A 127,124-nucleotide genomic window follows, 5' to 3' on the forward strand; every position below is an offset into this window, starting at 1 on the left:
TCTGCCTCTGATTATCCACTGCTTTGCCTTCCAACAGCACCAGAATCACTCAGCTAATTGCACTGTAAAGGTAACAGCCTATGAAATTTTTAATGGAGCAGATTGCACTCATAATTTTTTTCCCCCTCTGTGGTTCAATATACTTCAATATCTTTTCTCTCTTCTAGCATTTGATTCAGGATGACAGTGGATTTATGCATTACCATTCTCCTCGTCATAAAGACTGAACTGCAAGACAGGTCCTTATTCCAGCTGGATCCAGGCAGCTGAGGGCCACAGCTGGATGATCCAATGTTCTGAGGAACATTTGAAAACACGTCCTCACCACCAAATCACCAATAGATGCATGGAGCAATCACTTATCAGCAGCCACAGAGCTTGGGTATCCCTCTGCTGTGGCATAGCACAGGGTGAGGAAAAAAAGGCGATTATCTTTGCTCAGGAAGGCATGGCTACTGGGCTTCTACTGCTCCTCCAAGGAAAATAGAACTGGAAAAGGAAAAGGAGAAAATATTTGAAGAGTTCATGCCAGGGATGGAAGTAAAGCAGTATTTAAAGCAGGACTAGGGTAAATTGTAAAGGTAATGTGGATCACTGTGATAGGATGCAGCAATAAGAGTACCAGTGGTGGCCAAACTCAAGGGAAGACTGCAGCACCTTTCTGCAGAGCATTTAGGTCCAAAACTGCCACAAGTCACATCCACTGCCAGCCCCCCAAAGCTGACAACAGCCATTGGCTGGTGGGTGGCTGCACCTCTTGAGCAGAAATGAATCCTCCTGTGCTGATGCTGATGTCCAAGAGAGCACGAGACAATTAGATCCTACAGACCCATCTTACCCACCCTTATCCTCAATCCCATGAAGTGCCATCTTCATGAGATCGAGGATATCAGCATCCATCTTCTTTCTGGGTTCACCACTCATCCAGGATCCAGGCATCCCATTGCCTGAGGGACACACTTGGGGTTCATTGCTTGCCTAGTGACAAAAACTCCTGAACAAAGAACAGCTCTCAGGATCACACAAGTACACAGACATGGCTGAAGGAGGAGAAGAAGGAAAGGGATAATGTGATGTGTTGGAGCTCTGCCTATGGAGCAGGGGGAGCCAAGAAGCTCAGGGATCCCCAGATGTTTTTCATAAGACATCAAAATGAAACATCCTCTCAGCTGTTTCATATCAAAATTGTGAAATTCCTATTCCCTCAGAGATAACAAAATGGTCCATTTTCCACACTGCCTCAAAAATTTCCTGGGTGAAAAATTCCAGCGCCAGTCAGTTCTAAATATTAGCAGACAGGCTGGGTATCATCTACAGACCACAGCCCCATTGGGCTAAATCCTCCTAGAAGAGATGGAATCCCCTTAGTAGACTATATCACATGAGAAATAGAGCACAGAAAAAGAGCAAACAGAAGAAATGGAAGAAGAAGCCCACACCCCAAAATTAACAAACACCCCAAGGTGCCATAAATAACTTGGTTTCTTGACTGCGCCCACCCTAAAAGTGATCACCCCTGGTCTGCACTGAGCAGATCATCATCAGATGAACAACTAGTGCGGCACAGATGCCACCCCCTCTCACGTCTGCAGAAAGTATCAATTTTAACAGTGTTAGTGGGAAGCTTTGCTTAGCATTGCTAACTCACACAAACACACACAGGATTCAGATATATCCTAATAGACAGCTCTGGCCCATGACATCCCTGCGGGTCAAAATTAAAATAAAAGGCAGAGACTCAGTGTGCACCTCTGGTTAGACTGCTGGCTTGCTCAATGCAGAGGCTGCCTGCAGTTAATCAGCCTTCTTTCTCCACTAACTGTCACTGCAAACAAAGGAATTAGCAGAAGGTCTGTAGGGAGCATTGAGATAATTTGGCTGGCTGAAGAAAAGAGAAGGAAAAGAGAAAGAAAAGCAAAACGAAATTACTGAGAAATTTACTTGCACTGACCTCTCCGTAAATGTTTAGATATAATCATCATTACCTTGGAGTAAATTAAGTTATAAACAGTCTCCACAATTGCACATGATGAATGCATATCGGCATCAGAGAGCACTTTATTGCAAGTTAATGTGGAAACAGAACACCTCAATCAATCAGGATGCAGAAGAGCTGTCTGATCATATCAGCCCATCTCAACCTGTTCATACAGGACACCGCACACTCGCTCACCCACACATGTCCGCCCCCCCATTCTGATGATATTAACAAATACAGATGGAGCCCCAGAAGATGGGAGGATGTATGTCTGTGGAGCTGGGATAACGAGGGATGTACAGTACGTGCCCTCAGTGGTGGTGGTGGTATTATTTATATCACAGTAACATCCACGGCGACTGAGGATACGGCCCCCCTGTGCTGAGCTCTGTGTACAAACACAGCCAAAAGCCATCTGGGTAGGATTCATCTGACTAGACGCAGATATCCTCAACAGGGATGTTGAGCTAATCACCGTCAGCTCCTTTCACAGCCAGCCCAGGGAAATCGGCACTTCCCGAGCACAACTTTCCAGACCTATTTTAGACATCCACTTTCAGAAGAGATGAATCATGCCCTGGACTCCTTCAGCTGCCTTGGCTCCATCCCTGCAGAGCCTTTGGGAGCCCCGGGTGACTGCTGCTGAAGTCAGCACCGACACTGCAGATGCCAGTTTGATGAGACGAATCCCATCCGCCCCGACCGAGAGACTTGAGGGTTTAGGAAAAGCAGACAAACACATGGCAGACAAAACAGAATCACATCTGAGCTGTGTTTTTGGATGTGAAACTTTCAGGTTTTGTGTTGCTGAAATGGCTCTTGAGGTATTAAAGAGTCTTTTTTCCCAGCCCTGCGACTGAAGAAGAAGTCGCGGTTCCTCGGCTCTGGTTCTCAAGGTTGTTTATTTTCTCTTATCTAATACATTCTTTCTCTGACCTGCTGAGGTCTGTCCAGCAGGCCAGGTTGAGGCACACTGACTGCCCTTGGGGCACTGTTAGTTTTTTATACTGAGAACTACGTGTACTTTATTTACAATAATTTTCCAATACCTATCATCTATGTTAGACAGTGTGTCTCTAGTCTAAACCAATCCAAAAGTGTCACCATCCCAGCAGAAGATGGAGGACAAGAAGAAGAAGAAGAAGGAGGAGAAGGAGGAGGAGGAGGAGGAGGAGGAGGAGGAGAGGACACACCCAGATTCCTCCGTCTTGCCTCTTGAACCTCCATTCTAAATCCCCAAAATTCTACTTTTTCCCCCTGTGACAAATTAAGTATCATTCTACTCAAACTCTTGTGGCTTGTAAATCCTCACATAAAGTTGGTAATTTTTTCCATGGGTTAAAATCAAAGGCACAGGTGTCTTTGACTCCATGCCAAGGTCTCTGAGCCCCTTTGCCAGGGTCTTGAGCCATACAGGGCAGTCAGAGGAATGTCCTGGGTTCCAACATGAAACCCTGTAGCCTCCCTGGGCTGATGACTTCTCTGGCTTTAGAGCTGGGCTGCTAAAGAGCAGAGCAGAAGGGGGAGAGTGTTGCAGAGGCCTGTGCTGCTCAGACCTCACCTGCCCCTTCACTTTCAGTGTGAGAGCTGAGAGATGACAGTCCCTGAGCTGTGCCTTCCCTTCAAGCCACAGGGGCTCATTCCCTTGCCCTGTCTGACCCTTCCTCTCCAGCTCCTGCCCACGCCAAGCTGGGGCAGTTGTGAGTGCAGAGAGCATTATCCAGTAAGCTCTGCCATGGCACTGCCTAGCAAGGGCAGGCTTTAGGAATTGGCTTCTTGGTGTCACCTCCCCATCATACATTCTGTTGCCACCTCCCAGCACTCCAAAACCCAGATGTACCACACACACAAGGCTAACAAGGGGGTTTCATCTTGCAAAGAAGAAAGGGAGTTGGTCTAATGAGACAACTGATGATGAAAGTGTTTCTCAGGAGAGGAGAATGATTAGAGATTATTAAGGCTCACAATTTCAGCAGGGTCTTTCAAGAGGGTACATGTGCCTAAACCTCTTGAGAAAGTCACTTAAATAGGTCTTAACATTGTAAAGTACTGGATTTAGGTCAATTCAAGACATCAGTGCATCTTTCTGTGCCAGTGATCTTAGGAAAAACTGGCTTAATTCAGTTTTCACTTCAGGGTTTTCTCTTATGAGGAAAACTTTCATATGCATTTTCCAACATGAACTCGGATGTCCAGTTCACAGTGATGCTCAGCTTTTATCTGCCTTTACAAAACATCAACAACAATAGACAGCTCAACAGGTGAAAAGTGCCAGACAGAGAAAATAATTAAAATGCAAACCAAGTGGGCTGAGAAGGTATTTATAGCAAGAGGTGAAAGTGAGACAACATAGCACTGACTGTCTCTATGCTGTTACAAGGTGAAATAAAAATAAATAAAAATGTTTCTCTTCTTACCTCCTTGTTTATAGCCTAAAGAGAGTAAAGTAAATGTTGGTCTGTAGCTGCCTTGTTCCCTACGCTGTGTGACCTTTCAAAAAGAGGTACCACAGATGCCTTTGCTGCTTTTGTAATAGCCTTGCCAGATTCTTCCTGGGACAAGACCCCTTCTTCTGTCAGTGCCTTCCCTCAGTGCTACAACACTGACCCTTAATCTGATAATTACCCAGCCCAGTAAATTATTGCTATTAAGCCCAGCTCCCAGCTGCAGCCTCCCAGTGGGGGTCCCAGCACAGCCCAGCAGAGTGGCCAAGCCCATTTTGCCAAACAGCATCTCATCCCTACTGAGACTCAGTCTGAAGGGAGAGAAGGAAATAGCTGAATCTTTCAGCGTAAGGCCAAGATTTCTATAGATACCAAAATCTATTGATGGGCTCAGATCAAGGGCTTTTTAATTGGGTGAAGAATGTTAGCTAGTAAATTTACTGACTTCTAAACACAGCAAGACCCAGGGCTTCAGATTGCCATTGTGCAAGGACAAAGCAGCTTTCAAGGTCTAGAGAGCTTTTTCCCTTTTCTGCCCTACCCTCGAACACCAAAAACTATCTCAGTTAATCGTGGAGATAGTTGGATTATTGGATGGTGCAGTGGCAGTCAGACACTGTTTCTCTTTAGCTGAGAGAAGCATTCAAAGGAGTCATCAGAGATGATTATCTCTGAAAGGTGAAGAGGTCTGAAAAACATACAAGGTGTTACTAGAAAACAGAAAGATCAAAGTTAAAAGCATTGGGATGGATAAAGTGGTTGCAAAGATTATTACTTCTTAATATATAAATTACTGAAATCACTCCCGTTTATCTGCCTTCATGACCATATGAAAGAGGAGACCAAAGGCTTAGGTCCCAAGACGTTAAATCCTGAAAAATCCACCCCTGTTTTAAGTTGTAATACATGAAGCACTTTTCCTGGAAAAACTGTCTGCAGACCAGCAGCAAAGGCTTTAAAACATGTTTGTTGTGGAATCAGAAAAAGAAGAGATCAAACCGCAGCAGCTCAGCAGAGAAGGATTGCTGGAAAAGCAGAAACTAAAAATGTAATAACAGGAAGATGAAGACAAGAGGAAACAGCTCACCAAAGGGAATGGCTTTGCCAGGGAAAGGCAGCAGAGTTTATGGCCCTGCTCTTTATTAGCTGAGGAAGTCAGCACATGCTTCTGGGGAAAAAAAAATAGGAAAGGAAATAAAAAGGAGTTTAAGATTATTTTGATGGCTTGAGGCCAGATTCATAGCAGACCTGAGTTGTGTCTGGGGATCTCTCCTCTATTTCTAACGTTCCCTGATGTTTTCCCCTGAAATGATGGCTGGGAGGCTGGCAAGCACCATGTTTATGGTGTGCCAGTCTACATCCTTTCCTGTGCACCTGCCATCCTGCCGGCCCACAAGATCTATCCAGCAGCACTCAGAAAATGCTCAAACTATCCTTAATTTTCACAGTTCCTTTCCCCAGCTGGTCACTGACACACCATGGCCACATTTGCCTGCCCAGAGACAACACTTTGGCCAAACTGTGGTGTCTTTGTGGAGCAGGGACAGTGCACCTTAGAAGCCAGCTGCAATTTTTGACCATAAGTGCAAAACATGAGAAGGCTGGGAGTGTGCAAGGAGCCCAGGGAGGGAGAAAAGGGGCTTGAGCCACAATGTCACACATGTACCCAGACAGCTCCTTTCCTGGGAGTAACAGGATGATATTTTGGAGAGGTTTTAGCACCCAGGGAGAGCTACAAATTACTCACCATCAATAGGCAGCTTTTGGACAAGTGCAGCACCATCCTGCTTACCCAGTTTTCCCACACCTGATCAGGAGATGCCAGAATATCTTGACATGAAACTTGGGCAGCGATGTAGATAGGTGGGGGCTATGTTTCTAACTGTGTTAGGATCTAACAGGATGGCAGCCTGAGAATCTCTAATGGCCTCAGACAGGGAGAAAAACTTCGCATTTCACTTTGTAGGGCAGTGACAGAGCAGGGCACTTAGAAAGAGACTGCACACATTTGCATATTTCTTTGCCTGGCTACAACACATTCTGCCCCTGGCCCCTGCAAGGTCAGCCTTTACAGAGCACAGTGAACAAGGTGACAGTCCCACAGTGATACCTGGCCTACATGTAGTGCTTACAGCCATCCTTTTTGCCTTGGAAAAGTGAAGCCCAAGGTGAGTCAGATACCACCTAAGTTAGGGACAATTTTCAGCCTCTTATGGCAGGGTGGCACATCACTAAGATACACAGCATTTTTTTTAATTTAAATCCTTATAATGGGGTTTATTGTGCTGTCCAGAAGGACGGACCCTGGTGCAGCAAATGTTCTGCTGGCCTGTTTAGCATAACCTGGAGTTTAAATAGAGAGGCAGCATTTCCTGCACCAGCTCACTGCTTCAAATCTCACCTGAATCCTGCATCATGTATGAGACATCTGTGCTGCACGCTGCTGGAACAAATCTGTCAGCAGAACAAACGTGCAGGGACAAATCTATCCCTGTTCCAACAGCAACGGTGTTAACCCAGGGGACCCTTTCTGACCTGCCAGAGTCAAATGGGACTCAGAGCAAGTAGGTCCCTATATGCATCTTGGAAGACAAATGAATGACTGAAATAGCATTAGAGGAAGCAGGAGTGCCTGTTCAGTGTGCTGAGATACACTGGCTTGGCTGTGGCAGTCACACTGCATTTGGATTCAAATTACCACAAATCAGTTATGCCCTATACAAATCCATCCCTTAGCTAAAAAAAAAACCCAGCAAAAACAAACCTTCTTAAAACCTATCTTGTGTTATGCCTTCAGGGCAAATTTGCTTTTATGAGCATGAATAATTCATGCATGTTCATTTATTATTAATTAATATTCCATGAACATGCATGGTTTATTCACCCAAACAAAACTCTGTGCCCCAACACTCTCCCTGCAGCCTGGCATTAGCTACACACCACAGCCCAGCTGACCAAGGCATTCAACCAGTACTATTTATCACCTCTTTCTCCCTAGAATCCACCAAGAACATTTTGATCCTTTTTGCTGGTCACTTACTTTCCCCATATCCAGGGCTGGAATAGGATAATTCAGCCCTCCTGAGCTTAAGTATTGGGAGAAATTGAGAATATGAGCAAGACGGAGGCAATAATTTTGATTTTTTTGGTGTGCTGTGCCAGACTGTTCCCATTTCCATTTTGGAGAAGCAATGCCATGCTTGCCAGGTCACCACAGGGTCACTGGTCAGCTGGACATCTGGGGGGAATTATTCTTCATTCTGTGCTGTGCCACCAACAGCCACAGCAGCATTTTCCACATGGAGCTGTCTTCTGTCAGAGATCCTTCATTGCTGATATGGCAGAAGTGCCATAAGCCATATGCCCATGCCAACCACATTTTCCTGCTGTGCAGGCATTTTGCTGAGAGCACACAGGGAACCCCAGCAAAGCCAAGAAACTAATGAAAGTCTCTTCCATTTCAATATAGATCCTCATGTGCATTGACTCTGGCATCAGACTGCACCATGGAGGGGCAGCTGGATTTTTTTCTCCTCATCATCCATCCTCTGAAGAGCCCACAGTAATTGGATTTTCTCCCAGTGCTGGATCTGCACCCCAACACATGAGCAAGGCCTGCAGAGCCAGCACAAATCATGATCCATTGCTTTCCAGAGGAACCCCAGCTGAGCCCCTTCAAGCCTGGTCAGACCTGACACTCACAACTCTCTGCAACCATCACCATCTACAGACTAGCAATCCACATTTTTATGGGACAGGCAGAGCAGGACTACTAATTGCCTCATAAAAAATATCACCCACCCCTGGATCTTCTTTTCCCTCCCAGACAATGTTCACAAGACCCCCCACCAAGGGATGTTTAGCTCTTGAGTCTTCACCTGATAGACCAGCCCTGTCACAAAACATTCCTGGAAGCTCTGTTCATGTCCCAGGTCTCAGAACCATCCCTACACCTGCATCCTCTGTGTTACAGCCATGAGAGTGCAGGAATAAGAGCTGGATTTTCTTTATTTGGGCTAAACCATTGCAATCTCTTTATATGGTCCTATGTGAGTCCTGATTTTCAAGCACAGGAATGCCAAGAGGAAATAATAAAAACCTCCCTGTGTGTTAGACACTGGAACAGCTTCAAATCAAGAGTTAGCTGAAGCAAACAGGAGAGACACGATTTCAGCATTTATTAAAAGCAGAAAAAGAGGGAGAGGAGAAATCTTTGCTCACAGGAGATGCTCACATGGTACTCAAGCACCATGGGATACCAACCAGAATGATTGACAGTCCCTTGGTATTTCTGAAGTGGCACATGGAAGAAGAGAGGAATTAAAAACAACAATCTAATCAGTTGTAAATAGTGCTGGGTCCAAATCACGCGTCCAAAGCCAGCTAAACCCATATTTGAGAGCCTGGAGCAGGGAGTGGAGAGCAAGCATAAAGCATCCCATTTCCTTTGCTTCTCTGTAATGGCTGGAAAGAAAGAACTGGGTCCAAATTCCTCCAATTGTGGCATGTTTTAGACCTGGACATGAAGTGCTTGATTGTAGTGAATACCCCGGGCACTCTGCTATTGCCTCAGATTGTTTTACCAATATAGATGAGTTCAGAAACACTCTGACAGTTACAGACAATTTAACACACAGGGGCTGCTCAGGGAAAGCTTAAAACTGTCATAATTCATCCTCCCCTTCCCCTGGTCCAGAAATGAAAGATTAAACCTAGGAAGATTTATTAAACTGACATTTTAATAGAATTTTTAGACTTTCCATGTTAATAGTTTAAGTATAATTGAATTCCATGAAAAGGAGGAATAGAGGATGGAGCTGGTGTCCCCCAACAATAAGAATGTTTTAAACACTGGGGCACATCACTAATGCATAATTTAGTCCTATTTGCATGGCCCTTAGAACTGGGAGTAACGAAAACACAAATCTAATTAACAGAGTGAAAGAAATGCCTCCACCAGCAAACTTCCTCACAAGCTCCACTACCACACACCCACCCTCTGCAAGTTACAAACATGAAACAGATGGCAAGGAGGAGGAAAAAAAATAAAAGACATCACACATCAGCTCTTGGAGAGGAAGAGGGGAGAAAAAAAAGAGAGAGAAAGCAGAAGGAATAGGATGGATAACCATGCCACTTGACGATGCAGCAATTAACTTGCTGAGGGTGGAATAATTCTTGCAGTGCCTCTCTGGTTGAAGCACTCTCCCAGCTTAGCTAAGTAGATGTACTGAGTGCAGTGGAGAGTAAACCAGTTTCCATAAATCCCAGCAGGAGTCCGTTTCACTTTATAAGATTCATGTGAAAAATTGAAATTTCAGGTTTTTCCTAATGCATCTGTAATCAGCAGGCTGAGCCCCGTGGGTCCCCAGAGGTAACTGATCACAGCACAAAGTAGGGTTTCACAATCATGCTGAGATTCTCCACTGCATTTTCAAAGGTTAGACATTAATTCCTGATCAATACAAGGAACAGCAGGCTGCCCCCTACCCCCACTCCCAGAATTGTCTTACATTATTAACTGAGCCTTGGCTTTGTCCTGGAATTACTTAAAATCACAACTCTGAGCTGTAAGACACAGAGTCCCTCCAGATCCAGAGCAGAGGGGGGTGAGAAAGACCTTCCCCAGCACCTTTTTCCCCCGTGCAGAGACAAATCCACCCTGTCCTAGGTCTGACAGCTGAAGGTAAACAAGATTCATCGTGCTTAGCATGACACATTCAAAAATAAACACCAGAACTCGAAGTTTCTCCAGGTCTAGTTGGACTCTGTAGAAACAGGTCATTCCAAATTAATCTTCATGTTGAAGTCTCCCTCCCTTAACAATGTGCCACACTTATTTTTGCTGGGTTTCTCTGTGCCATCACCATTACAGATTTCATTGACATCGAGACATCTCCCTTTAGAGGTGAAAACAAACTCCATGTTTCCCAAGCAAAAGCTTTCCAACAGAGTTAAAAATAAGGACAAAAAAAAACCCAAACAAACCCAGTCTACTCAACAGCTTTTGGTCAAGAAAATGTTCTGGTCTTCTCCAGACATGCATGTGGGGCTATGCTGGGCTATCATTTGCTTTCCATTTAAGTGATAGGTGGTGGCTACTGGTTTTGGTGGTGCAGTTTGACATGGACTAGGTCAGGGGCAGGATGCAAGCATCAGTCAGATTTAGAACCAGTTTTTGATTACTGGTCATGCTGGTTCTTACTCTGTTTCTCTTTCCCTCTTGGTAGCACTCCTGCAGATTTGAAGGCTTCACCTGCTAACTGTAAGAGGTTCCTGGGCTTCAGGCAGCATTTTGGGGAGGTTTTGGATACCTTCACAGTTAGGCAGGTTCATTAGCATGCACTCATGGTCTCATATTTTTTACTGCCTCTCTGCAGGGCTCATTTATTCCACTGAAATCAAACACAAGAATTCCCCCAAGGCATCCTTGTCAGATATGAAGTGACTGGGCTGCACAACACACTCTTTCCAGGTACTGCAGCAAGTACAGGGAAGCTTACAATGGTTTTTGGTGTCGTATCCATTCATTATCAAAGGGGAAATTGATTAATATCCACTTTTGCTGAGTTAGAATCTCCTGATGGCTAATGAGCGTGAATAAAATGTTATGCAGATTAGTGGCTGAGAAGGGAATTCGGAACTGAACTTGAATATGAAATAGGTCATTAGTACAACACATCTTTAACATCTGTTGATTTTTTCTAATGTTACATTTGTGGCAAAACTGTCTATGTTGAGATTTAGTGAGAACTGAAGATGACTCCACACTCATGCATGTACCCTCTGAACCTTGTGCTACACTTGTCAGGAAGCAGGAGTGATTCTGGGCAAACAAAACAGGTCCCCACTCCTGAAGAAAAAACACAGTTTATGGCCTAGATTGCTATCTGATCACCTGCTCAAAACTCCTCTGTATTATGTGTGCCTAGGTGGCTGTGCAGAGTCTCTCATAAAATATGAATACTTCTTCCAGATAGGATGGTGCTTAATGTGCATTTACTGAATGAACACTTATAGGTTTCTATTATTATTTATAAGTCTACAGTGTGAGAAGCTTTTCTCTAATGCTCAAGAAGTGACAGTTTCCCTCTTGCCAAGGACAGGCAGAGAAGAGGACACATCAAGAGAAAGGCAAACAGCAAACACCATGTATAGACAAGGAAAACTAGATTTTCTCTAAGCTGTACAGGTTGTCTAGGTGTTTAAAAGGAATTAAAATTGGAATAGATTTGAGCTTCGTTGGCTTGGCAGTGCAAGGTACAGTTTGTGTCTTGTCCTTTCAGTATAATCCAGTTTGCCTGGGCTCCTGCACATGAGCTTGTTTAGGGCTTGGGGGTTTTTTTCCCAGGTTGAAGAAGGAGTGATGAAAGTCCTCAAGTAAAACAGGAAAAACTGACTTTCTTTGAAGATAAGCTGCCCCAAAGGGTCTCCAACACATCACAGGAGAGGAGTGGCAAGTTAATCTTAGAGGCAATGTTTCAGTGGTCTTTAAAATAGAAAAACTAATAATGTGAACAGAAAAAAAAAAAAAAAAAAAAAAAAAAAACACACAAAACAATGTCAAAATAAAGGAATGTTTCTTTGTGGGAAACAGGCACTGGGATTCACAGATGCAGTCACATCCCTCACCTCCCCTGGGGCAGGATAGAGACCTCCCAGGAGCGCTCAGTGTCATAGGAAACAGTGATCACTACAGGGTGTTTTAAATCTGGTTCTGCAAAGAAGAAACCTTTCAGTCTTGTGACATTCAAAGGGGAGATGGAAGGGGGGACAAAAATAAGAAAATCTCTTTCCTACCTTCCTCCTGCTCAATGATCCTTCCACTATCCATATGAAGTGGGAAAGGTGCAAGAGGAGAAAAACAACACATGTGCAATAAGCAATAAACTGTGAGCAAGGCAAGAAGTGCAGGATGCAGCAGAGTTTCAAGCCATGGTATTGGTGTGAGATTCAGTTTCTTGTCTCTGGGGTGACCACCAAACTCATCCCATCTTCAGGTACTCCAGATGAGGATATTTCTCTCTGGCCAGAAATTCTGCCCTTCCAACATGAACTATCATCTTCCATGACCTACTTTTGACAATCCTGTCAGAGGTTTCTACACAAACTCTGCATAGGACAGCAACAGGATCCCCCATTTAAATAAGGTCCGTCCTCAGGAGAGAAAGTGGTAAAAAAGGTGGTTTGTTTCCCCATTATTGCTTTAAATCCAGCACTTCTTTGCAGCCCCTGTTTATAAAAGAAAAAAACAAAGCTTTGTCGCAACAGATGATCAAAGCTGACACAAGTGGCCCATGGTCTAGAATTTTGGTCAGCAGTAGGAGAACAAAATACAAAGGTTACTTCTAGATGAGATGCATAACCAAGGAGAACACAGAGTCAGGGAAATTGTCCAAGCACAGAACAGACCATGCTGCTTCAGAAACAAAGGCATGGAGTAGCAGGAAGACAGGGGTGCTGTCTAAAATTTCAGTGAGGAGAAAGGATGTAGCACAACACTCTCTGCTGAAGGGCTCTCCCCACCCCAGCCATCCTCTGTGGAGTGTCTGCACTTGTTTCCTAGGTATAAAAAGTCACTCACTGCTTGATGTAGGAGCTTTGAAACAAGAGACTGGTGTCTCAGGATGTGCCAAAGCCTGCTGTGTCACAAGTCAGGGATCACAAAATGGGCCCTTTATCAGAGCAAGCCAAGTCAAAAGGGAGCAATGCAAGTTCTCAGGGTTTAGAGTTCTCCAAGCAGAGGACTCAGGGTGTAGAGATCCTCATCAATGTCCAGGGTGGTGATTTCAGACCTTGTTCCAGATCAGAGCCACCTCTATAAACAAGGGGCAAGGAAAGACAGTAGGAGTTTCCTGACCCAGTGTGCACTGCAACCCTCTGGACTGGAACTCAGAGCTGGTATAAGGAGTGACAAACCTCAGTGGGGTAAAGAAACCTGGAAGCCATGCAGCTTATAACTCAGAGCTGGTGTAAGGAATGACAAACCACAGTGGGGTAAAGAAACCTGGAAGCCAGGCACCTTCACCTCAGCTCAGGGACTGGAGGTGCCTCAACATCAGGATATCAAGAGTCAACATCTTTACTGAATGAGGACACACAGCCCTTCCCCAGGCCCCATTCATTACCTACTAATAAGTGCTAAAATTCACCCAAACATCTTCACCTCCCTTCTGCAAACCACAGTGGTGGGCTACTACATTTATTATCCCATCACAATTAACCACTTCTGATTAGTTCAACTAATTACTGGGTGCTAGCAATTACTCACTGACAGCCTCCTCAGAGCCTTTAATAGCTGTTCCCACAAGAGCAAACAGGTGAAGGCCAGAAGAAAAAAGCAAAACAACTAAACAAGGGGGAAATGAGGGAAAGAATTAAGAAATCCCTGGGCAGATCCGGGTCCTTTGAGATCCAGAGCAGCAAACAGCCCAGTTAATTAGCATGCCTGTTGCATTGCCAGCATGTATGGAAATTTTCCCTCCAGCCCTTTTCCTTGCAGAAGCTCATGGTTTGGGATTTGTCCACAACACAACCACTAGACAGGATATGTTTGCACATTGTCGTTTCAGCACTGTAATGTCTATCAAAAACACTAAATCGTGTCTGGGTAATTTCATTTAGAGGGTGAATTTTAGATCCTAAGCCACCAAATGGAGGCATTTTCATCATAGCTGACTTGAAGGCCTCTGACAACATGAGGATTAGCGGAGAATGGAAAATATTACAAAAGGGTAGCCTTAACTGATTTAGAACACGCTTCTTTTATGGATAATAGAGGAAAAAAATCCTTAGAAGGATGCTCTACATGTTGTGATAGCAACTGCATGTTTTCTGTTTCAGACCTTGACAACAGAACTTAACAGAAAGTTGTTAATGACACTCGTAGAAGCAATCTTCATCTGTATTAAATTCTACAGTATGCAGGGAAAAAAAAAAAAACCCAAAGCTTTTTATCTGGTGCTTAGAGAATGCTCTTGCTCCTGTTGTCATTGAATTTTATGGAGTTTCCATAAACAGGAGAGCATCCAAATAATGTCTTTGTTCCAGGTGCTGCATGCTCCACCCCTGTGGCTGCAGCACCTGGAAGGTGTCTGCTTCCAGACATCCTACTCCAAACCCTTTTGAATTTAATAACACTGATCTAACAAGTTTTGAGGGAGGATTTCAACAAGTCCATAAAGCACTTGTGTTGACTTCCAGGTGGCTTTTTAAGCAGAAGCGAGTCAGACACAGACAACATGACCACAGATCCTGAAGTATCTCAGCATCCCAGAGACAGTCTCTAAGCACAGCTGAGACCTTATTAGGAGGTCTGTAATCCTGGGGAAGCTGCTGGAGAGCAGACATTAAGCAGCCTGACAACAGTAAGCCTGGTTCAGTGCCTTATCCCTCCCTTGCATAAAACATGATTTCCCAAAATGATGAATTATTGTTTTCCAAGTAATAGTTTTGCACTGGAAACCCTATTTCCCAAATTGCCCTTTAAGTCTAGAAAGACAGCAGTGAGCACAGGGGAATATATCCAACACTTTGAGCATTGCTGTACCACAAGTGATGAAAAAGGGACTGGGAATACTTGTGTGGAGATTGGTGCAAAACATGATTCCCATGGTAGAAAACTTTCCTGAGCACAACCTCTTCTGTCTGGGGTGTTGGGTATCTGTGTGGGATGAATCTCCCTCAGAGCCCACAGATCCAGACAGGATCACCTGTACACACAGATGGAAGAAACACCTATCCCACAAATTATTACCAATTTCCTTTCGGGAAGGGAAACGGAATCTTGCGATTTCAATGAGAGGAATCTTTGGTGCATGTCCCTGCACTTGATGACATGCCATGCCTTTTGATGCCTTGGACTTTGGGAAAGGTTTTTTTCTTTTTTTTTTTTCCAATTTTTTTAAGCATCCATGCCATGTCTTTTATATCTTCCTCTCCAAGTTTTGTCTTCCTCCTTGTCTTTTTCCCCAGCTTTTGCAACATCTGGGAGCTTAGTTTTGCCATGTTTTGGTCCTTTGCACTGCTCTGATAGAATCCCGGTCCATGTTCCTATTGTCACTAAATTGCCCAAATTTCCCAATTTTCTTTTTTTTTCTCCTCCAATTGCAATTCCTTTGCTGGTAGCTCCATTCCAACGTCTTTCTAAGTCCTTATCTCTTTTGGCCTTCAGCGGGGATCAATTTTGGCAAGCTTTGCTGCATCTGCCTGCACTTGATAGCATATTGGATTTTGTTTTGTTTTTTTTTTTAGTTTTCTTCAGTGACCACACCATGTCCCTCATATCTTCCACTCCTAAATTTTGTCTTCCTCCTTGACTTTTTCCAACATCTGGGAGCTTAGTTTTGCCACGTTTTGGTCCTTTGCAATGCAACTCATTTCCTGACAGACCATTTCTTGAAGACACTCAAACTCCTGATTTTCTGGGTCTTTGGGGTTTTTTTCAATTTCCTTTTGGGAAGGGAAACGGAATCTTGCGATTTCAATGGGCACCATGAGAGGAATCTTTGGTGCATGTCCCTGCACTTGATGACATGCCATGCCTTTTGATGCCTTGGACTTTGGGAAAGATTTTTTCCTTTTTTTTTCCTATTTTTTTAAGCATCCATGCCATGTCTTTTCTATCTTCCTCTCCAAGTTTTGTCTTCCTCCTTGACTTTTTCCCCAGCTTTTGCAACATCTGGGAGCTTAGTTTTGCCATGTTTTGGTCCTTTGCACCGCTCTGATAGAATCCCGGTCCATTTTCCTATTGTTACTAAATTGCCCAAATTTCCCAATTTTCTTTTTTTTTCTCCTCCAATTGCAATTCCTTTGATGGTATCTTCATTCCAACGTCTTTCTAAGTCCTTCTTATCTCTTTTGGCCTTCAGCAGGGATCAATTTTGGCAAGCTTTGCTGCATCTGCCTGCACTTGATAGCATATTGGAAAGATTTTGTTCTTTTTTTTTTTTTTTAAGTTTTCTTCAGTGACCACACCATGTCCCTCATATCTTCCACTCCTAAATTTTGTCTTCCTCCTTGACTTTTTCCCCAGCTTTTGCAACATCTGGGAGCTCAGTTTTGCCATGTTTTGGTCCTTTGCACTGCTCTGATAGAATCCCGGTCCATGTTCCTATTTTCACTAAATTGCCCAAATTTCCCAATTTTCTTTTTTTTTCTCCTCCAATTGCAGTTCCTTTGCTGGTATCTCCATTCCAACGTCTTTGTAAGTCCTTCTTATCTCTTTTGGCCTTCAGCGGGGATCAATTTTTGCAAGCTTTGCTGCATCTGCCTGCACTTGCTAGTATATTGGAAATAAATTTTTCTGGTTTTTTGGGGTTTTTTGAGTGACCACACCATGTCCCTCATATATTCCCCTGCAAGTTTTTTCTTCTTCCTTTGCTGCTGTCCGAAAATTATTATCAGGAAGAGGCCTCTACGAAGGGGAATTATCTGGCCAGCTTGTCTTTCAGCAGGGAATGACTGACAAAGACAAGTGTCCTGCTATGTCTTACAGGGACTTTTCTACTTGCAAGAAGTAATTCTGGCTTTTCCACACTCACAAGAAGGCACCTAGAAAGCATCTTCCACAATCCACCAGGCAGGAATACATTGTTCAGATGTGACCAGCCTTGCCAGGGCCACCAAAACAACCCGCAGCCATTGTGGGCCGGTCAAGCAGTGCAGGACCGCGCCAATTTTTGGGGCTGTGAGCCTGCAGAGCTGGGTCATTGTTCAGAACGGAGATGCACCCAGGGGAAGCCCTACTGCCCCCTGCACCAGCCCTGAGGAAAAAGTGGCCACAGCATGAACATCCATGCTGGTCTGGGATGTTTAATATCAAATCAAGAGGGAATTAAGATCCTTGGGTTGTGACTGCTTTACACTAATTCTGGATGGTATGGAAACGTAACCCACTGGTTTTGCCTTTATGAGCAATATTTGGCTTGTTCTGCTCCTGAGATTGTTTCCTGTGCAGTGTATTTCTTGTGCTGATAAATATTTATGCTCCATGATTTTGATTTATACAAGGGGTTTAAATATTGTAAAGCTGGATATAACCAGCATAGAACAACATAAAACAAAGCACCAATATCTAGAATGGGGTAGACTAAAAAGGGATGACTCCTGCAGCAACCAAATTTGACCCCAGGAATGACCTCTTCCCCTCCCAGGAGCAGCACAAATTGGCAGCATCCCCCTCTCTGCTTTACAATTGAAATTCCCAACCTGTGTGTATCAAACAGGAGAGCTGTTTGCAGTATTGCCAAGGTTACTAAAGTGAAAACATTGCAAATGGCATTTGCATGATTGTACTTTCAAATCCTAACTTGTAGCAACAGTGCATTTTAAATGAAGGGGATTTATAACTCAAACCAGAACACTAATCATATTCTGGAGTAATAGGATTTATTTGTTGGTTGTTTGGTGGTTGCGGGGTTTTTTTAGCTCAGAGAAAACAAGCTATGTTCATGAAAAGGGGGCTGGCTGGGCTTAAACCCTACTCCAACAACATTTTGAAAGGATTAGGAAAGAAACATGAATGTGCTCCATTTTCAATATGTGGTTCAGAGACTGTGTAGTATTTAATGCTTCCCTGCTATGAGAACATCCTAAATTGCTAAACAAGTTCAGACAATTACCATTTTAAATGTGAAACTCAGATCAGCACAAAAAATGGAGTCGTCTGAGGATCAAGAATGGATGTTTAACAGCACCCAGATGTTCTCCAGCTATGAAATTCCTTACCCAAAGCACACTGGGCACATTCTGAAGCAATGCTCAATCCTCCACCAAGGCTGGGATTTACAGCCCAATATCAAGACCAGCTAAAGCTGGAAGCAGCTGTCATGTTCCCCACAACACTGGGTTTTTGGGACAGGCTATCAAGGTTCTGGAGCACCTGACTTAAATCATGCAATATTTATGGGAGAAAGCTCATTTAGGCTGTAATTTAGGAGGTGCACTAAATATCATGGCCCATATCCTTAGATGGAATAAGTGGATAAAGTCAATGCACACCACCCAAAGAGCTTGGTTTTAATCTCTATGCCCTGCACACACCAGACTTACAGGAACAAAAGTGCTCCAAGAGGTTTGATGATTACCAGAAATAGCTCCACAAAATTCCCTGGAATTTTGACAAAAAGGAACTTTTCCAGACATTTTTGGAATAACTCGGCAAAACACATGTTAAAGCCACCTTACAGGGCTTGTTTTAATATAAAAATTTTTAGTGGTGGGCAGTTAAGCTGGCTGTCAGACACAGAAAACCAGGAGTGCTGTGTGGTCTGCTTCTGCAGCCATCTGAAGAGATAATAAACCTCATCTGGCCATGAGAACTTCATATAACATGTCACTTAAATTGCATGATCATATACTTGCCAGCAATTGATTTTAGACTAGAGGAAGGGTGTCAATTTAGGCAGCTAAAACCACCACCTAAAACCTCCAGTTGTGCTTGGAAATTCTGGCCTGCAGTATACTCAGGCACATACTGATTTTATACAGTGTGTGTATATATATATATGTATAATTTCACACACACATACATCTATAAATGAAAAAATTAATCTGAAATATGTCACCCCACAATCTGTCAAATAAAGCTGATATAATAAATATGTCACTTTATTTAACAACTGATGCTGAAGAGAACTAGGCAGAATGAAAGAAATGAAGACAGGGTTTAGTAAAAACACTGAGGAAGGCAGAAATTAAAGCAATCAATCACATTCTCGTGGAATGTCTACACCACTTGAAATAATATTTTATTGTCTGCTATTGATTGGATGCCACTGAACAAAATTACAAACAATGAATCTGGTGTTATAAACAAGAATCACAATAAGAATAACTTATTTCAAAGTCTTGGCCATACACTTTGTAGACTGCAGGGCCCTGGGCATCTGCTTTCTGTACCACCACAACCTAAGGGACATCCTTGCTCACTGACAATGGAGAGGCAAGGGTGCTGAAATAAAGGAATATTCCCATTTTGCCTTCCTTTGCATTTTAAGCATGAATATTTAAAGCTTGCAAAATTTGGTAGGATTAGAGGACCCCTGCTAATTGAGACATGAGAGAAGTGACACTATTTTTTTCAAACAGTGAGGTCTCAGTTTAGGAAGGAGAAGAAGAATTGAATTTTATTCTGAATTTTTTATTCTGATGCAATCATAAGAAAAAATTAAATAAATTATGCTGAATCAGACACTAAAGTTGTGGTACTCAGCAGCCAGTCCCAGGCATTGTTTTGGGAAATGAAAGAAAATTCCTATGGGCCCTCCATCAGCCAGCATCCTCAAGACCCTTGGCAGGTTACTCGCCCTTGCTCCAGTGTGATGCTGCCACTCTGATCCATGCAGGGACACGGGACATGGGTCAGGACACAAGCTGAGCCTGATGGAGAGAGCACAGGACATGTCTCATCATCCTGCTGTCCACCAAGCCACAAGTTACTCATCAAACACTTCACTAACAGCACCAGGACAACCTGGGCAGAAAGGTGTTGTGTATGCTGAGCACTGGTCTGAAAGATTCACCTCCAGAGAGAATGAGCTGACACAGCAGTGAGAAGCAGGACCCACAGCTGCTTACAAAACCCCTCTGAGCTTGGCTTGTTGTAAGGAGCAATGAATATGTGGCAGGGGGTTTTTAAGCAGCTGGGGGAAAGTCCTTTCTCATCCCTCTGAAGCTCAGAGGATGATAAAACAGCATCACCAAAACCTTTAGAAAAATCAAATGAGATGTTTAGATAGGCCAGTCATTCCTGATACTGTTCACACTCTAAAATAAAATTGGGCAAATATGAATGCAGAATGCTGGATGAAGGAACAAGCAGAGAGGATTGGATAAAACACATCTCCCCTTCCTGCATTGTTCTGTGATGCCACTGGGTTGTCACACATTAGCCATTTACAGACACATGCAAATGGCATGAAAACACTGGACCAAATCCATCCACAGTGAAATTCATTGAGTTCCAGCAGATCTATACTGGGTTCTAATTAGGCTTATTATGTATAACCAAACATAATTCTAATTGGCAGCTTTGATTACACCCCACATCATTTCTGCTCTAATTTACCCACATGGGGCAAGAAAGAGTTAACACACAGGTCTGGCTCCAATGGTGACAGCAACAAGAGGAAGAGGGAAAGCCATCCCTTGAACTGTGCACAATGGCAAGGAACGGAGCTGGAGGTATTTCCCACTGAAGAAACATTTATCCTGCTGGTATGCAGGAATCAGATTGTGTCTAATTTACCTTTATGCAGCTTTACCTACTCAATAGTTTGCCACCCACCTCTGCAATATCCAACCTCTATCACTAGAGATTTTACAGAATGGGAGTCCTTATAGGCATATCTTTTGGGTAGTAAAAGTTCTGCTTGGAATGTGAGGAAGAGTGTGTTGTGCATGGGTGAGATTGCAGTTCAAGGGATTTGAAGTTGATAATTATTTCTTCCCATCTGCCTCATGAACTTCCCCTTCTTTTATAGAATCTCCAAGTCTCAAATTAAGAGACAATCTCAAGCCTACAGGGATCAGCAATTCCAACCCCACTTTTCTGAGAAGGAGAATTATTTCCAAGGGTTTCCAATTAATGTGGATGAGAGTTGTGTACACTGAACACACCCATCAACCAGTTTGGAAGGAAAAGCTGCTGTCCTCATGAACTATAGTCACTTCAGAAAGCTTGGCCTAGATCCCCACCAGGGTGAGATTGTCTTTGCAGGGACGGGACTGCTCGATAGAGTCCATAGGCAGATCCATGGGTCTTGGTCAATTCATCCTGTGGGTGCTTCGGGCCCAGAAAGATGATGGCGCCAGGCTGCACAAAATCTATGGAGGTAAAGGCACAAGTGGTTGAAAGACAAGATACAAAGTGGTTAGTGATGGCTCACTCCCAAAACTGCAGATGTTTGCCCCAGATTTGTGTCTGCCCAGAGTCTTTATTCATGCCTTTGATGAAGGGTGAAGAACTTGCTTGTAAAATGCCTGATGGGATCAAGTCCTAAAGGGGTGCAAATGTACAAGAGGACAGGAGCAGAATTCAGACAGACCTCAGCCTGAAATGCACCTGAAAGCAGCAAGAAGGAAATCCAGAGGAATGAGTTCAACCTCCTGCCCTTGGGAGGGACATCTCCAGAGCACAGGAACAGGAGGTGCTTGTTTATGGTCTGGGGGACAGGCAAAAGGGCCATAAAGAGCCAGCAATGGGAGCAGCATCCCATCAGAGCTATGATGTACTGACTGGAGGGGATCCACAGGGAAGCCCATGAACCTGCCATGGCATAATGGGGGATAATCCCCAACTCTCCTGTTGTGACTCCCTGTCCAAGACCAGTGCAGCCTCTGGGCTCCCTATTGAAGACCAGGGATGCTTCCTGCACACTCCACAATCTGACCAATTTGCTCTTTGGCCACTGCTGAATTTCAAGGTGCAGCTCTGGCTTTGTGACCAAGCCAGGCTGTGCATAGGAGGACACCACATATCCATGGCATGCTTTTCAGGGTGGAAAACAGTGCTCTGCACCGGGTCAGCAGCAATGCTGTGTGCAGACAATGAGCATTTAGGGGGTGGAAGGAGCCTTCAAGATGCACAAAGCCAAACGTGTCCAAACGTGAGCGAGGGAAGGCAGCAGGGTGGAGGAAAGCCATCTGGCACCCTCTAGTGTGACACTCTGAGAAAAGCTCATCCCTCCTCACCCAGCTCTGCTCCTCAGCAGCCTCTTTCCTCACCCCCACACGGACCACCCGTGCCCACAGGCTCTGTCTCATCAACCCCCTTTAATTACCATCCACTGTAGCAAGACACGAAACTCATTAGTGTGAGCAGCATCTCCTCGTGATGAGCCTGCCGTGTCCCAAGACATCCAGTGTGTGTGAGCCCACTCAGAAGGAGATGCACAGCCCAAAGGGGCTTTAAAGGAGATTTTCAAAGCTTTGAGGACCTGGTGTGGCTGAGGGTAAAGAAGTGCCAATGCCAGAGCTTCAGGGCCACCATCACTGGCAGTGCCACATGTGCAGGGCTGGGCATGAAAACTGATGTGTCCCAGGGCACATGCTGGGAAATTAGACATGTTGCTGTTGGACAGCATTAAGCTGGAAGAGAGCAGATTTAGCTGACTGTGTGACATCTGGGGTGGGACATTTGTATTAAGAGAATCTGAATTAAAAAAACAAAACTGCCAAGGACAGGCCAGGGTGTCCCAGTCTAGCCCATACCCAGCAGTGTAGGCACAGCCACAGCCACCCAATCACATTTCACTTTTTATGATTTGGCTCTCAAGTCTCTGGAAGAAAAACAACTTTCTTCCATTCCTAATCACCTTCACTGTCCTCCAGTGAACTTTTGGGTAATGTTTGCTGTGTCATCGGAGCAGTGCTGCTCCATGAATGGCAAACAGGCACCCTTGTATTCCTCAGGATGATGATTCCCAACCAAGGAACCAACACAGAGCCCAGGCAAGAGGAGATAAAACACCCCAACCCAGAGAGCACCATCCCCTCCCATACACTGGGACCACCTCCACAAACACTACTGAGCAAAATGTCCTTTTCTCCCAGGGCTTTGAAAGCAAAAGCGTTCTGGGGTCAGGCCACGTGGCAATGGGACAGTGGTTGGTGGCCTGACCTTCAGCACCTGTGATGGTGTAGGTGGGATGTAGGTCCTAGGAGCAGCTGCAGCCATCAGAGACAGGACAGGGCCAAGTCCCAAAAGGCCACATGAGTGGTACAGCAACTACATTATTGTGACTGTCCCTGTTGACCTTGAAGACATGGAATCTAACCAACCTTTGCGCCAGTGAAGGTCACCCTGCCTGACACATCACTACTGGCATTTTGATGGGTTGGAGGTTTCTATGATCTTCACAGAGTTTTGTGTTTGGTTGAGGGCCAGCTTGTCACCTCAGAACAGTCCTGTACCCTCATCCCTCATAGAATCATTTAGGAAAATACCTCTAAGATCATCAAGCCTAAACCTCAACCCAGCACTGCCCGTCCCACCACTATGTCCCACAGTGCCACATCTACACATCTTTTACATCCCCTTCCAGGATGATGACTCCACCACTGCCCTGGGCAGCCTTTTCCAATCCTTGACAGCCCTTTCAGTGAAGAAATTTTTACCAATATCCAATCAAAACCTCCCCTGGCAGAAATTCAGGGCATTTCCATTGGTCCCCTCAAAGACACCACCCCTCACCTCTCTACAAGCTCATGCTCTTCCTAATCCTGTTAGTCCAACACCAGAGGACTCTGCTTGGGTAGGGGAAAAAAACCAGGGCCATGTGGTTTTCTCCTGCATCACCTCTTGCATCCTCACCACCCTCCTCTGTGTCCTGTGCTCCTCTGAACCAGGAGGATATTTCCTATGAAAACCAGCTGCCAGTAATGTAAGCCATGGATCTGGCTCAGCTCTGGGTAAAGCTGGATCCAATTTTACAAAACCCATCTCACAAGCAAGTTCATCTCCTATAAATAAACACAAAACCTGGAACATTCGCCTGGCCCCTGAAACAAAAGTAATTTTGTTACACGGCTTAAATTTTTATTGCTAGTTAGTGTAAGAGATGCAGGAACACAAAAAACAGAGGCTGAGCCAGGATCTGTGCAAGTTCTCACAGGCAGATCAGCCAGTGTATCCCCTCAATAACCTCAAAAAAAAACCTTTTGCCTGTCATGCTAAATTGCACAGCCATTTTGTGATGTGGACACATGTTCACAGAGCTAATCCATGGAACAGACTGATCTCAACTGATCAACATATTCACAAAAGAGTGATTTTCCCCCTCCACCTCTTAGAGACATAAGATTTCTTCTTAAAATCAACTATAATTTTCAAACCAGAGACTCACCAGAAATGAGTATACTGAATTCAGTGAGCTAAAGGTGTCAGAGGTGACTCGAGCCACATCCAAGGCTTCAAAGTTATGCCCAGATCACCAGCCCCCATCAGAAGCAACAGCTTTTTTGGGAGGCAGGGCAGGAGGATAAACATTAAAAGAACTCCCTTATATCAGCCCTTCCACTCGCAAACCACAGCTCCCTTGACATGTGTGATGCTTGAATCTTTCTGGGAACCCACAGAAAGATAATCTGGACATAGAAACTTGACAGAAGCAGTGCTTCAGAGGACATCACTTTGAAAACAGGTCTTGGTGGCTCTCTATCCTGCCTGCCACAGCAAGAATCTAAAGAAGAGTAGCAAACAGACAACTGAGCATGTAAAACTGGTTTATATTTTCTAGTTATGCACTTAAGTCACAAAAGGAAGAGAAACTGGTGTCCAAACCTGATACTTGATCTATGCTAGTGCAACAACTCAGTGATCCACACCCACAGCTGCTCAGTGCTGCTGCAGTAGGAGAACTAATACAGTGATACCCAAATCAAATGGGACATCTTTCATCTTCCCTCTGCCCTCTCCAAAAATATTGAATAAGAGCCATTAAAGGAAAGCTGGAGGGCAAGCCATTGCTCAAGGTCAATCAATGCATCTCCCTTGTGGAAATTGCATCTGGCAAAGGCTTGGCCACAGGACCTCAGGAAGGTGACAAGGGGCTGTGTTGGTGAGAGCAGAGTGAAATCAGTGATGATGAGAGAAACAGCCTGACTGTTGTAAAACTGAGGAGCTGGAACCAGTAAATGGGACAGGGAGAGGAGAGGAGAGGAGAGGGAGAGGGAGAGGGAGAGGAGAATAGACTGTTTCAGTTAGAAAGGACATACAAAGACCACTCTCTTCAACTCCCTGACTAGTTCAGGGCTGACCATGGTAAGACTTGTTACTAAAGTACTGTCCAAAAGCCTCTTGAACACTGACAGGCTTGTGGCATGGACCAAATCTCTGGAAAGTCTGTTCCAGTGTTTGACCACCTCTCTGTAACAAAATGCTTCATAATGTCCCATCTAACCTCCTCCAGTGCAGTTTTCAACCATTCCCACACAGTCACTGAATCCCAGAGGGAAGAGCTCAGTACCTCACTCTCCACTTCCCCTCCTCAGGAAGCTCTAGAGAGCAATGAGGTCACCCCCCAGCCTCCTTTTCTCTGAACAGGACAAACTCAAAGCCCTCATCAGCTTCTCACAGGACATTCCCTCCTCTGCTTTGTTCTCTCCCCAAGACACATTCAAAGACCTTCACACCCTTCTTAAATTGCAGGGCCCAGAACTGCCCCCAGTGCTCCAGATGAGGCCACACCAACACTGAGAAGAGCAGGACAATCACCTCTTCTGAGCAGCTGGTCCTGCTGTGTTTGAGGCACCCCAGAATGGATTTTGTCTTTTTGGCTGTCCTGGCTCACTGCTGACTCACAGTCCACTACCAACCAGCATCTCACTGTCCCCACATCTCAGCTGGGAAAAGAGAGGAGTGCTCAAGCAATGGCACTTAACCTGTGTTTGTGCCATTAGGGAACAAGATTTAAACATAGCACATTATTTATTGGTTTCAATAACTAAAACAGAGATAGATTTCTTTTCTCATTTTCCCTATTATCTTATTCTTCTTGCTTTTTCTTTAGCCATTACTTAGCTCAACTCAAACTTACTGTTAAGTGTACTCCCATCAATGCTGGTCAACAAAGCATTTAAACACATGCTTAACTCAAAGCAGATAATTAAGGGGCATTCAGCAAAACTGACCCATACACCTCACTTTTTTTCTCTGAAAGGGGCCCTCCATCATTTTAAAAGCTATATTTCTTTTCAGTATAAAGTACCACAGCCACAAAAATCAATCCACTCTGCTCCATCAGTGTGCATCTGTCACTCAGCTCCCAGCACAGGGAAAAGCAGAGACACTCACAGAAAACACTCACCCAGTCCCTTTCCTTTAAGAACAGACAAGAGTAAAAAGATGCATAATTTAGCAGAACAGTTTTATTTGTGAATCAGGTTATTTTAAATGTCAGCTGAGGTTACGTTCTTGTCTTCAGCTGCTGCTGGGCGTTGCTTCAAAGTCATTCTGAGTCACTGCTCTCCATCTTCATCTGCTGATGGGCCCCCAGGTAGTGATGGAAACATAACTTCCCTTGACATGGATAACCTCCAATAAAGGAGTGCCCTCCCTGTTGACATGCTGATTAGAATGAACGAGGGGAGGTGGAAGGGAAGAGGAAGGTGACTGTAGCTCTTGAAAAGCAAAGACAATGGGCCACATCCTGCTCCCTGACTCTCTGCCATCAGATTCACTGCAAGTTATTTGCAAAACGGCAAGAAACTCATTAGATTGCTGCTAGGGCTATTGATGGAAATGCAAATCTTTACCTACAGGACCTTATTCCACAGCAAATTAACAGCAGGCTGGGGAAAACCAAAAATCTGTATTCTCAGGACTGGGAGTCTGTCAGAACAAAGTATAATCTCTATTCTTCAGATAGCAATCAAAAAAAAAAAAAAAGACAAGGTCTTTCATTCAAATTTTCCATTAGTTGCATCAATATTGACCTAAAAGAAATTCTTCCATGTTTCCATGAGCGTGAATAAGGTGAGGATCAGAGCCTGAGAGTTCCATAAATTGGCCTGGCACAATATGAAGGGGCTGTGCTCAGAGAGACACAGCCTGGCTGCCAATTTACAAGACCAAGGGAAGTCTCCTCCAGGGTAGAGTTTTGTTTTGGCTTGACACAAGATTTTACCTGAGTCGTTAATTCTTTCCGTTATCTTCCATGGACTTTGGATTAGGCTCCTTATAGTGAATTCAGCATTGGCCGCCCAAGGTGATACCTCAAGATATCATCTATCTGAGAAACCAGGCAGAAGGTTTTCAGAAAAATCCTGACCTGGTCTTCCAAGGGATCCTGCTGGGATGGCAACCGAGCCTTTGCGTTGTTCCCAGTAAAGCTACCTGCAACCAGATCACACAGCCAGAGGCTTCAGCTCCCTGAGAAAGAGCATCAACACCCCCCACCTCCACCCCTCCATAGGACCTGCACTCACTGTCACAAGCTCTTTTTCCACAGAGAGCCAAACATTGTCATTTACACCAATAAAAAGCTGAATTCAGCACTTTATCCATAAAACGGATCGTGAACCCTTAACACCACTTGCCTCTCCTTGGAATAATAAATTATGAGGACAAATGGCAGAATCATTATCAGTTTCAATATCCAGTCATAAATAGTCTTGTAAGAACACTCAAATGATGGTGTTTTATTGCATTAGATATCACTTGCCATTAATTACAGCATGAAACTTTTGTACTTTGATGAAAAGCATTTTAGCCAGCTCAGTTATAAATTTAAAAGAGTCTTAAAACAAAAGTCACCCCAAGTTGTGGTGTGGGGGTTTTTTTAATCTATAGATCTGAACACCAAATAGCATTTTTGACTTGGAATGACACAAAAGACAGGTTTTATAAAAGCTATTTTACTGCCCACTCATTCAGCTTCAGTGCTTACAGCAAACTAACAGTACCCATGACTGTGTTTTACAATAACATTGTTGGCAGACAGATTTCACTGCTACAGATACTTCATAGTTCATTTGGTTTAGTGGGGATTTTCTTCAATGATGATCAAGAGGTGTCATGAATCAATGTGATCTAGTTTACATTTCTGCCCTGTTTCTTTTGTTTGGATCATTTCTCCCTCCTTCTGTTGCCATATCTCACCACACAGGACAAAATCACAGCTGGCTGTGGAGCAAGCCTGGCACCACCAGCAGCTGGTGGGTCAGTCCCCAGAAAATCTGGGATACACACAAAATCTCACAGAGAGAAAAAAAATCTCACAACTTCAGCCTGAGAGCTAAATTTTCAAGCAATTGTGGGATCTGTCTTCAGATTTCCAGTTCAGAGGGATTCAGGCTGAAGCAATTTGCATTCCTGCTCCATGGCATTGATCACAATTTGCATTCGTTTGCAAAAGGGATTAAAGGGATTATCCCAACCCCAATCTGGGCATGGCAACCTTGCAGCCACCACAGCCAAATTCCCCAGAGATCAGGATTCAGAGCCTCTGCCCAGGTGGACAACAGTTTATCTATTATAGCAACACCTCTGAATCCAAACAACCATACATGAATGCACAGTCCCAAATCCAGGTGCACTGCAGGAGTTGTACTGGATCCCATACATTTCTCAGTAGATGTGGAGAGCACACTTTGTTCTCCTTTCCCAACCCTTTAGGAGGAATTATGGGTTACCCAGTATTTATATTATTCTCATGAGGCCTGGGAGACCAAGGTTTGACTCTTGTCCTACCAAAGGTTCCTGTTTTGGCCAGGAACAGAGGAAAAATACCCGTTTCTCAGAGGTTCTGGTGGGAATCTGCTCAAGCTTAAGAGAGCTAAGCTTAGGAGTCAAAATCCTGTGACAATCAATGGAGATCAGGTCCCCACATTCCACAGTGACTTCTTGGCCTTCCCATGCCTAAAAATGGTCCCCAAGGAGATTTGGTCTGTGACTTCGTGGAGACAAAGGTGAAGCTGACCAGCCTGCAGTTTTCTTAAGCCCTCCTTGCCTGAAGATGACCTTGACATCAGCCTCTTCCCCAGTCCCTGGGGACCTTCCATAATTACACCCTACCTTTCAGAGATCCCATTGAACAATCTTGCAATGGCATCAACCATCTTCCTCAGCACCCTTCAACACATCCCACCTGGTCCCATGCACCCATGTATGCCCATTTTGCTTCACCAGTCCCTAAACTGATCCTCCCCTATGACAGGTGGCACCTGCCTCTCCTAAATCCTGCTCCTAGGCACAGAAATGAAGAGGTTTGACAGCAGACCTTGCCAGTAATGCCAAAGGCAAAGCTTTCCCTATGCCCTTTGTCACTAGGCTGGCCAACACATTCAGCAGCAAATCAATATGTTCCCATTTTCCCTTTCCTGGTGATTTACTTATAGAAATTCTTATTCCTACCCTTCACACCCTCACCAGTTTCATCTCACTTTTGGCTTTTTGAATTTCTTAGAGCATATCTGAGATCTGAGGACAAGTGACATTGGCCAAGACTCATCAGCTCCTGTAAAAACAGATGTCATTGTCGCAACTTGACTGTTTCTTGAAAGGGTGACCATTTGCTTTTTGACACAAAAGTGAGAAATTGAAGAAAAACAGCCTAACTGCTCATTTAAGGCAGCCTGTTCTTTCCCTTCTGCTTAGCCAGTTAAAAGCTCATTTGACAATCTGAGAGTTTAGCTCCCAGTGCTCTTGCTTAAAATATAACAGATGGCCTCTAATAAGTAAATTGAAAAGTGCAAATAAGGTTAAAACAATTTTTCTTTATTGAATATCATTAACTTCAAGGCTGTCCACTTTAAAATGCTAATTAAACCTCACTTCCTTTTGCAGGGTTCTAGTGAGGAAAGATTGCCGTGAGGTAAATTCCTCTTGTTTGTAGAGGACCAGCCCAACAAACTGATTGCAAACTGGGCTATTACATGTCCCAAGATTAAGAAGTAGAGTTGGAATCTTTCCATTATTTGTTCCTTCTTTACTTTTTCCTTCCCACAAACCAAACACAGTCAAGAAGGAAGAGGTCAAGTGTGAAAACCTGCTCTGTCCACACAGCAAACAACAGTTTCTCTAAAGGTCACTGTTGGTCCAAACCAGTTTTCACACAGGATTTCTAACACCTTGTTACACCCCACAGCATTGTGCTGCAGGTGTGGGGCTCTGCATTCCTGGCACCACGCAGAGTACAAGAGGTCCTTAAGCGCCTCACCCCCACCTTGCTCCTAATTTCCAGTGCAAATTTATTCCCAATCAGTATGTGTCACTTGCTCGTGTGCCAACACTGTTCTTTGGCTTGAAGGGCTTTCTCCACCCCCAACATGAAGGATTTTTACTGAATAACCCGATAAATAAGTTTTACTGAATAACTCAACTTCTTCATGCTTCTGGCAAAGCAAGTTAAACTTTCAGCCCGCTCTCCTAGGACAGCCCTTCCTTGATCAAGGTACCAGCCCCTCCTTCACTTGTTCCAGTTTTAATTCTTCTTTCTTCAGCAGAAGAGAGCAGATCTGGCAGGGTCTTACCAAAGTTCTTCATGAGGCAATGCTCCACCTCAACTGGAAAGGCAGACAGGTGAAGTCCAGGATAACATTCACCTTCTTCATGGCCAGGTCATACTCACAGTTCTTAGGCATCATGTAAAAAAATTAGTACGTTTTTTTACCTTTTACCTCCTTTACTCTTGCTGAAGGTTGAACTCTCTAAGGCAGATCCTAGAGGGACCATGATTCAGCCCCCAAAGAGAGCCTCATGTCCAGCAGATGCACAGCAGACAACCTTTTGGACAACAGCCTCAGGATGACAGCCTATCACCGTGAGCAGGGAGCTCTGGGTGCTCCCCCTGCCTGGTGGGTTTGACCCCAGGTGCCAGTTTGCAGACCACCTTTGACAGGCTGCAGGAACCTCAGGGAGGGAGAAGTTCCCATGTCTGCTGTAAACCTGAGCTGCTGTAGGGGAAAAAGTCAGGATGCATCAGGCCAGAAAAAAAGAGCCAAGAGCCTCTGAGTGCCTGGCTCTCCTCACCAAGAATTCCCGAGTCCAGATGAATTCTCCCTCCCCATCTAAACATGGTTCTCAGTCATCTGAGCAAGTTAATTTGCTTTGTCAATTAAAGATTCAGAGTATGAATTAAAAAATGCAGAACTTGATACAAATTGCCTGTCCAGTCTCACCTCAGTGATTTCTCATCCAGACAATATGGCTGAACATTAGCATCCTTCACTTCAAACCACTCATACTATAGATAATCCAATACTGCCTGTCCAGCAAACCTGAGTTACAAAAAAGTTTTTGGGCCAAGAGGGAAGGGAAAGAAGCCTTTTAACCTTTACTCTGGTCTTTATGGGAAGTCCTTTGTCCTATAGAGGCTCATCTTTCTTTCTGTGGAAGCCCATGAACAAGGAGGGTTGACAACAGGCAGGGGCAGTTGTAGCAACACTTGTTTAACCAGTCCATTTATAAATCATGCCAAAACCACACACAACACAGATCAACACAAAAAATCTGCATTCACTGGACAAACAGCAAAATTAGTCTGTGCTGAAAGGTTTTTGAGAGAGTCTGCCAAACACAGAATCCCAGAATGGTTTGGGTAAGAAGGGACCTTAAGATCATATAGTTCCAATCCCTTTGTCATGGGCAGGGACACCATCCACAAATGAAAAACAACAGCTGTATTTTCTCAGCCAAGAATCACTCTGAGGAAAATAAAATACTTTCACAGCAAGGCAGAGATTGAAATGAAGTTTATTTGCTTATTCACTCAGTTGAACTCTCTGACTAAATCACATATTGGATTACCTGCATTCAATGTCTTCTCTTTCCTCTGCTTGGGTAGGTGCTCCTTCTAAGGGGCAAAAATTGCAGGGACCCAAATAATTTAACTGAGAAATGGAAATTGGGAAAACATATTGTTGCCTTTCAACAACATCTTTCTTGATCAAAAGGGTGTTTCTGCTATGTGCAACTGTCCTCAAGCAGGGCAGTAACCCAGCAAAGAAATTATTCCAGGAGTGACAGGGGAATGTCCCACACTAACCTAACATCTGTGACAGCCATGTGAAGAGATACTCCCAGGTGGCATAAGCTGTGATATCAAAGTTGTTACACAGCATGGCTTGGATGACTTTTTAAGGAGAATCCCACCTTCCAAAACACCAGTATTTACCAGACCTGGAAGAGAGTTGAGGTTTCAGGAGGGAAGTGCATACATGTCAATCAGAGAGTAAACAGTGTCCTCCAACAGCAAGTGGAGCAGACCTTTGTTTTCCTCTGTTTTCCTGTGCAAAGCTTGTCTCAGTCCTAAGGGATCTGCCTTTCACTGAACCAGGGTTCTGAGCTTGCAGGCATAACACAAATGCCTGGGAGAGTCCAGCTTGAAGGGATAAACACAAGCAAGGGAATGCAAATAAAGGACAAAAAGCAAGAATGTGAGTAACAAAGCTCTCAAGCTGTGTCTGCTGGGTACCTCCATGCAGGTGTGTCTGAGAGGAGTTGGAGAGGTCAGTCTCATGGGTTTGACAGTAAAGACAGAGCAGTCATGGAATAAGAAAGCTTTCCAGCTGTAGAGTGATAAATGGGGACAAATCTCATCTCCAAAACTGAGACAAGCTTTCAATCAAGTCTTCAGGAGTTTTGGCACAAGAGAAATCAGCTTTTTCTGTCTCTTCTCCACACCACTGCCTTTCTACTCAGTAGGGAGAAACTGCTCACTCGGGAGACGAATCACCTGATCTGTTGTAGACATCTGCCACAAGTTAAGATGAACAACAGCCAGAAACTCCTCTCCCTCGTGGTCCCCTCCTTTGATTGCTAAAGGAGCCCATATGACAGCAGACAGAGATGTCTACACTGGTCAGATGAATCCCACACCTGAATGACCAGACTCCTGTTTGGCTGATGAGATGCTAAAAGAGGAGCGACAACCAGATGGATTCATTACAGAGTATTCTGCTATCATATACCAAATAAAAGCATCTTAAGAATGTGTCACAAATTCCTGTCATCCAAAAATATTAGAGAAAAAAACATCTCACACAATTAATGACATCCCCAAAGTAGTCAGGCTGGTGATTGATCATCATGTCTAATGGGCTTATAGGCAGGCTGACACATCAGTGGATGAGGTGATTGTCCTGGATTGCCAAGTAAATTGTATTCTATTTGCCATCTGTATGGCAGTTGTCTTCTGTTAAGTGAGAAGTTTTCCTTATCTCTTCCACACCCAATCCTCTCTCCGGGGGGACATCTGCTGATAACAGCTATTGAATGTCACTGCATAGCTGATAAGAACTACAGCATCCCACTGGGAGATGTGAGCCCAGAGGGAGGAGCCAAGCATTCCTACCTGGATATAATCTGGAGATTCTGGAACACCAGCACAGCTTCTCCACTGGATTCCCCAGAGGAACAGCAGCTGCCTCTTCTTCCACTGGATCTTCAGAGGAAGAATGCACTCTTTTCTACAGGATCCCTGCTCCAATAGAACCACCCCTGACACTGCAGGAGGGCTGCAGCCACAATTCCAATGGGACTGCTACCAACACCCTGACCAACAGGGTGTCAGGTTGGGTTCTGACTCTGTCAGTGTTGTTCTAGTTTACTGCATTGGTTATTTTATCTTTTTATTTTCTTCCCTAATAAAGAACTGCTATTTCTGCTCCCATATTTTTGCCTGAGAGCCCCCTAATTTAAAATTTATAACAATTCTGAGGGAGGGGGTTTACATTTTCCATTTCAGGGGAGGCTCCTGCCTTCCTTAGCAGACTCCTGTCTTTCCAAACCAAGACAGTGACTCAGTGAGAGACTGGAATCAGAGATTGTAGCAGTATCCATAGGCAGTGATAGCTGCTCCTTCAACCTTTCCTCAGAATATGTGCTTCAAGAACACTGAAGCAAGTCACTGAGTTCCCACAGTGGTTGAGACGTTCCCAGAAGCCTGGGATCACCACAAAAACATTGTTCTGTTTGTCAAGGCCAGCTTTTAGAAGTGGCAGAGAAGCAGAAGAACAAGAAAAGCAAAATTACTCTTGGGGCTGGATTTCAGCAAAGTGTCACATAAGAGAAATTCTCAGCACCCCTCAGAAATGGAAACAGCCAACAGGGTAAATCATCTACAAGAAAAGGTAGTTATCTGCAGCAAAAGAGGAAAAAAATTATTATATGAGGGAAAACAATCTAAAAATATTACATTCTAGCAATGTAAGCTGTGATGGCTGAAAGCTAAACCATTTGAACTGACCAACCAGAGGCTTGATCCAGACTGCAAAGTATGGAAGGCGAGCAGGGGTTACCCAAAGAATTCACTCAGACTTCTTTTGCCTTGCACATCACATAGTGCTTTTGACCTGCACAAAATAAGCTTAAAGTAATAAAGAGGTAAGATTCTTTGGTGCAGACATTATTTTGTACCAAATTTGCACAGGAGTATAAAATTTCAAGCCGCATGGAATGAGGACTACAGTCACCTTCAGAGAAGGTTGTTAGGGAAATCCTCCTCACAGAACAGTGATGCCCTGGTATCAGATGAGTGAATGCTCTGCCTATTTTCCTTTGCCATTTGTTTAGCCATTTCAATTTGCATTGAAATGCAAATTTACCATGAGGGTTAACATGAGGTCAAGATTTCATCAAATTTAACATGAGGTCAAGATTTCACCAAAACCAAAATCATAGTGGTTACATGAAAAATCATCAACCCAGGAGAAGAAAAATCCAAATTAGTCCCTTTCTCCTAAAGAGGAGGTTCTAAACTGGCCTGGCATTGATGACAACACCAAGACCAGATAGTTTAGTTCTCTAAAACGTTGGTCTTTTTTCCCCTCAGCCCCTAACCTGCCTGCAGCAGTCTGGGGATCAAGGTAATAGAAATGAGGATAAAACAAATTATTTGTTCAAAGTCCTGCTTTGGCTTTTTGTGGCTTTAGATGTACATCCTTCACTGCAATGCTCTGTGATCTGTGGTGGGAGCTCAACTCCAAAGGAAAAGCAAGTTGCAAAACAAAAAGGTCCCCCCAGGATCACACACAGCAGTATTCAGCTCAATTACTTATTAAAGCACCGACACAGCATAGATTTTTTTTCAGTACATTACTTATTCAATCAGAGCTCCAACTCTCTCAGACTGATCCCTTAAGAAAAAACAAACATCTTTCCCTGTTTGTTTCCAGCTGCATCACAAAAGACTTTAAAGACTTGAGTCTGCAAAGAAAACTGTTTGTCTTTGGGTTGTTGTACAGCAAGAGCTTGTGGGTGAATCCAGTGAAGCTCTGATTGACTGCTGAGAGCACAGGGCCATCGAGCTGGGAAAGGTGTTTGGATTTTTCCAGGTAACTCCATGACCCACCTCCAATCTAGAGCAGATTTACCTGTGTGGCACAGGAGCTGCAGGCAAGACAGCGAGGAACAATCTCTTTGTGGCAATCAAGGGTTTGGGTTTTTTTTACAGGAGGTGAGATCAATTTTCCATCAAGTTATTCTAGACTGGGAATTGTTCATCAGATATTTAAACACAGAAGCTGAACTTTCATCTAGGCAAGATGGGCATGCTGTGTTGCTCACCTTGAAGAACAATAAGGTCCCCTGTGGAGGAGGGAGGGAATCAACCTCCATCAAATATTTCAAGGCAGAAGCTGTTGCCTCACCTTTAGGTTTCTCTTAGCTAAGCTGTTAAGCTGTAGAATCACCGAAGTTGGAAAACAGCTCCATGATCATCGAGTCCAGCTGATGCCACAACACCACCTTTGCTCCAGACAACCAGAGTACCCGAAGGTAGAGAAGCTGGCAAAAAGCCCACATGGTTTTGGAAACCAAAGGGCACCAGATCCTTCCATCACTTTTTTTAAAGGGATGTAAGAGCAAGAACCTGTGTTTCCTTGGTGAGCTGTTGTGCTTTCCTAGAAGGACAAAAATAAAAGAGTAGTAGAAGTCTTACAGCAGAATTTCTTCAAAGGACTTTTCAAGAGGGAGATTTATTGAGTCTTATTCTATCAGACACTAGTCAGTGAACATGTGCAACTTGGGTGAGCTGAAAAAAAAAGCTTGTCTATAAATTCTTGTACTCCAGACACTGTTCCTCAGAGGCCAGCCCTAATAAACCCATCATCACAGCAATACTATAATTCAGTGGTGGCTCACTCTTCAGACCCTGCATCTTTTCTCAGGGGCTCCTGCAGCAAACACACTGTGCATCAGCTGCCCTGAGGACACAGTGCTTTAGTGCTAATGTGGGACATGTCAGAGAGCCCCAGCCCAGCCCAACAGGCAAAAGTGTCTCCTCTCTCTATACAGAGAAGAGCTCAGGCCCAGAAAGTAGTTAAATCATCCAGACAATATCCTACAAGCACCACAAAATACTTTGCTAGGAGCCAAGATATTAACTAGAAATGTTCTACAATGTTCTATGAGCTGGGAAATGGGAGCTTTAATCTTCCCCAGCTGAGTAAGAAACTGATCTTGAGCCTTGCATTTCACAAGCAAATAAAGCCAGAAAGCTACAGGAGACAATAATCATCTCACCCTGACAAAACGAATGAGCTACTCAAGAAATTGTCACCAAAACTGCACAAAACTGAAAGATGTAGAGAAGCCAGAGTTACTGAATGCTTTCCTTTCATCAGTCCTCACCAACAAGACTAGACCTCAGGAATCTCTGACCCAGGAGAGCAGGGTAAATGAATGTCAGGGGGAAGACCTTTCTTTGCTCATCAAGGGTCTGGAGAATCTCTCCTACAAGGAAAGGGTGAGGAGCTGGAGCTGTTTCAGCCTTGACATAGACCAGGCTTTCCTTCAGGCTCTCCTCAGTGGCACCCACAATGGGACAAGAGGAATGGGCAGAAACTGATGCCCAGAAAGTTCCACCTGAACATGAGGAAGAACCTCTTTACTGGGCAGTGACCAAGCACTGGATCAGATCACTCAGAGAGGGTGTGGAGTCTCCCTCACTGGAGATATTCCAGAACCATCTGGACACAATCCTGTGCTGTGTGCCTTGGGTTAACCCTCTTGGAGCAGGGAGGTGGGATGAGATGATCCCTGTGGCCCCTTCCAACCTGACCCATTCTGTGGTTCTGTGACCTCTCCAAACCCCTTCCCTTTGTGGTTAACTTTGACATCAAGCCAACCACTAACCTGGCAGAACTTCAGGCTAATGATGATAGCAATGCTGCTTAAACTGGCAGGCACTGTTTAACTTGCATTAATTAATCCTTCTGTATTTCTCTACAGCCTTGCTCAATGACAAAGCAACTGCTGACAGTGGAGGCCTGCAAGAAGTATTATATGTTTTAGCACTGTACCTCCGGACCCAGAATAATAAGCACATAGAGATAGATGTGAATTTCTAATGCCACCTTTTAAAGCAATTGCTTAAAAGAATTCTGCTTTAGCAACTCGGAAATTTAATTCCTGACCTTCCTGAGTAATCATGCTAATATCAGGAGAAGTTGTAATTATTCAGTCATGAAGAAAAGGAGGTACTGTTTGTACTCAAAAGTGGAGCACTTAAATATAAAAGAGAGACCAAAAGAGGAATGTGAGTATTCCCTGGCCACTCCAGAGGTGAGTCATAGTAAGGGGTTCCCACTCTCAACAGGATGTGGCAGGGACAGGGAGAGTGCTCCTATGCCCCCAGAATGTGAAGAATATGAACTCGAGTCATCCAGCTCCAGCAGGGCACAATCCAGCTCTCAGTCAATAAAGAGATCCTCCACTCTCTACAATTCCCTGGCTTATTCCCAAGACACATTACAGCTTCTACAGGAAGGGAAGAGAGGCTTCAGTCACTTTCATTAAACAATCTTCTTTATTCCCAGGAGAAATTTTATCCTAAGGGAAAGATATCAGCTCCACAGAATGCAGTAAAGTGTTCTCACTTGCACAGGGATGTTCATTCAAATTCTGCAACTTCCATACATCTTTGCAGAAAGATCTCCTAGCTCACATTTTCTAAGGTTTTTTCAGCTAGAGGCTACTTAATCTGGACTAAAATGTTTGAAGTGAAGCAGTAGCAACAGAGCAAGACAATCAAGCTGTTCTATTCAAGATCTCCAAGAAAGAAATGGGATATTGGGAGTGCAAGAAAAAAATTATCTTTCTGCCCTGTTTGGAGCAGAGCATGACACAGAATTTCACAGCCATGACAAGGAGGAGGAAGAAAGAGAGTAACCCCAAGTTAGTGTGCAGAGGGACTGACCCTGCTTTCTGAAGCAGAAAGGAGGCGTATGAAACTTCCCATGTTTGGTCTCTTCTTTTTTTACAAAACTGATGTCAAGTAAAACATTGCGCAGTGGTGTCTGTATCACAAAGATCTCTGTGCTTTCAACAATCTGTAAACCCCTGCCATATCATGCTTTATCACACAACAGGCTTTCCATAGTATCATGTGACAAGAATTTCCCTTCTCAGAGGATCCCAGGGAGTCTTTAAAGACTTTAATCAGCCTCCTCCATATATTAAAGAAGATGGGATTAAGTCAGTGTGCTTATGCTTTCTGTGTGGGCAAAGATATAAACATCTCCAAGTCACAGATGAAAAGAAAGATAGTCTCAACATTTAGTCAAGAGAAACTGAGGAATTGAGATACTTTGCTAGACAGGTATGCAGAGGCTGGCATGCCAAACACATGGAATCAAAGCTGACAGAGATGGGTAGAGTGACTCACATAGACGAGGAACTTGACTTTGTCACCCAGCTCTCCGAAACAGCAAGCACAGTCTGAAAAGTACCTAAGAAAAATTGAGGCCACAAACACACAGAGCAATATGATGCTTTTAAAATCAGGTTTTCAATCACAATGTAATTTTTTCCCCACCAACACACTCAAACACAGACATTTAAAAATTATTTGTCTACAAAGAGGAACGAAATGATTTAAACAGCTCCAGTAAATTCTGAGCAAATCTCTTCTGATCTTCTCCTTGGGAGTCTGCTCAGACAACATATAAATTTTATTTGCTTCTATTTCACAAGACAAGAAGAGGCTGGGTTGTAGATAACCTTCTGTTCAAGCTCAGCATATCTTTTCAGAAGTGGACGATAGAGCTAAAAAGGAAAAAGAAATAAATATGTCTCATTGAAAAATTAGATTTTTAAATTACACTGTAGTTAAAAAGCATCTTCAGACATGAAAAATGCAGCATCTTCACAGGTACCTGAAGGTTTGGACTGGTTTTTCCCCAATTTGCTCATGAAAATGCTGCAGAATTTTCCCTCTTTGAATGTCACAGTCCTTTTTACCATCGCCTTTACAGCTTAATTTTATGACATGCACAGGTTGTTCTTATTGTGACTGGGTTCTTGCAATAAGCAGAAGCCATTACTTCCAGCAGAAGCAGCTCAGCTAAAGTCACCTCTCCCAGTGTGACATGCCCCCTCAGTAATAGCTGTGCTAATCACCCAGGCAGAACTCCTGTCCTTGCCTCCCTCCACTGCCCCAGGATGGATCACTGCCTCTGTCCCCTCCTCCTCTGCCTCACTAATCACCCCACTGCACCCTTCAGCACAGTCAGCTGGGCCCTCCTTGGCCAATGTGCTGACCAGGGCCTTCTAAAATGCACCTCACACTCCCTCTCAGACTCCTGTACCTGCTTGAGCTGCTTCTCTACTCCACATCTTTCACAGCCACATCCTTTCCCATCCACAGGCTGCTCCATGGCCATGTTCCTTGCTCCCCAGGCCCACAGGGACAAATGCAGACCCAGCTTTTAGCCACAGCTACACCAAGTATCTGAGTAGCTTGTTTGTAGTTTCCTAGCTAGAATTTTCCAGGAGTTTTTAGGTACAGTATTGTTACAACCATAAAAAGAAGAATCACGACTCAAATGTATTCAAAACCCCGGACTCAGACACATCCTGCACTTTCAGATATGGGTGAGATCCATGAGAAACCCTGAATAAATCTCTGCTCTGGCTCCAGCCAAAAACTGTACTTCACCTAGATCTTGGAGATGCACCTTTCTCCTCATCTCCTCCCTTATCTGTCCCTCTAATAAAACCAGCACTGTGACAAGCCATACCAGAACAGCTCTGCACATTTGCTGGCTCCAGCACAAAGAAGGGAATGGCAGGAGCCAGCACAGGGTCTGGTATAGGCTTGAGCAGTCCCTAGGATGATGCCATAAGGTCACATCCCTGCCACAGTGAATCCTAGAGGCTGCCAGTCTGTCCACAAGCTCTCTGCACTGACTCATAATCAGGGCAGCCTCACTCCTGGCTCCAGGTTCAGAGAGGTTATAGAGCCATAATGAATCACAGCCAGCAAACTGAATTACTGCTCTCATCAGCAAGAGAGATCTAGCATTTCAATGTGGTTTATCCTTTTCAGCCAACAACAGTGTGTGTACAAGTATGAAAAATTCAGGAGGAAAATGTTTCAGGTGTAAACTATGGGGATGTAGTAGGAGACCAGCTTCTCCCTGGGCAGGTCTCTGTACTGTCCTGCAGTAGCCTCAGTGTCTGTAACAGCCACACCTTCCCAGAATAAAAAAAAAAAAACCACAAAGTTTTCTCATCTAGGAAATAAAAACCAGTGGGTTTTTGTTTTCTGTTTCAACTGATGGCAAAGTACCCAGTTTTTATGTTTCCCTTCTGCTGAATGATAGTTTAAGATAGACCAGTGAAAACTGGATTTATCTCTTCATTCCCATTTCCACCTTCCACAACAGCAGGTGGAAGTGACTTAATGGACACATTCTGCAGATGGATCTAGTTTTGACCAACTCCTTCCTTTTTACAAACCAGATGTTATACAAATTAAAGTTTCATTTCTACATTTCTATAACAGATTAAGTATGAGAAGGGGTAGAAGAGAAGGAGCATCCACAGCAAGTGGAAGAGACACTGTTTGTTAGCTAAGATATCAGAAAATGGTTTTTAAAGCCATCTCACAGTGACTGAGTCTTACAGTGTCTTCCACTGATTAAAGCAGAGAATCCTACTCACTCCTGCCTCTGCAACAGACTCATTCAGTGACCCCAGGTCAGGCATTTAACATGTGTGTGCCCCAGCTCCTCTTCTCCACAGGACAGTGATACTGAGATCCTGGAGGTTTATGCAGATTTATGGGGTTAGAAAATAAAATGCACCACTATTATGAAATGTCACATTACTCAGCATGGTATTTTTAACTAACTACATGAGGGCCTGGAGGGCCCAGAGAAGTACACATTTATAATCTTTTCATATTCCCAAAGAACATGAAAATATTGCTCCCATTTCTGGTAAATATGCACATCAGAGTAAACAAAACATTGAGCAGGCAACTATGGCTATGCTGGGAGTATCAGTATTTCAAATAAAACCAGCTCCTCTATTCACTGAAGCATCTGTAATGAAGACTGGCTATTTCTTATTTCACTATTCTGTAAATTTGATAAGTGCTAAGTGCTTCTCAGCAAAGATTCAGCACAGCAAAGCTGCATTGGTAAGTGCAGCTTACAAAATACACACATTTACCAGAAGGCTGAGAAGTATTATTGTTAATACATCACTCTAAATTAAAATGTATCAAAATAAATGAACAACCACATTTACTGACACAGTTTCTTTTCCTGTGTATTGGACTTAAGCACTTAGTTTGCTAATTGAGAAAATTCAGGCATTTGCAATAAGCTTCTCAGCCATTGGTGTAAATGAATCCTGCATTATGGACCGTATGAAAAAAATTGCAAATAGTCAAGAATACTTCCTGTACTCTATTCCTGCTCTTTGGGGTAAAAAGCTGTGCAGTTCAGAGGGATAAGCAAAGCCTTAAATTCCTCCTCCTCAGGGAATTTGGCTGTAATACCACCAGTACATCATAGCTGATAAGTGCAGCAGTACCACAGGCTTTTCACAAGCAGTATTTTTCACGCCAGCTGAGGCCTGGGGCTGGAGCAGTGCAGCTCCCATGAAACACAGAGAAAATCCAAACAGCACCAGCCCAGAGCATGGCCTGAGTGTGCACCCAGGTGTGTCTGTGGAAGGTGATTCTCCACGTCTGTCATGACTGAAGTGCCTCCACAGAACCTTGGGCAACTCCTCCTGTGCAGTTCTGGGAGTCTCTTTCCTGAGGCAATTACAGAGATGCATTCTTATAATTGAGGTCCAAAGGGAATAAAGGACTCTCAGTAATGCATAAAAGCCCAAGGACATAAATTCCCTCTCTGCCATAGCCTCAAACCTAATCTATCAAACCATGATATTTAATAAAAGTAATTACATGTATCACAACACAAACCTTATTATTGTCCATAATTTAATTGTCCTTGCTTAATTATGGCCCTTTCTCCAGCTTATCTTTATAGCCTACTCCACAATGATGACAGTACTCTGACTGTTTCATTTACAAACCCTAAACTTCTCTCCTGGGACAATTTGGTCACATTCTGACAGTCCCACAACTAAAGAAAATGCTAATGATTAATAATACATTATAAAAGGGAATATTTTAACTTGCCCTCTCTGAAAAATGCATTTGTACAATGCTACCTTGTTCTCTAGAGCAAATCAAATGTTTCATCCTGTTACTACACCTCACCACATTACCAGCCTATGTACTCAACTGGGCTTTTACTGTTTAGATTGTCCCTGCCACCTTCTAAGAGCAAAAGCAGCTAGAAATTATTACTACGAGTGACAATCCACATGGATCCTCCTGTCTCCTGCAATGCTCTGTTAGCCAATCACTGGAGCAATTCAAAATTTACAAATCACAGAGATGATGCGGATGATTATCTAATTTTAATCTACCCGAGTACATTTAATCTACCCTGAATAGATTAAAATTAATCAGTCTCTCACAAACACTTGCTACTTTTGATATGTTCCTTTTTTTAAAAAAACCAAAGTCAAATTAGTCATAGAGATTTGCTCAAGAAATCAAGGGTTCTTTTATTTTTCAAATCATAGCAGTTGTTCATTATTCTTAACAGAGAAAGAATACTCATAAAGCAGAAACAATAAAACAGTGTTCTGAAATACTCTGAAGACTTCTCCAAGGAACCACACCTGAAACAATTACATTCTTTACTTCAGATATCTATTCTGCAAGCCCATCTTAATCAGTTTAAAAAATTATTGGCTACACAAATCACCTTAATCAAACTTCTATCAATACCTATTATATTTTTGTGGTTGTATTATTATTACCTACTTTGCACTAAATAACCAACCTAAACCAATTCTAGAAAACAACCTCCCCCCTCCAAAATCTAACTCAACAAAATACAATTATTTTAAATCAATAAATAGGTCATTATAACCTTCCTGGGTAATAGGGTCATTTCTATAAATCCACCCACTTACAAGGCAATTCACCAAAGTCAAGAAAACCTGTTAGGTTTACATTTTCCCTTCCTGAATTTTTGCAAGATTAATACATCTCAGCAGAGTCAATAATGCAATCAAAATCACACATCCAGAGGTAGTGAGCTGCCCTATGCCTTCTCCCTGCAAAACCCCACAGGACAATATCACAACCAATCTGGCACTGTCACATAGCTTATATAAACACAAGTGACCAACTCCCAGACAATCATGTTCCCTCTCATGTTTTATTTTTGCTTAATTAACCAACTAGCCAACCATCCCTGTTTTAATAGATTACTAAAATAGATCTGAATTCTAATGCTGAAATAACAGATTATTTCTGTCTGTTAACATCTATTTATTGCTCTAGAATCTCCTGGTTATTTTTGTCATGCTTAGTGGTTCTGATTAATCTTTTTCCTCGGGGAAAAGAGGAGGCCCCAAAGAGGTGAAATGACTCTTTAATTTTTGCTATGCTGGAAAAAAAAGGAAGAAGGATTAATCAGATTAACCCAGAGATGACTGACTCGAGCTAGTCTAGTTGAGTGAGTGACCAAGGAGTACCACCACAGTGGTTCCCACCAGAACACCTCATGACCCATTTGGGTATTGACAGAATTAGAAACAAGCTCAGATTAATACCATTATCCTACAAAAATACTGGGAAATCAGGTTCAGCTAAGAGACTTGGGGTCATACCCACAGAGAGGGATTCATCCTCTTTGAAATGGTCTCTTCAAGGCACCATGGTCTGCTGCAGGACAGAGTCACATTGTTGCCAGGCAAGTTGGAACTTTTGAGACTTCAGTTTCCACTAACTACTGATTCATGGCCCACCACAAGCCCTGTGTTCCCTATCTTGTGACTTTATTCTATTTTACCTGCCCATCAGTTTAATTGAACTAGAAGAGCTGCTTTGTGTGCCCTGCCCTTGCTTTTTAAAATCACATTCATTATCACAAATGATCCCTCAGAAATCAAAGAGAAGCTTTTTGCATTTTTGGTTCCTGGAAACCCCTGCTGTGGGCATAGGCCTTGGCAAGGAAGGAGAAGCTACATCAAACTGTTCCATCTGACCTCTGTCTATAGGAGGTTTTCCTCTCTCCAATGATCTAACACATTGTCTCCAACCTATACCAGGAAGAAAGGATAAAACCAGAGCAGATTGCTGTGTTATGACCTGTTTTTTCTCCACCCTGCCAAGATCTAGCTGTAGCTGTCCAAAAAATGTAAAGAAGTGGTTGGGGGAATTTCACATTGGTGAGCCAGACTCTTTCAGAAGAGCTCCTCAGCAAGACAGGACTTAACCTCAGGATGACTTTGAAGTTTATAAAAAGAACTATCATTTAAGTGAAAGGCTCTAACCTCAACAGAATGAAATTGGATGGACAGGGAGATGCAGCTCTGTATGAAACAGAATCAAACTGACTCATTGCATTATGAATTTTTGCTGCACTGTTCATGCTAGCACACTGTATTGCTGACAGGCCCTCTGGCTTTCTGCAGTTTCACAGCCACGAAACTAGCCAGGGAATCCACCATCAACTGCAAAATTATAAGGCAGGAAGAAAAAAGAAATGGTGTGGAATATGTAATTGCAAGAAGCTGATTTTAATGGAATGAAGCTGGAAAGCTAAGCTAAAGAGCAGGAATGGCTACTCCTTTCCACGGTGCTTGGCCACTGCCTCCCTGCCATTCATTCCTATCTACTGGGGCAACAATTCACCACTGTACATCATTTAAAACCAATAAAAGATATGTGCAAGGAGAGCCAGGTCTAACCATGTGGAAAAGGAAAGTATTGAGAAGGAGATAATTAACTCTTTTAGCTTCCAGGCCATTTTATGCAGAGAGCAAAGCAGAAAGAGGGAGCTGAATTCCCCAGTGATCTCTCCAGTCAGGTTTGCTTGGCCCCTGCAGGGGTGCAAGGTGCTTGCAAGGCCCCTGTGAGTGACAGCTGTATTCTCTGCCCTTGAGTTTTATAGCTGAAGCAGCACCAGGGGGTCAGAAGCAGGTCTCTGAGCACTCCCCACCTCCAGCCCAGCTTTTCAGCACACAGCATTTTGGGGAGAAACAGGGCAGCGACGTGAGGTTGAATCAGACACCAGGGAGCTGCTCCTGTGCTGTGCTCCCTGCAGAGAACTCCAGCTGCAACACACGTGGCACAGGCCACTGCTGTTAATTATTTTATCTTTTAAAATGAGGGGGGAAGGTTGAGTAAATGAGATCAGATCAATCAAGTTTAAATTATTCAATGTCTTAATATTTCTGAAGGGGACTTCTATTCGATTACCGAGCTCCTCCATCTCAGTTAATAATTAAATAATATGCTGGCAGGCACAATGCAGCATGATCATTTCTATTATTACTCATGATGATATCTGGTGCTCCTCTACACATGTAGCTGGGAGTTAGTAGTTTTGGCAGATCATTAATTTCCCAGTTTAAATAAAAGCTTTAAAACCTTGTTGCCTGTAGTTAGGCCACTTCCAAATCTCATAAATGGTAGAGTGTGTAAGGCTGTGCTGATGTAAAAGAAGCTTTTGCACAGCTGAAGACCTTGGTGAGATTCACCTTTGTTATTTAAACATGTGTTCTCCAGGAATCTTGCTATATTGTATTGTTTATTTATACTGCGCATTATATTTGAAAAGCTGTTGTAAACTAAAGCCTTTGGCTGAGTGTGAGACGTGCAGGGCTGCACTGGAGAGCCTGAGACAATGATTCCTTCCTTGGTTTTACAAGGGCTGGAATCACGGAGTTACCAGCAATGACTCTCTCCTCTGCTTTGTCTACGTGGGCCATAAAGCACAAACCTCACCTTCAGACGCGCCAAAACTCACAGGATGGGCACAGGACCAAAGAGCTGTGCCTACTGAATCCTCCCAGCTGCCATGGTTTCAGAGGAGCTACCAGTGATTACATACAATTGTGAGCACTGTTTACAGACAGGAAGGGGTTTTGGAGATGTTTTCCAAGAAGCCAGAAAGCACAATCACCACTCTTTTGTCCATGCTGCTTGCTGCAAACAAGTCCAGATTATTATTTTTTTCAGTATTATCAGTTACAACCTGACTGTCCTGTATTCAAATTCAATCTATTTTATATTTTTTTCTGTCCCTTAAGGAAGATATTCTGCTCTCTGATCACACCTTGTTAGGAAAAGTCATTCTCACAGACCTGGATGGTGGGATCAGATTATTGCATCATTACAACACCAAATACCCCTCAAAATCAAATCTGTCTTTACAACAAGGAATAAGAACTGTGTTACCAAGAGTTTCCTAAATTAATTTATTTTACCAGAAGAATTAGCAAACCACTACATTTTGAAGCAGACAGGAAATGAAAAGAAAAATGGTATTTCCAAACTTGCTCACCTCCTCAGCCCCTGGGGTGGGTGTAACAGCCAATCTGGGCTCTGGTGCTAATTTCACAACATCAGCCAAGGGCACATTCCTCTCAGCTACAAGTCCTGCAATAAGAATCACAATCGTGATCGATACAAAAAAACACCATAGGGGTGTGCCTTGACTCCCTGGCAAATTAATACATTATATTGATCTTCCCTGGTCAGGTCAGCATTCAGGATTGAAGGATAAATGGCAGAAGATCTTACATTCCTATGAGCTAGCCTGGGAAGTGGGGACTCTGTGATTGAGTTTTTGCCAATCACTCAATTTGTACCCTGGGGAACAGGTAAGCAGCAGAAATGCTACTCAACAATATCAGTAATTATTTATGGTTACAACAATACAGTAAACAGCAGTGAAAATAGGTGGAAGCAAGGGATTCAAGGACAAAATGTGACTAAACATAAAAATGAAGAGAAATGAAAACACTTAAGAAAATATGCTACAAATTATGAAATATATTTTTATGTAAGGAAGCAGAATAATAGGGGAGTTCTGCTATGATAGCATTTTGCTTTGTGAGCAAATCACAAAGTATTTCAGGAGCTCCCTGCACACCTGCTAAGAACCCCAGGCTAACTGCAAAACACCCCAGATGCACATTGCAATATTATTAAAGAGCCTTGCCATCAGCATTTCATTTATATTAGCAAGTCCCCATTTTTCCTCAATTCCTTTGCCTGGCCAAGAGTGAGGCAGCTGAAAGCATCAATCAAAAATGCCATTTAGGAACACACACAGCAAACACCCTGGGGCTTGGCTGGCAGAGGATGTGAGCCCAGGAGTCCCTGCATCAGCACAGCAGCCGAAATCCTTGCTAAACGCTCTGTCAGCCAAGCCTCCACAGCTCATATGCCAAGCTGGCAGAGGGAATACACATCTCACACACACACAAAATATCTGCACAAACTTTAATGGTGGCTCCACATTTCACATGCATTCGAGGGCAAGGAACCTGCCTGCAGCATTAAGTGCTGGGAGGCTTCTGAAGCTGAAGGGAAAGTTTGAGTATAAAGAAAAACAGTTTGGAAACTCAACCCAAAAGGTGCAAAAATGATCCCATTGTGGCATCAAATATAAAGATAATCCAAGTGTTTCCACTGTCCTGCAAAAGCCTGCTTGGCCTGACAGAATCCTTGTGCCTTTTCTGGAGATAAAGAGGAGAGCATGCTGTGTGCATTAAACACACCAATTCAGGTTTTGGTCGTGCAATTTTCTGTGCTGTTTTCAAATGCAAGAGATCGTGTAGTCTTTAGATGCTATAATGTGACAGCAGAATTTGCTTCTAAAATTAAAACTTTGCTGATTTCTTCTGATGGTTGGTGCTATCTTTTCCATGCCTGTTGCAATCCCATGGTGTTACATGAACTTTTAGAAAAGTTACCCATGTCTCAAGGCCCAAATCCTAAAGATTCAAATTAAAAAAACTGAGGCTAACTGAAGTTGACCTAAACAAGGACTTCCACACTCCTTTAATTGTTTAGTTGTAAGATATTAGAAACCATTTTAAAATATATGCATAAAAATTCATGGTTGGGATTAAAATCTTAAATAGCTGATGGCCCATCCTTAACACACACCCACATGCATTAATTAATAAGTTCATTAACATGTAAATCCTGGGGCTTGGACTGTTATATTACAGTGAGTGATGTAGTACAACAAGCAAGATGACTGGCCAGCCTAAGAGTATCCTAAGATTCCTGCTTTTACAAGAGAAAGTGCATGGAGCCCAGGACACCTTGCAAATCATTCAACTTGATGTTTAAAAGCTGGAAGATAAATATAGATTTAATATTGGCCAGCAGTATTATAGGTCTTGTTGTCCCTGCCCTCAATGGTCATCTTTGCTGGGATCAACCTTTTGTTTGGTTTGGCCATTTCAGCATCCAGTTTACAGCCCAGTCCCCAAACTGGGGCAGCAGGCTGCACCAGCACCTTCAGTTGGCTGTATTCTTCCATGGATGTAACAACGCAACATGTGAAGGTCCTAGACCTTCCTTGGACAGTGCCAATACTTCCCACACCCCATCCCTTGGTTGAGAAGCAGCCACCAGGCTTGGAATTACAATGCAAATTATATTCTCTGCCCTAATCCAAGTGTACTAAGAGCAAAAATCCCTCTTTGACCTGTGTGACCTTCCAGTCAGATGTGCACAGCTTTACTCCTCCCTCGTGCCCAGTAACATTAATCCCAAGTATTATCCAAGTGAAATTAAATTCCCTGACTGCTCACAAGAGTCTCCTGGCAGCCTTACCATGGATTGCTCTGTAAGCACTTCCCAGACAAGCAGAGTTGGCTGTGTCGATGGTGAACACGGGCGCGTTGAACACGTCGGACAGGACCTGAGGGGCATCAAAGCATCCGTGAAACACAAAGGGAAAGGAAAAATCCTTCATCACTGCTCAGGAAAACAAGCAGCTGTCCCAAGCCCCAGCCAAGCACTCAGGAACCCGTGGAAAGAAGCACTGCAGGCAACAGTGAGGCCTGAACCTGTCACACCACAGGGTATTGGTAATTCTGAGCTACAGATGTAACTTTAGCCAGGAAATAAAGTCCCATTTCTCTCCAGATCTCCTGGTTACAGTCCAGAGGAGCCCTGGTTCAAGCACCATTCCTCAAAAGCTCAGACAGTCAGCCCATGCTAAAGGCTTATGTCAGGGCAAGGAGAGCTGCTCAGGAGCCCACAGCTGGAGCCTGTTTGCTGCCACTCTGTTAAGGCTGATTTAAGTGGGAAGGAAAGAGAGAAGAGGAAGGTAGGAAAGAGAGAAGAACCAGTCACAGCTCCTCAGTTCTAAACTTGGATAAAACCAAACCTCCAGCAACACGAAGGCCTGCTAAGCCTTTCTTCATCTCCACCATTCCCATCCTATTATGGTCAGCAGGGAGAACGCCACAGGAGCTGATTACACAGTCTCTAAATTTACCAGTTTTCCTGTTTTTAAGGCAATCTTAGCTATGAAGATATATTGAGACATTTGGCTTGAGTAGTACAAATAAAATTTTACAGGCAAAGAAATTATTATGGTATCCAACAGATACTAAAGTTATTTGACCACACATCGTTCTGCATTGAAATCAACACCATCAGCACCTCACATCTGCTCTTCCCCACAGTTTAGGTTTAGGAAAATAATACAGAATGGGAAAAATTAAGATATATTTGGATAGGGGCATAGGGGGTTTAATAATTCCTTTCCAAAAACATTGTCAACAAATGCTTTCCATTTTGGTTTCATCACTTCTAGGACTGCAAGTGCCCCTCAGGCTGAGCAATGCAAGAAGCAGGAAGCAATTCAGATGTCAGTTGAGTCTAAAATAAAGCCAGAATGTCCAGAATTCCAAACCATTTGGATTAGTGCAAGACAACCCTGATCCTGGAATTTATAACCCTGCTGGGGATGGACCCCAGGGCTCCATAAAAGAAGACTAAGAAATGCAATCCATATCACCTATAGAAATATATAGTACCTGCTATTTCTAAAGGATTTTTCTTTCTCTGAAATTTTGTGGAGACTCTTCAAATCAAAACCTTTGAAAATCACTGATTTTCACAATTTAAATGAAAGTGGCTGTTTGCTAACTAGAACCCAGTGGAAGCCTGAGCTTATACACTTAAAACTGCTTCCGGTAAGACAGAAAAGTCAGGTTTGGCTAATTTCATTTGCAAGCAAGCATTGAGCAGCACATGAGCTTCAATGCTAGAGAACAAATGAAAAATAAATCATGGTAATCTATTAAAAAGTACTCTGGAAATGGTAAGGTCACAGAGCTCTAGTCCCACTGCCCATCCTACCAGCCAATGCTACCACTTTGTTTCAACACATTCCCCACCTATATCTTCACCTCATCTCTAGCAAGAATTTCTTAAGTCTAAATTGTACAATCTTTTGGACAACAATTTTTTTTTTGTATCTCTGAGAAGTCTCCTACAATGCAGCTCTACTCTACACTGATTGCAAAGTGCTGCAATACTACAAATAACATTTTAATAATTAGCAAATAACATTTTTTTACTACGATTATAAAATAAAAATGATTCAAAGTTCATATATTTGGTAAGTCATTTGGAACTGTGGTATCTCTCACAAATAACTTAAAAAGAAACTGTTTGAGGTACTACTGCTTAAGATAATTCACTGTGTTCCATGTGGCAATTAATCAAGCACCACCTATGTCATAAAAAGCTTCCTGGAACTGTGGAGAAAGCTGCCCTACTAAATTTTTTTAACAGATTTTCCTAAGTTGTCTCCTTTGTGGTGTAAAATATAGGAGTTCCTGAACGTTGATTAATTAAATGATAGTCCTTTGTAGCCCTGAAACAAATTATCCAAAATTGACCATGATAAGGGTGGAAGCTGTTATTCTTTATGCAGCTGATATGGTTTCTGAGGTTTTGATTAAATTAAAAAGAAAGATCCAATTAACCAGTGATTGAATTAAGTGAATGACACTGTATTGATCATATTATTTTAAGGCACTTCTAATGAGTTTTAAAACCAGCTGAATTGTTATACGTGAAGATCAAGCACCCCAGCCACCACTCTCCCAATCCCATGATTTTTCAGCTGTGTCTGTCACCAAATTATGTATTTTAAGAACATTTGTTTCTCTGGCTTCATTGCACAGCAAGGAGATCCTCCTGGCACCCAAACTGAAATACAGCTTTAAAAACAAACTCATCTGCAAATCCAATATTTCCTGATGTACCCTTAGCAGAATTACCCCTGTAAAGACCAATGTTTTAAGCAATTAACCAATCAGTTAATTTTCCAATGTCACATTCTTAGGCAAAGTAACCAAAGCAGATGAAGAGAAGTGACATCTGCAGGCAAAACATGCCAAATTTGCTGCTCCCCAATCAGCTCTACAGGCAGCAGTTACACACACATGTGGTTTAGATGCCTTAGGAGAACACAGATCTTTTTCTCTTTTGCTCTTTAACTTCCATTTAATCCAGCTCAGGTTTTGTGGAGCAGAGAATTGCCTGCAATTGTCAAAGAGAATGGTGTGCAGCTGAGGCTGGCCCTGACTCTCTGGAGCTGATGGGAAGGGAGTGGAATCTCCAGAAAACATTTCACCCTGTGTTCACTATGTGATAGATGAGCCATGTGATGGTTGACTCTCACAATGAAATGGCAAATATTATGTATAACTTTTATAGATTGACTGTAGGAATGTGCCCCTTGTTGATGGAGTGACAAAACTATTCTTTGTTCTTTTAAAAAGGAAATAAGCTCAGAAGTTTCTCTCCTCGATTAGGTGAAAAAGGCATCTCATAGGCCTGGGAGACGTCACCTCAAACTTCAAGATTGCTAATTAGACAAGAGCCAAAAAGTCCTGCCTGAGCAATTTACTAAAAAAAAGAAAACAAAGAAACTAATCACTTTCATGAGGTGTTTTACCGAGGGCAAGAAAGCCTCTTGCACCTAGGTCAGTTTTTCTCTGTAAAAAGTTTGTTATTTTGCCTTTTATTAAAATTTATATTATGTTTTACCCCCTCCTTGCATTGTTATCACAGGATGGCTTTGGGTACTTGGGAGGGTTGGCTCATTACTATGGCAACACCTGGGCTCTAATCAAGAGGTAAGAAAGTGATCTCCACCACTGGACAGCAAGAAGGAGTCCATGGACAAGACTTTGGGAGGGGCTAAAGGGTTAAAAATTTTACCATGGTGGGAAAAAATCCTTTGCTCCTGTTACTGTATTATTTTCTCTATTCAGTTTTCTGTGGTATTTTTTGATAAGGTTTTAATAAACCTTTTAAATTTTTGGATGTGAGTATCATTTCTCACAACCATCACCAGTGACAAGACCTAGCCCAAGATTAGGACTTCTGGTGTACATGTCTACCTCCAGGTCAGTGTTGGAGCCTGTGGTTAAAGGGGAGCTTGTCAAGGCAGCCCCTGGAGCCCAGAAAATTCCCCAGGAGGAGACTTTACATTTGTTAAGTTAAAACACCAACCCAATTGGGTTTTTGTTGCTTTCCTCTGCACTGCAACAGGGGGGGATCTCCCCCAGCTGCTACAGGGCTGACAGATCATAACCAGACATCCCACCACAGCTGAGTGGATTTGGGCAGGATCAATCCCAGCCCAGATGTCTCTCTCTGTGCTGTCACAGCCAGGTGAGAGGCCTCTCACTGTTTGTGAGTGAGGCTTTGCCAGGTCTCAGTGGGCAGAAGCAGAGAGCACAGGGTTCTCTGCTCTCCACAAGATGGATGAAGCCTCTTACCCAGGCTGGATGTGCAGCAGCAGCAAAAGAGGAGGTTGGGAACAAACAACAATCCAACCAAAGTGTAGCCTCCTCCAGAAAATTACAGGATGCTAATAAGTAACACAAAGGCAGGGGGTTGAGGTTTGTATGAGGGTGTGTGTTTGTTTTGGTTGTTGGATTTTTCAATGTTTACCACCAGCATAATTCCCCTTCAGCTGAAAGAAACCAATGGTTCAACTTTGACCTGAATGACAAAAAAACCCCCTCAGGTATTACATAAGAAGTTTCTTTGTAATTTCTTTGCTGATTGATTTAAGTGATGAGACCTAGAAATCATCAGTGCTTCAGATACACATTCAGAAAAGCAGTCAAGTGTGAAAAAACTCTGAGTTCAATGTAAAATTAGCACTGGGCTAAAGGTTTTCACACTAAACCTGATGAACAACCCTGAAGAGCTGCAGCTGATTCACAATTCCATATCCACACCTTCAGTGCAGCTGCAGGGGATTCAGTAAAGCAAAATAAAAATGGAGATGCAACTGCAAGCTCAGTTCAGGATTTAATTTTCTACTTACCTGTAAGATCTTTTTATTGTGGGATGCACCACCAGTAGCCAAAATCCTCGTTCTAGGCACTGCAATGCAATAAAAAGTACAAATCAGACTGACAGTGCATGTGGTCAAGATTTGTGCTACTGAACCAAGTGCAGTGAGAACAAGGAGGTGGGAGCCAGGGTTCTCCCTCTGTACCTCTAATTTACCTTCTGTAAAAAAGGAGATAACACTAATTACCCACTTTTCCAAGGCACTGTAAATTTTCATTAGAACTCTTCCTTAGAAGAGGCAACATAAATATTGCAGATCCATTATTATTGTAGTGCTATCAGTGTCAGGGAGATTTGCAAAGGAGATACAGAGTAAGAAAGGCAGTGTTATTATATTACAGCTCTGGTTTGAGGTCAGATTGGTTTGGCACATAGCTGTATATATACAAACTGACAGATAACCTTTAAAATCAGCAGTATTTTCCAAACTTATCTCCTCATGACGTTCACAGTCAGAGTTCACTGAAACCTGGGCAATCCCCATGCGCTTGAGTGACAAGGAAGTGTGTCAAAAGGCAATTAGAGATGGTCTAAATCACTAAAATAAAATAAAAATTCTGAATCTTCATCCAGTGCAAACCCACAGCTTTGGGGGAGTTAAAAAATATACCCTGTGTTCTTTAGGCTTAAAGAAACCCATCCTTTCTTCTACATTCCTGAATGTCTGCCTCACCATTCATTTGTGTGCGTGCTCCTCAGGAGCACGGCGTGCAACAAGCCACAGCTATCCACAATCGCAATTCAGCAAGGCATTCCAAACATAAACAGTCCAAATGTTCTCACAGAAGTTCCTCAAAGGCTTAAAACAAAATAAATGCATAAACACTTTGATATTGTACATTTAAAAAAAACTAAACACTTAATTACCCCGATTTATGACAATAATAAGTGATACCATCATGTATACCCTCCCAAAAGGGAAATTTCACTGTGGTTATTGTTTTGTTATCTTAACTTCCTTTTTAATAAAAGCTAAAGATAATTTATTTCTCAGAAGGCAAAGTTGGGCAACTTACACTGATGCCCTAAATAACTTATTGTCATTTATCCTTTCAAGTATCTTAATGACAAAAGCCCTGAAGACAGAATTAGAAACAATCAGAAGATGCAGCTCACCACACCATTTCCATACCCCCATCTGGGTGCTCAGGTGGAGGCCAAGACCCAGACAAAGCATCGCATGGGAGACCCTGTTTAACTGATAAATTTAATTTTATTTTCCTCTTTGGAGGATATTCAGTGATGCACAAATTGGGTTTTAAAAGCCATTAGGATCTCTGTCAATGTCAGTAAACAAATAAAACAAACAGCAGAGTGATTCCTCAGGGAAAACAAGTTTCAATTATACCAACACAGAGTGACAGATTCCTGCCAAGATTATCACAACAACATAATAGCACAGAAACCAGTGAAAAATAACTAGTAAGCCTCTGTTCCTAGAAACCAAACCAAACTCTAAATTATTTGCCTGGTAGTCACAATTCTGCCTTGTTGAGAATATAAACTCTTGCAGAACTACCACATCCAATGTGAAAACACCACATTTCAGAGACAGACAGCAGGACAGGATGAGAAACAGACACACAGGCTACACTTTCCAGCAGCTCCAACCAAAGAATAAGCCAGGCTTGCTCTCCAGTGCCTCTGGAAAGGGGCCCCTGCTGGGCTCCCACCATCAGGAAAGAAAAGTGGGCAACATCAAAGTGCCAAAGCCAAACAGCAGCTACCCTGTGAGAGCAGCAAACACAGCCCAGCTCAGCTGCTTCCTGCTCTGCCATCTGCACACCAGCTCTCTGTCTCAGGGCTTCTGCTCCCAAAAGTTTGCATTTGGAATCCAGGAATGGACAGGAGGCTTTCTCCTTGCTAGGTCAGCACCTTCAGGTTTTGGCTACATTATAAATTCATGCTATCTTTGTAATTCAAAAGACTTCTGTATCAATAAGTTATCAGAAATATAGGGCAATCCATAAGTTATCAGAAACATAGGGGCAAATTTACAGTGCATTTTCTATGTAATACAGACCCCAAACAAGTAAGCATTAACCCCACTATCAGCTGAGTTAGGTGTCTCCCAAGAGGCCAAGCCAGATCACAAGTGTAAAATTGTTTAGCATGTTGCTATCTGCACACCCACCTCAATCCAGACTAATTCTTTTGCAGCAAAACACTAAGAAATATTTCAGAATATACCTAACCTACTTGATAAAAGAAACTAACTTAATTTACACTGTGAAGTTTCTAACATTGGTTAGACAGCTCATGTTCTAAATTGGATCCACTCGTGAGTAAAACCAACCAAAAACCTCTGCTGAAGCTACATGAAGGGCAAAACCTTTCATTCTCCTCCTCTTTGAGTAAATAAGATAGCTCTCTCCACTGAAAGACATCCCAGCAGGTTACAGCCAAGTGAGCTTCAGCCATCACTGTGGGATGACAGACTCTGAGCTGCTCAGCAGGTGGGACTGATCCATCCAGGCCACAGGGGAGCAAAATCTCAGGTGAATGGGGTGCTCTGCAATGGCCAGAGCAGAGACAACATCACTCCTCCTTGAGTTTCAGTCACTTTTTACAGACAAGGATTGTCTCTAAACTTCTGGAATTTGCTGAATTTTAGGCTTACTTCTTGTTTCAGTCTCTCTCCAAAGAGCAAGGAAAATACATTGATCACTGATTTCAGGGATTGTCTTTTTAATGCCAATAGCGTGTGCTTTAGTGAACAGTGGACATTTGCTCTGAGATGTGTAATTGGATACATCTTATAAATAAATAAAGCAAGCCCATCATTTATGTATAAAAGGCATTAACAGAGACATTGTTCATCCATCACCAGCAGTGTTCTCAGCCAGCTGTGCTTGAATCTGTCAGGAGCTACCATCCATCCCCTACAGCACTGCACAAAGAGAACTTCACAGTCTTACTAAAAAATCCCCAACAACAGTAGCAAACATAATTCAAGAATTCAATTCTTTAACAGTTGAGAGAATCAGATTTAAGCATCTTTTAATTAAAAGCTCCCTGCATACTACCTAACCAACCAGTTTATTTCCTTCTTATTGAAAAACTAATTATTTTTTTAGAGAGCTGATGCTGAATTTTAACCCTGTCTAGAAGGGTTACAGCAGCACATGGCACAGTGTTGTTCTGCCATATGTACATCTTCTGGAGATCTATTGTCTTCTGTTGAACATGGTGATTGGCCTAACAAAATAGAGGTAAAATAATGGTTCCCACTGGACAGGAGGAGGCACAAAGCCCCAAGTAAAGAAGTTTATGTGGGAAGTCTGAGCAAAAGGCACTTTCCCACAAGGCTGAGAAGGCAGCACGCTCTATGTGCACATTACTATGCACACAAAAATACTCACTGTGCCTTCCACAGAGATCCAGCAAGAACTGAGTGATGTTAAAGTTCACCTCCTGTCTCTTGCTTTCAGCCAAAATGTTGCTTTTATTGAAAGGTACATAGAGAAAAGAAAAAAAAATCTGTCACTGAGAATAGAAGGACATTACAATGATATATGTTCAGCATTGTCAGTGGTCCCAAAAAAACTGCAGTCCTGCATGACTGTATATTTACAAACACAGGAGGGGCAGGCACTGATCTCTGCTCTGTGTGACAGTGACAGAACCTGAGGGAATGGCCTGAAGTTGTGTCAGGGGAGGTTTAGGTTGGATATTAGAAAAAGGTTCTTCACCCACAGGGTGGTTGCGCACTGAACAGGCTCCCCAGGGCAGTGGTCACAGCACCGATCTGACAGAGCTCAAGAAGTGTTTGGACAATGCTCTTGCTCACATGAGGTGACTCTTGGGGATGGTCCTGCACAGGGCCAGGAGTTGGACTGTGATCCTTGTGGGTCCCTTCCAACTGAGGGCATTCTGTGATTCTATGATGATAAATCTAACTATCAAGAAAAATATTTACATTAGCAAACTCACCAGTCAGAAGGGTAATGCTGATAATTGTCACCAAATTCTTCTGCCACATCATTGGTACAGGGAGACTTGCAGGAGGTTGAAATTCAGCCTCCTGTCCCACCAGGAATGGGTCAGATCAGACTGGTGACAGATCCAGATCCTGGAATTGGTGGGATGACTCCTGACCTCAGGGCTTTTGGATCTTGCTGTATTTCAACAGGACAGAAATCGGTGTGTGTGCTACTACAGAATTTTGCTGGTTCATGCACCTCAAAGTCCAAAACCAGAATTTGACCTTCCATTTTGAGGCTGAAAACCCTTCAACTTTTTCATCTAAATTTTCAGTGCTACCCACAGTCCTGATTTGTACCCCAAACTCTAGGCACATGCTGACTTTCAAAACTCTTAAAAGACAATTCCAAGAATTCATCCAAACAGCTTCATAACATCCTTCTCATCACAAGTGAATCCATAAATAAAACAGAACAATAGAACATGTATTCAAAAAGCAGCTGATTATGCACATGAACCCACGCCAGTTATAAGCATGATTGCAAATAACTGCAATTTACAATTTGCAAGCAACAAGAAAAGCCCCTCCTTTATTTCTCTGATTAACTTCAAAGACTATAATTTTTTAAACAGTATTTGCTAGCTTTTCATTCAAGAAAAAAAAAATGGGTTTTTGTCCCATTTATCAAACAAATATTTCAAAATCATCCTCCTCGCTTATTAACTCTTCCAAAACTCATGCTAATCTTCTTTATTCATATAAAGACACTGAAATTTAACTCCTGCTATGGTAAAAGATTTCTCTTATCTAAACCCTTTGTAAATATGGCCTTTTATGTCCCTGACACTTCTAGGACTGGGTCCTAAACAATATCCACATGAATGAGGCAAGAGTAATGGAAACTGGAATGTACTCTTCTTCTCCTTTTCCTTTTTAATTTAGACAAATACAACTGCCCAAGTAAAAGACATTCAAAAACTTTTTAGATGTGTTTCTGACTTTCACTTTGAAGCATCAGCTAATTTATTACTGACAAAAGCAAGCCAGGTTTGCCATAGAGGAGGGTTGCTTTTTAACTGGCAAGTGAAGAAGTTTTCATATCTTTTGTAACATGCTTTAATTTCACTGAGTATTGCTCAAATGTTTGTCAGGAATTTTCCAGACACAAAATTTAGTCTTATTTTTTAAATGCAGTGCCTGGGGAAGAAAAACAACTTTTACAGATAGAATTGATCATAAGCCTCTAAGGCCACTGTAGTAGAGCTACCATTAAATCAGCTGTAATTCAACAGAGGGGGGGAAAAGTCTGGATTTTCTCAGCAGCAATGACAAATTTGCCTAATATTCTCAACATTTATGCTACTTACATCGATAAAGTCTCTACAATGATGTGGGGGAGACCAGGCATGATTCTTCTTGCTCACACTGCTGCAAGGCAAGAATAACAGCACTAAAATGAGCAGAGGAGCAACAATCAAGTGGAAACAGAGTAGGAGCAGTTTAGTAACCAAGGCTCATGAGCCACTGATAGTCACAGGCCACCTTATGTTCTCAAGAAATTGTTCTTCATGAAAATGTCAAATTTGGCTTTCCTAAGACTTTATTTCAATCAAGACAAAATTTAGGATTTCAGAACCTGAAGCTTGAAGACACAAAATCATTTATTGAAAATCCTCCTAGCCTAGCTCAACTCAGAGATTAATTTAATGTTGACCCAAAGCCTTCTCCTTCTTGATGGATTTCAAGAAGAAATAAACAGAGAAAAACATGCACATACATTACCTCTTAAGAGCAGTTTAAATTACTGCAGATCACCCCAAAAAAACCCCACACAGCCCAAGAGGTACTCCAGAGAAACAAAGTCTACTCAAGATACAATTAAATTTCCTTGACTGCAGCAGAATTATACTGCAGGGAAAACTTTGGTACATGAGTGGTAAAGACTTCTTTGGGAACAAGCAGATCAATAGTCATAACATTGTTATAACATATACATTGAAGCTGGCAACAAGGCTTCTGAAATATTTGCAATTCTTGTAGAAATGCTGCAGAGCTGTAATTGCTTATCAATTCACAGCGATTTTTAATTTATTTTTTTTTAGACACAGATCTCTATTTGGCAGAAGGTTATGATGAAGCCTGGGACAAATTCCAAAGGTAAGGTTTTAAAAAAAAAAACTCTACAGCTCAGCACTAGAGCTTACAGCAAAGGGGGGAAAAAGGCAGCAGATTCAGACAAATAAATTTTGTAGGTAAAGGTTGAATATTTTGGAAAAATATTTCTCTGAGGCTTTTAAGGAAAGAGATGCAAGAAACAGCAGAGGGGTTGGAACCGGATGATCTTTAAGGTCACTTCCAACCCAAGAATTTCTGTGATTCTATGAACACAAGATCTGTTTGGTCAACACTGAAAATGGATTGAGGGAAGTCCTCTTCTGAAGACATTATTACTAGAAGTAATTAATGAACTTTGCTATCTTTTGCTCATTTAATTTCTAGGTTCTCAATGAATTCATTAAAGAAAAAATAAGTAACATTTCATGAAGTAGTAAGGTAAAAAGGATTTATGTACTGCTGTAACTGCTTCCATCAAGTTTATTTTTTTTTTTGTTGGCCACTCAGTCTCCGCTTTTGTTACCCAAAGTTTGGATATTATAAGAACTGTGTGTTGGGGAAAATGCTAATAACCACAAAAACTATTCAGCAGTTGTTCAAACATCTATAAAGTAGCCAAGGCTCCAATTAAAGGCTTAACCTAACAAAGAACAACCCTGCTTTGATTTACCCTATGTTGCCACAATTATTCATGAGACTCTTAGCAACACCTCCACCTTCCACTGCAGAATTCCTGTTATTCGGCAAATCAACAAGAGATCAGGAACCAATGTGAGAAATTAACTGATTCCCAAAAAATGTTCTTAAACAGGTGGTGCCAGTCTGAAAACAAAACCTAGAGGAGATGTAAACCAGGCATGTTAAATCTGACCATCACATCCAGTTTTTTAATAACATACCTGCAGACAGCTCCAAAACAGTAGAAAGATCAGAGTGAACCATTTCCCTAAATGAGAACACACAAATTCCATACAGTGATCCCAGAGTCCAGATCTGTAATCACTGAGCTACAGGGACCTTAAAGAGACACAGAATCTCAGCTAAAGTGACTGAGAATTTGCTGTGCCTACTGGCTGTTTTCATGTTTAATACCTTTAAATAGTTGCACTCTTCCCATAATTTATATTTTTATTCTTTAAACTTCTAGTCACTTAATCTTTGTGGCTTTAGCCTTCCGGTCAAAATGTTACTATTAAAATTAGGTTTCTCCTTCACATGTTGGCACTTTACAGACCACAATTAAATTACATCTTCTATCTCTTTTAAGCTAAGGATATTATGTTCTGCCACTCATTAAAAGGCATAATTTCAAGACCACAAACCACTGATGCTTAGTGCTGCTGGTCTAATACCATTGCCTTGGTCTTCACCTCTGAAACCACTATCAAAGCAAAGGGCAGAGTTGGTAAGAGCACTAAAAATGTCTGTCCCAGAAGTGCCTGACTGCATGATAGCCTATACAGATATTTACCAGCTTATAAAAACTCCTGATAACTCACAGAGGACCTTGCATTGGAAAACCTCCTGGGAGAACTTTTTGGAGGGAATGTTCTGGCTCTGTCTGTAGCTCCAACAGGCACATTCCCTGCAGGGCCATGTGAGAGGAGTGTCCTGTGGTCCCCATCACAGTGAGCTCAAGGTTCTGCCCTGAGCTACATCCCAGTGCCTCCTGACAATTCCTGCTGCTCAGCTCCCAGGCTAGGGTGGGACACTCAGCAGAGACAGGCACATGCAAGATATGCTCACAAATTAGTTTTAATAAAAAGACTGCTGCTACCTTAGGCATTCTCCACTGACTAAAAGCAATTTTTTCAATGTGCTCTGTAGGCATTGCAGCACAGTTCAGTGTCTCCTCAAAGTATTCTGACACAAGAGAAACTTGTGCTTGAAACTCAGCAAAATACACACCCTCCCACACATATCACAATTCTGATGTGTGTAAGTACCACATGGGGCTTTACAGATCACCCTTCAGTAAATAATGCTTGTTACTGACTTATTCAGGAAGACAAAGAACACAGTTTTTAATAAAGATTTGTCCTCGTACACCAATATCCAGCCTTGAAAAATCTTCTAAGGGAAATGGAAAATTACATCGGCCAATCAACATATGACACCATCCATTGAAGGTTAAAATGAGAAAAGCGAGCAAGGAGATAAATGAGCCAACCAAGGTCACACAAAATCAGAAGAACAAGCAAGAACAGAACAAAGGCCTCTTCATTACTTAGATCAAAAATGCATTCAATTCTGCATTAGTTAATCTGCAGAGCATGAGCATCAGTAGCAAGACATGTCCACAGGAGAAAATATAATAATAATGAGCTGCAAGTTCAGCATTACCCAAAGCCACAGGATGTAATTAAAAGGCACAGGGTGCAATGACCTGACCTTGAATGCCACTCAAGTGATGAGAAAAAAGAATGTGCTATCAAGTATTTTGACTCTAGAGAAACACAAAGCACAACAAACCTGGGAGAAAAATGAGTTTGGGATCTAGATTTTCAAAGCATATCTCTACCAGGTCTCAGGTCTGCTCTGCTTCCCTCCACACCAGCCTTTGTGCCTTATCAACAGCAGCAATAAAAGCCTCTGGAAATGCAACAGAAAAGAGTCAAGCCCAAGCAATACTTTATTTTTGCAAAGGATAAGCCTGATAAAAAAAAAACCCAAAAAAAAAAAAACAAGCAAACCAGAAAAGAACTCCCAAAACAAGGCAATTTGAGTGTTTTCTTTAAACATTTTTTCAAAAGAATTATTACAACTGTTTTGGCATCCACAAATATTGCCTGTAGCTTTTCATCTCCTAGTCCAGGAAGGCTGGTTTGTGTTCATTCAGTGACTTGTGAGGAATTTTTCTTCTTGATTTTTGTCTTTCATACCTCCTACTTCTCTCAATAGAAAAAATCTACAGCTTGAAAAGTACTTCACAAGAATAAAATTCATTGATAGGATGGTGTAACTGCTCACCAAACAAGAGCTGAGATAGCAGAAAATCTGTTTGTTTGGTTTGTTCAGTTAAGTTCCATATATCAAGAAGAGAAGAAAATAAATCGAGGCAGTAACATTTTTCTCCCTAAAAACTACATCAGACCTACTCACAGAGAAAAAAAAAATCATGCTGACCTGCTCTATGTGACTGTGCTGAGTTACTTCACTCCTCTGAACTCATTCTTCCTGTACCTAAAGAACACAGCACTGGGGACCACTTGTACCAGTTGGGTCTCTGAGCAGCACTAAAGCCTTCTGTTATTAATAAATCTCCTCCTTTCCAAGTGGATTATTTATAAATGAATTCTGTGACCTCTGGCAGGCCAGAACTAAACAGAGAATACAGTTTGTTCCCATTTAACTGAAAAACAAAAGCTATGGAAAGATGAATAGAGAGAAGCAATTAATATTTCCTAATAATTGTCACGGTGAATGGGAGAGCTGCTGCGTTTCTCAGGGTTTCTGCTCAGAAAGGTTCCAGGTAACTATTCATTCACAGGGCTGGGTTCATGTAAATCAGATGTTGTTGCCAAGCAACTATAGGTGCTAAGGAATGAAATACAGTCTGCAGAAACCTAATAGCCTGGAGAGAAAAAGGACTACAATCAGAGATTTATGGCATATATAAAAGGGAAAGAGTCATTCTCCCACACACAAAGAACACAGATACTTTATAATAAATGTCCTTAGCATGTTTTTCTAAGGCATAATTAAGCAATAAAATTCCCACTACACCCCAAATCAAACAGGTACATTCCTTTTTTTTTTAATCTTTTGCTCATTAAACTTTCTAGAAATAGATCTTGAGAAATTAGCTACCAAGACAAAAGGTAAAATTTAACCCAAAGATCTTTCTTTTGTCCAAGAAAGCTGTTAGGTATACAGACAGCACTGCAACTGCCAATCAGCTTTTCACTTTACCTTCTTATGTTTTTATACCATGCTCATTAACATTGCATCTGATCATCAGAAATTCTCTTTAAGCTTATTAAGATTTTAAAATATTTTTAGCAAGTTAATTAGAATACATTAACAGAGCTCATCTGTGTTCACCCATCATGCATATTTTATTTCATTCAGGCAAATTGCTTTTAAATGAAATATTAGATCTAGGAGGGGTGCACTGTTGGCTACTGAACAATACAACCCCTCAGCACAAACATACTCTCTCACACACCCTAATAGCTTCATGCCACTGAAAAGTGGGGACTTTCTGATGACAAAGGGCTTTTTATGCCTTTTATTTATATTAATAATTCTATTATATATTATATAATATTAATTATTTATAATAATTCCTATTATTCTAATCCCCTGCAGCTGTGTTGTGCACACATGGACCTGGTGCAACATCCTTGTACCTGGACCATCGCCTGTTGCCCTCACATTCCCTGTACAATCAATAAAAGTTAAAGACTAAAATTGCAATGGGAACCAAAGGTTCAGCTAAGGAGAAGAAAAGAACATCTTCAGCCCCTCACTCCGTAATTTTTACAGATCCATGTTTGGTGGGTTTGTTTTTCTCCTGCTGATGGTGCCTGAGGATCTCACTGGATGTAAAGGCAGGAGCCCAGTGAGGCTCTGGCACAGGATTCTGACAGGCAGGGATGCACATGGGTCTGGCAGAACAACCAGAACAGCTCACAAAGGATGAGCCTGAAATACCCTGAACCTTTGCTTTAGCTATCATTGGAAATGCTTCCCTCTAATGTGCACTCAGTGTCACCAAGTATAACTGAATAATAATTTCTGAGGAAAAAGGAGATGACAAAAATTACCTTGGCATATTTTTAGCATGAGTCTTGCAGAATTTTACTCAAGTCAGATGAAGTCCATTCACTGGCCACTGAAACTTAACTACAACTCTACTAATAATAAGATATTCCTCAAGTTCCTGATATACCTTCACTCAATCTAGCCAAATAAGACATCTTTGAAATTATTCCTTTATGGCCCAAATACTTTCAATCTGAGGAAGGATGGAAAAATCACACTAATTTCACCAACAGTTCTCAAGTTAAGCACTTTTAGAGATCTGCAAAAATAAAAGAATAAAAAAAGTTTGCCAACCTCATGCTTGATTCAGATTTTGCACTCTCACTGCATTTCAATTAACCTGCCACAGATTGCAGAGCTGACATATTTGATTCAGATAGTAAAGAAAACACTCTTTAAAAAGAAACAGGTCTGAATCCTTTGATGAGTGATCATACAATCCATATCAAAATACACATTTAAGTCTCAGTCACCACACATTTCATGATCTGCATCATTAACACTGTCTGGATTGAGGGATTTTGATAATCTCTTTGACAACCTATAGCAGTTCTTTATCTCCAAGGCACTGATGCCTTTTAACCAATGATCATTATTTAGGTAGGCTTTGTGCCTGTAGCCTTCCTGAGATGTTAATCTCCATAATTCAAGAGGCTGCTCTTTTATAAACTGCTGCCATAAACCCCATGTTTTTTTCCACTGATGAACCCCAAAATCAGGCGTGTTTCATTTAGCATTTGGCTGAACATATCAGCCTTGCTGACATGGGGATATTTTAAGCACAGCTGAGCAATTCTATGGAAAGTTCTTCCAAAGGCCAGGAGAAGAGAGCTGTCTCAATGGATGGAGCCCCTTTTCTCTGGATAAATCACTATTGATTGCACTGAACCCAAACCCACCCTGCCATAACCTTTTCCTCCTATTTCTACATTTATTAATCAACTCACACATCAAAAGCATAAGACACAGTCTGCACTTTTTTCCCAAGCTTGACCAAGCAGTTTTATGTTTTAAAGGAATTCTCAGCCTTTCACAGCTAGAGAAGAGATTTCACCTCCCTGCTAGAGCTGGAGTCCAGCAGCTGCCTTGGCCACAGGGATCAGCTGGGATCTCTCCCCAGATGTCTCTGCATGCTGAGTAATGAGCCACACAGTCCCAAAAACCTATTTGCTGGCATTAAAAAACAAAAACTGCCTTGGTTTATTTTGTAGTATTTAAGGAGAGATATGTCCTATCCTAAGAAAAGAAAAAAAAACCCACATAGAAATCAATATAAATTTCTAGTAACACCCTAATTGCAAAGAGGAGAGCTTGAATGAGCAATGAAGGCAAACCAACATTTAAATGTCATTTAGAGTGACCAAAGACATCGAAATATGTATACAATTAAGTGTATTCTCTAGAAAAAGGAGTGGGTAAAGTAAAGCATGACTACCAGACAATAGTACAATAAAATGCAATTTAGCAGAGCACATTTTGTCATTGGCCTACCCTGGCACACACTCCTTGTTCTTACAACAGAAGCAGTGACTCATTTATCCAAAAGCCAGCACAATTTTAACAAACCCCTATAAAATCACTGCTAGAGCTGCATCTGGAGCACAGCTATGCTCCAGCTCACCTGGCTCAGGGTTTAAATGACATCCTGGAGCTCTCCAGTGCTTTCAGAAAGTTCCCTGTTAGCCCAGCCTTCCCTAGAGCAGCTCAGTGTTATCCACCCCATTCCCCACCTGCCTCTGTCATCCCCTCCAGAGAAGTCTCAGCTATCTTCATTAAAAAGCTGAAAAACTCCTCCTGTCCCAAATCGACAAAAACTCCCCTTCTCCCCAAAACACAGCACCGAGGACTCAGGGCCCATTCTTTTCTTTGAATTTTCTTCTGCAAAGGCTAAAATCTTCCACTACCTAAAACCCAGCCCCAGCTAAGTATGAGACATCACTGAATAGCCACTGAAACTATTTTTAATTTTTATTTTTTTATTATTATCATTATTGTTGGTAAAGTAAGAGGGTGCTCAGTTGTTTGTTTTTTTTTAATGCAAAAGGATAGGATTTTCCACTCTGGGTACCTGAGATGTGGTTCACCAAAATGGAGCATACTCTGTGAGTCCGTTTCACTTCACCACATCCAATCCCCACAAAAAACAGCAGTCAACAAAAATGTACAGCATCTTTTCCCAATTTCTCACAGTTAACACATTAAGTGGCAATAAAGGGTGCAATGACTTTCCAAGGGCATGTACCTGTTTAATTATTCAAAAGAAAATTGACTCAGGCACCATGGTATGAAACACTGAAATATGCAAACGAAGTAAATGATGGGGGAAATCAACAAAAGAGAAAAAAAGGGAGAGGAACATATGGGGGCAAATTCTATTCATCTTGTGTCTCTGAGTTTCTCTATATACATGTGTATAAGAAGGAAAGCTTGTGAAGTGACAAAGAAATTATTTACTCATCTCAGTACTCTGACCAGGGTCTTGAAATAATCTAACCATGCCTAGAATTTCCTAAGAGTGTTATTTTCACCTATATACATGAAGCAATTTCAGAAAAAGGAATGTTTACACCTTTCTCAACAATCAAATCTTACTGCTGAGAAAACACTTGTTTCAACACAGGCTGTATAGAACAGAAGAAAAGATGCAGGACCTGATCCATGAGTAGATCTCATTTATTCTAAATTAAGGGTCTGAAATAACTCACTGAAGTAATAAGACCAGGTTAAGAGAAAGGTATCATAACACCAATTCTAGCTATTTGTCCATAAAACATGAATTTCCCATTAAAACAAAGAGCATTTGACTTTACCTTGGACCAGAGCAAATGTCTTTCCAATCAAGACATCCAGTGAATTGAATGTCTCTTGTAAGCAGGTGCTACTGTGTTATATTTTCATCCAAACTGCTGAGAATAAGCCAGAAGAAAATGACAAAGTAAATTGAACAAGAAAGTGTCTGATCTTGATGAATAATTCAATGATGCAATGCAACAAATAGTGATTTTTTTTTTTCCTGGTAAAGGCAGTTTACAACTGTCCTTTGCTTAGAAAAATGACCTTCTGATGGTCATTATACTTTTGTCTTCAGGCACTGGATGACAGTCTTAGTAATGCTCATGATTCCAGTTCACAGCTCTGCTGCTGATCTCAAAGCACTCCATTCCTGCTATATCATCTAATCCTTTTTTAATAACATAATCCAGCTGCTGAAGAACTTCAACTATAATTTCAGGCACACTGGCCACTGACTGCTCTTTAACTATTCTGGCCCCTTTTGTGAAGTCTTAAAAGGCACCAGAGAGCCACAGAGCCACAACCAGAATCCACGGGTTGGAAGAGACCTTAAAGATCATCGAGCCCAACCCAGCCCCAACACCTCAACTAAACCCTGGCACCCAGTGCCACATCCAGGCTTTGTTAAACACACCCAGGGATGGGGACTCCACCACCTCCCCGGGCAGCCATTCCAGAACTTTATCACCCTTTCCATTAAAAGCTTTTTCCTAATATCCAACCTAGATTTCCCGTGGCACAGCTTGGGACTGTGTGCTCTGGTTGTGTCAGTGCTGCTGGAGAAAGAGCCCAGGGCCAGCTGAGCACAGGCACCTTTCAGGAGCTGCAGAGAGTGATGAGGGCAGCCCTGAGTCTCCTTTGCTCCAGGCTGAGCACCCCCAGCTCCCTCAGGGCTTCCTCACAGGGTTTGTGTTCCCAGCCCCTCTCCAGCCTCGTTGTCCCCTCTGGATGTGCTCAGTGTCCCAAGGTCCTTCCCAAGCTGAGGGGCCAGAGCTGGACACTGGACATTCCCATTCCCTGAGGAACTGCTTGACTGCATGGATAAAAACAGGCAGAGAAAGCCATCACTGCCACTCCACAGCCAGCACAGACAGGAGGGAGCCTGGCAGTTTTAGGCTGTGACACACCAAAGTTGGACTTGTTGCAAGAAAAGATTCTGATAGGACAGCAAGACACAGGAATAGGTTAACCACCATTCCCATTCCCTGAGGAACTCTTTGACTGTGTGGATGACAATAGTGCAGACACAGAAAATCTTCACTCTGCCACAACAGAAAAGTCACTGCAGCCAGGATTACCAGAGCACAGGTCCAGAACAGCCATGGCCATGCAGCCTAATGAAAACAGAATTCACCAGGAAAGGGCCGAGCTGGAACTGTCTCTGTTCTCAGAAGTATGGTTTTTATTACCAACAATTTAAAAAGGCAAATAAGAATTGCCCTGTAGCATCCAGTGATGCCTTGTGAAGGCTGACCTAGAACAGAGACTAGATGGAGTTAAATAAAGAATAAAGTTGGGATTTATTTGAAGGCCTCAATGGATCCACCTTGGGCAGCACAAGAGCTCAGCCAGAGCTGCACCCAAAATTAACCCAAAATGGCCACAAAATGGACCACCAGTCACAGGGTCTCTCACTTTTATAAGTTCTGCTCCATTTGCATATTGGAGTTAATTGTCTAATTACAGTTTTAACCTATGAAGTCCCATCCTTCTTGCTTTTCTCTCTTCAGTCCATGTTGTTTGTGCTCTTGGGCCTGAGATTTGGATCATTTGTCCTTGGTCCCCAGCTAGAGAAGGAATTGTTTTGTCTCCCTGCTCTGTGAAGAGAGCTCATCATGCCTTGATATGAAGCTCAGAACTACACTCTAAAATACCACAGAATCTGAAAAACATAGAAGTTAAAACCTGAGGCATCACCAGAATAAAGACTCTGTTGGAAGAGCCCCATCACTGGGAAGATGAGCTCAGCCTGGTGATAACCAGAGAAATCTTCCCTAGGGCTGTGGCACAGCACAATGTATTCAGGTCTTTCTGTAAACCATTCTTCACATATCAGTATTAAAAAAGGGACTTTTTTACCAGAAGATCATGACTGGGAAAGGCCTATTTTGCCTTTTTTCATTTATTCCGCACTCATTGGGTTCTACATCTCTCCCTTGGTGCACAATCTTATTATGACAAAAACATACAGCAAATAATACAGTCTGCAGTAGGTTATCAATACAGCCAGAAAAACAACAAAATTAAGAAAAAATTAACCCTACTAAAATTTGTCACACTTGACATAACCAGGACTGTCTTAAATACAAGTAAGGACACAGGCACTCAGGTGCCTCTTTTCTGTCTCCTGCAATATTTCAGCATTTCTTGCTCACGAATACTCAGATTACATTTGGCAAGTTGGCAGCACTTCTTAGCACCTAACGATCTAATAAAAGGTTTTTTTCCTCTATGCTAGACAAATCTGCCCACCTTCAACCTCTGCTACCCATAAAACAATTTATTCAAGTACCTTTACTCTGAGCACAGTTAACCTTTGCAATGTACAAAAGCTTCTGTGCCTCATAAATGAACAAAGAGCTCCTAATGAACAAAAAATACTTTCCTGACTAAAAGTTTAATATCAATTCTGGGAATAAAAAGTATAATATTACTACCTATATAGTGTACATAATACATTATATAGTTCATGCATCTTCTTTTAAAAGGTTTCTGTTTTCAAATTACTATTGTGTAAGATTTCTATACACCACAAGGATACATTAGGTTACTGTGGATTTACACTGGGAATCAGAAAAAGAATGAGCATGAAAAAGAAAATTCACACTCACACTAGTTAAAAAGCCAAAGGATGAATGTGAGGGAAAACAAGATTAATTTTGTTTTCTTCATTTCAAGGTTAAACCTCAAAGAACCTTAACATCTCACACATGGGTGCAAGTTTTCAGTGCATGGTCCATGAACTCCTGGCAGCCCATAATGTAAAAGAAACACACTGGTTGCCAAGGAGACTTGAACTTACCATGCAAGAAGTCCAGTCCCACAATGAAAAATTTAGGGACCCTAGAAATTTTAAGCTTGAAAATCAATGATCAAGAGGAAAGAAAGTGGCATGTGAGCAGTTTTCATCCTCCTTTCCCCAGTTTCTTACGGGGATGAGGGATTAGTAGTGGACTGGAAAGTTTGAATTCACCAGTGTCACACTTCTCTGTGGAGACATTTTACATTAAAGCAAGTGCTGGCTTTAGTTCTGTATTTTTAGCTGTATGTTAAATGAAAAACTGCACTGAATTCTGCAGTAACACAACTGTTGATCACACTCTGTTTTGTAACAGAAGTCCTGTCAGATATTTAGCCTTAGTTACTAAAAACTATCTTCAGGGAGTACAAACATTTCCCCTCTGGCATCCTGTCAGTCACAGCAAATCTGTAAATAAACTGTCAAACTCCATTCCAATCATTCCTGAATCTGCAAGGGAAAAAAAATAGTAAAATCGGTGCAGCTGGTTGTAGTCCCTGTAGAGCAGGGCTGATTTCACAGCTTTAATATGGTTCACTACTTCACAGCCAGTCTGATCTGATATACAGCATGCAGAAATGAGTGACACCTTTGCTAATCATTTTCTTAAACTTATCACATGTGGAGGCAATAACAGATGCAATGACTTTTCAAGGGCATGGACTGGTTAATTTTTCAACAGCAAATCGACTTAAAGTTCTGCAAAATTAAAAATCCACTAAGACACACTGTCAAGCTATCTAAATTATGGAAAAAATCACACAAAAAGGGAAAAACAAAGGTCTGGTCATGAGAAAGACAGTGTTAGACCCTCTCTTTACATGGTCTCATGCAAATTAGGGATATAGCAGCAGCAAATAAGCTGAAAATCCAAAGTGCTGACTTCAGCAAAGACTGACTAAATAAATTGGGAAACTGTATGTACTATTACCTGGAACATATCAGCACCTTTGTTCTGTAACTCATAACTTATCAAGTAATCCTGAAGGAGTTGGTCAAGAATTTTTCTGCTAGATACATTTTGTTGGACCAGAACACCTAACTGAGGAGTTTTTCAAGGCCACATTGAAAAATGTGCTACTGAAGAAAGATCCCAAAGACAGTAAGTAAACACTATCACCTTGTTGCCTATGGACTCAGTAGACATAAATCCCCTGATTTAGAGCAGGGACAGAACTTGAACCAGGATCTGCTCTATCCTGCAGATTTTCTTTCACCATCAAGTTAAACAAAGTCACACTGTCTCTCTGGACTGGTGAATATTTTATAAGAGGCAGAATAGCCCCAAGCAGAAGACAGACTGACTCAAAACCCAATAGCAAAGATACTGGCTTGATTTATGTTAAATTTAGGTTCAAGAATCATTTCTGTTATCACTCAAAAAAAGGGATCTCAGTCTCCTAAAGGAGATGCATCCTTGATGTTTCCTCACAAACACCACCTAAAAAGTGACTTTAACTATGAGACAGTTTGAATTTTTTGACAGAAATTTTGAAAGCATATAATTTCCTATGAAACAAAACCACAAGTGTTTGATTGCAAATGCTCCCTCAGTCTCCCTGCTCAGGAAAGTAAACTTTTCATGCTGAAATGCACCATAGGAAAGCAAAGAGCACTGAGGTCACCATGACTGCATTAAGTTTGAAGGTAGAAAAAAAACTAACATCACCCCCTTAATTAGGGTTGCCATATGGTCAGATTTCTGCTTTCATGTTTCCTTTCTTAAGCTCAGATTTTGACTGGCTGGCAAGGGAGGAATACAAAATGCATCAAGGTTTACCATATGGGCCCTGGTCTCCTGTGCACTACATGTGTCAGATATCTGACATATCAGAGACATCGTGCTCACCATGCAAAGGCTTCATGGCCTATCAGCTACTATTTCCTTCCACAAACTCCCAAAAGAAACCATGGGAGCCCTACCAAGCATCTTCCATTTTCCTACCACACAGAAATGCAAACCATATGTTTCAAAGTTTGCAGAAGCAAGAACTGCTGCTCTCCAGAACAGAGTGTCAATCTAGTTTATTCTCCTCTGCTTGTGCACAAACATCTCATCCAAGCTGCAAATCCCCCTCTGTGAACCTGAAAACTTCAGTGATCCAGGTCTGGACCCTCACACATGTTGGTGTTCAGGGTCCTTAGCAGATCTTTCATCTGAGAATTAAGCACCAAAAAAAGAAATTGCTGGGTCTGAATCTCATTTCCCATTTAACAACTGAGGGAGTTGATAATCCCAGTCTAAAAATAGTCAATTCGTGCTCAGAACACCCTTAACAGATAGGAATTATCAGCATCCTGATTTCAAAGGTGAGAAAAATAGAAGATACTCATCTAGATGAACTAGGACTGCAGGCCAAGTCTCCTGAGGGTCAAAGCAGCACTGAAATCACCCCATGTTTTCACTGTGAGCTGCAGCCAGGGCTCTGCTTGACAATCAATGAGACAAAAATCCAGCCTCGACACGTCTTTCCATCCGAAAAAAGCAACATTATTTCAATTTCCAATAAGAAAGAAAATGGTTTATTGGATTGTCCTTCCAGTATTAAAAAAAAAAAAATTACTTTGCATACAGAAGTTTCAGCCCTAGAAAAGTCCACAGTGAAATACCTCCCTCTCTGGCAGACAGCACAGCACAACACAGCAACTCCTGACATGAAATGAATGCTAAGATAACACCTGACAAAAAGGGGACTTTAAAAATAATGTAATTATCCCAATGGGAGTTGCTCCAGGGCACCTGTGTTAACCCCCCTGCCAAAAGAATTTTGAACTCCTTAATGGCTACAGATGATAAGAAAAGTTATGATGAGAGAAAGTCTGTGAGGCAACACCTGCAAAGTGAAATATTTTTAAGAAAAATGCTTCAGATACAGAGACGGAAGTAATTAAAAACCCAAAGAAAAACGTGTACTGCTGTCTTTGTTTTCACCCAAGCTGAACTTCCCCTGGAATTGAATTGCTGGCTCACTGGGGCAGCTGGCTGACATCCTGAGCCATGAACAGGAAAAGCTTGTCTGGGAAATCTGCACAAAACTCAGGCTTGTTTGTTTGGAAAGGAGCCCACAAGTAAACACACACAGAGACACAGACAGCCAGGGAATAGGACTGGGTGATGAAGGACCAAAACCATCCATGCTGATTTTGCCTCAGTCTGATTTGCTTTCAGGAATGGCAGGTCCATGAGGCCAGAGGGAAATCCAGAGCAAACTCAATGGAAGAGACCATGTTAGGGAATATTCTATAAATTGAATGCACAGACATCTTGGGACCTCATGGGATGCACCCCCTGAATGCTGAGGCAGTGGGCTGACATAACTGTGAGAACACTCTCTTATCTTTGAAAGGTCATGGCAATTCAGGGAGGCTCCTCAGGACTGGAGGAAAGCAAATGTGGCTTCTGTCTTCAATAATGGCAAAGAGGAGGACACCAGGAATTACAGGTCAGTCAGTCTCACCTTGATCCTTGGGAAGATGGAGCAAAACCTCCTGGAGACCATTTCCAAACATACAAAGGATAGAAACGTGACTGGCATTGGTCAGCACAGCCTTCTAAGATGAGATGACTGGTTTGATGGATGAGGAGAAAGCAGGGGATGTTGTTTATCTCTATTTTAGCAAGACATTCGACCCTGTCTCCCACAAGATCTTCACTGACAAGCTGATGAAGTGCAGACTAGATACATGGGCAGTGAGGTGACTGAAAACTGGCTGAAGTGCTGGACTTAAAGGTTGTGAACAGTGGCACAAACTCCAGCTGCAGGCAACTCACTAGTGGTGAGCACTGGTCTGATGTTGTTCAATATTAACAACCTTGATGATGGGACAAAGTGAGTCCTCAGCAAGTTTGCAGGTGACACAAAGCTGAGGGGAGTGCTGACACACAAGAGGGTTGTGCTGCCAGCAGCAGGACCTCAGCAGGCTGAAGGAATGGACAGGAGCCTCAACAGGAGCCTCATCCAGTTCAATAAATGGAAGTGCAAAGTCCTGCAACCAGAGAGGAAACACCCCGAGCACCAACTGGCTGAAGATCAGCTGGGAAGCAGCTTAGCAGAAAAAGATCTGAGAATCCTGGAGTTCAGCAAGGCAAAGAAATCCAGCCCTGTGCCCTTGCAGCATCCAGGGTAGCACAAGAAAGAACAGGATGAGGAGCTGCCCACCACAGCAGGGCTGGGTCCAGGCTGGGCAAGAGACTGCAAGGACATGGACACACTGGAGTGAGCCCAGGGGAAGAATGTGCAGATGATTCAGAGACTTGAACATCTGGCATCCAAGGAAAGGCAGAGAGTGCTGGGACTGCTCAGCCTGGAGGAGAGAAAACTCACAGGGAGTCTTATCAATGAGCATAATAAATACTTGATGAGGGAGAGTAAGACAAGAAATTCTTCTCTGTACTGTCCAGTGATAGAACAAGACGCAAAGGGCACAAACTGAAAAAGAAAAAAATCCTTTCATTCAAAGATGGACTTTTTTTAAAAAATTCTGCAGCAAGTTTCCCAAAGAGGCTCTGGAACTTCTACCCTTTGAAACAAGGGTAGGTTTAGATTAGCTATGAAGAAAAAGTGCTTTACTGTGAGGGCATTAAGACACCCTCTGGTTGCCCAGAAGACTTGTGAGCGCCTCATCCCTGGAAGTGTCCAAGGCCAGGTTGGCTGGGGCTTGGAGCAACCTGGGATAGTGGAAGGTGTCCCTGCCCATGGCAGGGGTTGGAATGAAATTACCTTGAAGATCCCTTCCAACCCAAACCCTTCTGTGACTCAAACCCAAACTGGACACAGTCCTGGGACATCTCCTCCAACTGGCCCTGCTCTGACTAGGAGAGATCCTGAGATCATTTCTATCCTCTTCCACACTGATTTGAATTACCCTTAGTATAACACTACATGTAACTGCAAACAGCGCAAAATATCCTAAAAGACTACTTTGCAAAATCAGTCTGGGTGAGATATTAACGTACAAAGATCCATTTTTTGTCATCATATGCTCCAGTCTATAGAGACAAAAATACTAAACTGCAAGTATGGATCTACTTTGAAATATATAGAAACTAAATAGCTGTGGAGCAAGGAGTTAGAGCAAACCAGAAATGTGGTCATATGCCTCTAATTTAAAGTGCATCTTCAGTAGGCTTACTAAAATCAGGACAGAACAAGCTTAAGATGACAAAATTACTCAAGAAAGCACCATTATAAAGGTAATTTTTTTGACTAGTAAGTAATGACACTCTTGAGGATATCACAGCTATTTTGGAGAGCAAAACTTTGTGAAAGTAGCCATCTCTACTTTGCAGGAGCCTTTGACTCCAACCAAGTCTACTGATTTCAGTGGGAATTGGGTGGGACAGCAGTAACACAGGGCAACTTTGCAAGCTGTGATGATCTAGTCCTAAAGGCTTCAACAAGAACCAAACACATTTAGAGCTGAAGACCCTGAAGATAGCAAATTTGCATTTTGACATCATACAATTGAGATAATTTTCTGTCCCCCATTGTAAGCAGGGAACTCTCCATTTTCAAGGTCCTCAATACATTTAACCAGAAAAACAAGTGGTACATCCCAGCATGCATAATACTATGGTTTTTAAGTGAGTAAAAAGGACAGAATATGCATAAAGGACACGACTAAATTAAATTTCAGAACCTCCTGACTTCCAAGTGCCTAGTATTTAACACTGTGATAACTCCAGGGGGGAGAGTGCTCTGTAACTTTGTAAGGGGGAAACAAAAGGAAGCGCTTGGATGCGGCACGGGAAACAGACAGACAGATGGACACATTCACTTGACACGCTCCCCAGAAGCCCTGCAGGCTTCATCAGCTGTACTTGTAAGGCCTTTGAAGTGTGGCTGTTGCACAGCTTGTAAGTCCCTTCCTCTGGAGCTCAGGAGCTTGTGGTGTTATAAGCTACTTAAGCTCCTTAGTCCAGATCTAAGCAAACAGCTTGACGCACTTACAAGCTTCACTCCCTCTTATTCTGAAGATGTTAAGCTGCTTAGCTTACTGTCTTCAACTTTCAAATTCCTACAACCAAATCCTACCCATATACCATGAATCTGCCTTTTTTAGCCTGATTCTCCCCTCTGCTGAGGACTCTGAATGTCTTTTGCCAAGTCACAAGAAGAATAAAATGTTCTTTTATGGCTTAGTTCTTCCAAAGTCACAGCCAACACCTGAATGCCCATTGCTTTGGTAACTCCCACTCTGCCTTTCCAGTATCCACAGATTACTGTATATCAACAATATTCACCTGTTCTAACAAATCTCTTTCCATTAATAAAGTCTGTCAAATATTTCAGCTAGTGTTTAAAAAAAAAAAAAACCTCCATTCTAGTGTAACTCTCTCCTCGTTTTTACTACAAACTTTTGTTTCAGCAGGAACTGCAGGAACTTTTGGAATTCTACTTATACATAAAAGATGCTTTTCTCCAATCAAACTGGTACCAAATTACCAGCATTTACAATTAATAATCTTACAAGAGAATCCTTAGACTTAGAAGTACAGTAAGGCTGGCATAAATGTAAATTACACATTTTCTAGGGCTGAAATCATTAAAACTTTGTATCTATAAATAAAGGATAGGGCAGACATTAATACATCTTAACAAGTAACCACAAAGAGGACACAATTCCATTTTAATCATAGCACGAAAATAAGCTACTGAGCTAAGTGTGGAAGTGCTGTTATATTGACACTAGAAATGTAAAAAAATAAGATAGAAAGGCTTAAAATTCCTAGTTTTCAATGAGGATATTGATAGAATCAACACACTGGTGAAAGGCAGGCAATCATTACATGCTGTAAAATAAAAGAACAAATTATATTGCAAAGATATAGGAAAACCACAGCAGTGAGTGTTGCCGTACACTAATGAAAACCTGAAGCCAGAGCAGACAAAGCAGTTATTTGTACCAACTTGTAACACAATCCATATGATCTGAATATCACATCAATACCAGGACCATACAACAGCCCCCTTGCCCAGGAGGATGGCAGCGATCAAAACACACACAAAGATCTCACAGACTGCCTGGACAGGCAATACAGGAACCATGACACCCTACAGTTATCCCTGTATTAGGATAAATTAAGAAACTAATAAATATTAGGCTAAACATCATGCTCACATCTGCTTTATGCTACAACATCTCAAGAACCCTAGGAAAAAAAACTCAAAGCAACTTTTGACTTTAGCACAAAATCCATGGGTTCAGGAGGTCAACAAGGGATGTTTAGAACAAATCATGTTACCTAAGCAAAAGTTGTGTACAACTGGAATGCCCAATTATTATAATGTTACCTGTGGAAAACAAATGCTTTACACAAGTGTAAATCTCCAACAGGTATTTAGATGAGGTCCTTCACCAAAGCTTCTTGTAGAAAGAAGGCTAGCCAAAGGACAAGAATGGAACTGGTCTCACAAATTAATGATTTTTTTTTAAAGATATGACACAAAGGATAGAAATAAGCAATCAGTTTTCACAGCTGCTAGTGAAAGGTAACTTGGGGAAAAGCAGAGAATTGGTCAATAAACCCAACACCGAGGAGACCTGAATTTGCACACCTAACAGACTCTGAAGTGTTACCTTTGAGTAAAGCATGGTGAATTTTTAAAATTTCATGCAAATCCCAGATCAAGACTCAAAAAAATCGGAAAAGCAAGTACATTAAAAACTTTTATAAGAGTAATAAAGCCAGAAACAGAAGTTTGCCACCAGTTAAATAAAAGTTGAGTCTGAATACTCAGTGTAGCACCACTCTTACATCTCAAAAAGAACATAGGAGAAATGGAAACAATATAGAGAGACCCAACAAGGCTGATCAAAGGTGGGACAGCTCCAACCAGACTTGAGTAATCCTGATGACAATTACTCAGCCAAGAAAAGAAAAGGCTGAGGGGATACCAGGAGGAGGCCAGCAGGGCACAGGAAGTCAGAGAAGATAATACAGGATTACTCTTTTCTGCTTCTCATAGTACAAATCCTACCAAGGTGCAAATGAATTTATCAGGTGACATGCTTAACACAAAAACAAGCCAGGGACATCTCACACAATGCACAGCTCAGGTGAAGCTCAGTGCTGCAGGATACCGTGAGTGCCAAAAACCTACATGCTTTTAAAGAAATCATGGGGAAAAGCCCATCAACAAATGTTACATAAAAAAAAAAAAAAAACCTGAGTTTTGAGAAGCTGCTAAGCTGCAGAGCAGGAGGATGTTCAAGCCTTGCCTGTGTGTGAGACTGGCCACTGTCAGAGGAAGACTTTGGCCTAGCTCTGCCTTCAGCCTAACTCAGGATAACCACTTTTTGCCTTCACAAACAACAGCAAAACAATTTCATCTCTTGAAAGCACTCTCTAAAGAACCTCTCCTTAATTCTCTTTTGAACAAAAGCCTGCAAATCAGGTCAAGCCAGAGGTGATGCAAAAGACTTTTCAGCTGGGAAGGCACAGCTTGTTCCATTTTCCTTGCCCTGTCACAAAATACATGAAAGTATTTTACAATGGGTGTTTAAAAAATTCACTATCAAGCCAGAAAATAAGGCACCTTCAAATCTTGCAATGAAATATTTGATTTTACCAGCCCCAAATGTCCAAGTGGAGCCATTCCCCACCTCAATAATTTTGTTTCAAAAGTTATAAAAAGACAAAAGTCTTACAACCTTAATTATATTTATCATAATTCTGGAGACTGCAACAATCTTGACCTTTTTACCCACGTGCTAATGCAACTTCACATTAATCTTCTCTGTTTAGCAGGAGTTATCAAATGCCATAGAGCATGTAAACTACATCTTGATTGCTGAGAAAACATCTCTTTGCCAAACATTATTTAGGCAGGCACTGAAGTTTCATTGACTTGAGAGGTACCTAAGCACCTTCTTGCATCAGAAATATCTGATCCTGACAGCACTGAGCCAACTGGAGCCAAAACTCTGGACTTCAACCCCAAAACTTCAGTCCAAAATATCCCTCCCAAAGGGTGGCTGGTCAAAATGCTGCTTTGCCTTCTTCCACTGTCATGAAGGGTAGAACACAAGGCAGATAGAAGAGAAAGCATTCTCTGTTTGTCAGAAATAATTAAACTTGTCACTGACTTTCTGTAAAACTCAAAAGCCATCTGGGAAAAGAGCAGTATGTCTCCACATCTTGTGAGTGACAAGGTCAGAGCACCCCCTCACTTCCTTGGTTGCGTCTCCATCGCTGACTCTGTTCATCATGCTGTAAATTAATCCATAAAAATTTGGATGGAGTACCTACTGTAATTAGCTCTATCTCTCCAAAGAAGGCAAAATGAGATGGGATTGCAGCTGAGGGATCCAATTGGCTCATGGCTGCAGAGTGACAGAACTAGGTCAATATACCAACTTTATTCAGGAGGAGGACAACATAAAATTAGCCTTGTCGTGTTACATTTCCCAGACAAGGTTTTAAGACCTTCAGTTAACAAGAGCTCACTAATAAAATGTTTTATATTTATACTCCTCCCTGTGATCTCTTTTTTTATATGCCCCATTAGAAACTCTCCTCTATCAGTTTATGGACATGGTCTCACCTTTTTTTGCTGTGTACTTCAGACAAGAGCGCCTCAACAAGCTGCCATGAGGCCCCCCCTAAAGCCTCCTGTTCTTAGGGCTTAGCAAGCCCAGCTTCTCCAGCCTCTGCCCAGAGCAGGTCCTCCAGCCACAAGGCATTTTGGTGGCTCTTGGTACAGTTTGTCAATAAATTTCTTACATTAAGGGGCCCCAAATCAGTCACAGCACTCCAGATGTCATCTACTGGGCTGCTGAATAAAGGACATTAATTCTTCTCCCTCAACTGCCTGGCTGTGCTTCTGTTGGTACAGCCTGCATGTTCTCAGCCTTCCTTGCTGCAAGAACACACTGCTGGCTCATTTTTAGCTAGGCCTCCCACACCCTTTTCAGCTGAGCTTTCCCCCAGATCCTTATCAAGGCAGGGAGTCTATGTGCCCCAGGTGCAAGACTTGACATTTTTCCTTGCTGAATTTGATGAGGCTCCCAATGGACCATTCCTCTGTTTAACATGCAACTTCCATGATTTATTCAAGTCACAAGCATGAGCTTCTCATCATCACAGCAGAGGATAAGCCTGGAGATAGAGCTGAATGTGCAAGACAGGATTAGGTGTACACTGGGTGGAGAAGTGTGTTGCACAGTTCACCTCTTTGGCCTTTTTTCATTAGATCACAAGACCTCTCTCAGTGTACTCACAGTGACTGACACACTGGGGGTCTCACTGCTGAAACTTCCCTGCTCTGACAGACTCACTCCCCTGTTCAAGGGATTTCTGCCAGGAATTGCTAAGCACACACTGGCTCACAAATGACACGACTCAGTTTTCTTAGTGGCTTTCAGGAGGAGGTGCAAAATTCAAGTTAGGCAACTTAGGAAACTGCTTCAGAACATGCCTAAACACAAGTAGCATCATTAGTATCAACAAGGAGATGACAATGTCTGTATTTAAACCTAGGTTCACAATAAAAACAAAACAAAAAAAAAGGTCAGACTGTAGCCATGATATTTTCTGAAAAATCCTTTCCTTAGGATTTTTTCTCCTGAGAAGCTGAGAGGCCTCAGGAACAAAATGTAAACAATGGTTATCTGCTGCTGTGGAATGCAACAGGTGCATCTGGGATTGGTCTCATGTGGTTGTTTCTAATTAATGGCCAATCACAGTCAGCTGGATCAGACTCTGTCTGAGCCACAAGCCTTTGTTATTCATTCCTTCCTTTTCTATTCTTAGCCAGCCTTCTGATGAAATCCTTTCTTCTATTCTTTTAGTATAGTTTTAATATACTATATATCATAAAATAATAAATCGAGCCTCCGAAACATGGAGTCAGATCCTCATCTCTTCCCTCATCCTCAGACCCCTGTGAACACCATCACAGTCAGACTAAAGGTAAAGTCCTTTTTTATAAAGATATCTGCATTTTCTTCCAAAGATGCTTCCTTAAGTCACAGCTGCAACTGAAGCATAGGGAAGCTTCACTGCTATTGGCTCCACAGAACCTATTCTACAGCTAAAGAAACAGCTGAATTTCCACCAACAATCCTGCAGAAAGTGTGTTCCCTTTTGGTTTGGTTTGCCTTCTAAACTTTCTGTGAACTTTGAAAACATCTCAGGAGTAGGCCATCTGAACTTGTAATGGCAAATGAAAGAATACAGGAGACCCACACAATTAAGTGTGAGGGAGAAGCTGCCACTACGCTGACAAGTCAAGAAGTGCATGTACTTGTATTTATGCAAACCCATGGATACTTATGTGTATCAACCAAATGTGTCTCAAGGTAAAATAATTTCTGCTACTAAGATCAGAATAGCAGGGACACCTGTGTAATTTTAAAAACAGTTTCAGAATATTTAAAGTCTGCCTTTCCACCAAAATACACATCCATAAATAACTTCCAGGGACTGTTTACTAAAATTATTGGTAACATTCATACACCTGGGCATTTCCTTTGCATCATTGTCAAGACTAACACATCAGATAACTGCTGTGCTTGCAGCCCAGAAGCACTTGGGCATTTCATGCATGAGCAGCACTAGGTCAGGAAGAGGTTAATGTGTGGAAACACAAAATGGATTTGGCAAGAAGGAAGAGGAGGAAACAGTGCACTTCAGCAGAAGAATATGAAATTTCAGCACATGAGGATATTAAAACATCAGCTATTTTCTTTCTAGGCAACAAGGGATGTGCACCACTATATGCTCCATATCTTGGCAAACTGAGTGTTACAATTTTCAGAGAACATGGAAGGGAATAACAGAATAATTTCTCAATACAGTGTGGGCTTTGGATGAGCTGGTATCCACTGAGGATCTGGAAATGTCCTTTTTATCTCTCAGTCACAAAACAATTTGAAACACTGTGGGGAGGAAACAGTTATTCCCTCCCTGCTCTGTAGCTGAACCTAAATCAAGACCTGAAGTGTCAATTTACCCTCTAGAATCTTTTGTTGCAGTTTAATTTACTTTTCCTCCAATGTAATCCTGGTGTCACCTTACTGTTTAATATTGAAAGCTATTGACAAAGGAAATGCTGATTCATGAAAGTGAGATTTTGCTCTAACGTATTCATGTGAAAACAAATGAGCCTCTACTGCTACATGGTTCTTCCTCTTGCTCACATTTCATTTCAGCTCTGAATTTCAGATGGGGTGAGTGAATCCTTCACAAATGGTGCAGCAAGTTTTTCTCAGCTGTGGGCCAACAAACAGAGCAGAGCACTGGAACAGCTGCCCAGGGCATTGTGGAGTCTCTCTCCCTGGAGACATTCCAAACCCACCTGGGCACATTCCCTTGTCACCTGCTCCAGGTGACCCTGTCCTAGCTGAGGAGTGAGACTGGATGATCTCCAGAGGTCCCTTCCAACCCAAACAGTCCTACAATTCTGTGAACAAATTTGATTTCAAAGAAAAGCATGTGAGCATCCAGTGCAATAAGAATGCTCCTTGGAGTGTAAAAGGGCACAACCACTCACAGACTGAAGCAGGGCTGTCTCTGAACTACAGAATCTGTTTATATAGCTTCTTCCCTATTCATACAGCACATTCTGCTTCATAGATACATATTTGCGGAGGCTTAATCCTGATTAAGATTTATATTCTAATCCAGCACTACTTATCCTCACTATTCATAGCAGCTGCACTATTCATAACCCAGTGCTTTCATTGACACTGATTTGCAGGAGGAAGCAGCACAAGCTCCTGTTGTGCAGCATGGTCAAACCTTAAAGGTCAACACCAGCCATGCTTCCTCTCTGCCAGTGCTTCCAGGGCTTCTCCACAACTGATTCCCATTTCACAGTATGCATTGAAAATAACCTCTGCTTGCTCTGCCTGGGTGCTGAGATCCTCATTCTTTGCAGGTTGCTGCTGCCACAATGTTCAATTCAGTTCAAGTACAAGATGTTGCCGTTGCAACATGGTCCTAGAAGGCCAGAGAATCATTCTGGTAGTCTAGTTATCCTCTGACAGCAGTGTGGCAAAAAGGCCCCTAAACCTGGGAGAAGTACCTAAAATCATCTCTGTAACAGCATATTCAAAAATCTCAAGAGGAATAGGCCAAGCAATGTCAGCCTCAAAACCACAAGACATCTCCTGGAAGGTAAAGATCTGTCTCCAACCCAGAAACTCCTCCATACACACCACCACTGTGAGGAGACACTCTCCAGCTGCCACCACCCTCAGCAGCAATGCCAGCACAACATCCAGGAGGTTTTTTTCCAGCCAGAATTGTCTCATTTCTATTCCCAGCACAGATCAAGGATGACCGTGGGAATACAGCGGGATGAATAGGCTACCATGACAGATAAAAGCATTTCAGAGACTCATTCTGCAGCCACACTCCATGGATTTGTGCAATGAGGAGCATTGGAGGAAACCAAGAAAGGGAAGCATTTTGCTAATTGTATGGCAGCAGTTATTGAGCATTCAAATGCACAAAACAAAGCAACATGGCAAATATCCTTAGGGTCCTCATCATGATGCAGAAAACAGGGGATTTTAATTCTTTCCAGTAATAAAACATTCTGGTGTCTTTCAGTGCCTCCACAGAACCCTTAGAATGGCTCTGAATGCAGGATGATTCAGAATTCCAAGAAACTGAAACAAAAAGGAGGACAAAGACAGTATGGGAAAAAGATTGGGTTTCCATATTTGGAGTACAATGGGCAAAAATTCATCTAGTATCTGGGAAGAAGGCTCACAAAACATGCTCAGTGCTCAATGTCTTGTCCTACTTTGCCACACACTCCTGGTGTGGACATAAACATAAACTAAATTCCAGCATTGGAACCCCATCTCCAAAGCCAACTAGCACTTGAACACACTAACTATGCCCACCACATTAGGCTAAAACAGAGCAGCAAACACCTCACAAGCCTCTATCACATCAATTCTGATGTGAATCAAACAGTTATTCTGCCAGGAAAAGGTTAACCAGAGCTGAAGCTAGATCAGTTGTACTCACATGGTTATGGAGCTACTTGCACTGCTTACACCTCATACACTGGGAGAAAGAAGAGATCTGTGTAGAGTGAAACCAGAGCCTCTGCTGCAAACATCAGCTGTCACCACTGCTCTGCCAGCACCCTGCCTGCATGCATTCCCAAATGCAACAGTGCTTCCCAGAAGGCTGAAAAACAGTGATGAGGTCTCATGGTTTTTGTCTCTACACCCTGCTGCCAATGCAGAGCAGCCAGAGCAGAGGCAGCTCCTCCACTTGGGCTGGACAGGTGCCTTGACACCACCAGAATAAACTGAACTGAGGAGCACACCAAGCTGAAAGTATTTTTTATCACTAATGCTGACAAAGAGCACTTCTGCATGGGGCTCAACAGGACAGGCAGGTTCTTCCACATGTGTATAATAATGTGTATAAAAATGAATCTTTCAGCTCAAACAGGAGCTCTGGAGAGCACCTGAGAAGCCCCATCACCTGATGCAGAGCCACGCAGCACCAGGATGGATGCAGAGGCACAGGACAAGCCTGGCACAGCTCAGGAATGTGGGTCCCACCACGTGTGCCCAGCTTGCCCAGTCATGCAGCCAGACCTACCCCTGGTTATGGTGTCCCTCTCTCCACATGGACAGTCACTGGGACGTTTGGCAGCTGAGGTGCTTCATTTCACCTTCCTGAAGAGCTCCTGAGGAAAACAGCAGCTTAAAAGTGAAAAATGAGCTTTGACACAGACGAGTACTTTGGCTGTGCACAAAGCAGGCAAGCCCAAAATGGCACAAACATTTTCCTCTCTCCTCCCTGGATTTCTACTCATTCCAGTCAGTGTTTTATAAATACAAAAACGATAAAAAATATAAACCAAAGGATAAAGAACAAGTTGGATCAATCCAGTTCTGATATGTGGAGGCATGCTTCATTTATTTTGGATGTTTTAATCATAGAGAGATATATCATGTGAAAGGAGCATTTTTCTCGCTAGCTACCAGTATTTAAAGTTAGCAAAACAGAAGCCACTGAACATTTATTCAGGTGAACTCATGTATGTAATGGAGTTGCCTTCAGCAACTCTCCCTCACTCCTGGGCCTCCTGTGACTCTGCTACCTACATTTATCTTCCTCTGATGATCACAGCTGGGCAGGATTTTCAAACTTTAAACCAGAAAGCCTTGAAGCCTGCATTATACACAGTGCTAACAGCCCAAACAAAGAGGCAAGAGGTTTATTGTAATAGTGGTATTTTCCAAGCTCCTATTGAACAAAGCATTTAATCTAATGCATTACACTTAATGAAGAGTCAGGAACTTGTACTGCAAATAACAGATCAGATATAATTGGAATTTGCTCCGCACCACTAGCCTACATATATCAATAAAAACAATAACCACATTGGATTTTGGGCTCACTTCATTTGCATTTCTTAATTTAGTGTTTAACTAATTTAACAATAGTAATGATTTAATTCAAATTACAATCTAAGGAAAATAATTTTAAAAAGCCATTAAAGATTTCATTAAGTTCCATCTAAATTAATATTAGCTTTCTTAATATTTTCAGTAAATGATTTTTTTCTCTCACCACTGAAACAAACATGAAGTTTCCTTTGTGCAGTGAAGCTTTAGACAAACCTTGTTAGATTTATTGGTATTATTTCAAGCAATTAATTAATATACATTAGAGTTATTTAGAGGAAAGGCACAAAAAAGTCAGGAAAATGGATGAAGCTGTTTTTAAAACACTGCATTCAACTTGGGTAATTGTTCTTTGAGCCTTTTATGTGAAACTCTTCGGTACACCATCCCTTTAATCACTTTTTTCACAATTTTGTGGCATTGCTCCAAAGCATCAGATGCACATGATTATTAAAGGAGTTATTTCTTGCAGTTTACTTATAAACAAAGTTCCACATTTTCCAACAGACACGCCAGCAATTCCTTATTCTAATGTGTCATACTTAAAAACAATGGTTTCAGATGTTCACCTCCATTTCAGTGGGTACTAAGCCTTTGTGTTCACAAAATTAAGTGCCCCATATGAGCTTTGTATCACTCTCTCAGCAGTAAAACTGTTCATTTGCAGGTAACCTTAAGTCACTTAACTAGAAGTGCTCTTAATTTGAAGAGATTAGTCAAGCAGCTCTTCACTTGTACATTTGTATTGCCATTATAATTAGAACTACTTCAAAATAACAAAAAGTTCATTTTTGACCAGAATAAACACAGGGAAAAAAAAAAGTCAAGAGCATCTTAGGTGAAGAGAATGGATGCTTTTGAAAATATCCTTCAAAATCCCTCAGGCTCTGTGACCAGTGACCACCTTCATTCCAACAGCACTCACAGGGCTGCTGCCACACAGGATAAAATATACAACATTTCTGTATGTTTTAAGCTTTCCACTGAGAAAATGGCTGTGTACAGATAAATCCTGCCTACCACCCTGCTCAGTAACAGATGTTGGCAATGGAGAGGGAAGGAGCTGAGTGACCTCTCCTGGAAACACAAAGGAGGGATGCCCTGAAATGGAGTCCCCAGGACCTGGATACCTCCAGGGTACAAAGCCCTCTACCAACAAAACCCATTGTTAAAATGCAACAAAAGTGATACCAAGCTGTTGAAAATAAGCTATAAGAGCACCCTAAATGATGGAGTGCCTTGACAAGATAGACAAGCACACAAACTTTGGCTACCAACTTTAGAAACTGAACGTGTTCACAAGTCAGTTCATTGTTAGTGTTACTGCAAAAGTGGAAATGGAAAATGTTTATATTTGAGAAAGATGCAGCTGATTTCTACAACTAGGAGCTAATTGAACTTCCACCCACCAGAACTTCTGAAAATGTCTAATAAATATGCATTTCAGAAGATTCCATGGAAATAGGCACAATAAGAGGTGAAGCATGAGGTGCTAAGCCAGAGTTTAGGAACATTTCAGATAAATATTGACAAGTGAAATTATCTGCAGTAGAAGTATTCTCTAAAGAACTAATTCACTTTGAGATACTATGAAAAATAAAACCATTACAAATCTACTCTTTGCTTGTATGTATATTCATACTTCTATTTTTAATTTCAAATTTCCAGCTTTCAGAGATTTCTTGACATTTCTTATTAATCTTCAGATACTGCCAAATAGAACACAAATACTTTAAAACCTAGAGAAGTGGCCATTTTTAAACTCACTTTCTACTTGTGTAGTAATTGATGTACAATGCTCAGCAGGTACTCCTGAGTTTAGTTTTACTTTGTCTGATGCTGTACAATCACTCTAACTGCAGTCAGAAAAAGACAATTTCAGATTCAAGCAAACTTTCTTTGTGCTCTTTTATCCATTCTTTGGATTTTCCAGCTAGGAAAGTTATAGCACAGACAAGCTGGAGGTCACTGCAAGACACTGTCAAGTCCAGCCTTTTGAACATCAAAGAGAAAAGTTATATCACTGTCCAGAAGCTGGGATCTTAATTCTGTGGATGCTCTAATCTCACTCTTACACACACACAATTTTCTCCCTTGGGTTGGTCCTTTCACTGATCCCGAATTCCAGCCTCCAAGTGCAAAGGTAACACATTTCTGTTCTTACCTCAGACAACTGGAGAAGTACACAGTGCACTTGAAGGTTGTTTTTCATTAACTTTCCACCTTTTGCCACCTTTTACACTCGGACTAAACTGAGGTTGGGAAACCCTTGGGGCTGATACCTGTCATTTTACATTGCCCACACATATCCGTGCTAGTGCATAAGTTAGACACCACATACAGGTTAAATAACATTATAGTTTAAAGAATTCCCTTCATGTGTGGTCTTGAAAAACACAGGCCAGAAATAAGAAAAATTTTAAAAGTTGCACAAATTAATTCCTCATGTCTGAAGAGAATTGAAGTTATGCAAGTCAAAAGCAAAATAACTCTTGTCCACAATTGTGTGAACTTTACTTGGGTCTTACTAAACAAGAAATGTGGGAGGTGGCTGGCTATTTTTTCCTTGAGATAATCTGGGTAAGCACTGTGTAGCTGTCCTCTGGAAATCAAAATCTAGATGGAAACAAAGCTTTAGATATCCAAAATTGTTTTTGAAATTTAGGCAGAAATCTGTTTTCAAGTAAGGGAAAATTGCCTTGCCTAAAATTCATGCAGCAATCACAGCTAAAAATCCCTGTATATGCAAGCAAATAGAGGAAGCAGGAAAAGAATGGCTTGTCTAGTAGGAACCCCTGTTAACACTGAAAACCTCAAGTGTGGGTTGATGCAGCCGAAAGCATTGAGACACTCAATGCTCAGGAGTGATGCATAACCTGAGATGTGTAAAAGCAGCTGAATAACCTTAAAACAGGGAAAAAAAAAAAGAAAACAGCTGGAAGGACTAGGAAAGTCTTGGGAGAGCTGAGTAGAGTTCACTAACAGGACTGTCACATTTGAGCAACAAAAATGAAAATACAGGAACACAGCAGGAGAAAGATTTAAAGTAATAAATATGTAGCATTTGACTAAGTGTCAACTAGAGGTAAATGTAGTATTTTACAAGCAGAAGGATTATGAAAACAGGCCTTCATTTACAGTGATACCAGAAGCTGCTATGGGTATAAATGATTACTACACAGCAGTGTTATATAGCTGTAAATCAGGTTAACTTCTTTTTCTTACAGATTGCCATGTGTCCAGGAGGGAATGGACAACTCTCACCTTTTAAACTCACTCTTCTATAACAAATTATCTCTTTAGATCAGTGCACCTAGTTTTAGGGTGGGGGAAAAAAAATCTTGTTCTTAAAACTGCCAGTGCTAAAGAATTCACTACACCACTGTCAATTGCTGCAGTTTGATTTCAGTTTCTGTTAAAAATCTGCACCTTCCTTGTCATTTGAGGTTTGCCTGCTTTCAGCTTCCAGTTATTGAACCATAATGTTTCTGTCTGTAAGGCCCAAGAGTCCTATACTATCAAGTTTCCTTTCCCCAAGAAGGCAGTTATAGACTGCAGTCATGTCATTCCCTTGCTAATCTAATTGGATTTAAAACTGTAGATCAGTCTCAAAAAACAAGCAATAAAAGGAGATTTAGTAGATAACCCAGCTGATCTCCAGGTCCCCAGCTTCCAGAGATCCACAAAGCTCTAACAAACCCAGCAATCTGACAGCTTGACTATTTTTCTGAGTACTGCCTGAACAGTACATCCACTGACAGAGCCATAAACAATCTCTCCCAACATCAGGGCACAGGAATTGAACCATTTACATACTTGGTCTTTTGCTGACCAAACATTAAAAGCAATTGTTCAAAGAATGACAGCATTTTATCATGGTGTCACAGAAAAGAAAGACAGATAGTACCCTTTCTAATCTTTTTTATTAACTCTTCAGATTTTCTGTCTTCATTGTGTTTCCTGTATATGTATGACAACAATAAAGCAAATAAAAGCAAGACAATGGCCTCTGCATGAAAAATTCTAGAGCACGTCAGCAGCTTCCTTATAGCACATGAGGTCATTTCCTTCAGAGACATTTTATCTAACCCTTGAAAAATTAGTTAAACTAATACTTTACTCTCCTGAGCCAAGTAATAATAAAAAGCCAATTTTTTGTGAAATACTTGGTCAGGGAATTGGTAATGAGCTAACCAACCTTTCCAGATCACTGGCTTAAAACCAAGCCTTGCTTGATCATGCCTTGAAGGCTCAGCTACGTGATAGAAGGCTGAAGCTCTGTGAAAAATAAAAGTGGATAGAGTCAAGTTCTTGGCAAGCTATTGCCCATCTCACACTGGCACTCTTATCAGGCAGAAGTTTCATCAGAAAATACAAATATCCTCTGCAGCAGAATGACTGGCTTATCCAGGAGGAAGATCCTGCCTCTGATGAATTTCAAAGTACTTTTTGAGCCAACACTCCTCCCTCAGAAATATAGGTTTAAGATGTAATGGCAAGGCATTTCTGTTTGTACTGCATGCCAAGCAGCACACTCTGCCCCATCTCTGTTCCACATTTGAATCTGGCTGTTACTGCTATTCACTACTGTTCCAAAAAGAAATCTTCAACCTGTCACTGTCTTCTAATAATTTTTAAGCTGTTTTTACGAGCTTGCTGAAGCAAAAGGCCCCTAACAAAGCCAGCACCCTCGTGCTGCTGAAACACCATCAGCACTCTCAGCAGCAAACAGCAAGAGACAAGCACGAAGCCAACACAACATTTTAGTATTGATTTCTCTAAGAAATTTAAATCCCACAGGGCATAAACATCAATTTAATCTGTATGCAACTACAAAATGGCCTCACTCCCAGTGCTCCTTATTTCAGCCAAAACACTGCTACAACTGGAGTAAACACACACTCAGCAGTGCAGGCAAAGGCTGACAGAACAAGAATCCCCATTCTCCCAATAACTCACAGGAGTTTTGGAGAGCACAGTCACAAACGCCAGACAGTCAAGGACAACCACCAACAGGAAAATCTGTCTCACAGCCAGACACAAAGGCATCCCTGAAGCATCCCAAGGACCAGTGACACCCTGCCTTGCTAAGAAGGAGAGGCACTACATCCTCCAATCAATATTTTGTTGTAGAGTAACAGCCTCAGGTCTCACCTTTGGGTTACTGTGCCTCCACATGAGAACAGGAACAATGAAACACAACTGCTCCATGTTGTACTAAGTGATAGTTTGGAACAAGGGAAGTGGTGGAGTCACTGTCCCTGGAAGTGTTAAAAAAACATGTAGGCATGTCATTTCATGAGATGTCTTAGTGGGCATGGTGGTGTTAGGTCAAATGTTGGATATGATGATCTTGGAGGAATTCTCCAACCTTAATGATTCCTTGATTCTATTTTCTGAGTATCCCTGACTCCATCAGACTGCCTTCCCTGCAGGAAATAAGCCACCACACATTACTGCTACCTCCAGCCTGCTGAGAAGAGCATCAGAAGAAAACATCACCTGAAGAAAAAGAAAATTCATCGCCTTGGGGTTTACCCTCATGTAATCTTAAACTGAGTTCTTCAGAAATGCAAGTCCCCACTCTAATCCCTGAGAAATCAGGCCCAGCATGCTCTGACATCGCTCTTTTTCTTCTTAGCACTTCAGGACTGCTATTTTTTTCCAAGAATGCACCCCATTGAAAAAAATCAGCTGATTCTCAGAGCAGTGCAAAGCCCCAGGGATGTCAGTGTCACCCCAGCCAGCACTTAAGCACCAATACAGTCTCTAGTATTCAAGGCACCAACATCATTTGTGAGTGATGGATTTATGTAAGAAACTATAAATTACACAATATTCACACACACAAGGTTTTATGGACAAAGCCTGCACTCATAAAATGTGGCACCTTCTACCCACCTGCCCCTGCTGAGCACAGTTAGGTGGCAGAATCAGATTCCTGAAGGTATAAAGGGGACAGAACAGCACCTTGGGCAATTGGAGTATTATGGAGTCACTGACAGGCACAAAAACAAGCCACAAAGCTCTGTCCAAGTTAACAGCTTCAACACAGACTCCATCCCAGATAATCAGCCTTCCTACATGGCAGGATTTATTAATTGCTGCTGCAGTCCCACAAAAGCTGACTTAACACAACTCTAGCACACACCTGATCCAACATGTGTTGACCCAGAGCTCAGATTGCCATTGTCATGAAGGTTCCTACACTCTAGAGCAAAATATAATTTACATATTTGACTACATGTGTGATCAGCACAGAGCCTTTACCTGTGTGCTGCTTTCCTTCAGCATATGTAACATACATCATGGCATATTTACTTCACCCATCAGTAAGGTGAAGAATGGATTTTGCCCCCTAAATTATTCAGTTTTGCGGGTTTTCCCCAGGACAGCCTCACTAGGTCCAAGCAAGAACCATGGCAACATTCTCCAGCCAGTGTCAGTTTTAGGATGAAGTTTAGGATTGCTTGGTCAGGAACAGAAGCAACTCTGAAGTGATCATCAAGATTATTGACGTATATACTGGCAGATCAGTCTGTACCACTGACAGCTTTATAGCTGCTGTGACCACCAGTGTCACTGAGCTGCAGACACTGTCATTTCTCCACAAAGTTACCATGGTTTTGACTTCAGAGAGTTCCCTAACCATGCAGCAAGAATGGCTCTCTGTAAGTCCAGCCTCTGAACTGCAGTTGAGAGCTTGGCTTTCCAAGGGGGATGGCTGCAAGCAGTAAAAGGAAGTGAAAAAATAGAAGGCATTTATGATACCATCAAAATTCAGGAAAATAAAGGCAGAACAGCAAACCCTCACCTTATCTTCATGAATCTCTGAATGGGAGGATGTAAACAACAGGGACAGACCAAACTTCACTTGTTTGTTTCTAGATTCAACACTCAGTCCACCCCTTAAGCACATAAGCAAAACAGGATACAGGGTGTTACTGAATGATTTCCTCTGAAACCTGATTGAGAAAGATTAGAGCAATTAGAACAGAGTGACACACACTTTGAAAGCCCTTAAATCACAATTAATATAAGGTTTAACCTTTCTCCTAAGGATCATCTGGTGACTGTGTGCCATTTTCAGAACAAGGCTGACACATCCCATCCTCGGAGACAAAATTCATGAGACAGAATCCCCTGCCCTCTACTGGCACCAAAGGCACACTGAAATCTGAGCTCATGTCACAGGCAGCACAAACAGCACATGAGGAGCTGCTTTAAGGGGCATTTTAAATTATTATTTGTCATTGATATCAGATTTATAATGTGCTGGACACATCCAGCTAGAAATAAAAGCTCACATATAAAATGCTCTTTCAGCATCATTGCATTCCTTCCCACAGCACAAGCTAGACTGAGGATTCAAAATACTGCTCCTTGCAAGATAATATATTCATTAACTGGGAGCTAATTCTAAGGGATTATCTAATGTTTGTCATGTTCACAGTGCATAACCAAGAACTCTATATGGCAGTTTTTATTTGTTTGTTTTTACAGAATTCTCTCTCACGTACGCTGTTGCTTTTCTGATTACAACCATCCAAACTGCATTTGGCCCAAGAACAGAGAGGCAGGTTCAGAGCTGCCAAAATCATTTTCCAGCACCTCGGTGCCAGAGCTAGGGAAATTCTTAGCCAGGTTTCTGACTCATATGCACCACTGTGACAGCACCACACAAACCTCAGGGCACCCCACCAAGGCATTTCTTGTGACTGACCATGCCACATCCATTTCTCTCATGCATTGATTTAATGGGTGTCATCATAGAACCTTCCAGAGCTTGTGAGCACTTCTTACTGTATTCTCCTATCAGTGCAAACAACAGCAATAACAAAAAAAAAAAGCCAAGATTTACCCTGCTGTGATTATATTTCTGAATGTAAATCAGCTTGATTCCTGGAAATATCAAAGTAAATCCCCCATGTAGGCAAGGCCTAAAAGGAATTGAATAAACACAAGGGTCCTGACTGCATATTTAATCCAAAAAATAAATAAGCTTTTAAATCACATTAAAAGGAAAGAAAAAAAAAAAAGGCAGCCTGAAAACCAGCAGCTATTAAACAAGACAAAGTCTGGCAATGCTGGAGTAATTCCCACAATGCTCATCCTTACCCTGAAACACATTGAGACACACCCTGTTTTCAGAGCTGTCACACAACAAATGCAGATGTGAGCCTGCCATCACTACACAAACAACAAAGTATGACATTTAAATAATACCACTGAGGAGAAGTGGGAGATGCACACAGCCTACACTATGTACAGCAGTTCTTTTTGAAAGCAACTCATCTGTTAAGTTACCAAATAGCTAAAAGGCCCTAGGGATGCAACAAAAAAGTATCTAACATTCCAAAGAATCCATAGGAATATAATCCAATCACACCTGTCTCCTTTTCACTGTAGGCATCTACAGCATTTTAAAAAATACTAATGACTGTATTCTCAAAGCTTATTAAGCCACATCCTAAAACTATTTGGATTTTTGGCTGTCCTACTCAGCCTAAATGTATTTGCAGATAATTTATCCCCATTTATTCCTGTGTCAGGGTTGTCTGATATCCCAAATAGTTCTTCTCACACTCTGGTGTTTGTCTAACCCCTGACATTTACAGACTGCAAAAGTACCCTCAGCCATGAGCTTTCTGGGCTATATAAACCAAGATTTTGGTGAAGCAGAATCTAAGAATGAAGGATAAACAGGCACTTTAAACACAGTCTATTTGAAACTCTGCCTGTCTCCATAAATAATCCCCACAAATAAATACAGTTTCAACTATATAAGAAAATATAGAACACAAAAACCTTTACAACATAAATTTATGAGGTGGTGTTGTCAAGCCTTGTGATTTGTTCCAGGATCTCTGCATTTTTTCAACTTTCAGCTCCTGGAGTTCTCTTTTAAAAATAAACAGTAAAAATATTCTGTCCTTCATGATTATTGATAAAAGCCTGGGGGTAGGAATGACTTGTGAAGAAGGAGATCAGGATGTAAATAAAAATACTATGATTTTTTTGAAATAAAATATTTATTAAAATCCTCTAGATGAGTTAATTCAGCGTGTTAAAGATACCACTGGCTGACACACTGTCAGAAAACATCAATAAAAATCTTACAGGTTTGCCTCTTATTTTTGTATAATTGTACACCTAGTAATGATCTGAACCCACTTTCTAGGTAAAATACTGGCTGACATTGCTGTTCCAATGTGCTAAAAACTATCCTAAATTCTAGGAAGCTGGAGCTCTGGCTTTCTAAATCACAAGACAGGGAAAGGGCTTCTGCCTTATTAAGAGAAAACTGAGGTAAAAAGGTGTGTGACCAGCTAATGGCAGATCCAAGAACTGAACATAGATTTCAGATTTTCTGAGTTACAGTCTTGTGCTTCAGGCAGAAGGCTGGTGGTCTTTTCACTTAACAATCTATCAAAGGCCAAACTCTTAATTAAAAATAGACAATGCAGCTCAGAAACAACGAAACAGCAAGAATACTTGAAAAAGAAATCTTTGTAAAGCTAAACCTCCTTGGTCCTTCTAATGTTGCCATCTACAAAAACTTGCACCCAACACACCATCAATATTTTTTCCAAGAGACCAAACTCAGAGTTCATACCAGTTTCTGTATCCATCAGGCAGGACAGGGATGACAGCAGTGACATTACTGCTTTGGCCCCCAGTCCATTAGTTAGTTCTCATCATACTTACAGACTTTATATCCCAGCTTTTCAGCATGAATCCTCTTGGCCATGAACTGCCCTTCAATCAGTGCTCGTATTTCTACTTCCTTTGGAAACCTTGGAACCTGTACCAAAGAGGGAATGAATTAACAACTCCTTACCCAGCACACACTGCCAAGCTGCAGAGTGGTTAAGAACAGGTTTATAGTTGATTCTCTTTGCCTTCACCCTCAAGTCTGCTCTCATCTAGGCCCAGTTCTTCACTCATACACACAAGATGGACCTAAAGCCTCATGACAGAGAACACAACCCATATCCTCAATGCTGTTGGCAAATACATCAAACTTGAAGTTGATGCACAATGGGAAGAAGTTTAGGGCAAGTTGTAAACTCTTCCCCAGGCATTTCCCAGCACCAAGAGCTGCTTAGGAATCAATATCTCAGAAATATAAAGTCAAAGCAATTATAGAAGATAAAATTATATAAAATTCAGATGACTTAAGCAATGTCATAGAAGTCTAAATCTATTTCTGTCTGCACAAAAGTGAAACCACGTAGTCTTTTCATTAATTTATTTTGTTTCTATCCATAACATTTTTGTTCCTTTCATCAAGGAGGCAACAGAAGCAGGAGAACATTGAACTGCAAACAAATAGAGGGAATCCTTCACACGAAGTTGAGTTTCTCCACACACTGCAGTAAGTGCCTACATTTGTGTAACAGCTAGAAGTGATTAAGCATTCATTTAACAGCCAACACTTAAGAGAGTAGAGCTGCACTGCAAACACCAGATAGCATCAATCTCTGTTCGCCTACGTGAGGTCTGATCGACTGGGAGTCATGATTGATCAAAGACAGCTCCTGAGTTTCAGTACCACCCAGAAAGCCAGGCATTTAAACAACAGCCATTCCTCAAAAAAAAAAAAACAACAACAATATACAAAGAACTTCCCATTACTTAATTTCTATTTTATTCCACTTGGACTTGAGCCTGAGCTTACTTAAATACCATTCTGTGACTTGTAGGTTACTCCAAGTCATGCAGGACAGCAAAATGAGGTCTTTAAGTTCACACATATATAGACAAAATATTACAGCCCAAAGTTCCAACACACCCTTATCTATGTGTTTAAAATTTAAAAAACAAGGACTAAGTCATGTACATGTACTAAGTTCTCAGTAAGCTTAAAGTTAATCCTGTCTCAAAGACAGCTGTTGGTTTCAGTAAATCCACATTTTCCAGTAAAGAAAGTTTATCATGAAAAAAATACCATATAAGTTCTAGTTCAGACATTGCTCTGTAGATGCTCTCAAGCTACAGACCAAATACTTCCTTATGAAAATCATTCCAGGGACTTGCATCAATAAATGAAACTGGACAGCAAATATTTCAGACAGAAAGAAAAAATATATAATGGCAAAGAGTTGAAGCCTTGACAGCACTCCTTCAAAGTTTGAGACATTAACCAGATTATTACTACCTTTTGGTTGTCTCTATTGAATCTGTGAACCCCAACTGCTTCAGGAGTAATTTCCATCACATCAAAGTAGAAACCTGCATCAAGAAACATTAAAGATGTCATGTTTGCTTCCAGGCCCAAAGCTGGAATCTTATTTCTGCACACAGCTAAAATGATAATAGATATTTTATCATGTATTTGGACATACGAGCCACCACACAGCCTGTTTCTTTACTAATTTCAGTCCACACATCAGCTTCTTAGTGTTCTGAGCCATGTGGTGGGATTCTTGGGGCTCTCCTGTGCAGAGCCAGGATTTGGACTTTAACAATCCCTGCCAACTCAGGATATTCTACAATTCTATGTTTCTCTCAGTTTCCCAAGTGTGGATATTAAACATGCCAAAAATTTAATAAACACCAAGGCTACAAGAGAGGATACTTGCAAATGTGTGTACTGTGGTGGATGTAACACAGCTAATACATAACTCATAGTAGAAATATTCTGAGTAGGTCATGTGCAAGGGTGAAAAGAGAAAAAAAACCACACACAGAAAAAATGGGAAGTTGGTAAGAAGAGTACAGGAATATTGGAACATTTCATACCCTGGATTAGATTTCATGAGCTTATTAGAGAACATCAGCTATTTTAAGTCACGAAGCAGAGCTGGTCTCTGAATAGTTTTGATGAGATCTGAAGAAATGCTGTAATGCTTTGTAGGCAGCTAGACAAAGATTTCTTTGGGTTGGTCAGAAAAGATATTCAAGAAAGAAGACCAGGAAAAAAACGAGGACAGAAAAACTGAACAAAATAGCTAAGAAACTAAGGAGAGTTTCTGAGGTTCTAACCTTGGAACAAAACTGTGCTGCCCTAGCAGACCTGTGATTAGTGGCAAAATAAAACCCAAAATAATACTGTGCTTTAGCACACATAACCTTTCTGGTTAAACATTCTGCAAAGTTGCCAGTAAGCATCTCTGTGTGCCACAGATCTGCAGGGGAAGCACATCCCAACATTCCAATCCTGACCTCCAAACCTCCCCAGAGGGCCCTCCCCACACCACAGGGAGCACAGGAGCAAGGAATAAAAGGGGGGTATTTAACCAGCTCTGCCTTTGCTTTGCTCCCCCCAGGCACTTAAATTATGGAGATTACTGCATTTGATACAGATACACCCAGAGGTTATTCTAGTACCTAGACTTTCATGAAACACCCATTTTATAGAAGAGTGAGATATTCAAGTGAGTATAATGCAAGCTTTAAAACTTTAAGGCACTGTCCTGGTTCAGTAGCAATATTTTCATCAACTTCCAATTTTTTTAATATTGTCTAAACTGGCTGACTTTGGGGTTTTAGAATAATTTCTTCCCATTTTCTAAAACACTAGAATTGATTTGTCTTCTAGTGAAAAGAGATTCCTGGTCATTTTAATACCCCACAGAGACTGGATTTGACAGACAACATAACAGAGCTTCTAAAAATGAAAAATCTAATCTCAAAGTGTCAAGAGGCTCTACCTTAAACTCACTTTGCTGAGGAGTGAACCCTTCTATAGCTTAAATATCTACATTTAAAAACTTTGCTGCCTATAATTTTTCCATTAATTTTACCTATATCAATTCACACCTGAGATGATGGTGATGATTTCATACCCTGCTCTGCAATGCGTCCATTTTAATCTTGATTAGACACATGCTCACTTTTCAATAGCTTATTTCAGAGCTATATATTAGACTTGTAAAATGTTAAACTCTGGGAGAGAAAATAATGAAAAACTTCAAATCCATGAGATTAACAGTATTTTTAAAATATTTCTATCATCAGAATTTTGTTACATTTCACTTACTAACCATAACATGGGGGAAAAAAACAGGGATTAAATGATTCTGTGACACACACTAGGGAAAATGCAGGAAATTCAGGCATCCCTTGACATCATTGCTTTGTACACATGCATGAACAAGATTCTAGAGTAATGACTAAGAAAGAAATAATATGGAAGTACTTAATTCACTTGATTTCAGTCTTCAGAAAAGGAAATAAACTTTAATGAAAACCTCCTTCAGAAATTACTAGTTTTAAACATTGTACAGCTAAGATGTTACTAACACCCTTCCAACAACCACAGGAGATCCATAAATATAATTTTCTTAGTCAGTGAACATTGAAGGAAAACACTGTGATGACACTTAGGTTGTCAACAGAGCATTTCCAAGTACACATTAGGAATTTCTCCTGCTCTAGTTAACTTGATTCCTGACCTTTATGATGACCCAAGTAAAAAGGAGGTACAACACCTACTGCAGCATGAGTCTAAGCAAACCCTCCAAGTCCCAGCCCTGCTAAGGTTCATACCCAAGTTTCCACTGTTTCCAGCATCAGTTGATGATAAGGCTTTGGAGAATTCATCCCAGGAGCCTGAAGCACACTCGTCTCTGATCCTCTCTCTCATCAGAGAGCCATTCTTAAAACTGAAACACACAAACACACCACATGTATTTTCCAAAACATTTAGCTCTAGATTTTAAAAGCATTTTGTTTACTTGACGTTGTTGTTTAGTTTATCAGCTGAATTAAAGCTGGGCAAGTTAGAATATATAAACACTTCATTATGAAAGGAGATAGAGAAGGAAGAGCAAGATAAGAGAAAGCTTTTCCAGGAGGTTCTGGGGAGCACAGTGCAGAGATGGGGGTATGCATTTCTCCAGTGAGTCAGGTTAGTTCCATGGCAGGCCATGCCAAACCCAGCTCTGCACAGCTGAGACCCCTCCTCAGAGGTGTCCTGCCACCACTCAGAGATGACTCTGCAAGGAGCAGCAGGAGTGTCCCCACGTTGCATTTATGATTTCAGGAACATGGTACCTGTATGGAACCAGCTTGGGTCCAACAAGAATTATGATGAGGTCTAGCTCTGTGCCAGGATCTGGCAAAGGAAAGCACCACAGCCAGTTAGCAAAACATGCAGTAAAATGTGCATCTCTTCATTTTTTATGGTCTTTGCACAGTTCATGCTGTCACCTTCTTTGTGAATATCACACTCCTGCAAAATACTGCAGCACTGGACTTGAACCCAGGGGGAAGCAGTTTGAACACTCTCCAGCACAGTTATCAGAGCAGCTCAGCAGAAGAGGCACAGAAATATCAAAAATGAGGGCAAGGAAATCTTTGAACTTGCTCAGTAGCACCAGCTGAAGCTATTTGAGTTTTCTATACAAATATTCTGTCTGGTAGCTCAGGCATTCATTTTCTACTGAGGGTCCCCTATTAACTCTAATATTCTAGAAATAGAGAGGCCTTGGTGCCAAAGGGGCAGGGTCAGCTCAAAAATTACTACACAGAAGGAGCAGGAAGGATTAACTCAGCACTGCCAAGGCCACCAGCACCAAACTGCATGTTAAGCTGCAGTGAAAGAACAGCAGTGTAACATTTATTCAGAAAAATGCCTCAGTATCTGCTTTCCTATTATGAACAGGTTGTTTATATAGCTCTTTTACAAAGCAAAAGTAAAGAAAACACTGGGTGGAAGAAAAACTCAAATGTAAATTAAAAACAAAGCAAACAAACAAAAAAATCCCACACAAAACGAAACATAACAAACAAAACCTGCTGGGAAATCACAAAACAAAACTCAGTAACTCGCAATCGACATCTTGGTTTTGAACTCAACTTCATGAACACTGTTCCCACTGTCATCTACTACTGTGCAGGTGGGATTCAACACTGCAGCTCCAGGGCAGACTTGAGCTTTGCTGAAGTTCTGAGTTTCAAGCATCTATAATCCAGGGCATTTAGACACAAAATTTATCAGTATATTACTTGCAAATACTTGACCTGGATTGGAAATTTTAATCCAGAATACAGTGGTTCAGTGAGGGCAAACATAGCTCCCATCCAACCTCCTTGGCTGACAAAGGGCCAAACAACTCCCAAATCACAGCAGCCAAAAGCTACCATGAGGATGATTTTCTCAGCTGGGTTTCTGAGATCTCAATATTTTCCTGAAGCACAGCCCTAATGCATCCCTGAACAGCACTGATTTTGCTCCTCTCTGGAAAGGGAATCTTCACTTACTCCATTATGACCCCTCTGGACCACTAGAGGAGCACAGAAGTTCCACAGCCTGGTCAGGCTCTACACATTTCACATTCCATCTCAGCAGATTTGTTATTCCTGCACATTAAATGCATTACCTGAGATACACAGAGACCTGGCTCTATCCGTACACCGAAATAATTTCAGCTTTTTATTGCCATGAGGATTCATCCTCCACAACTCTGCACTTTCAATTCCTCAGATTAAACAATAGGAATGCTGTAAGGTTGATGGAAACGTTTCAGCAGTAGATTGCCATATACCGTAGAGAATGCTGAATGTTCTATTCATTATCATCTCACAAAAGAAATAAAAAGCACTAACACAGAGAAAGAAATATATGTTATCGATCCCAGATGTAAAAAAATAAATTATATTACCATAAAAGGGCCATATATGTTTGAGAATCAACAGGATTGCAGAGAATATGACCTTCTAAGGCAGGAGTTGGCTCTTGGATCCACAGGAACAATGTGTCACTTGTGCCAAGGCTAATCTGCAGGGGAAAAAAAATAATTGAAGCCTTATCACAATGTGCATGGAAAGCAATACAGAAATTAAATTAAAACCATTTGTTATTGCCACTAATTGTTTTTAAATTACACATTAAGTCAATTGGATTCGTGCTGAAGCTAGCTCTGACTTAGGCTGTCATGCCAGTGAAATACATACTGGATGGAGACTTAGGTTTTAATGTCTGCAGTGTTAGTTAAAAATAGTCACAAGAGTTTACTTAAAATCTTTCAGGCAGCTTACAGATTGATAGAAATAGAACAAGCATGAATCCAATAAGCAGCAAATCCACACTAGCAGGTATATTTAACTGGCAACCTGCAGCTATTTACATTTCAGGTATTTCAAGCATCCAAGGACAGTTTTCAGGAGAGTGTTTTGACTTACTGCAATGTCTCCTTCTTGAAGTCTCATCCCTGCCAGTGATGCTGAAAGCAAAAAGAATCCCAGGTACAAAGGTAGTTCTTTGACTTAATTGCAGCCGGTGACCTGAGACATCATAGCACATTACAAACACCATCTCAAAGTACAATATAAATGGCAAGTATGCTCCCAGTGGCCTTGGGTTATCCACCATAAAATATGGGCAAAACTTTTTGGTGAGGGTGTGATTTTTATTTTAATAAAATCAAAATGCTCAAGACAAGACTACAGAACAGCATGATTTTTCTGATGGTTTATGTATTCAGGTTTTATATGCAGTGGACCCTTGATTAACAACACACTTTAAAGGAGGAACATTCCCACTTTCATCAGATTAATCACATATTTATTGGACAAAGTTGAACTTGGGTGTCTAGAAGAAAAAAAATGGACTTTTGGGAAATGCAGAGTTTACCCAACTCCCAGAATAAGAATGTAAAATCCATCATAATGAACTTCTATCATGATTCAAACCTGCATAAGCTACTGTAATATAGGAAGTACTTTATTTTCACAGTCTGGAGAAACAAACATTTGCTTTACACTGAAACAGTCTCCAGGATTCAAAAAATGGACCCTGAATTAACACCTTCTCTTGTACTGAGATCTATCAGTCTGACAAAAGGGCAGCTCTTAAAGAAAGCCAACAAGGTCCATCTCCACCTTTTCTCTTGGAAAGATACAAGAGCATTTTTAAAATTCCTATTTTCTAAGCTAAAATGTTAGCAGTTCATAGTAGGGATGGTTTCTCATAACAAAAACTGAAGTTATCAAGAGGCAAATGAATTCACTTCTGATTACTTGGCAAAAGAGAATTAATTTAATGTCATACACAGCCTATCCGAGATATCTCTATCTCAAAAGAATCAGTGATGGAAGGGTGTTGGAAAGAGGAATTAATGCTGATAAAAACAATATTCCTTCATTTTATAGGCAGCATCTGAGAACCAGAAAGATAGATTTAGAATTTCAGTACATACATAATCATATCCACTGAATCTTGCACAGTTAATCATCTCACCTGGATTGTCTCCTGTAAATGCTACTATTTTACAGTCTGGGCTAAACCCATAACGTTGACTATAATATGGAGAAATGGGCCCCTAAGGAAAGAAAGAGAGGAAAAAAAGCTCAAAAAAATGGAATGCAATCTTACAATATATGACAATGGATTGTAACATGGAACTGAAAAACCCTAGAGCAGCTACAGGAACAATTTCTGAACATTTAAGGTATAAATGAATATTTTAAAAATTTTTAATACACTTTTTTCATTGTAGTTGTTCAGAACCTCACAGGAATACCCTCAGATTAGATTTGAAAGTAGGCTAGTAAACAACAGCATTTTAGCTTTGGGTCTTTCTTCAGTTATTCACATCAAGTACCATAAACACATCTATCTGTTTTGCACATATACATGAATATTAATAGCTAGAAATTAGAAATTCAATGCAAACATAAGAGGAAACACAACATTAATATACATCACAGCATCAAATGCTGGAATATGACCCCTATTATTTTAGAGGTCAAGAACTGTATTCTTTTAAGCCACATTTGATAGCCATTGAGAAAAAACAGAAGAAAACTATCCATAAAAAACACAAGGACATCTATAAGGATTTTTTTTAATATGTTCCTCTCCATTACAGACCAGCAGTGAGTTCAGAGGGCTCAGGTGATGGGTATCTCCACCGCCTCACATGTGCACAGCTAAAGAATAGCTGCTTTTGTGCTGGGTAGTAAGACTAACCTCATTGACTCAGGAGATGTGAGGCTTGATTTGATTTCACCATTAAGCTAGATGAACTCAGGAGCTTTAAATATCCCAAATTATTCACAAAGATTACCTCATTAACTCTACAAACAGCTTAAAACAAGATCTCTGTTGAGAAATGCAAATGTTGGGTTCTGTTTCTGCAGCAATAAACTCCCATGCACAGCTCTGCAGTGACCAGGTGCTCTGGGGTGTGGGAGAGGACCCCAAAAATTCTTATAATTGGAGCATCCACCAAAAAGTCTCTCACACAGCCCAGAGCATGCAAGAACCCAAGGAGACCAAAGCTATGATGGGTGCCAGTTCCCAAAGACTTGATTAACACCTTCACAACACAGCTGGAAATATTAAAGCAGCAGCATTGCACACAGAAATAGACTCCAAGCGCCATTAGCAGAACTCCCAGCAAAGCTCCTCTTGCTGCTTACAACTCTTCTGGCCAGGGACATACCAGGACTGAGTGGGATGGGACAGGGCATCCTAGTCTCTCCTCTAATCCAGGGGCACAAGCATCAAGGCAGGGCTTTGACCATGCCTTTTCCCAAATCTGCAGCAAGTTCATACCAGAACCTACAAGAACAGATCAAAAGAGGAAGCACACAGGATTAAGCAAGAGACCAGAAAATTCTGACAACAGAAAACTTACAGGTGTATGTTTCCCATTTAAAGAGAATGGTTTCAGCTCTTCTAAGAATTAAAGGTACTAAGAATTTAACCTCTGGAGAGCTTTCACCTGCAAAAGTAGCAGAAAATGCTTCTCTGATGTACAAGGCACTAGGCAATTCACAGATTATGAGTAAAGACAATCAATGCCTCCCCATCAACTCCCCCCTAAATCTTCCACCTTAGACAAGGACTTCATAGAAGTGATGGAGCAATGTCCCTTGAAGATGCATTGTGCTCAGCAGAGACCTAAAAGTGAAGAAATTCTCCCCTCAGTGGGATGGTTTTACATTACTCCTGCCTTTGAGCAGAGTATCCTATTAGCATCTAAATCCACACTGACTAATCTTCCTCCATATCAACATTTCCCTTTTCAATTTCTCAAATAAAGCCTCTAATTTTGAGGAAAATTTGGTACCCGGTTTTGAATAGCAAAGCCATGATTTTCAAGCATGCTGAGCAGCCCAACTGAAATCTGCAACACCTGCAAGTACCTCTTAAGGTCAGATTCTGTGAAATTATTCACAGGATGCAAAAAAAAAAAACCCTAAATAACTGATTTGGGTCACCTGTTTTCTCTCCAGAACTATCATTAGATCTGGGAAAGGCCTTTACAGTTTTGGTTTGGATTCTCATTGCTCTTTTCTCACTGTTTTATTGCTGGTTTAAAAGCCAATTGAAGTTGGTTAGTGGCCAAACCTATATAACATACTGAGCACTCCAGACCACTGGCTTATGATTCCAAGATGCCTTTAATTGCACATTTGATTAGACTTGAAAATCTGTATTTCTGGTTAGTGCTGCTCAGGGATAGAGTAGTCTTATTCTAGATTAATACCAATTTCATTCCAAGGACTGCTTAGCCCTCAATTTATTTATCTCAGAAACACAGCCACATCCTCAGTTGAGCACAGTGGAAAACCTGATATATCCTTCTGCTCAATACATTTTTAAGCTTTTCAAGTCATAAAGATGGTGAAGTTGATGCCACATGCAGTTCCTGTGGAACAAGACTTGGCTTGCAGTGCTGGGATGCAGAGGAAGAAAAGGATTGAAGCCCCACCTCAGGCAGCACATCACAAAGCTCCAGCAGTGCTTCTGCTCTGAGAAAGAGCCTTCAACACACTCCACACACACTCTGCAAGCACAAGTGAGCCCACCCTATCAACTCCCAGCAGACTTTTTCATACAGGCTTAAAAATTGGTTTAATAGCATTTATAAACAAACTTTATATTTATCAGTACAATCCTAAGCACCCCCAGTGTTGTCTGGACCTAGTGCTCCACACGGTGTTTTAAACAGAAAGTGCTGCACACTTGAGCTGAAACACTGGAATAACCCAAGCCAAACAGCAGGATATTTGGATTACACTTAATAACATAAAAATAGAATTAATTTTATCCAAATCAATCAATTCCATTTCAGGCAAATTAAACAGATTTAAAAGATTTGGTCTACATTGAAGCAGCAGGAATTTGACAGAGCACGAAGTGCAACAACCCTCCCACAGGCAAAGGATCCCTTTTCTACCATCAAAATCACTACTACACACCCAGAAAAGGAAAGATGGCAAGATTTAATCCAGCATCTCTCATGTCTCTATAAGAGATCACTCTTAATTCCAGCCATTCCCTCCTTCCCAGGGTAAACTCTGTCCTGACAAGGTAAACTCAGCCCAGAGTCACCACCTGCGCTTTTCAGAGGCAGCCACATATTTCATGCTCTCAGGCATAACAGGACTTTTCTACAAGGAAATACACAAATTTATAAATTTTCCTGGAAGAGTCCATGATTTAAAAGGCCAAAAACCTCTTCACTAAACTAAAGTGAGGAACAGCATCATTAAATAAATAGAATTCCTCTACAGAAAGATTAGCTGTTGTTTTCTGCAGGTTTTTGTTTAGTTTTTATCATCCTTCTTAGTCCACACTCCACAAGCCTAGAGAAAATTTCACCAGAGTCCTCCAATACAATTTTACAAGACATTAGGGCAGCCTTCAATTTTTCCTACATAAAACAGAAAAGCCTCTAATCTTTATAACTGAATGTTTACATTACAGAAACAAAAATTTAGTTTATTAACTGGTAGATGCAGTGGCACAAAGACTTTCGCATGCCCTGAGAAAAGACAGGTGAGGCAATTTGCCCCAGCCTCAAACTAATTTAAAAAATGTGAAAAAAACTGTTTTAGAAGAAGTGTTAGTGAAAAAAATGTTTTAGAAGAACTATTAATCTGTTGGGCTGGATTCATCCTGTCCAGCTGTGGGCATTGGAGTCTCAGCAGAAAATAAAAAGCAGAACTGAATTCTCCTCTGATTATACAAGGAGTTATTCACTCTGAGTTCCTAACTCTAGCACCTCTGCTCATGATCTACATCACAAAGTTCAACATACAAAAATCAGTAATAATCTGAGGAGTAAAGGGAGAAAACAAGCAAAAATCAAAGGCAGCCCTTTGACTCATCACCCCATCAGCAGTGAAGGTCAACAGCCAAGGCCATGGCACAGTAAGAAATGAGGAAAGGGTCAAAACATGGAATAATAAATTTCCATATTTCACTGACTTTTAGCACAGAATGACCAGGAGCACAAGCAGGACTTGCTAATATTTACTACAAATACAGAAGTGCTTGAACACTTGGGGGGAAAGGGGAGAACACAAACCCTTCCTTTACAATGAGCCAGCCATGCAGACTAACTGGTTTTATTAATCCACAAAGCAAAGATCAATATTTGCATACATTTATAAGCAGTTAAGTGCATCTGTTTCTGCAATCCTGGATTGCCTTTTCAGAGAGCTAAAGCCATGAGAACTGTAACCACTAACACCACACAAGCTACAGGAGGAGTAAATTCAGCCCACCACACCCCTTTGGAGAAAGCTTCAGTCCAACACATCCTTTTCTGGTAGAACAGCAAGAAACAAGTATGCCAAGCTACAATTTGCCTAAGGCTCTTAGAAAAGCATTTCAAAAGATAAAGTTTCTCTAGGTCAAGAGCTGAATTGCTGTTCCTTAAGGTGTCTTCTAAAAAGAAACAATGCCCCAAGTGTTCAACTCCTTAGGTCCCAGATGTATCTTACTTTTAACACCTGCAGAATAGAAATAAAAATCATTCATTCCACTAGAAGGTAATTTCATTTTTTTAAATCAATCACTCAGGGTATTCAGCCATTCACAAGTTATTTGAACCTTAAAAGATTGGACCTTTAAGAAGAAAAAGAAAAAATTCTGAAACTGAATAGCACATTTCCCACAATAACCTGCCAATTTGGAGATAAGTTATTGTGTAGAGCTAAACAATTTGACAGGGTCTTTTAAAGATGATATGACCTGAAGTTAAACCTACAGAAATGAAAAATAGGTCTATTATCTGAATATTATTTTGAGAGATGCATTTTAGACTACAATACACAGGTGCTAAGTAAAAGATCAAGTGAATTGCAAGAAATTGTAAGTGACAAGAAAACAACTTTTTCAGCTGCATCCAAATAACTACTGCATCCACTATACTTATATTTTATTACTGGAATTAGAATTCTCTCTCATTATATTAACAGAAGAAAGGAATGAATGAGGCAAAATATAGCTTACAATGCCAAAAAATCTTTTGTCTTGTAAAGAGAACTGTAACATCCTGCCTAGCTCTCTTATCTTTTTTCACACAAAGATTTAATACTCTTACATGCTCTGAACAGCACATAACATTTATTCAGGTTCTGTAAATACCTACAGGTGTAACAGAACACACTCTCCTGGAGCTGTTTGAAAAATGTGACTCATTTTCTGAAAAAAATTTTCCAATTAAGGAGATTTAAATTTGCTTTACTTTAAAATATTTTGTTTTCCAACAATTTTTCACATTCTGAAATAGGAGACGCATGGCTTTCCTCCACTTGCTTCCAAGCAGAAAAGTAAAGTAACATTACCAAAAAATAAAAAAAACAAACCCAAACAGGAGATATTTTTAATGCTTAGAGTTTTAAACACTCAAATCAAAATTAAAACTTCATTCTCATTTAAAAATAAAAAAACAGTATGTTTCTTTATCAGAAAAAGCACCTAAATATCTCACTATCTCTCTTTGAAATACAGTAGGTGGCTGAGCAGCCCAAGTGCTCAGCATTTGGACCTGCTGAGGAACAAAGTGCAAATATCCAAGGAGTTATTGTTGCAATAACATACACACACAAAAGAAAAAAAAAAAAAAAGAAAACCTCAGCTGTGAAATACTTGGCTAAAAGGACAGGACCAGAAAACAGATCTAAAAATCTCACAAGTGGTATGAAATAAGCATGGATTGCCTTGCCATTTCTGAGGTCTCCAGTGTAACTGGAGGTTCTGATAGCAAGTTAGTTGTCCATTAGCTAAAATTGAGGTGTCTTGTCTTTTCCTGTAACATTTGATGGAATAACAAAGGAGAAAAAATGAATTGGTCTTAACACATGGGTGTCAACCATGACTCTGTAATGCAAAAATTCTGTAGAGAGCCTTTTTATCTAACCTTTCAGCTCTGAAATATATCTTCTTAGTTTCAGAGCAGAAATCAGAAATGTTTTTTTAGAAATAACAGCAGAGCTCCCAGGAAAATGCTTTCCTTTGTAATTGCCATTTTAAATTGCCATTAAAAAGCTGGATAACTGAGATAACACAGAACAGAAAAGGGAGACAGTAGACTTGTCACCTTTTTGTCTTTGTTATGATGAATGGAGAGATAAGGAAGATTTTTTTTTTAACTGGGTTTAGTGCATTTTGCTTCATTTATGCTTTCTTCTTCCTGGTTCGTTTTGAAAATATACTTCTGTTGTAGATCCATACTCCAGTTAGGTGGGGAAGAAATCATCACAATATACAACATTTTCACATCCTGTGCACCTCTGAGCTAAACCAGCAAAACTAAAGAACAAATATCAGAATTCAGGAGTTTAGTTTGAGATTCCACAACTTTCTGATGCCTCTAGAAGGTCTTTCACCACTCCTTTATACATCACAAAATAATGGAAAAAAAAAAACTATAATTACATTTAAGAATCTTTTCTGTGGATCCATTTGATAGAAGTGGGAATCAGTATGATGGGGAGAGATGAGCATAGCAAACATCAAACTGAAAGGAGTAACTTAGCTTAAAATCTAATATACTAGTCATTAAAATTTAAAGATTGAAAACAAGCACCAGACACCTTGTCCCCAATCTGTAATGTGTGGAGATGGGAAAGAAAATTTCCTTGGTAAACTTACTATGAAAAAAGCCCATACTTACCATCACTGTAATCAATGGGTGCATAAGCTCCTAGGAAAAGGGAAGCTGCAAAGCTACTGACCAAAGAGATTCTCTGCAAAAAACCAAAACCAGTGAGAAATAGTGAGTCACATCAGTATTCACTTCAAAGAAAGTAAGTAGAATGCAAATAAAATTATTGGAAGCAGCAAATGTTAATAGATGCTTAAGATTAGGCCCAGAAAACACACAAATATACATCTAGAAGGATTATTCAGTTGCAGTAATACAGCACATATCAACCTAAAAGTAACCCCATGATAAAAGCTGTTAAAAGCTCTGCCTTCTCAAACATGCAAAACACACCTGCTATGTTATCATACTGTGTTAGCATGAATCCACAACTTCAGTCTATCACAGAAAGACTTCCAAAGGAAAAAAAAACCCTCATTTTCAAAGAAAAACACTTTCTAAGGAGAAAAAAAAAAAACCCAACACCACAAAACCACCTGTGTGTTGATGACAGGGAAATGCTCAGAACCCTGCTCTGCCCCACCCAGAGCACAGGTCTGTAAACTTTCAGAAGCTCCAGCAAAGCTCTTGGGGCACCTTTAGCACCTCTTTGGGACCCCTTGCCTTCCTTCCAGCTGAGCCCCCAGACCTCCCTGGAATTACTGCCAGGAGCTGGTAATAAACAGCTTTGAACTGAGCCCCTGCCTGCAGCTCTGCCTCAGGGCATGCTCCAGCTGCACAACATCCAACTGCAGGGCTGGCCAAAAAAGGCCCCCTAGGACACAGGACACTGATCCACCATGAACCTGCCTCCTCTTCACATCTGCTGTGTGAACCACCAGGTTAACCAGCCACAACCAGGCTTTCTGCATGATCAAGAACTGCCTGACCCCAAGAAGCTGGCACAGAAGCAGACAAATCGCTCATTCTGTGCTGTGACTCACTCAGAAGAAATATGCTTGTCACCCAATAACTAAAGAGAATCAAACTTCTACAGGTGGAGTGAGCCAGAAGTGACAGGTTCTTATTAATGATCACAAAAGCACTTCTTCACAGCATTCAAGGGCAGCCTGTAGCCAGAGATCTAAGAGGTGGTTGTAATGGCCAGGAAATTTAATGATGCACTCGCTCTTTGTGCATCTCTCCCCAAGAATACATCACATTGTGCTCAGGTAACAAAGGCCTACCTTCTGTGGTGCCCCAGTGGGCACTAGCTGCCTGAAATGGAAGGAAAAAAGGATGAAGTTAAACTGTGAATCAGCCAGCCAGTTTAGCAAGCTGACCTGCAGAAGCAAAAACATCCACCTTCCACATGTCATTGAGACTGCCAAGCTGTTCAGTGCTCCTTGAGGGTCCCCAAGAGCAGCTCCGGCAGAGAGATGTTTTGTGCTTGAATGCATTTTGCATAAGTTTTATTGCTAGAAGTTGCCATCAGTTCAAACAGCCCTCAAAGTCTAAAATTGGTTTAACTAGTTCTCAGTCCCACTTCCCCCCAGTAACATATCTTTCTCTAAATTTAGTCTTAAGCTTATGACCAGATCATATAAGGGTTCTGTTTCATCTCATACCTTACTAGTTACAGTGAGAATGTAAAAGAAAAGGGGAAAAAATTGAAAATCTAGCATTCTCCAACAAAATAGAGTCAATTGCAATTCACTTTCTCATGAAATGAACTGCTTCATACAGGGGCGAGATTTAAAAAAATAAACCCACAAAAAGAAAAAAAATGCTATCAAGAACAGAAGTAATGGAAAACCAGGTCTTCCTTACTCCACTTTATAAAAACAGGGTCTATGTTTCTCCTTTTCCAGTCAATGGGAGCTTCACCAGACTGTCACAACTTCTCAAATACAATGGATAGGGGCTTAGCCACTTCATTCACCAGTTCCCTCCCAGGACCTATGGAAGTATTTAATCAGGTCCTTGTGCAGCTTCAGGTCCCTTAGATGGTCTTGAACTCAATCCTCTCCTACACTGGGTGGCTCTTCATCATCCCAGTCCCTGCCTTTGCCTGCTGTGGCTCAGGTGATGTGGCTGGAACTCTTGCCAGTGAAGGTCAAGGCAGAAAAGTCCTTGAGCACCTGGCCTTCTTCACAGCCTGGCTAACCAGGTCTCCCATTTCCTTTGAGAGGGCCTACATTTCTCGAAATCTTCTTTTTAACACCAACATAGCTATAAATGCTTTTCTCACTGCCCTTGATATCCCTGGCCAGACTTAATTTTGTCAGGGCTTTAGCTTCCCTGACCTGATCCCTAACTGCTCAAAGAGCCCCTCTGTATTCCTACCAGGCTACTGCCTTTACTTCCACCTTCTGTAGGCTTCCTTTTTGTGTTTGAGTTTGTCCAGCAGCACTTTGCTCATCCACACAGCCCTCCTGCTGTTTTTGCCTGACTTAATCTTAGTTGGGATGCATCACTTCAGAGCTTGGAGGAGGTGATCCTTGAATATGAACTAGCTTAGGAGAGCCTGTATCCTTCCGTTCCCACACTCCAGGAAGCATCCCACCATATCTCCACAATGCCAAAAGGATCAGAACCCCCTAACTCCTGTTTATTCCCATGCCATGTGTGCTTGCCCAGACATTAAATCTGTTCCATCAAAGATGCTCTCCTGCTGACCTGCCATCCCTCTCCAGGCTCTGGCCTTCTCCTTCTGGCACCAGCCTCATAGGAGTGGGATAATCTGAGGTTCTCCTCCCTCGACAACTTCAGTTTAAAGCTCAATTCACCAGCTTGAGAAGTATAACACTCAAAGTAGAACTGATGTTGGATTTTTATCTGCCTAACCACTAATAATTTAACAGAATTTAAAAAATTCTATTTTCATCTTAAATTCAAACCCAAGAATCAGAATAATCTTTAGCAAAAAGGTCTGTAAAAACATCTGCACAAAATAAATTTTAAAAGACTTTCAACAATGTTTTTCAATAAGGGAATTGAAGTTAAGCCAACCTCAGTTTGCTTGTAGACCTCAGGATTCTGGCTGTAAATCTTTGCTATCTGGTTTCCTGTAAAACGCTGAGAAAGAAATGCAAATGCTTAGAAACACAAACCCTAAATGGAGTCAATAATCATTAACTCTGTGTAATGAGTTCAGAACACTGCACTTTGGATATTTAATTTGCCTGATGCATGATGAAAGTCAGTGCACAGCAGGCAATCTGCACTAAACAGGGTATAACACATAGTCTCATTATGAGAATTTTGTTCACCTTTTAAAAAAAGGCATGTGGAAAAGCATTACTATCCATAATTTACACTTCAGAAATGACAGTTCAATGGAATGAATCACACTTATTCTGTGCACAGGAACCAGCACAATTCAAATGCTGCCTTCAAATCCTTGAAAAGGTTTAAGCTACACAATCTATGTACCTGCCTGTGAGGCAGGTGAATTGAAATTAAAGCAAGAAGTTACATACTCAAAGCATATACTCCAGCACAGGCTAAAAACAGCTGTAAGAATATTTATTTTTCATCCATGTATTAGGTCAGATAATCAAAAAACCTTTTAACACTGAAACCTTAACATTTAACAAGTGAAAAATAAACTGTTAGGGGTATGCAAAGTCTGATTTCAACATCAGCCATAATGATGATTCAGAAACATCAGTCAGGGAGGTTAAAGCCTTATTCTGATTAAACAAGGGGCTGAGGTGCCTGCAGGGCAGTCCTGCTCCCACTCCAGAACTCATTGTCACAGTTACAAGGAGGGAAGACTCAGGAAGAGGAGACAAGTGACAGCATATCTCTGACAGTGCCCCAAGCCTCTGAAACACTCTTAGGTCAACAGCTGCTTGTCAGCCTCCAGGGAATATTAAAAGGCCAATCTTTCAATTGCAGAAGTAACCTAGAGCATGATTCACAAATAGGTGGATGGATTTACCCTAAACAAAAGTGTAACACAAACTGGGTTTCCATTCCAGTAGAAATGTGGCCACATAAGATGCTCCCAGGGGACAACGAGGTCCTTGAGACTTTAAGCATGGCCACCCAACACTGCATTTGGGAACCACTGGCCAAATGCTCCAACTGCTTCCTGAAGCAAAATTTCCAGTGTTTGGTTCACGTCACAGTGAAATTCCTGTATCTCCCTTTGTGGGGCTAATGCAAAGCACAGTATGGTTGGAGTTTCTTCAAAAGCTCTGTCTCTCACAGTAAATGGCTGATGGCTACCTGCTGCAGCTCCCTGCAATGACAGAATTGTTTCCAGCACGGGATTCTGCTGGGAACTCTCTGCCATCCTTTCCTTACCTCATAGGCCCTGGAGCCAGTGACACTGGCCAGGTGCTGGGCTCCCCCCAGGGCTTTCTCCAGGGCTCTGCACTGGGAGGCTGTGCTGGAATCCATCCAGATGGGACTGTCACTGACTGAAAAACAGCCCTGTAATCAAGAACACCCTCTATTAACAAGTCTGATCTCTGAAGTCCCTGCTAGAGTAATGAAACACAGCAGCCATTCATATCAGCTCAGCTCTCTGACATGCCTCCTGCCTTTCTCTCAGCAATTGCAGAAAGCTGATATTGGGTACAAGGTTGGCCAGGGATGAAAAGTTCAACCCAAACTTTGCATCAGAAGGAAGCAACATGGTTTTTTTCTGCTGTCACTGCACAGACCCTGCAGCACATCCTCTGGCAGCCAAAACCCCTCCACAACAAACCATCAGATTATCTTCCCACAGCTCTAACAACACATTTCTCCTTAATGCATGGCATAACCACCTGGAAATTCAACTGAGGCTTAATCCACCATTTATTCCAGCTTTTCATGTCATTTCCATGAGTTTTGCACAGATGAGATAGTTACAAAACTAATGACTTAGCACATTTAACACAATAGTCTCCCTTTCAACATATATCTGCCCTTTCTGACACTGAAGGAAGGGAAGAAGGGTCTTCTAGAGGAAAGCTGAGTCCTCCCAATTTTTCTTTTTAAATAAAAGCTTGTCAAATCCATGTTCAAAGCTCACCAATCACACACATAAAATATTGAGGTCAACAAGGTACTTGGTTAGGATTTTAAGTCCACACAGCATTACCCTTGCCTCTGAAAGGATAGAAGTGTAAACTGGTCTTTTTAAATAGATATATTTTCTTATGAAATCACTTGCACATCCTGCAAGGAATCTCAGGTACAGCAGTCCTTTTCACCACAATTTTTTGTTAATAGAAATATTTTAAAAATGTAAAATATTTACAGATTGTTTACAAAAATATTACATTTTCTAGAAGAACAAAGAGGCTGTTACTCTGACACAGAAAGATCCTGGGACACCCACTGGCACCTGTAAGCTTTTAAAGCAGAACATACAGCCATTCAGGAGAAAATGAAATGCCAAAAGTCCTGCAACTGAAGGAATAACTACTACATTTCATTTATGCTGCAGGGGCTTGCAGGCCAGCCAAACAAGAGGAAGAAAAGCAATGTATAAGGATCAGAAAAAGGACAGTGTAACCCTCCCTTCAGAGCTTTTGTGCACCTTACCTTTAGTGATTGATGTAAAGGCAGTTCAGATGATGCATTCTTTAAAATCTGGATGCTTCCTTTTTTCCAGTACACACTCCCATGTTGCTGTAGGAAACACAAACAGGAGCTGGAGATGCCCTCCAAAGCTTCAAAGTCCTGATCTTATATTCTAAGGAACAAAAGAGCTCTCTCCACACCAGGACCAAAAAATGGCCCATTTCAAATCAAGGGTCTCAAAAATCTCTTATTTAAGACTGAGCAAAGCAGACCCTAAATCAGAATAATATTTTGAATGACAGAATTTTCTAGTGGGGACAATTACTGCGTTGCTAATGGCATTAGAAACTTATTTGAGGGCTCTTTGAGCTGTAGCCAGGGCTCCACAGTCAAAATGTAATTCTGTGCTATTTCAGCAGAGACCCCTGAGCCATCAAGGCTGTGCCTCTTGCTGGAGGGGGCAAAATAAAGGGAATATGGGCAGTCTGGAAATGCACTCCCTTTATTCTCTTGAGTAAGGTGGGGTTACTTGGCAGTCCTCAACTTGTGCTCCACTGAAGAATTCATAACAGAGCCTTGATACCAGCTCTTATTTTCAGACACTTTACTCAGACTTTCAACTGCAATCAATGAAACATAGAGATGAAAGCAAGGGGTTTGATTAATTAGTCCCAGATACATCAAGATGAATAACCTAAACCTCACATGTCAGAATTAGCTGTTGCTTTGGTGCTGTCCTCACCCTGAATATCATCTGTGAAAGTTATAAAAGCCTCTCTTGATTCATTGGAGTACTAGGAGGAGACTGGCTAACTGACCAAATGTCAGGGTGGGTTCTATAAATAAAAAAAATAAATAAATAAATAAAGGCATTATGCTCTACAGGCTAAATCATGGAACTATTTTTGTCATTTCTGCATCATTTGGGTTTTGTTGTTTCTGTGCAGATCCCTGTCCAAGCCAACAAAAAACTGCTCAGTGGGATGCTACTGTGCTTTTAGCAAACTGTGCTCCTTGCTGGTTTTCCTACCCTATTTTCCACAAGCACCTGGATCTGCTGAAATTCAAAATGAACAAAGAATTAAAACAACATGAAGCCAAGAAGTTCTGCACTAAGCTGATCTAAACAATTACATTGCAAACCTCATCCTCCACTCCCACCATCTTCTAGTGATTTCTCTGTGTGCTTCAGGTGTCCAGTTTCCCTGAGGAATGTCTGTGGATGCTTATGTAGAAGTTTAGATCTTATTTTATGCCATTACAGTCTTCTGCCATACAACTGTTTAAATTTATCACTCAACCTTATACTCTACCAAAGAAATGCAGTAAAACTGAACTTTTCTGTATAAACTAACCTGGCCAGCACCAGACATTGCTCTGACTTGAGAGAAGTCAAAGCCTGAAGACTTCATCTTTTCCAAGATCACATCCAGAGCCTACAACAACAAACAGAATCAAGAATGACAGTAACGACCTATCAAATTATGCATACTCACAATCTGGAATTAAACAGTAAATTCATGTCATCACTGATAAGAGTTCATTGGCAGATAATGAAAAATTAGTTAATGACTATGGACTTTTCAAAAATCTACATAAATTAATTTATTAAGTGAGACTCCATAAAAGAAAAGTTGAGTCACAGAGGGGAAAAATAAGATCTTTAAAGAAGCTAAATCACAAAGATCCACTCTTTGAATCCTAAATAAGAGGCAAAAATTAAAGAACTCGAGTTCATTAAAAAGCACTTTAGGAGTACCAGACACAAAGAAAGATTATCTTTTCTGCTCTTACTTTTGAAAACTTATGAAATCTTAATAGGGTACACCCTGCACCCCATCCTACAAGACATTAGGTAACCTCAATACCAGTGCCCCCAGTGTCAACATATTCACAGAGTCTTTAACAGAAAGATAATTCAAGCGATTTCAGCACTTCAAGCACCTAGGTAAATTTTGTTCTTGATACATTTTCCTGAAGTTTAAAGCAAAAAAATTACTCTATCTTTAAACAGTTTAATTTAGACCAGCATTTGCCAGACTCTCTTGACAAATGGACCACTGCAAGACTTCCAAACATCATATATACCTATATCATTATATTATTAATTTAATAATCACAACAGTGCCTCTTCATTGTGGCTCAAAAAACCAACTGCAAGCAAATTTACCAATCCCTTGTCAGCTACTGTGGATCACCAGCTGGGGGTCTGGTGACCTTTCTAACATTTTAACTATTCAAATCTCTCTAGTAGGAAAAACTTACAGAGTACCATGTAAGTGTCACAGTTGAGATGGCCATGACACACAGAGCATCACCACACAATTCCAGAAGGCTTTAAGCATTTGTGCATACCCAGTAACACCTTAGCACATCAGAAAGCTTCAGGCATCTGCACATACAGAGGACCATCCTCCCACCTCAGAAGTCTGCAGACATCTGCCCTTCTTGTTCTTTAGCCCAGCCTTTTATACCCCTGATGTTAATGCACTGCACCTGTGTGTCCTCTGGCCCCTTTGGTGATTAATACACCTGGGCACTCCATGGCTCATTGCTGTCAATGCTGTTCACCTGCTTTTCACAGCTGTAGCCCATTGGGGAGGAGGCTCAGCCCCACTCCCAATTACCCCACACTGTGTGCCTACAGGTAAATATTGCAGAATCTGCACAGAAATAAGAAATTCTATTAAAAAAAAAAAAAAAAAAAAAAAGCTGTACTTCAAAATCAACATCAGTCAAAGTTACTGACTGGGAACCAGTGAATAAATTGCCCTTTCACCACTTACCACCTGCAACATCAAGCAGAGCTTACTCTCAATTAAATAGTTTAAGTAATATGGGTGCTACAAAAACACAGATTCAAGCAAGGCAAAGTGGCAGCTGCCCCATTTGTGTATGAGATGGAAAAAAAAGAATCTTTTTTTTTCAAATGAAAGAAAGTCAGGAAGGAATTTCTCACACGTAGAATGCTATAATAGTAGAAAGTGAAGAAACAAACAAAAAACCCATCAAAATGTTAGCAATTTCTACTATGTTTGTTGATAGCATCACTATTTGCATACCAAAGACACAGAACAACACTTCAAAGAAAGAGAATGTAAGCAAAAGGTCTATGTTGATTTGAGTGATGAGTTCCACTATTGCTCACAACAAACTTTGATTTCTGTAACAGCAAGGAAAAAGTTGATCCATATAAAGTTTGTTCATACCTTGACCCACATAAGCACTGGTGAAGTGACTGTCAGTCTGTCACTGTGAATGTAGACTCCACCTTGAGTCCTACAGAAAAAGAGGATTTTCTACTGGTAAATTCAGCATTTTTTTTCCCCTGCCAAGTAGAGTTCTTCAAGTTTATAATGACCAAGAGAATTTGCAATCCTTTTATGTTAAGAGCAAGGATCAGTGTTTGAAACATGGAAAAGTAAAATCCAGCTCCTAGGAGGTGACATGTTTGACACAATTGCAAAGTAAGTGATTTTAAAGGAAAGGCCCTGATCCTAGAGATCTGTGATACAATCCATTGCTGATATTGCTCATTGGCTGCATGTGATTCATAATCATTTCTGTCACAATTAGTGACTTGAACCTCAAAGATGAGGTTCAATTCTGCTGTTAAACCATCAAGAAAATTAATGTGTTTTATTGAAACTTGTGACTGGAGGATGACATTTGTCAATTCTAGTCTATCATTTAAGTAAGCAAATACTGTCATCCCACATCTTAACAACTGAATTTATCCCAAATGCCTTTTAGATGTTCCCCTCATGCAATTTACATGTTGTTCTGAGAGCATCCCACCCAGTCATGTCCACAAGTCTAAAATTCCAAAAGAAAAATAATGGTTTATTTATATGTAATATTTTGGAGTATATTTTCTTAATTTGTCTCCTGTTGGGAGCTCTTGTTATATTTACACTCAAGGAAGGCAAGAGCATATACTACCCTTGCAGAGTGGGAAACATGAGTATGGCATGATTTTTTTCTATGCCTCCATAAATATCAGTGAGACCAAAAAGGGCAACAGTCCCCCCCCACCCCAATCTCCAAAGCTTTAAATTACATTATTCAAGTAAAATATAAAATATAAAAAGCCTTACTTAAATTCTGGAAGGTCCTTATCAAAATGAACATTATCCTCATAAATGACCCTCAGCTGTTCATCGATAGCAATGACTTTCAACTAGAAGATATAAAACAGGAAGTTAACAAAATCTAGCAATAATTGAATAAAACTGATGACTCATTTATAATAATTTAATTCCCACAGACAAAATGAAAAAAAAAATCACCCCAATCCATACAACTCACTGAAAGTAGGGCATAATTTTACATTAAACAAATTATTATGTGAATTTCCACAATGTTACCTATTCAGCAACATGTGGGTTTGTTTGTTTGTATTTTCTTTCTCCTGTAATGCACAAGATCAGGCTACAGGGATGTGCTAAAGAATGGCAAACATGTTACCAGGCTCAGAGCTTGCATCACAGTAGCCAGCTTTTCCAATTCCTCCAAAGAATACAGTATCTTAAAGATGTCATACACCTTCCCTTTTTTTGGCTGTTTTTTTTTTTTTGTCACCTCCTTTTTTTTGTCGTATCTTGCCAAGGAACCTCACAGACCCTTTAGGCTACCTTGAACACCTTTCCTGCTCCCCACATGGTGAGCAAATTAAATTCTGCCCATTTGGAAAAGCTCAGAGGGCATTATATAAGTGTATTTTGAGCTACTGCCACAGAAAGCAACATCTCCAACTCCACAAAGCTGAGCCTTCTTGTAAGCACAAATTAGAAGGGTACCACAACCTTTCCTCATCTATCTTCACTTAAGTTCACCTAGTTCTGCAGAAAGACAGTAGAGCTGTGAAGAGCTGAGAAGAAAAGCAAGAAGCAGCTCACATTCTGTGCCTATTTCAACCAAGGGGGAGAGTGCAAACTGCTGCTAAAGGAACTGATTAACAAAGAACCTACAATTCTATCATCTCAAGGAGCTGCATTCAAATAACAAGGCCATCCCCATTTTTACCACAGTAGTGTAGAACCATTATCTATGCCCTGGCACAACTCATTATCAACCTGCACTAGCTTAAAAATGGCTCTGACCCACTGCAGCTTAATTGGCTCTCTGCTTGCAGCATGTCCCCATAAAAACACTTGATCAGCCTAACCTGGATGTGTCGTTTCAAGCTCCCAAACTTCAGCACAACCATAATAGTGATTTATGCTTGAACACCTATTTTTAACATGTTCAGGTCTCTGCACAACTTGGGCAGAGATTCTATTCACAGTGCAGCAATATCTAGCTGTGACTACAAATCAGAATTTCCAGCAGAAACCTGAACATCCAGGTTCAGAGCCTTGATTCACACGAAGACACTGGGAATCTGGGTTTGGATGCAAATCCCAGCTCCTACAGCAGCAGGCAGAGGGGCCATATGCAGCCTGCATAAAAAGAAGGACCACAGCACTCCTCCAAGATTTAAACCATCCCTAGCAGGATGGGGAAGCAGGACACATTTGGATATACAACCCACTGCTTCAGATGGGGCAAACAGAAAGGGATGAAGGTGAAGGGGATATGAGAACAACCAGGTACATGCACTGTGTGCAGGCCATGGACATCTTAAAACACACAAATCACCCGGAATTATTACAGCCATAAGCTAAAATACAGGAAGTTCTGCTTGAAAATGACGAAGAACTTTGTTACATTGACTCTGGCAGAGCACTGGAACAGGATGCTCAGGGAGGACACGGAGTCTCCCTCTCTGGATACATTCCAAACCCACCTGGCCCTATTCCTGTGTCCAGGTGACCCTGCCTTGGCAGGAGGTTTGAACTGGATCATCTCCAGAGGTCCCTTCCACAGACTCACAGAATCGGTCAGGTTGGAGGGACCATAGTGGATCATCATCCGGTCCAACCTGCCTGCTTTGGGAGGATTCTGAGTAGACGTCTATTGACTGTCCCCAGCGACGGAGACTCCACAACCTCTCCGGGCAATCCAGCCCTAAGGATTGTGTAATTCCGTGAATAACTTGGCACCGGCCGTGTGGGGCTGCAGCGGCTGCGAGCCCCGGGCAGGGAGCACCGCCCCGCTCCCCGCAGCCCCGGCCGGGCCCGGCGAGCAGCCCCGCCCGGCGAACCCAACCCGCCCGGGGAAGGAGGAGAGCGGGGACGGAAGGCGCGGGGAGGGGACGGAAGCGGCGAGAGAGGGAAGGCCTGGCCCCGATCTGGCTCGGCAGTGGCGGCGGCGCCATCCCCTGCTCATCCCTCCGGGGCAGCTCCCGCTGGCCGCAGCCCGGGCCCGCGAACGGAGCCGAACCGGGCAGCGCAGCCCCGCAGCGGGAAGGGAAGGGAAGGGAAGGGAAGGGAAGGGAAGGGAAGGGAAGGGAAGGGAAGGGAAGGGAAGGGCAGCCCCGGCCCCGCCGCCGGCCGAGGGAGGGGAGAGCAAGGGAGAGACGGGGGAGGTGGCGCGGTACCTGCTGCGTGCTGAAATCCCAGCCCAGGTAGCAGGGAGCGGCCATGGCACGGCACGGCCCTGGCCCTCAGCCGAGAGCCGGGGCAGGGAGAGGGAAGGGGGCGGCTCTGCTGGCCCGGCCTCCCTCCCGGGGCAGGAGCCGCCGGCCCGGCCCCGCCGAGCGGCGGCACCGCGGTTAATGAGTGCTCAAGGGGCAGGGAGAGGGACGAGAGATCCATCCCTCGCACCGAGGGGCCAGGAGGAGCTCGGGGGTGATGTGGTGGTGGATCGAGGCCGTGGTGGGGTGATGCTGCGGTGGGATTGTCCCGAACACGGCCCGTTAGAGCTCGGGGGTGATGCTGTGATGGTGGATCGAGGCCGTGGTGTGGTGATGCTGCGGTGGGATTGTCCCGAACACGGCCCGTTAGAGCTCGGGGGTGATGCTGTGGGGGTGGATCGAGGCCGTGGTGGGGTGATGCTGCGGTGGGATTGTCCCGAACACGGCCCGTTAGAGCTCGGGGGTGATGCTGTGGGGGTGGATCGAGGCCGTGGTGTGGTGATGCTGCGGTGGGATTGTCCCGAACACGGCCCGTTCCCCGCTGCGCAGCCCCAGCTCACACACCGGGGCGAGGAGATGCCCTCCCTTCATTCCAGACTGAGCAAAGCAGGGAGCGGGGCGGTAACCCACAAAAGGCTGGAGCTCAGCCTTTACACTGTTTATACATTATAACCTTTACACTGTTTATACATTATAACAAAGGCGTCAGCTTTTATTGGTTACAAATTATATGACTTTTCCCAGCATTTGAGTCCGTTTCGAGCAGGAGTGAGTTGATGGTCGAGATTACCTGCTGTTGTGATCACTTTTCCCCCAGTTTCTGCTGAATTCTGCTGAATTCACTCTTGGTGGCTCTTGTCCAGCCCATTCATCTTGGGACTGTCTTCCCTGTTCCTTAAAACAACAGATTAGCCAAGCATACAGAATTCACAATGCAGTTGCTTAATCTTAACTGTCCAGCTACAGCTACTGGTTAGCAACTAAAATAAAGTTTAACACTGCAAAGTTTGACACAGACCCTCGTTCAAATCTTGAGGGGCTTGGGATCAGGACAATGGGATGGTGGGTCACACTGTGCCAGGGTGGTGCATGGAGCAGCTGAGCATGGATAACCAGCACCCATACCCAGGGACCCCCAGGGGCAGTACCCAGCCCAGTGAGAGAACACCAGAGCTGCCATGCAGGAGCCACCCAGGGTCCAGAACCAAATCAAAAAGAGCAACCTCAAGCCACAGTCCCAAGGAATTAATTAAATTTTAATATCGTGTTATTGCAATTACTGTCCCACAGCCCTGTTGTGGTATCACACTCTAATCAGCACAAACACACACAGCATTCCATTAAAAAACCCACTGTTGTTACTTTGGCTGAATTGTTGTTTTCTAGTTTGCCTTTTTTCACTTGGGAGGGTTGGGAAGGTTTTAGGGTTTTGCATTATCTGCCTGTGACCAGCAAAGTGGTATTCCTTGATCAAAAGAAGACTTATCTAAAATACACTTCCATTCTGCAATCAAGGCAGTATCTCAGCAGAGCCTTAATGAAGTCAAATAGGTTTTGCATGCCCAGGATCTTAAAATATTTTTACAGTACAAATACTTCATTTGAGATAGCTCAGTTGGTCAGAACATGGTACTGATAATGCCAAGGTTGTGGCTTTGATCCCTGTATGGGGCATTCATTTAAGAGTTGGACTTGATGATCCATGTGGGTCTCTTCCAACTCAGAACATTCTGTGATTCTAACTATAAAATACTACCAAATTTTGTCATAGACTGAGCATTAAAAATATATCCAGCGATTTCTCAAAGCCTTAACACCCAAAGGTTTATACTTACAATATTTCTAGTTATTGTTGTAAAGAACAACCTTTTGAACAATGGCCACAAGGTAGTGGTGGAATTTGCCTGCCCCTGAAAAGCTCATGCTGGATGAACCTGTCCTGAACAAAGGTCTCACTTAACCAGAGGCTGTGAAGGAAATAATGTTTTTGAAATGTTACCAAGAACTGTTTCCTCCGTGTAATTTATACCAGAAAACAAAGGATCAAATAACACACAGAGGCTGGGTTTTTTATTAATGCAGAATGTGGCTGGTGAGCCAGAGAGGAGAGGTTTGCTCAGCCCTTTCATTGGCTGCACAGTCCCTGTAAACAATGACAGATTCAAAGGCTGAGGCTGGAAGCAGAAGTCTGAATGAAAGAATGATGAATACTTCTGAAAAAGAAAAATGAGTGAATTTTAATTTTTTTTTTTTTTTTTAAGGAGGCATTGGCGAGTAGAAAGGGAACCAGAGTTTATAAATAAAAAAGCAATCTTGTGAGGATGTAAGAATCAGTTCTATTCTTCAGCAATCAGGTCAGAATAGTATCAAAAAACAAGAAATAATTTGACTTAAACAGCACAGAAAAGCTGGGACTGGAATAACCTCCCTTGTATTATCAATCTTAATTAGGAATAAGGGGCCAAGACAAGTTAGGAGGAGAATCCACCAAAGGACAAAGTGGGAATGTTATTGTTGCTACTTTCACTGCCCATGTTTCTCAAAAGAAAGTCAGGAAATTTGTAGAATCAAGGCCTCACCCAGTCACTCTGTTGCCCATCTTTTCATCAAAGCAGCATTGTCTCAGATTTATTGTTTGACTATGGAAAATGTGCATTGCTGCTGTTCTTTCTGCACTCAAATTCATGCCATAGCCTCCAAAAATGTCTCCTGAAAGCAAAGAAGGTTTAGCTGTGCATTTATCAGTGAAGTTGCATTCATGTACTGGTGAGGTTTTAGCACTGACAAATCCAGAATTTCCAGAGGGGATGGACAAAATTCCGTTTATAATTGAAATGTCACCACTGCAGATTACCAGCTCGAGGCAAAGCACAGATTAATCACTGAAGACAAGTGGAGCAGAGTAAAGGGAAAAGCAAGTTTATTCCCCTTTTCCTATTAACTAGTTTCTGACCTGATGGAGAAGCAATACTTCCAGGCTTTCCTAGGCCCCTGGCTGTTTAGATAAGTTACAACTAGGATGCCAATTAAAGCTATTTTTTCTTACCCCACTGCCAGTTAACTGCAACTGCACATTTATAGCAATTCATTGCAAAACACAAATTAACTGTATTCCACATTTCTACAGACTGAGATTTTTCACTTTTTATTCTCAATTCCAGCATCAAAACCTGCCTCTGATCTCAGCTGCTCACTGATATGAACTTAGATTTAACCACCCTCTTCAGCTTTGCACAGGGGAACTCCTTGGAAAACAGTGATAGCCTAAATTCCAGGCTTCATTATCACCACATCATCTGAGACATGCCAAGCTAGAGAGCAGATAGACCAGGCCTTTGCTCTAAATTAGGGTGACTGTATTGACAGCAGTCCAGATAACCTGATTTATACCAGCTACATAATTTAATGGGATGTGGAAGGACTCACACCTCCACAGGAAACCCATGAGCAACTACAAAGCTAACAATCCTCCTGCTCCCAGAAGTAGATTTTGGGCACCTAACCAGTTATTTTAAGTAGCAGGCAGCCAAGTGTTTCTAAGCCCCAAGCAGGTATTCCACATTGTATAGGTGGGCCCAGCAGAAGCAATGGGACAGGTAAGAGTCCTTGCAAATAGAGACTTAAGTTACAAACATGCAATAAACCACAGCAGCCTGTGTCAGTACAAGCATTGTTAACTCTGCTGGCACAATTATCCTTTGCCCAATAAGAAATCTTGTGGCTCTTTAATTAGCCTCAGAAGCACAAAGCATGGTAAGCTGGGTCAGATGCAAGCCAACCTTTTTTGCCAAGAAACCTGAGTCAGGTGCACTGCTGCTAATGAGGAAGGAGATGTTTACAATGTTAAGCTCCAAGTAACACAACAGTAACACATTAACACATCACGTTAAAAAAAGAAATAGTCTCAGCCTGAGCACTGGACCTACCTGCTAGAGCAATATCTGAACAATGGCAATGCCCTAAAGGTCATTCCCTTTCTATTTGGCATTGCAAGTCCTCTTATCACAAAATCTCCAGCAATGTTTAACCAAGTACTGAAAATATAAAATACCTCAGTACCATAAAATAAAAGATGAAGTTTCTGTTCTTTTTATTGAGATGGCATTATAATACCAGAAGTGTTTTTGCTTCCCTAAATATGTGCTTATCTGTTGAAGTTATTTTTGCACATGATCTTGTGGTAACCATTTGTTTGTCCATTCCTCCAAAAGCAGTGCAAAGTCTTCACTCTGTAAGAATAAGAGCGGAATGTTTAAATGGATTGAGGTGGCTGGTTTTTTACTGACTGTGCCATGAACACGGGAGTGTGAGCAAGAGCTTTGTTGCTGTGCTGGCTGCCCAGAGTGGCTGTGGAGTTGTGGAATGTCCCTCACTGGAGACTTTCCAGGACCATCTGAACACAATTCTACGCAATGTGCACTAGGACAGCCCTTGAGCAGGGATGTTGGCCCAGATGACCCACTGTGCTCCCTTCCAACCTGACCCACTCTGTGGTTCTATAAAGGCACAATCAAAGATCCAGTGAAATCCCTGTAAATGAATTCCACAAGAGGAAGCCCAAAGCACAGTTGTTGTATAGAGACCAAACATGTTGATTATTTAAGTATAGTAATTACTCCACAAACTTACTGGCTGAGTTAATTTTTTGACATGTGCATATTCAATATGCCAGGTGTGGTACTGCATTAACCAGTTACTGCCCTTTACAGAGAGCTTATGAGGAGTTGGTGCAGGATTCCATACAAAAGCACACACAAGCACAAAAACAATGGGTACAAGAAAAGAGTTTAAATGATGGCTCAGTACACAATCTCTACCATCAGTTTCATGGATATAGTCAGTTTGCAGGTTTTATTTGATCATGTGCATAAAATCCTCCAATTGCACTTCTGTTGAATTCAGCAGAAGATGTTTTGACTTCAGTGGGTACTGAATCAGGCACTGTGGAATTGTATCTGGTTTTACACACTCTAGTTTATATACTCTAGTTTTACAGTTGTAATTTCCTTGACTCTGTTAGGCTATCAGTGATTATGAAGTGCAGTACAAAGTCCTCATGAGATTTCTGCATGGAAATGAAGGATGCTTCTGAATAACAAATTATTTTTAGGATACTTTCCTCCTCTGCACAGACTTCAAGTCCATATTCATTCTCACAATAGTAACACTACTTAACCATCCTCTTTGGAGGACTATCCTAACTACAGCCATTTGCAAGGCTTATTAAAGTTAACTTATGCATCCAGCAGTGCTTCTTGAAGATGAATACCAAAGTGGTTTGTGTTTTAGTGCTCAAAAGCAAATATCTCAGAAGCAAGATGGTGTCATCCAGATAAAACTTTTCATTAACAAGACATTAACCAGTTCTTTCACGCTGTACTTGATTCTTATCAAACTTCACTTACAGATAAGTACATCTTATTGATTAAAAGCAATCAAAGATAAACTCATTCCTACTCAAACAGTGCCTGAATTGGACACTAATAACCACCTTGCTCTTTTCAGCACCATCCAGGAAGGACCAAAAATCTTGCAATCAAAATCCTGTAGTTTTTGGGTGGAAAAATGAAGGCAGATTTTTAGGTGGAAAAGTTACATAGCTTACACAATTTGTTTTAGACTCTGCTTGAAATTCCCACAGAATTCCTAAATGCCTGTTATGTCTTCTGGGAGAACAAATAACCACAGGCTGTTGTCACCTCCCAGAACTGTAGCCTTCATAACTCCATGGATAGGAAACAGTCAGAAAAGAAGTTGGTATAGAAGAGAAGGAGGCCAGGGGAACTGTGAGGGAAGATGTCAAAAGTTCATTTGTTTAAAATGTCTAACTGGTAAATATGAACAGTTTCTTCTTAGACTTGCCTCTGCACATTGTCTCTTCTAAAAGGGAATTTCAGAAGTTCTTGGTGGG

At 41.7% G+C, this 127,124-nt stretch overlaps 1 protein-coding gene across 1 annotated transcript; it reads right to left on the reverse strand.

Annotated features, from left to right (window-relative positions):
- Positions 1–31,602: 31,602 nt before the first annotated feature.
- On the reverse strand, positions 31,603–121,273 carry XYLB (xylulokinase). Its single transcript, XM_036379173.2, has 19 exons — positions 121,178–121,273; positions 118,794–118,876; positions 117,906–117,975; positions 116,052–116,132; positions 114,718–114,804; positions 113,488–113,616; positions 112,186–112,251; positions 109,264–109,336; positions 103,792–103,910; positions 102,585–102,666; positions 101,528–101,568; positions 101,008–101,123; positions 98,891–99,006; positions 96,558–96,631; positions 95,105–95,201; positions 53,362–53,420; positions 48,828–48,915; positions 46,537–46,631; positions 31,603–38,911 (listed from the first exon to the last, which is right to left on the reverse strand). The coding sequence occupies exons 1-19, from the start codon at positions 121,220–121,222 to the stop codon at positions 38,828–38,830; spliced, it is 1,605 nt and encodes a 534-aa protein (XP_036235066.1). The 5' UTR covers positions 121,223–121,273; the 3' UTR covers positions 31,603–38,827.
- Between the last annotated feature and the right edge of the window lie 5,851 nt (positions 121,274–127,124).

Source organism: Molothrus ater, chromosome 1 (genome assembly GCF_012460135.2).
Source record: "Molothrus ater isolate BHLD 08-10-18 breed brown headed cowbird chromosome 1, BPBGC_Mater_1.1, whole genome shotgun sequence".
NCBI lineage: Eukaryota > Metazoa > Chordata > Aves > Passeriformes > Icteridae > Molothrus > Molothrus ater.

Bases quoted from the DNA above. Each gene is read 5' to 3' on its own strand.
- XYLB (XM_036379173.2), bottom strand. From the start codon at position 121,222: ATGGCCGCTCCCTGCTACCTGGGCTGGGATTTCAGCACGCAGCAG. The intron at 116,133-117,905 runs GTATGAACAAAC...TTGTTGTTGTAG, and splicing joins CAGTGCTTATGTGGGTCAAG to GCTCTGGATGTGATCTTGGA. The intron at 113,617-114,717 runs GTAAGGTGCACA...TCTTGATTACAG, and splicing joins CTTTACATCAATCACTAAAG to GGCTGTTTTTCAGTCAGTGA.